Genomic DNA, 144,179 nt, shown 5'->3' on the forward strand with positions numbered 1-144,179 from the left:
AAATATAAAATTAAAAAAATACACATCTTGTCTGACCATGATCACGGTTGCTGCAAACTTAACGAAACGTCGGGAGTATTTAGTTTATTAAAATAATAAAATACACGTAGTATAAGCCAAAAATTATTAGTTTCATTTAAATGACTCGCGAAAGTCTCAGATCTCAAAAAACACTGGTATTTTTCATAAGAAAAACTTTAAAAAACTAAAAAAGAAACTACGTTCAGATTGATGTGATTTATTCTGCCTTAAACTAAACCTCACACTTGTAACTTCCGCTCAATTTAATTTCTGTAACAAATAGTTTGGAAAAACTTGTAGTAATATCGAATAAATAATATGTAGGTTTTTGAAAATAATAAGGAATTGAAATCTCTTTATCAACGAGTTTAATGTAACAAAAGTATAAAACTTTACATACATAAACATTAAATAGCCAAATTTATTTCTATTGTAATAAAATTTAAGTCCAAGGGCCACATTAAAATATAGGGAAAGTTAAAGTTAAGATCTATTTTAAAGCTAGGTAAAGTTGCAATTGAAATATTCAACCCTGATTGTTTAGCAAGAAGTAATTAGCAAACAACAATAATTATTTCATAGCAGCAGCACAGAAGCAAATAGACGCTAATAACAGTTTATAGGGTGTTCATTTCCTGGAAAAAGGATTTTATTAATTTTTTTTTAACATTTACCATGTTTATTTTCTCTCTCTTTTATCTGAAATTGCTAAAAGCAAATGCTTTGTGCACTTGAACATTCATGTTATGTTAAAGTTTGAACACTGACGTCTTCAAATAATTTTAGAAAACAGTAATGGAAACCAGTCCAAAATTTTTGATAAAAACTTTTTCAGCAAACAATTTATCATAACATCAAATGGGTCAGAGAACCCGCCTGTAAAAATTAAAGTATTTGATTCAATTTTAGTGTGAAACCTTACAATGAAAAACTATACTGTGTTAAATATTGCATAGTGATTATTTATTTATTTTTTGTTTTAATGGGTTTTAAGAGGTGACATTTATGGAAACTTGCATTTTTGTTCATAGTTTTAAATTATATATAAAAACCCTAAAAAGTATCTCAATTGAAACTAACATGATAAAATAAACTTTCGATACATAAGAGATAAACAAGTTTTATAATTATAACATTATTTTCATTATAATCTCAAATCCGAGACGTGTAGCTTACAAAACAACCTAATAAATACAATACCTTTCGTATCGATATGTGACTAGTGGCGTCGTATTTCTTTGTTTTATGGCTCAATTGTTTCTGCCGGTCTATGTGGAGCTAATTAAGTGTGAAAAGTGATAGTTGTATTACGTTTGTTTTCTGTGTATGTACACAGGTATGTGAAAAACATGAATAATACACTTCTATTCTTTTATTTTTGGCAAATCTTTAGAAATTCTTTTTAACTCAAATTTAAAGCCTTCCGGTTTATGGAAAAAGTTTTATAGTGTTATTAGAATTATTTTATATTATTTATAAAATTTATGTTATTGTAGTAGTTATAATATAATTACCATTGCAGTAAATTAATTAATTTCAGACAAACTAATACAATATGGTTGAGGTGAAAGTTCCGATTCTATTAACGAGGCTTTTGAAGAGCCATTTAGGAGTTCATACTAAGAAATAGTTCCTCAATAGCATTAATTTTTTTAAACCTATGATTAAAATAAGATGAAGAAAAAAAATAATCAAAAAACATTAAGCATAAGATTATTTTTAAATGCAATGTAAATATAACTCTAAGTTAAATTGCATATGCTGAATTGCACTTATTTAAATATATCACTAAATTTTTCCCTATAAATCGAAATAGCTTATTGAATGAGCATAATAAGAATGTAATATAATCTGTATTCTACACATTTTGCATATATTTCGCTTTGTAAAATGCTAATGAGTTTCAATAGAATTCGCTATAAATTGCAAAGTGGCATTTAACGTTTTTATTCCGTTGAAACTTAAGAAATTTTAACATCCATTATTAATTTATAAATTCAATAAGCCGTATTATTACAAGAGGATGCTTAATACTTAACATATTGCGCAAGAAAGAATCCTTTTTATATCTATATATATACATATATATATACAAATTATAACTATTTATTATCTAAATTCATTTGCTCATGAATGTTGTTCTATATCTATATCTTTTCTTAACTATTAAACAAATTCAAGAATCTAGTCGACTGGTTATTTTTTTAATACTATTTTTAACTTAAACGTATAAGGACGTTATGAATATGCGTTACTTTGACAAATATCATATTCTCTTAATTGGTTTCCATTAACACATTTAACAAGGTCACATTAAACGGTACAGTTAATATAATTTTTGTGTGAATCATTTGTCAAAATTTATTAAATATTGATCATCAAAGGCTATCCGATACTTTGTTGTGGTATCAATTTATTTGATTTAATGAGCCGAAAAAATATATTAATAACAAAAATAATTAGATTTATTTTTTAAAGGTTGTTTATTTTTATTATAGTTATTAGTTCGTAGAACATCTCTTTGAAACTTAATTCTCCGTTTAATTAACCTCGATAAAGATTCTTTATAATCATGTAATAATTAAGAAAATACCAATCACTTTTTAAACACATGTATATTCAAAAATAATAGTAAATATTTTATTTAGTCTTGAAAAATGTATTTCTGTATTTTGAGAATAATTTTAAAATTAAATAATTTAATGTTTTATTCTATTCGATCAATTTTAAATAAAACTTCAAGAGACATCTTCTTGCAACCATAGTTAATGGAAATGTTGTTGTCTAGAGTCTACATGTTTTATCACAATTGTGGTCCTTGAAAATTGAAAATGAACATACTATGTTGTTAAAAACTAATAACTATTCTATTTAATAATTAAATTATTTTTTCTATGATTTTCAGCAAATATAATGAATTTTTTATATATTGGATTAACAAAGATAGGTAGAAAAGTAACAAGTGGTAACGATCCTAACAGTTGGGAGCAAAAAAAATTATGACAACGAGAAAAAATTGTCTGAATTTTTTTATTGACACTAAAAATCAAATTGTTTACTGTATATAAAGAATTCATGATTTACTTCTTTTAGTTGAGAACAAAAACTGTTTGCTTACTGACAGGAAAAACACCGATACGGTTAGTTGGTCTTCGTGAGAGAAAAATGCTCGAGACAGAAATAAAATAACTTTGATATAGTGCCTTATTGAAATCCAAATATTAGGAGTCAATAAAAAAAAAAATCAACATTACAAAGAATCAAGGGTACCTGTTGACGTCAAAGGAAAATAATTCTGCAATAACGGCAGAAATTTCCTCAAAAGAGCTTATTAAATTCAGATAATATATATGTGAAAGAAATTAATAAAAATATTCTATGAAAACGTGTTGACGAGATATTTAATGTATAAAATTTTATTACCTGTGGTTTTTATATGAAATCTTTTGTAGTTTATTAAAGTCTTAGTAGAACTCCCTCCATAAATGTGAACATGAATTTAGTAGTCAAAATTAAGATTCTCATTTGTAAACACCGTCCTTGTTTTTTTGATAGAATTACAGAAGGTTAGAAAATAAAGAGTATATAATATAGGTTAACAAATAGTGTCACATAAATATTTGCTAATTAAATTATACATAAAACTCAACTACTTTATATTAAGAATAAAAATGTTTACTTTTGTGGTAGTTAATACAGTCAGTAAAATAAAACTATCATCAATTACAAAGATTCTTTATTAATATGACTGTTTATGTTTTCAATATTATGTAGATATTTATACAACAAACTTTTGTTTTTATATTAAGTTAGGGATACTTATATTAAATTGTTATTCGAACAAAAATAGCAACACTTACTATAAATTTTTTCATTTATAATTTGGCTATGTGCTTGGATTGTGTAACCAAGGTAACAAATATTTAATCTCTTGCTCTCACAATGCCGATTTTATTAATAAACAGTGTTATAAAAATTCTCATCATCTTTTAAATTACCTTTAAAATTCTCAATAATATTCAAGAAGACATAAAAGATATCGTTTTCCATGAAGTTAAATTATAATACATCATATAATGTGCATACTAAGAATGATTTATCTCGGCTGGTAATATAAATTGCTTCTCTAAGGTTCCTGCATACTTTCCATAGTTATTGGATAATATAATGATATTATAAAATATTAAAAACCCACAAAGAATTTAAATAATTCTCGTAATATAAATACAATGTTAATAAAATATATTAATGTTATATACATACACTGAGTTTTTTATATAAAAATCTTTAAAAAAAATGAAAATTTTGTAGCTACTGTTTCTATAAACACCTTAAAATAAATAAAATTAAATAAAGAATTACTCCGATATATTTATTAAAACAGGATTCATTTGTGTTTTACAAGTTGACCGTTTTTTATGACTTGCTAATTTAATCGATCGGTCTGTTACTAAAGTTATTCTATATTCCAAGAATCTACTGTCTAAACGTAATAAATTTTAGAAATTAATTAATTTAAATTAACATGTAGTCACAATAATCTTGCGCTACTCGTTTATTGTTTTGTAGAACAATTACATTATATATTTTATTATTTGCTGTCGTGTGTGCTAACATATAATGTTTTTATATTACAATCTACGGTTGTATACTTAGATTGACTAAATGCATGTGCATTTTTACGTTGACTTTCCTTGGGTTTCCAGCATCCCATTCCGTTGTATCCAATATTTATACAAACATAACTTTTCTATGACCTTAATGCATATCTTTCTTTCATTCGACTGCTTGTTTTGTGCAGTGACAATTTTTAATCGCTTTATCGTTTCAATGTGTTTTTGATGATCTATTTTGAGTTTATCCATATATAAATTTGTTTATGTATTTTGCGACGTTTCCATAATACATTCCATATATACATTTGTTTATGTATTTCTGAGTTTGTCGAGGCTCTCTTGATGTTTTTATGAGACTCATAACGTTCTTGATGGGTATATAAACTAGGAAACGAGAGTTATTTATTTCTTCGTAATAGTTTCTTTTGAGTATTAGTGTGTTGTAGTGAACCCTCCCGATCGCCTGTCTCAATATATAGATTAAATTAATCCTAATAACATATTACCAGTAATTTTTAGTACGACTGAATCCTCGAAATCGTGAGCAATTTGCTTCATAATATTCAATACTATTTTCCAACTTCACAATTATTATATTATAAATTATAATATGCAAGATATTGGACATTTCTGACCATTCCATATCTGATATCTGCAAAAGACACAGTCCTTTTATTATTGTATGTGGGATCGTTTTTCTCGAAAAAATTATAAATTTGGCTTTAATATTTTATCTACATTAGATAGTTTATCGTTTCTATTTTTCAAGTCATTCCTATCGATTTCAGTAGGTTGTGGGCTGTTTATGGCTGTTTGCTAATATGGAATTCTTTATCCTATCCTGGATGACAATTGATTTATCTCCGGGTTTTTTAAGTTCTGACGGCATGCAACTAAAAGAAGTAGTTGATTCGCCATGTATCTATTATCGAGCCAAAACCTTTTGCTCGTCACGTGTTACTTTATTTTGTGTCCTGATTAGAATATAATTTTGTGTCCTGATTGAAACTCTTAATTCTTAAAAATGTGTCTAGTGTATGACTTGGAAATCCTTTGGTTCTGTAAAATTTATCATATTTAAAAAAAAAACACTCAATACTTGTCTTTAGAGTGGCAACCAAGACTTATGTTTTAGAATGTAGTCCTCTCTATGATTATATCGCCCGTGGCATCTAACCTTATAATAAGTGAGATCTAGTATCAGATTCAGTTAGTCTAGATTAACACTATTCTACGTGATTTTGAAATAACTACCGCTTAGAGAAGCTAGTATTTAGGATAGTACTGGTTAGCTTCCCACTGTGGTCTATCCAGCAAGTGCCTAAAATATGAATATCGATTACTTTAAGAAAACTACTCACCGTTTCATTAGGTAATAATACTTTGCTGCTTTTTTATACTTACATTAGACCAATAGAAGCGCCGGTATCATAATATGTACATATTTAGATTGTATAGGATGATCGAGCGCAAAAAAACTCTAATAGATTCAAACGTATATATCAAAAAAATATATTCTCTTCATTCCAATCCCGTTTTCCAAAGCTAAGCTGTCGCAGCACGAAATTTAGAGAATGTCAGCGTTGCTGTCATATTGCTGCCATCTACCTGATCATTTGCCGCGGTTAGTTTTATCACAGTTTTAAGTCGGTTTGGTTTTAGAAGCTGATTTTTTTAACTCGAAAAACTTTCCATAATAATAGTATTACATGGATTAAAAATGACATAGAAAAATATAAACCAATGTATTCTTCAAAATACGAAGACGCTAGTTACTGTACTACGTAATATGTGCAATTATTATTCTTTATAATTTCCTTTTTTAAGTCTCAGTGGATTATTTAAAGGGTAGCTCTAAGTAAACTAAGAGCTGGAGCTTTGCAGTTTGCAATATCTAACCAGGAACGATACAAACAATGCATATATGCATATGCTTTTCAGTCCGGCTACATTCAATGGTAACCAAGCCACTTCAGTTGTAAACTTACCTACCAATAGGTACGTTTTTGATATAACTCAAGTATTTCGAGTCTCGATGGAAAAGGAGCCAGTACAGAAGAAATCCCGGTGCCAAAAAGTTACTTGCAAAGAAATGTCACATCTTCCCCAAACTGCTTACTTATATTATAATATTCGCCTTTCACTTTGAAGCTCGTTATCAGGCTATGGATGTGTATATGAAGATTTAACCATGTGTACATGAAGGTTTATGTATTTGGAGATTTTAGATGAGACTTCAAAGTTTTAGGTAAATTCTCAGTCTTCACTTATAAATCGATAAAAATTTATCTCATGATATCCTTTATATTTAATAGATTAAGCATTGGCAAAGTAGTCATTAAGTGGTAAAGAGGCTTTTATTTTTATCAACATGTATATAGACAATATATATACAATTTCTATTATAGAACACAAATTATGATGGAGATCTTAAGTAAAAAACTGTTCTTTGAAATTACGACAAGACCTCGTTTTTTTTTACATTGTTTTTATTAGTTAAAACAATAGTCCATCGCTTTCATAAGTCTGGCGATGTAACCACTTTAAACACTTTCATATAATAATATATTTTTTATAACGGCAGTACTACGTCTTCTTCGTTAAAGAAACGTAGTTCCTGTTATATGTACAGGTATGTAAAAAATATAGTTTAAAGTATTTATGGAACTGAAGTTGTATTAAATACTTTGGAATATTATTCACAAAATGTAACTTTTATTCAAATTAGAGTTCTGCAAATTTATGGCAGTGATAAATTAAAAAAAGGCAGTATTTTTGTAACTTCTGCTTTTGGCAAAGATCCAAAAGCCTTTGTTATTGTATGATAAGTTTGATCTTATTTTAAACTTGTCGTGTAACTTATTACTTCCCAAGTAATATTCTAATATGAGTATTTTTAGAATTTCATTTATAGCAAGTGTTGAAGGTATATTTTTCATTTAATAATATAATGTCGAAATTTCACCTTTTTGCTATGACTGATACGATACCTCGTCTGTTTTTCTAAATTACTTGGGGTTGCGAATGTATTTATCCAGTTTTGATATACATATATTAATTATAATTTTGGTCCATCAAGTTATTTTAGGTCAAAATTAAATCTGTTTCGTATTTAACTTTATTTTTAAAATTTAAGTACTATTTATACATATCATTTGTTTGTTCGTTTTACTCTATCATGACAAGTCACAACTTAAAACTTTCAATCAATATGGAACAATAGCGGTATTTTTAAACCAAACATTCATTAACTTGCGTACCCCCTTGATTACAATATAATTAATTTATTTCACACTATTATAAAGGGTTTTTTTTTTACTTCTCCCGACTGATTTCTTACAAAATTTTAATTATGACTTTGTATGACTGACAGTACAAGTGAACTAAGTAATGACAATTTTTTGAAGACTTAACTTTAATTTCTATAGTAATTTCCGATTTACTTTTCTGGACTGATCTGTATTTGACCGCTTATATCCCATTTTTAAATAATGGGCTATGAACATCATGATGTTTTCGTTTTATTAAAATATGTTATTATTATTACTTTTAAAATTTTATATCTATCAATTCATCCAACTCGTAAATTTTTATAAAAATCTGGTAACCATTCATCGTTGTCTTTATATTATGTCTCTCATTGAATAAGTTAGTAATAAATTAAAACACGCTCATCATTAAATATCTGTTACTACATTTTTACTTCATACGAACTATGAAAGTTAAGCATGCAATAAATAAAATTGTATAATTATAATTCATATGTAATAATTAATATATAGGGTTTTCCATTAAGGGCGCTTGATCTTTGAAATGCAAAAAAAAATACATGTAGGAAAGATATTTGCGAAATTTTTTTTTATTTGGAAGGTCTATCGACCCCATTATGTATGGAATATGACATCATTCAAATGACCGCCACGGCTTCGGTTGGTGGCGCGCACACGAAAGGTCCAATTTTCGATGACTCTGGCGCACAAATCGGGCTGTATTTGATCGATGGCGTGGCGTATGTTGACTTTGAGGGCATTGGTGGTTTGCGGCTTGTTGGCATAGACCTGCGACTTAAGAAAACCCCACAAGAAAAAGTCCAGCGGGGTCAAATCGCACGATCTCGGTGGCCAGTTCACGTCGCCTCCGCGCGAGATGACCATGTCCAGAAATTGCTCGTGCAGAACTTCCATCGTAGCGTGTGCTGTGTGGCACGTAGCGCCGTCCTGTTGAAACCACATGTTGTCCAGATCCATATTCTCGATTTCAGGACAAAAGAAGTTGGTTATCATCGACCGGTATCGCTCACCATTGACGGTGACGGCCACACCATTATCGTTTTCGAAAAAATACGGACCAATCACGCCTACGGCCCAAAATCCGCACCAAACAGTCACTTTCTGCGGGTGCATTGCCACTTGGTGAACCTCGTGTGGATTGGTCTCGTCCCAAATACGGCAATTTTGCTTGTTGACATAGCCATTCATCCAAAAATGCGCCTCGTCGCTGAAGATGATTTTTTTGCCAAAATCGGCGTCAACTTTCAACTGCTCTAATGCCCAGTCAGCGAACACACGGCGCTGTCTATGGTCATTAACCTTGAGCTCTTGGGTCAGCTGGATCTTGTACGGGTGCAGACTCAAGTCACAACGCAAAATTCGCCAAGTTGTCGTCTGCGAAAGGCCGAGTTCCTGTGCGCGACGCGGAATTGACTGCCGCGGGTTTTCGAGGACACTGTCGCGCACAGCGGCGATATTCTCGGCAGATCTCGCGTTACGTTGACGCACGGGAACCGGCTGATTGTTATCTGACCCGGTTGACTCGAATTTGTCCACCAATCGACGGATAGTCGACTCGGCAGGACGATCATCGCGACCGTAAAACGGGCGAAGTGCGCGGAACGTTGCTCGAACTGAAGACCCATTTTCATAAAACAATTTTATGATTTGCACGTGCTGCTCGACACTGTAACCTGCCATGGTGGTTTGGGAGGACGGAATGAATATAACACACTGCATTTGACAGCTGTCACTCAAACAACATGGCCGCAATCAGCTGTCAAAGTTCAAGCGTCCCTATTGGAAAACCCCATATATAGTATGTACATACACCTTGAAATACATTCCTTAGATGCAGTATTACCTAAAAATAGCATACATAATTATCCCTCATCTTCCTGATCACAAGCTGTCACATCCAGATATACTTTTCGAAAACTCAAATTGACATCTCAAACCGCTGATAAAAAAGCTATTGATTAAGTTCCGATCGCAAACTCCCCTTAATCTAAAGAAGTCTGAAAGTCTTGCCCAGACCTTGATTAAAAAATAACGACTACACTTATAGCTACAACGTAGTCACCACCACCACAAGTCTCAATTTTTGCAATTTGCACCTGCATTTTCAAGCATTTTCTTCATGATAATAACGTTCTAAATCAAAGTGCGGCATCTTAGGCATGACTAGGCATGCCTTCTGGCAGGGTAGGCTAGAATCTTAAAGTTAGAAACAATAACTAATTACCTATAATTAATATTACTCGATCGTTATCACTGCCAACGGGAAAGAAATGTCAGCAAACATATATATAATTCATACAACGTACGTAAGTCATCTCTAAGTTGATAAACTTTTCCTAAGTGTAAAACATTAAAGATAATAGTTATTTAAATTAAATCTGAAAAAGTTAAACTTGTAATTAAGTCTCATTTGTTGTTTTTTTTATTTCACCTAAATGTTTATTGATTACAAACATAAATATAAGGAACAGAATGTTATGTGAACTAAATTAATCTTTTGAATAGCCCCGTCAATAACGTATGTTAACAACTTCATATCAACAATCAACAATCAGCAACGAATTTATAACACGATTTCCGCTAATACGATTGACGGAGCGCAATGTTGCCGCTTTGGAAAATAATTTATGTAAACACCTTTAATAAGTAATATGACAATGCAAAAGACATGGTTTCTATAATGCCTAACAAACAATGAGAATATGATAAAGCAGCGATTGCTTTTTAAAAGTTAAATTTCATAATTATGAAATTCATGTTATTTTGAATAACTGTATATCGATAACGCTTCACTTTTATTATTAGATTTATTTCGGGAGTCTTCAAAAATTGTAAGCCCTAGTTAGTTCACAATGTATGTAGCAATAGTTACATAAAGTTGAAATACTTACAAGGGTACTACGTGTAGAATGTTGCAACTAATATCGTGATATAATCATTGTCAGCGCCATCTAGTTTAAGGACTGAGAGTTCATTTTTTTTTAATATGAACAAATTGTAGTCATGAATCAAAACTTAGAATAGAATTTAAATTATGTGCTCCGACTATCCAATTATTAGTGAAACAAAAAAATATTTGGCAAAAATATCCCATAGAAATAACATTTTTGTTTACAGTTATGAGCATTATTCAAACTACACTTAAACTCCGTGTATATTATCATTATTATTAAAAGTGTTTCATTTTTTTCATTAGATATTTTTATATGAAAAATTAATTAACTTGGTGTTCTCTTGGCTTCACTGCATCTATATTTAATAAATCTTATCTCCATCTAAATTTAAAACTTCATTAAAACTACAATCTTTATCATATATTTTTATATATAGTCGGATATAATTCTTAGCAATAGAATAATCAGGTATCGTATATTAAGTATAAAGAAAATATTTTCTCATATTAAAACAAAACCAAGATAAAAATATGGTAGTGGATAACATGAAAGCCATATGGTGTCTGCTCTGCCAATAAAGACAAATGTATTATTTGTTGATATTCTGTTCGTAACCCTTTTTTACATATGGTTGTTCCAACGTACAATGCGAAATGAGCATTTATGCGAAACTAAAAGTTTTGTGGGCCGTAAATTAAAGAGTTTCTTTTTAAAAACGATACTTTTCTTATTCTCCTTCAATTTTAATCACAACAAACAGTACTCATCGAAATAGATCTATTTCTGAATTGCGCCAACAATATATCATCGCAAACAAAGCCCCCAACCAACAAATAACGATTCTAATAAAAACCTGTTCGGTATCTGCAGACTTTAAACTACTATGAAAAGTAGGAATAGAATAGGATTCACTGTAAGAAAATCCAGTATTATAATGGTATGATGTTTTTTTTCACAATCTTTTTTAAATGCTTATGAATTTAAAGTACCAGTCATATTAAGTATTAAAATATTAATAAGTTGACTTATGGCACAAAAATAAAATTATTTTTTGTTAAATATTTTTAATACCACTTTTTTTTCAATATGAGTTATGTGTATCAAATAAATGAGGAAGTTGAACATGACTGTTAAATGGATCATTTTGTTTTAAACTTTATTCTAGGTGGGAGGTTATAACATTCAACCACAAGATTAGTTTTATTTATTTGATAAAGTCTTGCCGTCAAACCATTCGTCAAGATACGATATGATAAAGCCGTGGCATCCGGACTGGGCAGTCTCCACTAAAGGTGTTGTGGTTTAACTTCTTCAATTTTGGCTTCTTACAATTGTCACAGCAAGAAGGGGTTTCTTTCAGCTGCTCTAAGCACTTGTCCTTCAGATGCGGACCTCTGCAGTGACTGCATACATCCATGGCAGTAGTACGAAAACGCTTGCCGGATCCGTATCCAAGTTAACGTAAACATTGCACTAGTGGCAATTGACCCGCTCTCCTCACTTTCTGCAGGTCCACTTCGACCGCTCCAGCTGATATCATCCGTCCCCAAATCATCGGAGAGACGATATTGTCAGGTTAAAAATCATAAGTATCCAGAGGATCTAACTTGGTTGTTTTGCCAGCGTTTGATGCAAACTGCCACGATTTGAATCTTCGTTCCAAAACTAGAGACCCAGGCCGCTAATTCATTAAACAAGGCGGTAAAGAGTTTTAATCTTGATCCAATTACGACTACGTTGCTTATATATCTGACTTTTTTTCAAGCCATAGAGTTTTGTGGTTCCGTTGAGAAAAACATATTTCAGTCTTCACTACTTCCTCTGGCTAAACTATAAAGCTAAAGAATAACAAACTATTCATTTTTATATACACCCAAATTTCACGTCTTCACAATAATAACACCATACCACCTAGCTTACCTGGCTGTGGTTTCTCTATGAAAAGATCTGCATATCTTTTAAAGAGGTGCTGAGACCTCTGAGTAGTTTTGACGTGAACATAGTCAGGTGGTACGCATGATATTTCAGCCATAGTATTATAATCACGTACGCTCGGGCTGCTTGCTGTCCTGTAATGACCGGTATGGTGCTAAAATCATGGAAGATTGACAACGCGGTACTGTAAAGAGTCCGTTGTATTTACCTCCATATGTTATAAGATTATGGAAAGTATATCTGTTGATCACACGCCCCATAATACATTTTTACCTGACACACATTTTGAATACACACAACTGTGATGCTCTTCTTAACTAACGAGAAGAGGAAGCTACAAAATGATTTGTGTTTGCGAAAGATAGGTAAGATACCCAGAGATAACTTCTTTTTTTTGTTTAGAGCGCAATTTTGGTCCTGTGAAGAATACAGTACTGCTGTACGATTTGGGCAGGTGCTTGGAAATGTCACGAAGACGCGTCAGGCGGTAACCTGTATCGAGTGAGATTAGAAATTCTTATTGATGATTCAAGATGTGGCTAAAAACAATCTGGTTAGACTTACATTATTTTATTTTTCTACATACTCTTACATATCAGAAGGCAAATCAACATCTCCCCACCAAACGAAATCCTTCTTATTTTCTAATACATGCAGCTTGGATGGATTGGGTCAATTTATGTCAGTATATGTTTCCTGGCACGTACAATTGTTGTCTTTTCAAAGAAAGAGCTAACTATGTACTGAGGTAATAAGTGTAAATTGTAAAGATTCAAATAGGCATGATATTTGAGCAGTTTAAACCTAAGATTATTAAAAAAACACATAATTACATATTGTTACTCTATTAAAATAAAGACCAAAGCATATAACCAATAGCAACGAAACAAAAAAAAACAATCAAGCATAAATCTACCCACGAAGAGATTTCGTGGAAAAATTAGGCTCTTAATTTATTGTACAAGATGAGAACTGTTATGTTTTTGTAAGATACAATATAGTTAAATTATTTTACTAAAAATAAAATTAATTATAAGTAATGTTATAAAAAGCAAAGAAAATATTTCTTGGGTTAGATTCAAGTCATCGCAGCGACAAAACTAAAATCTTAACAAATTATAATAAATGTTAGTCAGAATTAATATGAGTCTCTTACACCTACATATATGGCAATAACAAAGTGAAATTAATATATTTCGGATATACTACGCGGATTTTATGATTTTAAAACTACATAATCCCGACGTTTCGGTTACTTTTCAGCAACCGTGATCACGGGCAGACGGGATGTGAATGAAAAAGTATATCCGAAATATATTAGTTTCATTTAAATGAATAAAACTCGCGAAAGTCTTAGATCTCATTATAAATTAAATTCTTTAAACAATGACAATTTTGGAAGGGCTTAAAACTATTCTTCGGGAATATAAAAACCTAAAATATAATATTTTTTATATTGAATGCATGTATTTAAGTAAAAATTATCTACCGAAATTAGGTTAATATATAAGGGATTTTGATAAATTACAAAAGGTTTTATTCTAAGAACTATTACATAATTATTAGTAACAATCACTATTCCATAAACTTATATTAGAACTGTACCTCTTTTTAGTAAATTATTTGTGAAAGTTTAGTCTGTATTACAATATGTTAAATAAAATTTTACACAATCTAGTATTCCATAATAATAAAGTTATGGCGTCGGGAGACCTTATTTTAGTAAGATAAATAAGCATTTAAACAACTTTTACAATCTTAATATTAAACGTGTTAGAAGCTTCTTGAACTGTTTTAAAGGTATTATAGATCAAGGCTTTTGCTAAAAAAATAATTTATTTTATATTACAACCGATCAATCTGTTCATTTTCGTATGGTATGGTATATAATCGCACAACTAAGATTGTTTATAAACAGTAGTTCACAAAACTGTCAAAAGTCATGATTTGTAAGGTGACACCGTAATAAAGGTAGGAATTCTTTCTATAGGATTAATTAACTGTTCGTAATCTTGATATAGATCTTGTAAAAGAAACTTCAGCAAAATATATTTTTCATAACGACATTACTTTGAATAAATGCTACTTATTTTTTTCACTATATCATTTATAGTCTGAAACACGCATATAAAGGAAATTATATGAAATTGGTATCTGTAGCAATGATATAAAAATTCGCAAGGCTTAAATTTACCTTAAACACTCATGAAATAATATTAAATTATTTTCATATATGTTTTGAAACTAATTTAAATAATTAAATATTAACATTAAAATTATGGATGTCAAACTAGAAACATTACTGAAGTGACAATAATGTAAGGTACCCTCAATATATTTACAAGTTATTTATTATCTCTTGTATGTGGTAACATATAAATAGACACCCAAATATTCTTCAAATAAATAATAATTAAGTACATTACATTTTATTCAATATAATGTTGCTAGATAGTTTACAAAAATTGATATGTTATATAACGAAGTACTGGCAAGTACTAATGTAATTTTTTTGAGTCATATCTACTTTCTAGCAGTATCTAGACACGGCTTTCAGACGATACAAGAAAACATCATGATAAAACTTGGACTAATTGAGCAATCGTTGTGATTAGTGCTGATCTCCACTTCTCCATATAGGAAGAGCCTTTGCCAGCAATGGGCGCCAATAAACTGATAATGATATTAATAAAATGGTTTTTGTAATTGCATTTTCTGATATTATCAAAATCGTTATCAATATTTACAAAATTAATATGCATGTCGTATTTTCAACCCGTTTTATGAAATTTAAAACATGCAGATACTATTCAGTTTATGAAAGTAAAATTAGCGTGGCAGTTATTTGATGATAAAGTTGCCTTAATTATGTGAAAATACCAGATCTAAATCAAGTATTCCTTTAGATTTATTATTAGAAATAAAATTAAGAAGTTCTTGGAAGTATCACTCACTGAATCCTTTCATCACTATTATTTTCGTAAATAATAGAAAAAAGTTAATCCAGTATCTACAATAAAAGAGAAGAACTTGTTTCTTACAAATTATCTTGCGAAGTATTTTTTTTTAAGGAAAACAAAAACAATTCTCCGTAACTTCGTCAACTTGATTCTAGCGAAGGTTTTGACCGATTTTATTTCCTTTAATACGACTGACAGAAATTTGAAACATTTTATTGTATGGTTATTTTATAAAATTATAAAATCCAGGGGAAAATTAATTTCAATAATTTGTCATCAAAACTTATATATATGTAAGACCATGCATGCAATAAATCATTAATTAGTTTGATTTTGTTTATACAAAGATAATTATTGTAATATTATCCTATACACCAAATATTGTAATAAATCGAAATTGTTAATCTCTACTGTGTTGGATTTTATTAATCAGTATTATAGCAGAGGCTACATCAAGCCTTGGGGTCTAAATAGCTGCAATAAGTGCTGATGCAGAAGGCAAGAGGAAACCACTGCAACTATCTTCCCAAGAAAGTCATCATGTATACGGATCACTGATACGTGATCTCTAAGACAAGTCTGCTAAGACTCTTGCGACGATGATGATGACGATTTATAATGTATTATTTCCTTGTCAATAATGTTACTTGGACATTTTGTATTCTTCAAGGTGGCTAATAATACTAATAAATTTTTAAGGATTTAAAAAAGGGGGCCATGATGGATTGAAAGGCTTTAAAAATGTAATTGAACTTCAAATAAAGTATTAAAATTATTAAGGAATCAAAAGTTATTTCAAATTCGTAATTAAAACTAACGTTCGGCGGTTTTATTACTTCGGATGTATCAATTTTATGAAATTTATACAAATAACAACAGCAAAAAATTACATATCTAAGGATAGTTATTAGTAACATAGCTTGTTATAAATACATTATAAGTAACTAGCAATCAAATGCTACTGTTCAAATGACTTAAATAAATCTAAATGCCTGCCTGCTTATAGCGTAAATTGGAAGTAACTGGAAGCTGTGCTATGTGAGTATACCGAAAGAACTGGTGGCTTAGCCCATCACTCAGCTCAACCAATCAGCGATCGTCAGTGACGTCACATCCGTTATGTTTATTTTACTCACGTGTGATGGGTCTAGAGAGACACATTCAGTGTGGAAGTCTAAGAGTAACTTTAACAGTTGTAGTGGTCCTTTTGTAACACGTGAATAAATATATGATCATATATTAAACATCACTCCCTTTATTGTCCTAACGTTTCAGTAAATTAATACAGAACTGACCGGTATATATTTCTTCACTGACCTGCAACAGCTGACGTCGCCACTAAACAAAGTTTTACTTACGTACTTTCGCTAATTAATAATAGTAATCATAGAAGTTTAACAATAACCTACAATGTGCAAGACATTGTGGGTTCCTAATTAAAGCACTCGGTGAAAAGGTAATACCTTCTTCATTTGTTTGCGCTAAGTTGTATTTCTTTTTACTACGACACCACTTTATAGTACAATATTTTAAAATTATAATTTAAATATAAGTTTCACATCAAACTATTTCATTTTTCTTGTTGAGGAGTAATATAACTTAATATTTATAACAAATCACCGCACGATATTTTTATTTAATTCCAAGACTTCCCATATACTGTGCTGTATCTCGATATTTATAGAAAATACTAAACTTGACTGTTTGTTTTAAGAAATCGCACTGGAGAAATTTCTTTAATTTCAGATCTGACGACCTCGTTGACCGCTGTATATTATTCCATATATGACACAATTCTACCACTAAGAAAATGGATACTTCTGCAAGAAATTTAAATCAATACTTACGATAACAGGAAAACAGAATTATAATGTTACTTAATTAGGGCCGTTAATATATTTTTTTAATAATTGGCAGCATAAAAAGCAGCAGTGGCAGTACGATGACGTTGAAAGCGGGATTGGAAAAAATAATTAAAGAGTCCGTGTTAAAAAATTGCAAATTTAAAACGTTATATGTGAAATTCCACAACTTTTGGGAAAACTATATCCCTAATAATTTTATTTTTCTATCTTCATCCATCCATATCTACAATTTGATGATTTTTTTTTTGTATAAAATTCATTATACGTTAATGATTACTCGGATTTACTTAATTGGTTTTCATTTATCAACGACAATTCAAACAGGCTCATTAATTAAACGTTTGAGCAAGGTTTTAATTTAAAATACGGTTATCAAGGGAAAACTAAGCTATGAAAACATTGTTTATATATTTTGGTATTTTATTTATGTACTTCATCAGAATTTTAAATTGATTCAAATTGATCTACTATCATTCTTTATGAATATCAATTTCATTTAGTGTATATGACTTATATATTTAAAGAATTAGGCTATCCGTATCCTACTTTCTGAGGTTTGCAACTATTTCTTCCAATTATAATCACCCAATTTAAAATTTTCTATATTAACCAAGAATGAAGATTCCTTTGCGCTATAGCAATATTATTGTACTACCTTACAATAAAACAGTCTCTATAAAAAATTATAATGCCAGTGCGCAATTTGCTTTTTTATTGCTAAAAGCACTACCTGCCTGCACACCCAAAACAAAATATCATTTTTCTTATAGATTCCGCAATGTGGTGTCTGTCCTGGGAGCAATTTGCTACTTCACATCTCCCTTCATCACTCTAAGTTTATGCCCTGCTTTAATATTTTTTTACTAAAACGTAGATATTTTTCAGTACTTTTAAAATATCAGTGTAGTACATAGAAACAGTATCTTTAACAGAAAGCGATTATTTGTGGAGTGAGTGAGAACTTGAATAGTGCTGTCTTCGACATTGATCGGATTGGTAAACGTCACAACTTGGTGGCAAACGCAGAGCTCATTAATAGATCGGGAAGTATTCAGACCTTTTTTTAATAGATTCTTAAATAAAGAGTTTCATTAGTAACAGAGATTTATTCTATATAAGATTAATTTTATGCAAAACATTGTATATTACTCATCCTTTATTGTCGTATAAATTTCACAAGCAAGTGAATATTTTAGTTGTAAATAAGATGATTGATGGTTGTTAGTAAAATTAAAACCAAAGAATAAGATTTTTTTTTTTTTGCACATGACAATACCAGACTGAGAAATTGTACTCTATATTATTTGTTTCAACTTCTTATTAAATTTTAAAAATTAAAAGACGCGTACTGTTTCATACTCATGCTTTTTATTGTTCTTTAGTTGTTAAAGTCATAGATTTTTAATATGAAACCAATTCGAGCTTAGAAGTGGTTTTAGAAATAAAATATGTTTACTCTGAGACGGTTAATAAATACCATCTCTTGAACCGTCTCGTTAGACAAACCACTCAGTGGAATGTCCTTGTAAGCCTTTGGTAGGACAGAATTCAAAGGAGTTCTGTTTTCAAAGAAAATATAAATGATTCCTTCTTAAACTTAAATATACTACGTTCGATCCTATTTGCATTTAAACATACTGTTGAAAGAAAAATTGTATTCTGTATTTTTTTAAAGATAGTAAAAAAAATTTAAAACTTTGTAATAGCGCTGATAACAATAACATATTTTAGTTTATTTGTTTTAGTTATATGTACTCCTATCCTATATCCTATCATGAATAAGTATTTATTGCGTATGACTGGACCTCATGTATCGATTTCAAACCAATGTCAGGTATTTACGATGGTAACTACCCTCTTCGTATAAGACTAATGTATAGCAATTTATTAGGAAAGTTCCTGATATATCAAATACTTAAAGTGAATTGTGCCTTTGGGAATTACATTATGGAAAGGTTCATTGCAAGTAAGAGTTTCCGTTGTTAATTTTATAGTTTAAAATAAACGTTTATAATTATTTAACATTGAAGTAAGTTAATCAATAGTTTTTCTTCTGTTTGTCGCAAAACGCGAAAATGTTTAGCTTAATAGAAGCCACGGTTTTATTTTAATAAAAGTAACTTAATACATATTGGATCTTAGCACAAAATACATTTTCTAAATTGAACATAAAATTTATTCTCTGCTCATATTTTTTAATGATTTCTTTTGCGACTCACGTAGGGTAAATTTTATAATTGATTAGTAATTTATTTTTCTGCTGATTAAGATAATATATGGGCATGTATGGATACATATGGACTGTTATCCTCACGTTAAAACACTCCAGATAAATTAAATATTATCAGTAAATCACAACTCAGATTCGCTTAATTGGTTCTCAGTTAAACATTCAACGACCTTTTAAATGAGAGAATTAATTAATGCTTTGTGTGAAGATTGAAATCAATATAGCCCATATGTGAGACGTGGGACGTTTATTTACATTGAAAATCTTTTTTAATGAACACTTATTTAAATAACGAGCTATTCTGAAACACAGAAAATAATTTCAAAGAGCCTTGGTTTGTATGTTTTGTCTCATTTTCCAACAAATTAAAATAAATCAATCGCGTCTATAGTTATTCAATGTTTAAGTATAAAAAAATAAATAAAACATTTTTTTTTGTTCATGTGTTGGTGAAATTACATTCACCATAATAGAGCTGTGGGGGCAAGAAACATAATTGCCCGTAAATAAATCAGTTATTTAAATATTACTGAATATTCGGTAATTCCAATAATAAACTACACTTAATTATGTATGAATAAAAGTTATTAAGATAATTTAAGCTAGATTGAACCACTTTTGAAACATTATTTATTTTAAGAAACTAATAGATTCAATGAATAGCATGTCTTAGTATAAGATAACATTAGGTATATATGCGTTTAATCTGAAAATGAAAATCTGTCCTACAACAATTTTGAAACGCCTGAAATTTTACAGCGAGCGAAACGACGCTGACGATCGCCTGAAGCTTTCAGTGAAGAAATAAATTATGGGACATTTTAATTAAAGCAATTTCGAATGGCAAGACATGCCAAACGGCTGTTTGGTATTTCTTGAAGCTGACTCACAGGATTTATTATAATCATTAGCTGAATAAGAATCAGCGGTATAAGAAAATTTTTGAGTGCTACAGGGTTACGAAATAAATATATTTTTATTTTACTTTGTTGTAATAGTACAAAAAAATCGAAATCTTTTCTTAAACGAAATTTTAGATAATAATATTTTAAAAGTTTTCTTAACCTATGTAGATTATTATTTTAGCAAGCAGTTTCTGTAAACATAAAGAAGTCAATTAAAGCCTCTAGATTTTTTTATAATTTAAAATCAGAATATAATTAAAAATTGGTTTTTGAAAACTTAAGGTATATAGAATAATGTTGATAGTCTATGAAAAAAATAAGAACACATTGTTTAATATAAAAATTTTAAACAATTAATATGGGATTCTTTTTAATATAACGTGTTTCTAAATTCGCTACTCTAAGTCATAGTGCTAGGGTATCTGACAGTCAGTGCATGTATTTTGTATAAATATTAACAAACAATATCACGATTGTTAGGTAAGAAATAAAGATTTTGAGTTGTTTTAGTTCATTTACCTCAATAATCTGTAAATTATATGAAGTGTAGTAGAACGGTCACCTCATGACATGCCTAAAAGATAATGAAGATCTTCTCACTGACCGACAATACGGGTTTCGTGGAAATAGACCGACTAGGTATCTTCTGGTACATTTCAAACATTTATACGGGAGAGCTCAGAGAACAACGTTGAAGCTCTCTCAGTTTCACTTGGCTTCACAACAGCTTTAGACAGGGTCTGGTAGGGTAGCTTTGTTGTGAAGCTTTCTGCCTGTGGCATATTCTCGGACCTGTTTGCCTTCGTTTCTGAGGGACTGTGCTCTACGGATATTTGCTAATTGTTACTCGTGTGAGTAGTTTTCTCTGTAACATAATAGTTGTCAAGTAGTTTTCAAAAAAGAGGCCATATTAAAACATTCTAACTTGACACTTCCGGCAGCCTGCGAATATAGTGCTGTCAATGTTATGAAGTTTAATTTAACCAAAACATAAGCGAGGCTTTTCACCGCCAAGAAGGGTCCTCTTACTTTAAATTCATTAACATACAATTGAACTTTTTATAATGAATCTTTGGAACAAAACGCCTTTAGTTATTTGCTCTTTAGGTGCCCTCCAACATTAACCTTGAGTGATTAATTGAGACCGAAGCTAAGCCAGCTGCAAGGAAACTCCGTTTTCTTCAGACTTTACGCCAGTTTTTTGTAAACAATAAGCACAGATCCGCTAGTATGTGGAATAAAGCACACGTTATGTTTGGGCAAGTGATGTCACCTCACTACTTTGGGCTTCGTGAAAAGGCAAAATAGCTTATTGGTGACCACGGATTGGTTAAAACGAATCTATTTAGCATGCCTCTCGGTATTTTATAGAATATGTTAGAAGAGTGTGTGCAGTTAAAGCCCGCTTTATTTCCTACAACCCCTTTTTTTAATCGGACAAATGACTGACCTCCCTCTTTTTAGAAATAGACGTTCCTGGTATCCGGATAAACATTTTTCTTATTAAAATTTCTTTTCTTAAGCGCACAGAAAAGGATTGACTTAATTTTCTGGCGTCTGTGTTTCCTTCCGGTTATAATTTGGGTATTTCTTTAAAACCAAAGTTTATAGGCTGATACTGGCATAGTTCGTTCACTAACCATGGTTTTATTTTCATGTACTGGTGGAATGAAAATCAAGCATAATTCAGTCGAAATAATACAATACAACGACTGCAATATAAACAAACACATATTTTTAAAGCAAAATAATTCTTTAAAAATTCTTATTTGCAAGAATATTTAATTCAAGTATTGTTTGAGCCCCAAAAATTTTTACTTAAACATTTTAAGCACCATTTACAATTTCAATCATTCAATTTATTAGCTATTGAAAATAAAATAAAGAACATTTGTTTTTAAAAAGACCATGTTCAATTAATTTAAACATTCTGATAACATTTGAGCAAACATTTAACACTGTTTCCGTCTAAATAAATATATGCACACAGAAAACAAACTGTGGTAATTGTCATGTTTCGTATTATTTTGAGCTATTGATGAAAATACAAAAAATACTCAACTTTAAAAAAATGTGTATTTTAACTCCCAATGTGTATCCTATATATATATATATGTTAATATTAATATTGCAACTTAAACTTCTAATCCATTTTTTTAAAAAAGCATTTTGCAATTGCATGGTTTATTTTAATTTTAGACTTTATCAAAATATACGTTAACAGCGCCTTCACGGAAAGATTAAATTTATTTAAATTATTAACAATCTTTTAAAATAACTAAGTAAATAATCATAAATAAAAATGAGTTAAAAATGATAAACCAAAAATATAATAAACAAAAAATTAGTTATTATAGATTTGAAAGAATACTTTTATTAGATCTTTAAAAAAAATTATTAAAGGTAAACAAGAAGTTAGATTGATAACCAATTAAATCTATTTCTGTTTACAAATAATAATAATACCAGCATTGGTAGTAAAAAATGTTATTAAAATTTTATTCAACAACGTTTTAAACAAAAATGTTAAAGAGAAAGTTTATTTTAATTATGTGACTGTTATGTAACTGTGGGTTTTAAATATATCAGTTGTAAAATTATTATACACAATTAAAGTAATAAGGATTCCTAGAAATACACAAATTTACTAACACTTCATTCTGTCAACCCTAGAATCATTGTTTCATATTGCAAAGAAGCTTAAATAAATGTATAATAAAAACCAGAAACGTCAATTCTGTTTATTTGATATCTCTCTTAAGTCATTGAGCATGTTTTCATCCAACTACTAAGGCTATTTATATCAAAAACCTTTTGATTTCATTAAATGGACATCTGACAGTATTATATTGCGCTTGCTTAAATTAGTTTATTTTAAATAATATAATCATAAAAAATGCTATGTATTTAATTCATTCCAAACAGCTGAGCACAATAAATAGTTAAATCTTAACATTCATGGCATACGATATTTAATAATAAAACCAAATCTAGGGAATGAGCTTGTTGACTTTTACACAGAACAAATAGTTTTTGTGCCTTTCGAACTTTATTAAATGATATCAAAGAGAGGCTGTTGAGTTTGCTGCCAGCTTTTCAACACAATATTGCATTTCGAGCAGGGAAATTCTTCATATAAAATCTTCGCATAAACTTCAATATTTTGTCCTCGGTTTGATAAACTGTTATAAACAAAATTAGAAAGAAAAATTTGTAACAAAAGATTTTCAAGTAATATTAATAGTTGATCCTTAAAACTAAGATCCTATTAATAAACAAAAGTCGTTTCGCCAATTTGAATTTTCATCCAACGTATTACTTTCGTCAATGAAGAAAAAGTGTCATGCAATTTCAAAAATCCGTAAATTTCGTGACTAAAAAGCGCGTTGTACTAGTTGAGCTCAAGGTTCCTTGGTAAACCAACATCCCCAAAGACCATGGAATCAAGGTGAACAAGTATTACGAGCTCTCTAAGGACATATTTTTGTTCGTGAGTGAGTTCCTTAGTGAGATAGTCATATGTTCGTTGTAAATTTGTACGCGGTAGAAGTAGGAGCGAGAGGTGTAAGAGCCAAATCTCTCTACAACCTGCTAAAAGACTTGGACCTGTCTAGAACTAACATCAGTTCATTCTTGGAACGTGCATGGAAGGCAGCCCTAGCAGGTTCGTTTTAAATTTGGTTAGGTAGAGAAAGGAGCTTGGACGGTGGAGACGAGCGTTTAAAGCGCGTTGGCTAGGGGCCCCTTAAACCTACACCTGGGTCGCAAGTCCCAAGCACTGTTGAAGCTCCTCTACCTGCAAAGAGATGGACCCGGCACCCGCACGATGAATCCATTGAATGCTGAGAGGTTTCGTCTCATTGAGAAATAATATTTGAATAAATTTAGTCTCTATTTGTATTGTTCATATACTTTCTCAACTGAACTGTATTGCATGACAAATGAGTTTTTACAATCTTCAACAGAAGATTCATTTACATGAATTTGGATTTAAACATTTATTATTTAATATTACAACTATAATGGATTACCTGTTTGTTAGAAGTAAACATATTCTGAATTGAATTAAAAAGTGGATTTCACTAAGTTAGGAGCATTACAATTTCTCTTTGAGACCTATGTTATCGAGAGTGCAAAATAGAAGGTATTCTATATATTAGTAATTAAAAATATATGTATAAATCTTATAGATGCTACTGTAACACTCTATTTTATCTTCTATCACAAAATTTTCTACGATTCTAATCAAAAGTTTTTACGAGCTAATTGGAAATACCTTACAATAGACTAATATTCCTTCCACTTACAAAAGCTTTGTTTTCATTCTAAAAGCTCATTAAAAGCGGCTTTATAGCTACAATATCATATAATTAGCGAGATTTAAGTGCAGTTAACTGATCCTTGGCAGTTACTTAAGAGTTATGACTGCTATTATAAATTTTAGAGGGGACTTACCGTGAGCTGAAACGAGAATTCTCAAGGCTCTTGTTCTTTGTAACTAATTGTCACTCGAGGTAATATTACATTTTATAAAACAGACAGCTTAATAATGTACATTATTAATATATATGTTGTATATATTTACACCTTAAGTGTTTTTCATATATGTGATATTGAAATAAAGCCATTTGTCTTAGGAAATATCTTACGTTAATAAAAGTCAGCATTTGTTTTGATAAGCAAATGTTCGCCGAAAATACATAACTAAAAATATTGTTCTTGACCTGGATTTGCTACTTACAGTGATCATTAATTTTTATAGTACACATTCCACCTAATGTAAGCGATATCATTATCGAGATTAAAACGTGAAATTGGGAGTGAAGCACAAGCACTTCACTGATTTTACTTGGCTCTATAACTTCATCAGCATTTTAAACATTTTGTGATTAGAGATGGATATCAAATAGTAAAAGGGAGTGAAGAGATAAAATATATATTTCAGAAGAAATTATTTTACACGTTAACAACATTTTTTTATAAAACTTTTTTTAAAGAACCAGATCCGCATAAATTGTCCTCTAACGTTTATACGGGTGCGTGAATCATTTGATCGATTAATCATAGGCCAAAAATGCCTTTCTTCGTTTTGGGAAAGAGCTGATAATCTTTCACTTCGAGGTTGATAATAAACAAAAATAGCTTAGAACCACCAAAATGAATCTGGTTTTGAGAAAAAAAAGCACCGAAATCGGTCGATTCGTTTGTGAGCTATGCTACTACAGACAAATACACAAAAACTTTTAAAACTCTTTCTTTTTGCGTCGAGGTTTAATAATGGCTTAATAAAGAATTTGTTGCGTTAATGGATAAAAGTAGCAAAGTATTTCTTTTATTAACAAATAATGTGAAGTTTGTGGATGGATTTTTTATTCATTCAAAGTTACGTTTAGTTATCAGAAACAGGTATTTTGATCAAAGAATAAATGGCAAAGTTGTGTTTGCACAGACATCAATAAATGTCACTGATAGAGCCAAAAACCAGAAATCTTAGTAAACGATTTATTACCTGAATGCAATAATCAAGGTTGTCAAATTTAGTTTCAACATGTTTTTTGTCGCTTCTCTTCTTTTCTTTTTTATTGAACATGAATTACTGAAAATCTATCTAAGAGATTTGTGAAGATTTCAGAAACAATTTGAAATGCATCGAGTAAACATTGGAAATGCAAGTATAAAGCTAAAATTAAATATCCTTTAATAATAAATACAAGAAAAAATCTGATAAAAAATTAATTTTAAAAATTTTTGTATTTTATGAATTATAAATTTTATTTTTAAATACATATTCTGGGTTCAATTGTGTTTTACATATACATGTATTTTATATTTTTTCTGTTATTGGTAGATCAAATAAAACAGTCTTTTGTACTGCAGTCAAAATTGATAACTATCGTATGTGAAAAACATTACAGAATTAGGAAGAAATAAAATAAATACTAAAAAATTTAATAAATATTTTTTAATTTTTGACTCAGCGTTAATAAGAAACAATCTAATTTAATTCGTAAGGATTTTCTCTGGGCACAAATATAGACAGGAAATATTTTTTCTCATTTTATTCCTTTTCCTTATTTATTTGTTCACTTTTTGATTCACATAAAATTTATTCAAAGAAAATAACACAAAAAGAATTAATGTATTTGATGTTTATAAACTTTAATAACCGTGTAATCTTCTTTCGTTCAATTTTATTTTGATAATGTATATTATCTCATAATAAATTTGAATTATTTTTTGAAAGATTTGTTCAAGTTATTCACATAAGGTTAATATATGTACCGTCTGAAAAGGATATGAATATATGAATGTATTTATCATAAGAACATTTCATAAACTCCTTTAAGAGATTTAGTATGACTTCTTTTTAATATACAGATTTAAGAACTTTTTGCTCATAAAAAATTTACTGAGACGAAACATTTTTTCTAAAAAACCTGAAGTAACATAAAATAATGTAGAATGTTGATGAATTGATATCCTAAATAGATTTCTGTCGTGTTCACTCTTGGTGTTCTTAAAATACATAAGCATTTCTAAATGTCAAATTTATTTCTGAATGATATTGACCTTAATTTATCTTAATAACGATATAATAAAATAAAACCTTTATGGCATATAAAAGAAAGCTGTATAATTGATGTCTAGACGATAAAATTAACTGAATGGGATGAATTCATCTGATACAATCAATATGAACAATATTGTAGTTTCTGTAATCGCAATTTATATTTCTAATTTATCTGATTATATGAACATTTATTTTATATATCCGAATTAAACCACAAGGTTTTTACGAGCATTGCTTTATGCATTAATAGGCTTTACTGATTAAATTTTTTCTTTACATTCAGTGTCATTTTGGCTTCCATTTTGTTTTCAATCTAAACTATCATTTCTATACCAATTGTGTACACTAGATGACGAGGCAAAAATATTAGTTCCTTAGTAACTTTGGTTATGTTACATCTTTATGTCAAGAAAGAAAAAATAGTTATTTAAAACAAGGAATTCCCTCTAAGAAATAATAAATTCTATGTCGTTGTCAAAAGTTAGTTTCTAATTAGTAGTATTCAGTATTAATTCATTCACTTTATAATTTGTCTTCCCCTTTTAAAATTTAATATATATATATATATCGATATTGCTGTCAATATTGCATATTAATGTAAAGGGTGCTTGGCTGAGCAGCCGACGTGAAAATTACGGTTCCAAAAGCTAGCATTAACTGACCACTTAACATATATATATCAACTCATTCGTACGAATGAACAAGTCTATATAACCTAACCTGAAAACCGCTGGACAGAGATTTATATGAAGGTTTGGGAACAACCTCATAAGATTTGTTTCTAATATTTATAAGTTTAATAATTTATGCTTATAAAAATTAAAACAAATTTGGCTTACCTGTTCAAGGTTCAAAACAGATAAAGGTTCACAATTTTTAACGGATAAAAAGAAAACATATGGTTGTAAATGTAAATGAAAAAAACGATCGTTTGGAATACCTAATAATATATGCTAAAGCTCCTTAGGATCGAGTATTTTTGCCTCATCTTTGAAGAGAGAGACGAATTTTTAAATGAAGTAAAAAACTTTTTAGAAAAATAACTGTATGCAATTCTGTGAAAAAACATGTAAAATCTACAAATGAGCCATTTGTAATAAGGATTTAAGATCTTTTTATAAATAATAATGGATTAATAGGTATGTTACGGATAAATTTCACTCAGCTGATAAATATAAACTTATAATAAAAACTAAAACATACGTTTCAGCATCAAAATAATCTCATTCTAGCAGGGTTAATGAATATTTTCCCTTGAGTTGTCTCGTCAGACCAAGCTCAAGTGTCACTTAGGGCCAGTGTCAAGTTTGAATTCAAGGGGATTTTTTCATAACAAGCCCTACCAGTTAAGAAAAGTGTCTAATCTTCAGTTTTTTTGTTTAGCCTTGTTTTTGTTGCGGTCACAATAGGTATAGCATTGTTTGACTAATAAGTTTAAATTTTCTATGTCCTGAATTAATGACGACACGCCATGTTATTAAAAATAAATATAATTTTGGAAAGTTAACACAGCCGGATGCTGTCTCCTCCATTCTACACGACACTGGCAATACACTGTGCACGTCTTTGCACGGATGAAGGCCATATTATAAAAAAAATTAATATTGACTTTCGATTTAGGAACTTTATTATTATAAATTATATTACACTAATAATCAGTACTAACAATAAAAAAAAATATAAATTCTTTAAGTACATAATGTTTATAAACAAAACAAGTAATGAATATGAAAACTAAAATTTGTTTTAGTCTATAACTTCTACTACAATAACCTTATTAGATTGATAAAGAAACCTGATTTCATGAAGTTGTTAACACAATTTCATACAGACATAGAATTGATGTGGTAGTGTGGTTGAGATATTTACTTGTTTTGTTTCATGCCTTCATTATTGTCTGTACTGACTGTGACTGAAGAACCTTTTATTATACTCGATAAAAATGTGTTTGCGGGAATGTTAAAGTTGTTTGAATATTTAAACTATATCTAATTTACTCCTAGAAGTTAATTGAAATTTTAATATCTTATAACCGTCATCCACATAGTAAATAAGTGTTAAAACGATAATACAATTTCAAAAAGCTCATAATATCTGGGATTAAGAAACTTCCAACTTCCAACAATATCTATGACCTTTGACTAGATTGACGCTACTAACAATTTATTGCGTCATTCAGAACTCGAGACCGCTTAAGTTAAGCTCGAGTAGAGGCTTTGCAGTATTTAGATCTTAAAACGTGTCCAACTTAGGTATTTACGATGAAAACTACCCTCGGCGTACAAGGGATGGTAATTCAGTAATTTACATGAAAACTTTCCTGAGATATATCTGCGTTTGAAAGTAAATTATGCCGTTGGGACGTTTTAATCTAACGCACGCTTCATTACGAATAAGGGACGGTTTAGATTGATTGAAAATTGATCATAATAAAATATGTTTATTTATTCATATAGAATAATATAGACCAGAATATGATATTCAACTGACCGAGAGCATCTTTACGTCTTTGAAGCGACTGAGTTCTTACGTGTATATTAAGCGCAATACACATACATCATATTTTATGTAAAACCGTCATTGATGACAATAATTAAGATTTTAATAATATTATAACAAATAAATATTATTTTAAAAATGTGTTATTTTATTAAAAATCTATCATTTTCATAATTGTTCTTTTAAATATGTTCGTGTATTATAAACTTTTAAAAGGAGAAGCTACAATTATTTGCTATATTTCAATGATATAGTGAACTAGCATTTATATAAATATTTATTAATCTAACCTTATCTAAGTAATATACATCCACAATATCATAATTTTCCACTAGTCTCTGTTATGAAAGCGTTACTTTATTAATATTGGTATCGTGTGCACGAAGCCTTAGTAACCCTTTTGGATTAAAGTTACCTCGGATGGGTTAAGGAGGATAAAGGCTAATTTATGGCTTACTCGTTTTCTAATATCGTATTTGACTTCACAGAGAGCCTGTTTTTCTATGAGATATTTTTTCATTTTACTATAACAAAAAAGTTATGCTTAATATGACAAAAAAATGTTTATCTTAACAGTTTTCATTGTACTTTAATATTGTTTTAAATATCGTCGTATCTATAATTGCTCCTACATTTCTACTTCTGTCAAACATATGTAGTATTAATAAATAATATTTTAATAAATCTATTTAAAGGGCAAAGTGACATAATAATAATAAATCCTATTCAATCTACAATTAATAATATTACATGGGTTGATTTAATTATTTGAGCTACATTCATATGCTTATGACTAAAGCAAACGCATTACATAAATTATCCAGAAAATAGTATAGAAAATACCCATTTATAGTATTGGTATATTAATAAGATATATATTATATTTGGCAGAAAGCAAAAGGTCTCAAGTATGTATATAGTTTTTCAATAGCTTTGTTGGGTCACCGATAATTTTTCTCATGTCGACGTTTCATCTTGAGATGATATTTTTTCTAGGTTTTTATCGTTCTCAGCGATAAACTTATATTGGAATATGATGATAAAAAATATTTATTGAAATAAGAACCTTTCTGGATTTCTGAATTTATATTTTGTATAATGTAAATGGGAGATCGTAAAAGAAATATAAACTTAGAAATATATAGAATGAGTATTTTGTTTTTCTTTTAATAAAGATTCTGAGAAATCATGTGTAATGTTTATTAGGTAAAAATATAGATCGATGTGGGGAGAAGATTGTATGTTTCATATAATTAATATTACGAAACTAAATGATTGATATAAATACTGTACATAAATAAACTATCAGTCATAAAGAACATTACTTCTTATCAAGGAGCACTTACAATCTAATAATAGCACAGACTGAAGATCAGACTTGGGACTTATCCAATGATTCAGTAATAGGACCAATGTCGTCTCAGTACTAATAAAACACTTCCTTGGTTTACGTTCACTAGTGTATTTACGTGTATTCCTTTGATATGACGCAAAATTTTATTCCAAAATTGTTAAAAAAAATTATTAGAGTCAATGGGTTAATCGAGTGATGATTAAATTTTAAAAATAATCATTTTCCATTGAAAAACGATTCCGATCCATTAAAATAATGTTGCATAACATATTACTATAGTTTCATTTTCTTTAGCAATCGATATATAATTTTTCAAACAATCGTATATAAACTAGGTATTGTTTGAGAATCACCTCTCTTCAATTGTCTACTAAATAATTTTCTAGAAGTGTATAAATAAAAGGAGTTAGTTTTCCAAATAATTCTTAATAATATAGAATTTCAGTGAAAAAAAAATTGAATTCTCTCAGTCACCAATTGGAGAGAAACAGTTTAGTAACGACAGTAATTTCCAAGAATAGAAGCAAATTTTTATGAACAGTATTACATAAGATAGGATGATGTATAAATACGATTGAACAATTTGTAAACTTAGAAACTTTAGAAAAACATTGAATCTCACCGGATTATGCGAGAATTTTTTATAAAATAAATTATTTCTACCCACTCACTGATTATTATATATTTTTCTTTCTTAAGATCGAGAGTACAAACCTAATTATTCTATTATTATTTGGGTACTAGTTCTTTTATATCTTATGTGTATCATAGATTTTTGTCTTATTGACAAATGTAAGTATACCAGGTCACAAATATTATATGTTACAGGCTTAATGTAAATTGTTAAAAAAGAGATATAATTAATCCTCTTATATCTAACCCTAATCTTAACAAACGTAAAAAAGACTTAGAAAACTGACGACTGCTGGAAAAAAAGAAAACTATTAAAAATATTGAAATTAATGAAGAAAATATAGTAAATAGTAAAAAAACTCTTAAAAATCTTTAAGATTTTTTCTTAATTTGTCTTAATATATTTTACGAATGTCATATACTTTAAAAGCAAGAAACACAATGTATAATATTATCGTGACGAATATATAGTTCAAAATATGAAATTCTGTATGCATATAAATATATATATATATATATATACATATATATATTTGTATTTTACACTATATGTATTTTTGTTACACTGATACTGATTTTGTTACACTATGTATATAGTGTAATGTATATATATAGTGTAACAAAATCCTATGGATGTTTCATATCTTTATGGAATGGGTGTAAATAATACATGGGAAAAATATACGAAATAATTTGTTTATTATGCAAAAAGCATTTGATTATACGCACATGTGAGGGCGAAGATTACCCAAATACAGTACAATTTAAGAAACTTACATAACTTATGACACTCACATAATGATATAAATTTAAAACAATGTCCTTCAAATACAAACAGAAGTATTGTTTGTGCAATGTCTTATTGTTTTTAATATAGGGACTTAAAAAAAAAAATTATTCATTTTAAGGTAAATGTTCATTCATATCAAACATTTTGAATAATTTAAAATAATTCAAAAACATAAATATACTAAGAATTAAATTAATAAGAAAAATATTTACAACGAAATTTAATTTCAGATGTTCTGGTGTCGTCATTAATTATTACAAAATATCACATCATTTAAATAAACTTTCAATTAATAACAAAATTATAATTATTTGTGACATAGAGGAACTGCGAAATTAAAAATGTAATAGGAATAATTAAAATTATCACAGTCCAATAAATAACGTGACCCAAATATACAACTATATTTACTTCTATGGTTATAACGCAAATTAACTACACGAACTACACCATTGATCTAAAATTTATTGCTGTTCGACTCGACTATACTACAGTTAGTTAAAAGAGTTCTATAGAACGTAAGTACCTAAGCATTTATGATGACATTTATATACAGTATTGTTGATTGCATTGAATTATATGATTTTACAGAAATGTTAAATAAATGACAGTGGACGGAGTCAACCAAATTAACTGATTCGGGAGATATAACACGAAGACAAGAAAAAAAAAATCACTAAGCACGTAATATCAAAGTAACAATCATGCTTTTTATAGTTATATGTGAAGATACATAATGATTATTTACTTACAAAGAGTCTTTAAATTTTCTTATTGTAATGTAGCATAGAATTAATGCGAAGAAAGCCAATTTGAAAATGATATATGAGTTTAAAACGTCAGTTGTAATATTAAGAAGTCACAACCATATTATTACTTTTATTACACCAACAGCCCTTTGAATACGTTACATTAAAAATCAAATGGGCACATACATCAAACACTGGTCTATGACTACAAATTTTCATTTTTATACTATTTTATAAACATCATTTGAGCCTATATTTAAAAAGGAAGACACATTGACTTTAAAAGTTCGAATCGAAATGTAGAAAGTTTTAATTGTAATACGAGACATCAAGATTTGAATAACTGGTTATACGTTGATACTACTAAAACTCTCTACAGCTATTCCTGTAGGAGATGTAAGCGAGTATATATGAACATTGACGTACAGATATAAGAGGAATTAAGATGAACACCGAAGAAATTTTACCATTTAAATTCTGTTTAAACATTGAGCGCACATTTGTAAAAAAAAAATATAAATAATTTTTATAAAAATAAGTATTGAAAATATATATTACAATTTCACTTCAGGCGCATTGTTATCGTCAAAGACAACAATACATCAAGTTAAAATAAAATTAAAATTTTGTTCAAAGAAATGTGTCGCTCAAGATTTTAACAATTTTTCAAATAAGTTATTCAATATTAGTGGATAAACACATACATATTTAATGGATAAACACACTAACACACCAAATGCTAATCTGTCTGTTTATAATAGCACATTAATTACTTTAACTTGATTTTTCTATTGAAGCGTTATTTGTCCCCATAATTATTATTATCTCCCTATTCATGTTATATGTTCTTAAAAATATACACGTAACTTAATATTATATATAATATTCTATTCACAAATTGCCTTTGACGCTACAAACTTAATGAATAAATTTACATTTTATTAAAGCATAAAATAAAAACAAGTAAATTGAGCTGATAAATTAATTAACGTCTACCTCATCTAAATAACTTGTGGTTTAAATAAATAATTTACAAAGTGTCTTCTATAGTTCTTTTATGATATTAAATTAGGAATATGTATATATATATTAAATAACGTAAAGATTACAAAATATATTTATCGACTATTAGTTATTTAACTACTTAAAACTAAAATTACATTTGACTATATCAATGACTGAATCTAACATTGAAACTAATTAACTATGTCTAAGATGAATAAATTATGTGAAAATATAATGAAAATATTTTGATATATTATGACTAATATTTACATTTTATGGCCACTGACAATTAATTTATTTAATTTTAGGCCTATGTTACAAATAAATTGAAGTCCACTCAGTTATAATTATTTACAGAATTATATACAATTTATTATGTAATCGATTATGATATTTTACAATCAAATATTCAATTGAAAAAGAACATAATATTTCATATTTGGAGAACACAATCACATTTTTTCTGTCCTTTCAGAATGATATTGCTAATGTCTACATATATTTATATATTCGACTTACTACAAACACGACCATCGTTAATATCACCTACACTAGGTACTATAACAGGGTACAGTTAGAGAGAACACATAAATAATTTGAATATTACAATATTTAATTATAAACAGTTCTTATTCTTGAGGTAAAAAGATATTATAACTAATATTAAATTGTTCGTTCTGATCACTTACGGGTGGGTCATAAAATATTTCGTTGAGACACTAGGCCCGTCAAGCTGACGTCGCATCATTCTGAGGAAATATTCAAAGGGACGCTAGATCAGATGCGCGTCTTGATGGAAGTGGGACTCGAAGTTGAGCTGAACTTCGCCTTTCCAATCTTTCCGTAGCTTCAGAATCCATAGGATTCCGTCGACAAAAACTACAGAATGCACATGCCAATGTATTCTTAAAGGCATTACGAAAATCTCTATTGAAGTATGCATATATTATCGGATTCAAAGCTGAGTTAAAATATCCAGTCCAAAACATGAGAACAGTCACAAATTCTGGATACGTACACGAATCACACAAAGAAGTTGACAAGTAGAACAGGAAAAACGGCAGCCAGCAGAGAATAAAAGCGCCCATAATGATACCTAAAGTCCTAGCAGCTTTGTGTTCACGTTTCATTTTTAATATATTCCTATCTTTGGTTGGAGTATTGGCGTTAATATGTAAACCGTTTTTATCACCTACGTCTCTTGAATGCCGGTGCATCAACATAGCGTTTCCGGCTCTCGCGTGCAACGCCTTTTCTTGTCGGTTGGCTTCTTTGAAGATCGCTAGATAAGTAAATACCATTATGGTGCAAGGTATCCAGAACGATATTGAACTGGATATAACCGCGTAAGGTTTGTTTACTTTGAACTCGCACTGATTTAATACTCTGGTTTTCAAGTATTCACTCGTAGTATACCATCCCATGAAAATCGGGGCATACGATATTGTTATGGGGCTCAGCCACGTAGCAGCTAACATCACAAAAGCCATCTGAAAAAAGAACAAACATTTGACACGTATGTACGATCCAGTGAACCATATCACAATGTAAAAATTGCGAAAAATGTTTTATTCCATCAACCTAAATTGGATTTTATCTTCAAACTTTGTTACAAATTAACCGTTTTAATAATATTTGTTTACAAGTACTTATCGTTTCTTTGTGACGATAATGATAATTTTGTATCCCATTTTACCCTTTGTACTAAATTTAGCCCAATTAAATGGATTATAAAACAGTTAGGGGAGCTAGTGTCAAACTTATTAAAACAACCTTTATAAACAAACAAAAGGTATTAAATCCCTTGTAACATTTAGCTTTATTTATTGTGATTTTTAATTAGTATGCGGTAACTATGCTCACATATTATTTATTATATATTATATATATATATATATATATATATATATATATGATATGATATGATTGATATAGTTAATTTTATACTACAGATAGAGAACAATAAAGAGAATATAAAGAACCATTATATTATAAATATATTGAAATTCATGGAATATCATAATAAATTCTTTAAAAAAATTATCAATTTATCGATTGATTTAACTAACTACCTAACTATTAAGTTAGTTAAGTTAAGTTAGTTAGGTAGTTAGTTAAATCAATCGATAAATCGATAAAAAAGTAAATTTCTTTATTCAATAGTTAATACTATTGAATAAAGAAATTTACTTCTATAATTTTTGCTTTGTTTATTTATGTCATTAAAAACTATTATTCTATTCCAATGTATCAATCAAACGTTACTAAATGTTTAAATTACTCGTAAATTAAACGAGGTTTATGCTTCGTAAAATTTTATTTACGATACGATTGAATTTTAACTATAAAATTGTTGAAATAAATAAATCAAACATTGCATGCCTTTCAAACAAAGTGTATCTGATATTATTTTTTTACAAACCAACCTTTTTTGTCATTTTTATAGGATATTTTAAAGGCTTGACGATAGCGTAATATCTGTCCACGGATATGCAACAGAGGTGCAATATCGAGGTTGAAGTGAAATAGACATCAGAGGAATTCCACAAGTCACATATGACGGGACCGAATATCCATTCATTGTAATATTGGACGCTGAAGTTAAAAGACATCACCACGACAGCAACAAGAATATCAGCAAACGCTAAGGATACTACGAAGTAGTTTGTTATGACACGAAGTTTTCTGAAAGAAAAATTAATACTATTTATCACAATCTTTTTTAAATGAATACTATTTTTAATTACTTTTGTAAATTGTTTGCATCATAGGAATTAAGAACATTGTCGGATAAAGTAACGGTAATTAGTATGAATCAATGTAACAAGAATGAATTCCTCTGACCTGTGCCGCATAACACTGACGATCACCAACATGTTTCCAAGTACAGCCATGATGACAATAAGCAGCAACACTGATGTCCGCAGTTTGTAAACCCAATCTGGCAACCATTCTTGATCTTCCACGACCGTCAGGTTGCCCGTCTCAATACCAGTAACATTTGCTTGATCCATATGGGGCGGTCTGATGCTTAAAAGTTATTATTTTATGAAAATGACCCATTAACATTGAAATTTTTGAAGAAAAGCGGCCATTTTCTTCCTACATTATGAAAATATATAAAAAGGTAACTTGGGAACCTGTGGATAGTAGATGTGAGAGGTCGTATTGATTCAATGCTAAAATAATATGACGAATAGAAAAGAGACGAATGAGATTATGATACCAGGGGAATGGCGAATTGGAATAATATATTGTTGTTTAATGTAATCAATTATTGAATGTGATTTATTTGTTACAAAAAATTTATTACAAATAATCTTACTATATGGATCAGATTCTTAAAATTATATGATAAAATGCATTTTTGCCTGTTACTAAACACTTATATTAATTACCTTTATCTTTCCAGTTTGACTCCAATAATGTTTGTTTTCTTATCACGATCTTCCTCACTCCTTTTACGGAAAACCTTGTCAACGACCATTATCACAATCTACAGCTGAAAAGTAGTATTCTCAAAGTTGTTCTTCATTTTTTCTCCTTTCCTTCTGAATTTGTTTCCTTTTTCTTTTAGTCTTCAAGTAAACTTCATTATGTTGATATTTCTTCAATACATGTTTTTACATGTTGAACTAAAACAATGAAATAAAAAAAGGTCAGTAACTTGGACTATGGTTAAGGGAATTTAACATAAGAAACAACAAAGTTTCATCGGGATATATACAATAATAATACACGTACAGAAACAATATTAATTATTTTCAATGAAGAAAATTATTTTTTGAATTTTTCAATCGCAGTAAAAGTATATTGAATAAAATTTTCTAAATCATTAATACGCATTTATGATTGACTTTCGTATGAGTGTCAATATTGCATCTTCTTTATAGGAGAAAAATTATATATGAAAATAATTCTCATATAGAAATCTAATTATGTTAAATAAAATATGACTTATTACACTCATAGTCAGTCATAATTTAAGGAAGTTATCTTATAGTTTGAATTTAAAGACATAGAAAATCAACCTCATAAGCGTTATATCTAACGTTACAATTAACGTTACTATTAGTGTTAAGTAGAAACAACGTTCGTATTTCTAACCTAATTCGCTCTTATAAAATTCTTTTAAAGAATATTTTAACAAGATGTGGTCTGTTATTTGTCATAATAATTTGTCGTGAATTTTTTATGAATGCTAAAAGTCAACAAATTTAAATTGTATAATTAAATGACTCGTCCCCACTTTATTTATATAAACATTTTTCGTAAAAGCTAACATTGAAGCCATTTTAGAAGTGAATTGTGAGGTAGAACTGTTTATAATTTGAATAGTACCTTTTTTTTAGGTTAAAAGAGCAAAAGTTATATTTTATTTTTATAAAAATAGATGTTGTTAAATTTCCTGTAAACTCCATACAAATTAATTACCAATTTCTATATAAACAAAAACAAATAATTTATAAAAAAATATCTTTATACGTTTTTACTTTTAGTATTAGTTATCAGTTATAGTTAATTAAAAAAAATATATAGCTGCTATAGGAACTATAAAAAAAATTAAAAGTAGTTCATAGTTTACGAAGCTTCGTAATTGATCGTATCAAAAGTTTTTGTTTTTTTTTTTGTTTGATCAGAAATTTAATATTATCATTCCATTAAACATAACTTATATTGACTGACATTTGTATGTATAGCACTTATTGCCTCAGTAATATATCATATCGCAAGTGTAATGTAATTGTTATAATTTGTCGAGATAAGCAATACAACTAACTGGTCGTAATTGAATTAACACAAACGATTAAATTAAACACGGCATGCGTGTTAAATTATTAAACTTGTGAAATATATGTTTGGACTTATAATAATATTCACGTTTTGTAAAAGGACTGTAGATTATATAATCAATAGGAGAAAAAATATTTTCATATTACGTAATTAAATTAGAAATGAATATGTGAATTCCTTTTAGTGCCTCATAAAACTAAAGTTCATATCATTTGAGTTTTCAATGAACATACTCATGTCTCTATAAAAATATAAAGGATTTTCTATGTTGAAGACTTCAAATGTGCTTTAAAATAATATTACATCATATATTATAAAAAAAAAATTTTTTTAAAGAACTATTCGTGATATATTCCATAAAAGTTTTGTACAGTAAAAAATATATATTGGAAGTGTAACGTCGTGTTGTCGTTTTCCAGGGAAATTTATGTTCCTTCAATTAATCTCAGTAAAGTTATTTGGAATAAATTTAACACCTAAATGGAGAATTCGAAATTTCATGATAAAAACTTGATATAAATAGGAAGGTGGTGACCAAATGTCTTTTTAAATACCGTAGTTCGTTAAAATAAAATTTATAGCAATTGAAATATCAAGTATGAGGAAAACTCATATATATAATATTTACATTAAGAAGACATAAAATGAAGAGGTCATTTTTAACAATTTTATTCATTTAAATAATTTTCATTACAAATGAATTCATTTATTTTAGCCTCGAATATAAATGCGCAATTTCCTAGCAAGTCATCATTCGGTTTGTAATTTGGAAGCAAACATAGCTTAAGTGTTTCACTCACAGAATAATAATGTAAATGTCATTCAAAGTAAAGGAGACTCGACTTGAATGTTAAACTGTACAAAGTGTATATACAATAGTAAATAATTACTAAAACTTTTTTATAAAACAATACAATAAGTATTATTTCATAAGGAACTATCCTCGTAAAAATATTTTGATTGTTGTTTTAATAAATAATGTACCTACTTGGAAGTTTGAGTCTATCAGAAATATAGTTTAATATTTTTTGATAACTCGTCTAAAACCCAAATAGGGTTAGCAAACAGGTTTAGTTTCACGACATTTATTTGAACATCCAAAGTTCTCTATCGTGAAAGCACCTGGATGGAAATTTAATAATTCATCATTTTGTATAGAAAAATGGATTTATTTTTTAAAAATTTCAAGTTATCAACAGGTTATCGTTAAAAAACAAATACCATTTCTAAAAAATGAAATATATCGTACCCGCTGACATTTAGCTGTACAAAATATGACGTAATATAAAAATAAATATTCCTTTTATGCAGTGAAATTGCTTTTCACTTATTTAAATTGAAAATATTTTTATCTTTGAAATGAATATATACCGTTGCAAGCCTCTTCGGTGAACCAAAAAATCATCTTTATTTGTTTCATTAATTTCGACTGTATAATTTATTGCAATATTTACATTTTATTTGAATATTCAAATGTAAAGAATTTTTCACCAAAAATATGTAAGTGGGTGCATGATACTGTAATAGTATCTGATTAAACCGGATTTTGTACGAGAAGATTCAAAGTAAATTATTACGTTTGATGATTCTGAAGCTTTCTTACTTTTTTCACTATCATATCCAATTACGAGTATTATAAGTAAGTAAGCGTTTATTTTATATTTAGTTTTTAATTTTCTTGAATTATTTCATACAGAATAAGAAATGCTTATAATAATTTATTACTTTAAGAGATTAGGTTCATTTAAAATATAAGTTTAACGTGGATGGACATTGAATTAGATTGAAGTGATAGTTCCCTCTATAGTTATTTCAGAAAATTCTTAAAAGTTACTGAGGTCTATAAATAGATGTTCATATTATTAATTATAACTGAATATTGAACATTCTTTATACGAAAATAAATTTTTAAAATGGTTCGTCTAGAAAATTTCAATTTGTTTCCATCTGTTTTGTTTCCATAAAATTTATTAAATATACACGATCAATATAAAAGTAAATGTAGAAGATACATTTTAGATGAAAAATGCTTGTTTAATAAAAAAATATACAAGTATTTATAAATACCGATACAAATATAATATAAAAGATAGAGATAAAAGTCTATCAATCAAAATCATGCGAGATGCGGCGAGGAAAACAGATTCACTCGTTATACTCGTGTTCAAACCTTCAAGAATATGAGATATTTTTTTACCAAAATAAAATCTGCAAATGAAAGAAAATTAGAAGTTAACACTAAGTATAATCAATAGTTATAAAAGGATATATTAGCGAAATTTTCCTGCTATTCCGCTTTTAATGTAAACTGAGTAAATGTTTTTGATTTGGTTGTAAGGTTACGAGAATATTAACAACAAACGTAGCAAAAAATCACCTGTATTGAAAATAGTTGAATATTTGCTTAACCATCCGTAAAAATGGTTTCCCTTTTATTGAAATCACTCCAGAGTCGGTACGACTATTGGAATTCTCGTCAAAAATTCACTTTTATTGAGTGTTTGACACCATTGACTTTTTTGTGAAAGGAAAAAAAATCTTCATATTATTTATAAATTACAGAATGATAAATGAGTGACTTCCTGCAATGTGGTATGAGTATACAACAGGTAAAAAATGTTTTGATATAAGTGATTATATTCAACAACGAATTCGATAATTAAAATGATAAAAAAAATTAAAAATTACCAATTCATTGCTCCTAATAGATACTTCAGCGATAGAATTTATTTTTTGTTAAAAGGAATAAAATACAAAATTAATTATTAAAATGAGGTAGATACTGAAAAACTTTATATTTTTAAGTTAAACTATGAAATATATTTAACCGTTGTAACGAAAAAAACTAATCTTTGCACATTTTTCATTCTAAGTTTACATTCAGTAACACAACAGTTGTGTTAGCAAAAGTCATGCCATATAGTAATAAAATAAGCTTTTTTCATAAGCCCGTTACAAACTGTACCATTTCTTTGTATGGAAGCGTAGCGTAAAATCTTATTGCTATACATTCCATTTAAATTGAACTTTCTTTTTTGGGCCATAATCTTGTTATTGAGTCGTGAAAGTCATCGTTTTAACGAAATGGTTTTCCAATTTTGATATTATTTCTTCAAAGGTTTCGTCCATATTAAATTTAATTTATTTCTAAAACCATTGAAATTTAGAATTATCTGTCGGCCAAAAGTTTGAGACCACTTGTGAAAATCTTCTTCATCATCAAAATATTTCAAAAGTGCATATGATAAATAGCTAATTTGAATGCCTGCATATTCTATTGTTATTAAACTACTAATTATTGTCATTATTTTTGTTTGTTTATAAGTTATGATGCTATTACGGTTTATTGTTACAAAACATCAATGAGTGCCGCGCAGGGACCAGGTGGTAGAGTCATTGCAATATTTTTATGAGCTGCTCATTACTAATAATGTTGGTTTTGTTTCAAGTTAAAAGAAATTCAGGATTATTTTAGCATTCTAAAACATATTTTTTATAAAGTTAAATCTTGGTTAGTCCGAGCTCGTCACTGTTAAAATAAAGACATTAATATGGGTAAACTGCGTGAAATTAGCAGTGAAACTCGTTGTGCCATAGTTTTTTTACACAACGAAGCCAAATCTGAACGTATGATTGCCTCTCAACTTAAGTTGTCGAAGACTTGTGTTCATAACACAAGAGCCCGATACAAGGAAACTGGCAGTTATCGAGATCGTTTATGTTCGGGAAGGCCAACAGCTACCTCTTCCAGCGAGGATAAATTTATCGTCGTTACCAGCAAGCTTAATAAACGCCTAACAGCACCACAAATCCGCGCAGAAGTGAACAAATCCCGATCTAAACCTGTGTCACTGACTGCAGTAAAAAGACGATTGAGAGATGCTAACTTATTTGGTCGCGTTGCCGTTCGAAAACCACTACTTAGGCCACAAAACAAAAAGAAACGGATGCAATGGGCCCTTACCCATCGAGACTGGACTGAAGAAGACTTAAAAAAGTTCTTTGGACAGATGAATCCAAATTTGAAATATTTGGATCGAAAAGACGAATTTTCGTTCGACGTAGCGCCGAGGAAAAGATGATGCCAGACTGTGTGGTGCCAACCGTCAAACATGGTGGTGGTTCCATTATGGTTTGGGGATACTTCTCGGGCTATGGAACCGGAGATTTGGTACAAGTCGAAGGAATTATGAAAAAGAAGCAGTATAAACGAATACTACAACAAAATTCCGTTCTGTCTGGTGTAAGATTAATTTGAAATAGTTTTTTTTTTCCATCAAGATAATGATCCTAAACATAGTTCAAAAATATGCAGGGGTTATTTAGAAGATAAAGAAACAGAAGGGGTGTGATAAAACATGGTGTGGCCCCCTAAGAGCCCGGATCTCAACCCGATCGAGCTTTTGTGGGAAGAGCTTTATAGAAATGTAAGCAGTTGTTGCCCCTCCTCGCAAGAATGTGGAAGACTTTACAAGAAACCTGGAACAATATTTCACAAGAGCCAATCGACAAATTGATTGGTCGTATGCCAAGACTAGTGAAAATAGTAATAAAATGCAAGGTTTTTTCATGAAAAATCTGTATAAAAATTTTAACGGCATTTTTAATGTAAATTTTATTTTTTTCTTCTTGAGGTATGTATAGGAAGTATGTATAAGTATGTTGATTATTAATTAAACCTCTTGCTTCGTATTTTTTTTTGAGTTTTATTTCATTTTTATTCTTTGATGAGGCTGGTCTCAAACTTTTGGCCGCCAGTATACGTCCAATTCATGCAAATCAGAATTTTTTTATTTTGATAGAAGTAAATGGAAAAGGGGATGTTTTTTCATAAAATCCCGTAATGCAAAAGTAATAGCTATATGTTTAAATATATTTAAAGAAGTATTTAGTACTTTAGTTACTGTATTTAACAATCCTGAGAAAAGATCAAAGGTAACGTCTTATAAAATTTGGACACATTGCTTAAATTTAAGGAAATTATTAGAAATATTTAGAGTTGAGTACGCGAGCCTATTACACTAAAAGCCCTTTTCCGGGACAGCTTTTAAACGTGGGAAATGTTATTAACGCTCTATAGAAATTATGTCTTGGAGTTCTAGTTAAGATTTTCATAATAAGAAATAAAATACCTGCAACGATGACATCTATTCAATAGTAATTGTATAGAAGCCACATAATTAATAGTATATGCATGCGTTTGTGTGAAATTTATTTAAGGCTAATATTTCCATTGTATCTTATTCTCGGTAACAAAAGATAAGCAATAAAATTATTTTCAATTCCGTGTTTATGATTTCATATATATTGTATTTGCAATAAATTTAACCTTATTAGTTAAAATTAAGCAAATAACCCGATTCAGGCTTTGAATATTGCAGTAAATAAATAGATTTCTTTATAACAGCCATTATATTGTAAATTAAGCCTAAACAAACTACTGCTGCTGAATATGCTATATGTGATACAAGGGATTTTGGTGTTTGATGCTTCCGTCCGGGTAAGAGGGTTACATATTATCTCCCAGTATATGAAGATTTATCCACAGTATTTTACGAGTACGTCTCCTAACAGACTTGAAGTAATATAGTCAGAAAATGTAATAATCCAATTCAGAAAAAAAGGTTATGAATTCAAAATACAAAGACTTTTCCACAATTAAAAATCATAAATGTATATACCTTATATACCTAATAAAGCAAAAACACACATAACCCTTAAACATATGTGCATAATGTTACACTCATTGTTAAGTTAATTAAATTCATTTGTTTGTTGGTCAGATATTTATATAACCTACTTTTTCACTACGTGTTATTGTGGTTTATAAAATCTATATCAATACCATGTCTCTATAAATATCGCAACGAAGGGTTGTGTTATATGTGATAATTTTAGCGGCACACTCAATCTAATTTTCAGTTCATTATGTCAGTAGACACGCTTGCCATGCTCTTGCATAGTTCATGCCAACGCCTAACCATTCGACATTACGCTATAGGTCAATTCCATCTTTATATTATCATGGAAATATATTGAAAATAAATATCACTTATGATGAAGCAAGTTTTTTTAGATTGCTATTATTAAACAAGCCTAAAATTATCACTACTTAGCTTAATGTGATAATTTAATATCTGTCATTTTTCCAAAAACTATTAAGGTTGTAAATGAAAATATTTTTTATGAAAGGCATCTCTGTTTTATCCTCGTTTAGAGAAGAGTAATTTATTTATAATAATGGTAACAATATATGATTAGAATAAGATTATGGCATGAACAATTAACATTCTGATCTAGAACAATTCAATAAATCAGCAACCAGTATTTTATAATGGCATTTCAGATTACTTTTAAAGATAATCTACCTCGCCCTCTAGCCGCATGTTTTATTTAATTCCAAGAGGCCCATAACTCCTGAAGCAGAATGTGAAAAAATTTCTTTAATAAAGCCCTTTTTTGAGAGTTCAGAAAAATAAGAAAGTTTTGTTCAGTGTTACATATCTAATTGCGATAAATAATCTTCACTTAAAGCCTGTTTATAAATAATATACATTTTTAATTAAACCACACAAAAAGTCACTTCTAACCATACTAAGAAAAAATATACATAATAATGTTTAAATTTAAAATTACTGGAGCTGTTTAAAGAAAATGTTGACCAATGTTGAATAAAAAAAAAATAATTTGAATTACTTTACAACAGATGAAATATACAGGTGATACATGGTAATATATTTTTTTTTGCTCTTCTTAACTCAATTAATGCATAAAAATTAAACACTGTGATAACAATATGTTAAATGTTGAACATATAAAAGTATGCATGAAAATGAGTTGAAAGTCTGTGATAGTTTACTCTACATATAAAACAACAATTCTGCATTGTAGAAAAGGTAAGTAAGTCTTTTTTATCTTTAAAAACGTTTTGAACAGTAAAAGTCAGTGTAATGCTTCCTTTTTTGTTTTTATTATATTTTCATTCTTAATCAAATAGGGCTTAAGAGAAACCTTAAACCTTAAACAAAAATTTAAATTGTGTCTATTTTAGCTAATTAAGGATATGTAAAATTTTAATTTTTTCAATAGTAGTGTAAAAAAATAATTAAAATTTTTATTGAACAAGTCTCAGTAAAAATGTTTTAATTAAATTGATTTTAATTTTAAACAAAGCGCGTTCAGAGTTCAAACTAGTTAAGCAGACCGCAATGCAGTATTGCAACGTCGAACTGGGATGTTTTGTTAGAAATTTTTTCCTCAATAAAAACGCTTACATTGTTATTATTAGTATGTTAAAGAATCTTATAGCATGTAATCAATCAATCAAGGAGTTGTGAAGGAAATGTTTCATTATTAAAAATTGGTTTTAATCTTTATCATGTCCTTGTTTTATTATTAAGTTTAAACGTAGTAAATTGTTAATTCTGGGAGTCTTAATATCCATTACTTTAAATCTTCTTTAAATCCTTCCTCGTATACTCAACCTTTTTTAAAATAAATAACTATTTACCATAATTGGAAACATCTATTTACTTCATCAAAGTTATTTATAAAAATATTGGTATACCTAAATATATTTTCCCCGTACAATAAACATAGATGGCATTAATTTTTTGTTCCCGTAGCTCTACAAACAGATATTTGGAATAAAAGAAGATAAATAAAAATGTTTTCTCTGTGAGATTCAATAAAACCCTTTTCAGAGATATCTTTGCCTCTAAAGGATTAAAATGCTCTTAACCAGGTCAAGAGATTTCGTTCGGTTTTTTGGTAAGATTTATTGTAACCTGAATATTTTCTGAAACAATTCGCTTTACTAAAAATAAGTTTTTCATATATTATTTTAATAGACATAAACTAGTTACTTCTGGTCTTCTGGATATAAAAGTAAAATTATTTGGGATAGTTTTATTCTACGGACCAAATTTAGGTGACATTAATTTTTAATTAAGTAAAAGATTAAAAAAAGATTCAGTCATGTTACAACGCATACTAAGAAACAAAAATTTGTTTAGTTACGGGCTTAATTTTAGAAGATTTGTTAGATTGAAATGGTTTAATAATCTTAATGTAAATATATAAAAATTAAATAATATTAATTTTTTATTCACAGTCAAGAGTTAAATTCCTGACAGTAAATAAGATCCGCATTAAAACTACATATTATTGTTTAGCTAAGAGACTCTTTCATAGACCTTTAGTACTTCGAAACAGTTTTTGCATGTCCCACTTAAATTAAACCTCAAAAAGGGAACAAATATCAACTGTTATAGAAAATATAATAATAACAAATGATATGATTAATAAAAAGGAATAAATAAAACCTTTTTTTTTATTATGAGGTGAAGAAAAAATATAAAATATAAGGTAAATAATATTTTTTAAAAGGAATAAACTATCTTATAATTTATTGACACTTGTGGGATGTGACGTCACTTCTTGTTAGGTATATATATACCAGAATTTGATTTCGATTACAATATCAAATAAATCGATTTTTTGATCGGCAGAACGACTTCCCATATCGTAGTACATATCTCTTTAATATTTATTATACAAATATTGATTAACTACTGCGTACTCACTTTAATCAGTTGTTGAGTTGAAAAAAATATTTTTTGGAAAATTATACACATAATATACATGTTATCAACATGTAATACTCACTACATCGTAAGAAAGGTACCTATAAAGATAAATGTGCCACAAGATATTCAAAGGATGCTATGACAAACAAAACTATAAAAACCGGACGTGAAAAAGTTATTTTCCTCACATGCCTTAACTTCATAAAGACATGAGTCTCAATTCATCAAATCTACTAAGACTGGGAACACTGCTAATGTTAATTAATACTATCCATCCCAAATATTGAATTTCATAATAATAAAATTGTGATAAAATTTAAAACTATATTTCTTGTTGTTATTACATTTTTTTTTATGTTCCATTATTTCTCCCGGCAAAACTTTTCTCTGCTGTGAAAGGAACTATAACTTCATTATTACATATAAATTCTGCTTTGTAAGATAATATTGTTGATTGATATCACTTGACGCTTCGCCTTTAAAAGGAATACTTTATCAGAGACTTGTAACGTAATATTAAAAATAAGATCTAAACAAAAATATAATTTATTACAAGGAGAATTCTTAAAAAATACCTTTGCTTGATTTTATTACTTTATAGCATTATGAACGTAGTTTTGAATTGACTTAAAATGTATGGAAAGACAGAAATAAACAAATTTTATTGGCTATTTACAGAACTCCTTCGCGTTAAGGTGTTGAAAATATTTATTACTATTGATTTTAAATTTTACTGACGTTGAGTTGAAAACATATAGTTAAAGATTAATTTGATATTTCCTTTTTTTGCAATATAATATTAAAATTAAAATTTTAATGATAATGTTTTCTTAATAAAAATTCTTTACAATAAGTAATTCATATAAATAACCGTTTTAAAATGAAAAGGAAAAATTCATAAGCTTGCAAAGAATATTATACTTTTGGGCCAAGTGGAAAGTCGCATAAAAACTTTGAATGATTATTATCATAAAACTTGTACAGAAACAACACATGGGTATCACGATCGATAGACAGACAACCAAGTTCTTGAAAATGACAACGATCAAGTCGCATTTAATAGCTCTTTAAAGCATTTGTAATTACATTCTGACACACTTGGCACAACTCCAACTAACATTATTACTAAGAATGAAGTTTATGATCCATTTCACTTCATATTTGCTTCTTTGATTTATTTGTTTTCCAGATCATTAAGATTGTATAATTACAGCAAGCCTTGTACAAGTGAGACATTCTAACACTAAATTATTTCTTACCAACACATATTAAAATATGTTAGAATTGCAACATCAAACAAGTTATAACTTTATATGTATATAATATTCAAAATAAATAAATGAACATGTTAAATTTAATAAAACTCACTATCTAATCCTGTTGAACTTACTGGTTTGATCTAAATTAGAAAAGTTTTATTCGTTCAACAACTTTAGCTACAAAAAGTAACGAGCATATAATGTATTATTGGAACAAAGATACATGTTATGTAATAAAGCATCGGCCAATAAAATTTTATAGCGTTAATTATTGTCGATCCGTTGTTTATTTGTTACGTTATGGGATGGTCTCTATATTTTTGTGACTGGAGATTCTGAGGGATAACTATCGTCAAGGATATTTAGAAAAAAAAATAATTTTAAATACCTTATTAAATATTGCTCCTGTATCTCATTTCAGTGTCATAGTTGTTTGATTAAATTGGTTTTAATTGATATACGTAAATACTTTTTCTTATTTATATTTATATATATATATATATATATATATGTATGTGTATTTTCCTAAGTATGCGTCAAGAAAGACCTTCAAGAACTTAATTGATATCGATTTTAAAGCTAGTGCAGGGTCTCATGTCAATAGTCAATACTAACTAAATTAACCATATATTAATAAAGGTAGATTATTATTTGTGTGTTGACTGTTATATGAAATCTAACATTTTATATTTTGGTATCTGACTAAATTGCTTTGTATTTTCATGAATTATCGCTAAAAATATACGAACAATCATAAATGTTTATGGCATTTTAATACATCGTTATTATTGATTCTTCAATACCCTGACTAAAATAATATTACCAACACAGTTTTATAGCAATAAATTTTTGAATTTATTACCTAAATTCTTTTCATATGTTTTTATTCGACAAATAAAATTAACACAACCTTTAATTAGGGTAATATTTAACAAAAAACTCATTCTTATGGCCTCTATGAATTCATATTTGTAATTATTGAGTTAATAATGTTTCCGAAACAATAAATAACACGTGCTCCCGATACCGGAGGAAGCTCTGGTATAACGAGCAATAAAATTTCAGATTGTATAAATGTCCCGGCTATAAAATTATATTAATCAAATAATTTATTAGCAAATATCTATAAATATTTACTTAATCTAAAAACAAATCTGTTACGTAATGTAAGCATAAACCCTATTTTGTCATTATTTATTAAATTACTTCAAAAAAAGATCGACTCTGAATAAAGGGACAGTTTTTAAGTTCAGGTCAGTAGTTTTTTTCAAACTGAATGTGAAGGTACTCGTGAAATTTGTGTTCAAAAACTACAGTTTTAATGAAAGTCCCAGTGAAAATAAAACAATTCGTATGCACCGGCTGCAAACCAAATGGTCTAGCAATACTTACGGCCAATGAATTACGAGGTATTTTATTCCCCGACTTATTAACAAGTAATTTCCGACACTTGAACACAAAATAAATAAAAAAATTTGCAGTACTAAAAGAAAGAAATATTTATAACAGCTTGTTAATACAGCAATAATAATGTTTTGGATTATGTACTAGTCCTTTATATTTTCAATTCTCTTTTTTATTTCACGAATAAAAACCTAACAATTCGATATCATTCTACATTTAAAAACTTTCATTAATTTATTGAAACCGTCAACTGTTAGCCTCTACAATTTATTAAATATTTATAGATGTATGTACGTAAAGAGCAATTATTTTACTAGGTTGTCAAAAAAATTTTTGCTTAATTCAAATCAAACACGGTGCCCATTAACTATTTTTAAAATTTGAACTCTTTTAAGATTTTTACTTTTTTCACTATTCATACGATAGTCAACGATTTCATATTCTGCACATCTTTTCCATCACCAGCATCAGACAAATAATCAATGTTATCTTTTACTTTAAACCTTAGTCGTATTTGGATCTTCCTGACGCCGTGATCCTTATAACAAATTTGTAACTCTACAATCATACAACAGGCGGAATCGAAGCGTAGGTCAAATAAACAGCATTATTTGGAAATCATTTTAAATGAAAAACAACACGCATTGCAACTAAAAATATATTACGTAATTTAACTTCCACGGTATCCAGATCATAGAGGTTGATTACTAAATAATTATTTTGGTATAGTAAAATTATGTATTCACATAATAGATTTTTAATATTTAAATGAAACTAGTATTTTTTGGATAAATTACGCGTGATTTATTTTTGTAAAAAACTACATATTTCCGACGTTTCGCTTACTTTTCAGCAACCGTGATCACGGGCAGATGAGATTTTTAATTTTTAATTAATTAGTGGTGACATTTGTTTTATAATTTTATAAAATGATGAAAGTTACTGAAATTAATTCTATTAGTGATTGAATATATATATTATCGTTGTTCTTATAATTGTAAGCACTCGGCTCTATATTTATTTTACCTACTGGTAGAGCCACGAGCAAATTTTTATTTACATACAGTGCTTTCGGCTCTGATACATAATCTTAGTACAGACTACGAAAAACTACACTGGCTATTGCAACAAATTATATCACTTTATATCATAATCGTGTTCTCTGCAGTTCATTGGATATTGCTGACTGTATATTAAACTGAAACTGACATTATAAATCATTATCAGCTGTCAATTTCAGTAAATACCAGAAGATTCTATATTGTTCTAATATACAGTTAAAATATGTTAAAATAATAAAGATTTCATTTTTATAAAATATGGTAAAAAATATGTAATTACTAATATTATTTTATTAATTTTTTCAATTTTAAAGTACGAAAATCTTATTCCTAAGATTTAATTCTTTGATCTTGGAGGTAGATAATCTGCAATATACAGTATTATATTGAGTTTTTATAATGTAAATATTTTTCTTGACTAATATCCTCTATAATTTTATGTTAATATGTACGAGATATGTAGAGCGAGAGGTATAACAGCTAATTCTCTCTACAACCTACTAAAAGATCTGGGCCTGTCCAGAACTAACGTAAATTCATTCTTGGAAGGAAGCCCTAGTAGGAAGCCAACCCTAGTAGGTTCGTTGCAAATTTGGTTCGGTAGAGAGAGGAGCTTGAATGGTGGAGGTGAGTGTTTATTTCGCATTAGATAGGGCCTCTTAAAACCTACACTTGGGTAGGAAGTCCCAGGCACTGTGAAGCTCCCCTCCCTGAAACACGATGGACCCGGCACCCGCAAGGTGAATCCATGGAATGCTAAAAAGTTTCGTCTCGTCTCTGAAATATGTATAATTTGCATTTGTTTTACATACAACAGACTTATTTTCAGTTTCAGATAGATAAACTTCCCGTATTTTTTTATTTCAGCTAAAAATATTATGAAATCTATTTCCCTGCTCCGCATTCCAGCTTTCTGTGCATGATACACGTATCCTTTAAAACCAGAACAACACATTTCCGACTAACATAAAGGTTAGCAAAATTTTTTTAAATTAGCGTAGGTTTTACATTCAAAAATATACCAAGCAGGGACCAAATAATTTAAATAATTCTGTTAAAACAATGAATAAGGTAATTTTAAATGATATTACTGAAAATTTTTAACTAATAATAGACAAGCTTAAATGCTGTTTTACAACTTAACATTGACATAACTCAAAGAAGTAAAAGAATTGTATGACATATCGCCAAGAGTCTGTTTTCATATTTAACTAATAATATTGAGAAGATAAGGAATACGTTCCTTACAAATTAAATTTCTATTTAGTATAAGAATATTAACAAAACACGTGTTTCCCTAACCAAGGATGGGGCAAAAGTGACAATTATGATGAAATAATATACATTTGTCGTGAGATCTGAAATTCAGCATCTTTACGGTGGTCGAGTTATTGGACCTTATTACTGGAATATTTGGGAATATCATGTATTTTTGTTCACTCTGTATTCCTTATCATACCTACATAAATGTTATTTTTTTTTAAGAAATTTCCATACTAAAAAGGGAGCTTGTCCAATAGGGCTCTGATTCTCTAGTAAAACTTATTTCAGTCTAAAACCACAAAGCCATCTTTAGAAAAGACTAGACAAAAGGAAAGACAGCCGGCATAATTATCCTTTACGTTATATCTTTTACCAATAAATTTACAATGTTTTTTTATGAATTAAAACACAACTAAGCATTTGATTACATTAAAATAATTATGTTTTATTTTTTTTATTAAATATACATAAAATATTGAGGCACCTTAGTTTATTTAAAGTCACTTCCAGGCATCGGTAACTCTAAAGTGAATAAATTTAATCGTGTCATTGTTATAATTATGTAAATGTATGGATATAAATTATAAAAAGTCAAACAGAAGCTAACATTCGCAATTAAAGTGTGCAATAATAAATGAATTTCGAGATGGCAGAATTGAAAAATTTAAGATACCAAAAATAGTAAAATATTAAGATTAATTAAAGATCTTCTGTTATCATACGATTGAAAATAATTGAAATTTATACAATTTAATGAATGATTTTTATTTATTATGACAGAACTGTAATTATTTTTGAAGTTATCGATTTATTTGTGTAAGTCATTTTAGAATAAACTAAGGATTAATAAAAAGAAACGTCTAAAGTCGCTCTTTGATACAATATATCAATTTTAATGTCATTATTTACGTGTCGACCTTAAACTTCAACAAAGGTTAATTTTATGAGACATTTTATGCATAATTAGAAATTCCAGCTAATGAATAAAAATGGCTAATAATAACACAACTCATAATATAATACATAGGGAAGGAAGTTTTTCATGAAATTGTATAGGATTATTATAATAATAAATAAATAATTAAATAATGACCGCTTTTATGAACTATATTAAGAAATCGTAAGTCCTGATCAATCTTTACTGGATATAACAATGGCTTAACATATATGTCCCGAGAGACGAAATAATAAAACCATGCAAGTTGTGCGGAAGATTCAAAGACATCCTCCACAGGGAATTCCAGCCACAAAACAGTAATCGATAAAATCCCCGGGCACTGTTTTAAGCTTTCTCAACTGCCACGGAATAAAATCAGTTTTATTCAATTTCGTTTACTTCTTTTGAACGAGTTTATCGAACGAATATATCCTGTGGCTTCAGAGTTTTTTACGAATAGCATATATACCAATAAACAATATTTTAGGATTGTACTTTTACATATATTAAAAGTAAAAAACGAACAATAATTGACCTATTATTTTCTACGGTTTAGGATATAAATAAACTATAATAGATATGACAACATATGGGTATCTAAAAAAACATCTGCTAATGGACGCTGCGATGGTTTTATGAATAGAAAGTTTCTAGGGTCAATCCGTCGCCAACAATAACAAAATATAATATTGAGTTACAAAAAAACACAGGCTTTAACACGCGATGTAAGGAATTATCTTTTATCACGCACACCGAAATTACACAGAAAACTTTTTATAACATAAATCAAACGAATTTGAGGTGATTCCAGTTTGCAATTTCACGAAAATATATATAAGTGGCTAAACTTTTAACACTGTTAATATTTGCTGGAACTAATTTAGTTATTAGATGAATTTGAACAAATTACTTGTTATATAAATTGATTAAAATTAAATATTCAGTCGTAGTGCTATTTATTAATGAAACTTAAACGTTAATTCGGGGCCAATTTCCAAACTGGAATAATGGTAACCTGGATTAACCACGTTGGTTTCTATATTGCCTGTCAATCAATTTAGATCCGAACTGTATTCAAGTACATTAATTCAAATCTCATCTTCAATGAATAGTACGAAGTCCATAGAACGAGTTTATAGGTGTTGGTGGCTTTTAAAATAGAATGGAATTTAATTTACATTACATTCAGAATTTCATGCTTTTCAAATAAACTAATCTTTATACTTAAATATTTACAAATTGAAATTTCTATAAAGGTAACAGAAAATTCATAATACTTAAAAAAAATTGTTCAAATTTCAGTACCAGTCGAACCTTTGTTCGTATTTCAGTGATACAGCCCACATGTTGTGTAGATTAGACTTTTCAGCTGACAGATGAACAAAAAACAAAAGCAAATTGTGTTCCCGAAATTTTAAATCCTTATACGCTAAAATTAACTTGAAAAGCTTACGTCATGTGAATTATATTATAAAAAAGCATTAATAATGGAATAACGAGAAAATCACTGTCAAACCAAATTTAGTAAATCATCTGATTTGTAAATATTTGACCGAATAGGAGAAATTGAAAAAATAAATAGGCGGTCGATTGCATAGCCTAAGATGGAACTTTCTATTAGAATATTGAAATTAATCGCACTGAAAAGCGCCTATATAAAGTATATTCACTACCAAAATGAACTAATTATACGAAAAAGTAATTAAAATAGGTGTAGACTGTGCTTGTACTTTGGAGATTTTTTTGTAAAATTTAAGTTACTCGTTAATAAATATATTTCATAAATTTTAGTCACCTTATTATTAAAACCCACGCGTAAGATTCACTTACACAATTGTGTATTTTCGTTTCAACGGCTATCATATAAAAATTTACTTCTGACTGTCAAAGAATATGTAATGATTATTATAAAGAATTTTATGTTTCATGAGATGACTTTAACAAAAGTACTTTTTATAAATATATAATTTATTCAATTTATATCATTAATTATTTTAAACTGCCGAATACAATACGAAATCAAATATTTTAATGGGCTCATTAAGCGTTGATCAACCATCGCTTCATATTCCAGAAGCGTACACCAACAATTGTCAATCTCCTCAATTATTATTAGATGAAAAATTTATTATACAACTAAATTAGACAAAATATTAAAATATATAAATGTATAACATGAATTTATTTATACAAAAATTCAAATAACGTTAACATTTGGCTTTGTCACAAGTCGGTCAACCTTCCCGACAATGTTTAACAGATTACACCGAAATAAACAATGCTATTTTCGTATATATAAAACATAAAATTAACAATTATATTATAACTTACATTGCTTTGTATTTTATAGGTCAAGTACTTTTCATTTTAATAACTACAAATTTATTTTAATGAGACCGAAGTGCCTTTTAATATGTCTAATGGGAAAGGCATTTCTTTCTCATTTTAATGCTTCGCGGAAGACGTCTTCGAATATTTAAGTCTTGTTCCACGTTTACAATTCATATAAGATAAGAAAAATGAGATTTTTATTATATTAAATGTCATGAAACCATTAATTATATTACTAATTTAATTAACAAATTAAAGTTGCATAAGTACAAGAGGTTTTTTTTTTATTTTATTACATATTAATATGTATGTGAGAATAATTTATAAGTAAGTTGTATTTATTAAAATTCATTACCACGTGTTCCGTTTCGCTCACAATGATTTATTGTCTATAACATCAAAGTAAGGTTCATAGTGAGTCACAGTGTATTTAAAATATTGGCTCGATGACAAGATACCAGCCTTCATAATGGCATAGGCGCAAAAGGAATAATTATATCCGCCGATACAAATTACCGGTGATTTGAAAGCGTTTTATCACGATTCATAGCGATTGATTGCATATTAATTGGTTATAAATATTTATATAAGTCTGAACTGTCGGTTTAGGGAACTTGGTTTTTCCCGTGGCTTTTTTTAAAATTAATATTTGTTTCCTTTGAAAATTTGTATTTTTCTGCATTAATGCCGTTAAACTAATAAATTTTTATAGCATAAAAAAATATTTCGCTTCATTTTATGACAAAGTGCATTACTATTCTGTTTGTAGATTGAAGAGTGTGCATATTATATTTTGAAAATCACTGTATAATATAAAAAAATAATTTTTACTATTATATATAGTATTTTCTGCGAAATACATTGCAGAGAATAATTGTTTATGTAATACATCCACTTCAAATATTTTATTCCTTTGAATTTCAAACGTTTTTATTAAATATTGAACTATTTTTAATTTTAATGAAAATATTTTTTTCGTATTTATGTGTTTTTTTATTATTTATATCTACATGATATAAAAAGGCGTTTCGGTTCCTTTACAGCACCGTGATCACGGACAGACGAGATGAAAACTTAGTTGCATTTAAATGTGTACACGCGAATGTTAGGTATCATAATTTTTTATTAGCGATTTTTTATATTTTATTTTTGCTCTAGAGCTATGAGAAGTAACAATAACTGTAATTATTTTTAAATTAATAAAATTAATGAAATTTTAATTACTATTTTCACAATAACAACCTATTGATTATATTTGATGAGACCATCTGATAAGTAACAAGACCAACCGATAGACATTCACATCTCGTCTGTCCGTGATCATCGTCTGTCCATCCGGTTGCTGCAAAGTAACATACTCCCGACGTTTGTAGTTTAAAATATAAAAAAACGCGTAGTAAAATCCGAAAAATATTAGTTTCATTTAGATTATATTTGAAATGAGATATTTTTTTTTTAATTAAATCTTGTTATAATATAGCAGTTTTAAAACATTGTATAAGGTCAAAACAATCACGATATTGTCCAGAATTATTGAAATTTATAAAATCAGGAGAGAAAATTAAATGTAATTAGATTTATTTTAATCACTCCACATCCTGTGATATTGCGGGGACGTAAGGAATTTTCTATTCCATAGCATTATTTTCGTTCTATTCATTGTAGGAATTCAGATAGAATTCATTTGGAATTTACGGAATTCATCTTGTATGGAGATATTAAAGCCGAGAGATGAATAAAAATGGTTTGCGAATGACTTTATACTGATATTACTGTGTTGATGAAGATATAAACAAAGAGACAGACAAAATGAGTCAACGTAGAACTCAGCATTCAATGTTATTTGCATCGTATGAACTATAACATTATTATATTATTTTTAAATTAAATCAAAAATATAACATTTAACATGTAGGAAAGACAGTCTCTATGTATTCAAATAATATACAGACGACGTGCTAGATATGTCGTATGTAAGTATGCGATAGTGTAAAAATAGTACAACTGTTGATTTAGTAACAAATATGTATATACTATATGTTCTTGATTATACATTAACAAGTCCGAATAGGAGAACGTTTTGATGCGTTCTAATTCGGGTAAGTGTTATATCGGCAAATTATTCCCACAGGGGTTGAAAATATGTTTGTTAAGGTTGTTGTAGGTTTTGTTAAAATTTTCTTAACATCCGATGAGTTTTTAAAACATAAAAATGATGAAATGATGATGGATATATGGAATATCTTTGAACGGCTATTTATATGATATTGTCGCTAAATTAGGCTAATTTACGTAAGATTTAAATGGACAGATTTTGTTATTTTTTGTGTAACTTAAGGTTATTCAAAACTATGATAGGGAAATGCAGCTAAATATAGGTATAGTATTACCAATTTCTTTTATCTATCGTATATTTATTGTAGTAGCCAGATCGCTTTTTACTATAGACATAAATGATAGGTGGGAGACGGAGATAACACGGGTCAAACAAAAGAGTTCAATTAAGACTTTTAGGAAAGGAAAGGTCTTCCCTTTGTTCCCCATGATTTTGATCGCGTCCTGATTAACTCCTTTTCTTTTTATTTGTACTTGGGATAAATGAAAAAACTTACATTTTGTTTTGCAATAACTTTGTTTATTTAAAAAAATTTTGAAATTAGATAAAGCATATAATACAATTTACAGTGAAAAGTATATAAGGATCTCTATATTTTTACATTATTTCCAAAATTTGCAGGTTGCAAATAATTTTTTTGCAATTGCAAAAATGTAATTGAGACATATTTTATGGTCACTGGTAATCTATTTTTGATTAACTTTGAGTCTATATATTATAAAAAACAGATGTATTTCTTCTTTTATACTTTATGTTCATGTTGTTTAGATTAAATATAAGTTAAAAGTTTTATTTTAGTACAAAGATGCCAATCGTACATGGACATAAGGTCATGTTATTGTGATGACTTTTTCCTTTAATCGTATGAGCGAGATTGCAAAATTTCTCTCTGCCTTTTCCATTTTACTTTAATCTTATATTCTTTGCCTTATTCGGATAGCTGTTAAGGCGAGAACTTGGATCAATATTTTCAGGTATTCATAGCATCTCTAGCATATGTTTTTCTATATTATAAAAAATGTATTTCTGTAAGAAGACAGTTACCATAATTGTTAAATAAACCAGCATGAATATTTGTAATTGAGAGTGGAGTTAAATTTTTAATTAAAATATATGTTTACAATTTTACGAGAAGAATTAAATTGATACTTAAAAATCATTAATCACTCTAGAATTTTCGTTAAGATTAGAAAATGTAAACAACAAATAAAAGCAATTTCTTGAAATTCATCAAAGTAAATATTATACTTAGAATATGTGTGGTCGTTTTATTTGGTACATGGTACAAAATTATGTGACGCAAAGTTATTTACAATTCGTAATGATGGAACATGCCAGGTGAGGACAAAATGTCCACTTAATTATTGTGTGATGTCTCATAAATAAACTATTATTTTGACATACACGTGTTATATCCGGAAACAAATAATTATTTGAAAGTTGACAGTGTCCTTCAAGTCAGAATATTTGTCTCTATTATGAATTCATTCTTATGTCATGTTTAATACTAATACAAATTTGAGAAATTAAATACGACATATTAAATACATCGACTTAAACATGCTACTTTATGCAATACACTCCTAGTAAGGCCATTACGAACAAAATTTTCGTTTAAATAGTAGAGCATATCATTTGAAAACTTGATCGTAAGTTACATAGACTCTTTAATTCATTTTATAAGTCTTGAAAGATTAATGTTGAAAATTAATCTTGTCTAATGGTAATAAGAGTCTCCCAGGCGTTGATCTTAAACACGTCATTGGCTATAAAAAAAGATTTATCGATTTTATCTGACAAGTACTAAAAAAATTACGTCCCTTAGAACTCATCTCAATCCCGTTTGTTTAAGCTAGTTTTGAGTTAATGATTTATTTTATTTTTAATTTCAAAAGAACAAAAAATACATAACATTTTATAACCAAGAAATTTGTATGCATATATCGAAATTTTTGATTATAATGATCCCGTAATGAGACTGATGTATGATTTTAAATTACTATCACCATAATTGATCATTTAGACATACGCACCACATTAAATATGAACAACACTTTTGTCCTCTTTTTACTCGTAAAATTATGAAATATCGATGTACATATATTACAAAGATTCTTAGAAAACCAATGTCAAATACAGCTAATGATAACGACTACGTAAAATTAAGATTTATATCCTTATTATATCTCTTTAGTCATGGTGCTTTGTCTAATAAATTCATCATTAACAGTCCCCCAGTCTAAATTATAACGAGACTACTACATAAATTATTAATTTTGGTATTAAAGAATGATTTAACTAGATTATTTTTAATAAGACTAGAAACATTTATATATTTTATATTCATAAATTATGATTTGAAATAAAAAAAATATCCGCAAATAGACCGCATTAATGGACACTATCACACATTTAAATAAACGCTTGCACACGATGACAGTAAATAACGTCTATAATGTGTTACTAAAGAATTCGTCTTAATATTTACGTCAGACTGTAACATAACATAAGTATGTTTTTACCCCAGAAATTAGGTTGACGATTTCCTAATACTAGATGTTGTTTTTATTAATTTCGTATTTAGTGTGACAGAGGCCGATAGAAATAACTGTTTGAAATTATACATTTATTTATGATAGTTTCTTCAAGGAAAACATTCCACTGTTTGTTTAAACTCAATAGATGAGCTATATAAAATAGGATAAAAAATTATTTTGAATATAGATGTCAAGATGAATTATAAATAGACTTTAATAATATGATATATTTTTAAAATTATAATTGCAAAATTTTTTTCATTTTACATCTTTTAATTTATGTGCTGCGTCTGCTGAATAATTGGCGACCAATATTATGTATGAAAGTATATTTTTATAATACGCGGACCGAAATAAATGAGTGTTGCTGTTCGGATTGAATAAAGTGTGGGCCGGCGCAGCACATTTAGTGTCACTTGTAATCAACAATTTTATGAAAACTTTACATGTATATAAGATTTATTTTAGAATTCTGAAAAGGTTTTTGCGACATTTATTCAATGGATTCTTTAAGATATATGTATAATGAATTGTCCAATCTGCGCTCTCTTGATATTAATGACCAAAAGGCTGAGTTGAATTTGAGATGGCATCCACTATATACTTTATTTAAATAGTTCAACATTCATTCACAAAATGTTAACGAAAATAACGAATACAGTATAGTGTCTTCGTAAAAATACAAAATATTTTTCGTTATTAAAAAAAGTTGAAACATTTGTATCTGTAAAAAAATTTAGCTCAAGATGAATGAAGGTGGTGAAATAGGTGTCATAAAAACAAAGAAATTTTACGTTTTTTCGATGTCTGTTTCTTTGTATATACAAATATTTAAGACAATTGTAGATTTTAGTTTACTTTTGAACAGTGACTCATTGTTTTATAAAAAATTATAGCCTAAACAGTTGTTATGATCATTAAATTTTTTAAATCTTAGTAACCTTGAATTCCGAGTGGAAAATTCGTTAATATATTTTGTTTTTTTCCATTAATTTTAATATTATTAGAAATAGAACTAATGCTAAAAATGAATCAGTGTGCATGTTAAGAAGGAACAATGAAATTAATATGAAAATATATTTTTGGTAAATATGAGACTCGACTGGGCGGCGAACGTAAGCCTTGTAAGCGGCTCACTGAATTTCACTAAAAGGGAGTCTAGACTAAGCGGGATTCGGAAGAGCCATAATTTTAAGTGTCGTACTAATAGTAAACTAAGGAGATTATATGTAAAATTGTATGATAGAATAATTATATTCAAATAAATCGTAAATCTATTTTTCTTTCGGTAACTCGTTTAAGAAACATAATGGTTAATCGATACTCATTGTTACAACATTTCAACATTTCAAAATGGACATGCGACGCCGGGCGTATTGGAAATGTTCCAAAACCCAAATACACTGATACAGCAGATAAAAAAAAATGTATTTATGATAAATTTTGTCTCGTTTCTTATTTTATTTATGTCATCCTTATAATTTTATTTTTGCTGTAACAGGTGATAAATAATTTCTCATTTCAACCACGTAAATAATGAGGTTTAAGATTTATTTTAAGTTTAAGAAGTATAACATCAGAACTACACATGACACTGAATTCGTTCATTTTAATATATATTCAATATAACGAATCAAATTCATTAATAAAACCTACAAAAAGTCAAAAATAGCTTTGCAAAACGCCTCTCATATAAATATTTTCATAATAATTTAATAACACACAAAAAATTTAATATTCGAGAGAGCCAGAGTAATAACGCAAATACAATTTAATAACTTAAAATTGAAAAAAAAAACGCCAATCATGCTTTTTGTTATTAATGGCAAAAATTTTGAACTAATATTTTTCACGTAGATAATGAATAAGAACTTAATTATTTAGTCACAATATTTCGTATCGAAATGAAGACTCGTCATGGATATAAGAATAAATATTTACCTATTACTTTTTAGGTTTACAAAAAAAAGTAAAATCATATAGCTTTTATCTATTTGTTACAGAACTGTAACCTAGTAGGTCAAGGCCACGTATATCGCAATGCATACAACCTGAAAATATAAAAGCTTCGTTCAGCCTACATACAAATTCTCGTTAGCTTTGTCGTATAGTTGTTGACGAGGCTGTTGTTTCATAATGGTGGGTATCCAATGTATTAGGGTAACAATTTACTTCGTACTTGAAACCATTCCGTTCGTTCTTATAATGTACATAAGTATTAAAACTGTGGCGATTTAAGATTTCCAAATGATGTGAATGTCTTTGCAAAACATAATAATGCATGTGTGTTTGTGACCGCACCTTTTACCAAGAGCGATTTCATGTAGAGAACCCTAGGTCCTAGTATAGTATATGCTCACCTACTTTAGCATACATAACATAATAATATTCGGGACTGTTGCTACGTTTGATGTAGCCATCGTAAATGTTACGATTCTATATCTTAATCAACTACAAACCGTTGAATTTGTAAAACGTGTAATAATATAAATTAAAATATAGTATTTAATTATTTGCTTCTATGAATAAAAAATTTAAAATTTTAAACAGATGTCTAATGAGGCCACTCTTAAGGCACTATTATGTAAATCTTAAGACTATACAACCTTCAAAAGAAGCTCTCAGCTCAGGTATGACGTAACATATAGAAGACCTACGTTTTAGGCTAGTCTAACATTCAGAGATGAGGTAGGTCAAGGTCTCTCCTAATTTAACCAGAAGTATTTTAGCTATATAATTAAAAGATAATATCTTATAACAGGTTGATAACTTTATATTTAAATGTAAATAAAAAAAATATCCCACAAAAAAAACTATTACTAATAATTTTCTGTTTGAACATAAATTAATATTTTTCTTAAATTACCTATTATCCACGGCGGAGAACAAAGAATGCTCAAATAACGATGAGCGAGCTAATCCCTCAAGAGAAAAAATCTGAATATCATAGTGACAGCTGACATTTGAAATGTGACTGAAAAGCGTGAAAAATCGTCTCAAATATTCTAGAAACCTATAGAATTCAGCTTAGCTTATTACGAAAAATAATCCTACAAAATTTTTAGATTCCAAAAAGATGTTACTATAAATTACTAGTAAATGGCTCTGCCACATGATTCGCAACTCCACTAATCTTTCGAATCGCATATATTTCAAACATAATTTATGTTAAAATACATTTAAGTAAGTATTCGGTTATCATAATCATATCTAAATGGTTTTACTTCATGCCAAATTGCTATTGGTTAAAATCTGACGTCATGAAATGCAATGATAGTGATTGTGAAGCTAAACGAGGAGCTCGTAGCTTACGAAATAATATGCAGTTTACAATTCCGACAATAATATGAATTTAATAACATTATTTATGGTTTGGACTTTCGTATAATCTGCAAAAATAAAATATCTTAGAGACAATATGGTGAAATTGACAAAATAGAAAAAGATACATTTTAAACGAGTGGTATAGTTAAATTTGTCAATTTGGTTTTATTTTATGATATGTAATATGTACAATGTACAAGGAAAATTATTATTAACTCATATTGTTATATGCTCATAACTTTTTTCAATATTAGCATACGATTTTTTTACGTATTTATTTACGTTACGAGTCTAAATAAACCTGTATTTCTCTTAGTGTTATATGTATGAATTAAATAGGGTAGTCTTCGTTTCTAAATTTGTTAATAAGTCTTAACGAAGGAGCTTAATGAAGAAAAATTAAGTGGATGAAAGTGGAAAATCAGACTTAAGCCACCGACACCGCTCAGTTTGCGTTACAGTTTACAAGTTAAAAGTGTTCGAGCAAAAGTAAAAAGAAAAAGAGGACGGGATGAACTTTAACTTTTCTATTTTCTTTGAGTTGACCAGCTCTTATTAGAAATTAAAACAAACCGGAAACAATTTAACTTTTTCTAGTTTTTATTATAATTTTTATTATGAAATCGTAAGATCAAATTGATTTTTATTTTAAAACAAAATTCTGACAGAAGTTGCAATCTTATTAAATAGTTTTATATCTCACGAGGATCATAGTTTATTTGTCTTTGAGGGGATTTTTTCATAATTTCTTCAAAGAAAATAACATTTTAACAGAATTGAATTGGAAGCGTTAAAGAGATGCGAAATATAATATCTTTTTACAATTCTTATAAGAATTTTCATTTCATTTCGGATAGTTACAAATTTAATTTTAGTTAGTTACACATACACATATTTAATGAAGCTATAAAATCGTTTATGTGCAATAGGATTGAATGAAAAGGAATATAGAAAAAAATACCTCTCCAATAAACAATACCAATGAAACTCAGTCACGAGAATTACTAATTTATTAATTCATTTTAAAATTAGTATCAATGCGGTTGATGTAGACCAAATCTAAGGGGAAACTCAAAAATTATAATTGATGTTCTCTCGAACATTAGACTATTATAAATCTATCATCAAATCAATTATTGTTATTCAAATAGACATTAAACTATGCAGGAATATAAATATGCTTTTATTTTTGATACGCTTCAAGTATATATCAATATATTTCAGAGCACTTTACCTGAAAAAAGTGTCAGTTTTGGAATTTGAATCATATTTTTTACTGCCTTAAAGTTTTTTTTGTGCCAAATCGATCAAAATGGTGTGATTTTTGGAATTATAAGTCATTTTTTTATTGTATTCAATTTATTTTTTTTTGTGTAAAAAGCCAATTTATAATATGATATTTTTGAATAATTCAATAGTTTGTTAAAAACAAACTCATATAACTTATCTCAAAACACACAAGAATCCATTACAAGTTTCTCATTCATGCTTCCTCGATCCATGAGTTATATCTCGACTTCACGGTAATTGACTAAGTTGATACGGATATTCAAGCAAAATTAATTAATGCTTTTGAAGTATAATCCCGAAGTTTTGAATAAGGATAACATCATTATTATGAAAACGTAAATTCTACATTTTTATACTCATTGAGATATTTGTGGCGAGTTATTAATTTTGTGGCGACCTTCTGGTTTAGAGCGTGGTTTTTAGATACAAATGTGGTTTGAAAAATGTGTATATATAATTAACAGAATATTTTTAGTTTTCGTTGGTATAAAAAAATAAACCTCCCTATTTTAATATAAATTCAACTTATAAACTTCGTTATGCTTGTGTTTGTTGAATTTTACAAAAGTCATATTTTTGATAATGTAATATACGTCTAAACGATAAACTTCTATTGATGACAAATAATATTTATTTTTCATTTTCACGCACTCTGGTCAAAATTTCAGAAAAAAACTCCAAGTCACACTACATTGAACAGGTGTAACGGCCTTTCTGTCCCTGATGCTCGACCTTGGCAAACTGTATCGTCTCCAAAAATAATCTGTCCACTAGATGACATGGCCGGCTGCCAATTATCAGATCTGAATGTAGTGGGGCTCTTGAAATAAATCCACTTAAATATCTTGGGACCAATACTATATTACAACATGAATGTTCAAGATGACAGAGAAGCGACACGTTTTTAAAATTGCTATGACATCATTGTCACTCTGATTGACCTTTTATTTTGTTATACTTGTTACAAAGAAAATGATATGTCATTAAATTATATACTATTATTTACATCGTTTGACATTAATAAAGATGAAATGTTAACTTTAAAGAAAAATTTGATATGGAACTGAATTATATTTAATAATTACCTAAATGACATTTCGAATAAAACTTAGTTGCTTGAAATTTGTTTATGAAAACAAACGTGTTTATTAAATGATTGTTTAATAAATAGGATAACTGTCAAAAAGCCTTAACTGATATAATACAACAGTTAAATGCTCTAATACTTCAGTATCGCAAAAGTTTTTAATGCTTCGATGTTTAACAATTAATTATAGGCTTAGTTAAAGCATTAACACTTCGAACGTTTGTACGCGTGTTTCAATAAAATACTTTTAAATCAATTAAAAATGATTCGCATACTAATAATTATAAAGGTACTGTTTTATCTTTGAGTGTGTGTATAGTTGGCAGAGGTTAAGAAACACGTCCTTTGCATATTTTATTTATAAAATTTTTAAAACTCCAAATCTTTTTTTTAAATTTAAATAAATATAAATTGTTAATTAAAAAAATAATAAGTTAAATATTTTGACGTAACTTTTGTTGACGACTCTAAGTTGTCTAAATTTGTTTTAAACATTTAAATGAATTTAACAATTCCCCTGTCTTTATTCAAAATTAGTTACAAAAATTTCCTCTGTTTCTTATTATACGAAGTTCAAAAATTTTTCCATTATTAAGATACATTTTAAGTAATTATGAAGTTTCGATTGAAACTGGAATGTCACAAAAATATTTTGTGATTAAAAAAGTTTTATCGGACTTAAAAGGTGCAAATTCGAAATTCTGTCCCTAATTTTGTTATTTTAAGTCACTTATAACTTTTTACCATCTCGAAATAAGATATAAAGTAACCTTTGGAATGCTCCATTATTTAACATAATGATCGCTTATAAAAATGATATTAGTGTTCGTAAAATAATTAAGATTACCATAGTGTAGAGCAAATCTATAATAATGCTGCCCAAATTCCCCAATTCATCTTGAAGTTTACCATGTAATGGTTATATCTATAAGAAACAAAAGATTTCTTAACATAAAAACAATCACAAGCAGTGGAATAGATATAAACGCAAGTAAATCGGTAGATATTAAAATTGTCTTTAAAATTGGACGGAGTAGAGAAGCTTCTATTATGAGAAGTAAAAGTAAGAAAATGATATGTGACAAAATCTTTTCCTAATAGTCATAATCATTATGTTACCCCATTCATAAAATGCGTGAAATGACATTTAATAAAGTAAATGTTTCTAGGTCACTCATACAGCACTTAAAAGAAATATGGCGACTGACCTATTTCACTGAGAACCTTTTGCGAATAAAAATGCACTGCTTTTTCGTTATTAAAATATGGTTATGGATTATATTTAAAAACTAAGGTTATTCTTTTTTCATCTTCGCGTATAGTCATCCTTATAGAGACCTGTTTTTTAATTATTGTTACACCTACTTCCTTAAAGATCCAAAAGCCCTCGACCCTTGGACCATTATTCCTTATTTCATAGTTTTCGCATCTTGACTAAATCCTTGTAATCTCAAGTTAAGAACTGACCTGTTCCTAAGGTATTGGAAAGAGTAAAATAGGGTAGACACTTTAACGCTACATAAATTCTGCCGAATACCCTGTGATATATATTGCTTAAACTTAATATATTTCACAACATATGTCAGCTTCAAATCTACTAAAAAATATAAAAACCTTAGCAAACATTTCTCTGGATTAAACTTTTCATATTTTGAACACGTTAACATATTCAAAGATTCCAGACATTGAGAAACTGCTGCTGCAATATTAAATTTGTGGCATTTTCTATATTTACAAGGAAAAATTTATAAAATTTGATCTTTTAATGGTTAAAAACAACTTATAATATTAACTAATATTTATGAAAGTATTATTGATATTCAGAATACTGGTGGTCCCGTTTATGAATATTCAGTTCTATGTTCAATTTAATTTACTTTACTAATTCACCACAACTGTTTGTTAAACAAAATATCTTACACTCTTTTAAGCACTTCTTCAGAAATTTGTAAAATTATCGATGATATAAATATCATGTATGTAAATTCAGTAGCATCAGTTTTTTTTTTTATAGAACTCAAAAAACGTAATAGACTTTCTGCTATCAATTTTGTTTTTGACGTGATAGATTCATCAAAACTAAGGTTTTAAATCTAGTCCATACAATATTCAAACTATTAAACCGAATATTCTGTTTTAGGTTGAAACGTACATGAAGTTTGTAATCTGTATATAGATGGGTTTTGGCGCAGTTTTCGTGTACGTGCTTTTAGTAAATTTAAAGGCTTTGTGCGACCATACAGATTGCGGTCTGTGTGGACTATGATAGTTGTGTGATTTGAATTTGAAATATGTAGGTAATGATAAATACGTGATAATAAACAAATGACAAACTGTTATAATATTGTTAATGACATATTTTTAACTCACATATAAATACGATTCAGCAAAAAGTTTGTAAGGAAAGGAATATTGATATTGACGTTGAATTAAGGAATAACGAAATGATATTTTGCAACTTTTTTGATAATATTCTCGGTTAAATTTCATTTTGAACATTGCAATTGTTGCAATATTTTAATATTTGCTTAAATACTGATGACTTTATAAAAATCTTTAGAGATAGCTATAATTATTAAATAATTCATTTTGATACATCCAAAATTATATTCCATTAAAACTGATCCAAATGGAAGTTTAATTAACTTTGTAATTTTGTTTGCCTTTGTTCCATTGTTAAGAGTATGTGAAGTACTCTAAGAGCCAAATTGTATTAATTAATTGTGATCCGGCTCACGGTCTTAATATATACAAGAAAATCATAAACTTGCTAAATCTAAATAATTAAGTTATACCAAAGAATGCTTAGAAATTATGAGCCAAAATCTTAGACTGTTAGTCAAAAAAAAAAGATGATATGTACGTTATAAAAAGTTACGTGTCAGACTTTTGTATATATAAAGATGTGAAACAAGTTAAGCCAAAAAAATATATGATTCCTGTTCAAAAGGTAAATAATTTCTATATATATATTACTCACCGTCATATGATTAATTATTTGAATTTTTTCGCTGTCATCAAAAAAGGAGGACGTTGCCAATTCAATTGTATGTTTTTACGTTGATTACTTCATAAATTCCGTATGTTGTTTCGGTTGTATGACATTGTCATGTTACATCAAAATCATGCCATATGTTGCTAAACAGATTAAAATTTATTGGAAAGCATTTTATTTAAGACTGAAGTAGGTTTATTTTTGTTTAAATAATATTTGTCCTCTTGAATATGCCCTTATAGTACATAGACTTTTATAAGCTGTTTTATGTATATTTTTAACCTATTATAGAAAATTCATTATGAAAAGTCAGTTAACAATGGCATTTAAACCTTTGGTTAAAATTGATTTATAATCAAATTATTTCCTGTATTCAGTATTCTGCTCACGAAAACCATTCCAGTAAATTAAATAACATTAATTGTAACTGTTACAACCGAGCCAAACGTTCTGAATTGGATTAGACCGAGATGTATTGATTAGTCATTCAAGGTCTCCGCAGCAATAGATTGATGTGTGATTTACAACAGAACATATACATTATAACAAATCATTTGATTTTGAAAGTCCAATTAAATCGTTTGACCAAATATTCAACTCGAGTCCTAATCATTAGAAAGTGACTGACTGTCTCGCTCACTAATTTCTTACTAATATTTAAATATATTAAAAATATATCATCAGTAATCAATCTCAACAAATTGCTGTTAACATTACCGAGATGCCAAATAGTTGTGACGTAATATTTTATGTTTGTAACCAGTATAAAGAACACCAATGGCAAAATCATAATACATATACCTACTGAATATTAAATAGTTTTAATATTATTAAAAAAAAATCTTTTCATTCTCGTTTATAAGGTTGGTAATTGATTTTGGCAATATAGTCTATGCAATCCCGACAACGACTATTTGTTCGTTGAAACCATTTTATAGAAAAATCATTTGAATTCTGTATAAGCAAAAATACCAAACATTGATGGATTTTTTTAAATTTCAATTTGGATTTGGATTTTCACTATAACTAATTAACATTATTTGTTTTCTTTGTTGTGTTCATTGTGGATATCTTTAGTTGAACTATTTGTATCCTATGAGACTAGAAGCGATACTATTTGAAATCGCCTTATGTTTCAGTTGCAACATACAACGAAAAATATTAGATATTAAAGAGATTCTTGTTCATTTTCAAACAAATAAAATTTCAATTTTTATGAATGTATATAACAATGTAATTTTGTAACAAAATAAATAACAGGTACTAAAATATTTATTTAATGAGTCCCTTGTTTCACTATCCTTGCTCCACAAGGATTTCACTATTTAAGTGAAAAAAAAACAACAATCACCTTTGATAATTGCTTTTAGTAGGATAACTTGACAGATATTACTCTTACAGATATTGACTTCGCAATTTTTATATTAATTAAATTTATAAGATTGAATTATCATTATTTTATATATTGTGTAAATATTGTTGATTTAGCTATCATCGATCTTAACAGTAGTGCCTACTCTAAAGTTGAAGATTTTTTTATGTCAAACAGTCAACTATTTCTTTTTCAAAGTCAAGTAACTGATTTTATATCCTTTCAAAAGACTTGTAAGTATAGTTTCGTGCAAAAATATTATCTCGAATGGCCTTAGCTTTAATGTTATCTGAGTGTCCCTTTTAAAATTGTCCCCATTCACTTTGATCAGTCTTTTCCTTTTATACCACATTAAAGTCAAGACCTGACTGCAGAATTCAATAAATATTACTGAAAGGTGCGTGAAATAAAAAGATACTATATTTATACTATTAGAAGAATATTTAATGCATATTGTTTGGGGACTATTTATTACACACAAAATGAAGAAATTTTAAGAGAGCCATTAAAGTATTATTAATTCTTTATATATCTAGAAAGCTCACTGTAAGCATAATGAAGTTGCTTTTATATATTGTGAAAGAATTAAAAGTTTTTTTTTTTAAATCTATCTACAGTTTATTTTAATAATTTTGGCACATATTATGATTTTTCAATAAACAGTGAATTCTTTCAAGAAAAACGTAACACGTTTCAAATATGTGCGTTGTTGATTCACTAAATCGGTAACAAATCGTTTTGGATCAGCAGCGCTTAAAAATAAAATAATTTTTAATAATTCATAATTTATTTTATAAAGAAATAAGAAAATATATCAAAGTGGAATCAGTAAAAAAAAAATCAAAATTATATGATTTAACTCCTTATGACAAATTCGATTATAGTTTGAAAGGAAAACATTTATTCCACTGCTTTATTAATTGTAGAAGAACGAGAATAAATTTCGTAGCTCACCGACTGTTTACAACAGGGTATCAATAAAAATGCAGTCACTGATAAATAAGCAATTACCGATATAAACCTTTAAACCTTTGTTAAATTGAACGTACATTTAATGTAAAAGATTCCAGATCGTAGTTCATCCATTACTGAATAAAAGCTCGCTGTAGATTTTACGTATTTCAAAAAAAGTCATTCAAAGACTACAATTTTACATAATTTTTTTTTATGTACATATTTGCAACGTATTTGAATTCAAATGATTTTTTTGAATTTTATACAAAAATTTTCCACACGGAACCATAGTCGTTTTGATCTATTATGAATGTGTTATGCCATTTAATGCTAACTTTAAATTAATCTTAGTGAATTTGTCGATGTAACAGTTTCAAGCATTTACCGTCCAACCTCAGAAACCGGTTAAGCTGAGATTTAATTTACTCTCTAAATCAAAGTTAGTGGTTACTACACTCCATCGCATAATTACAACCGAAATGCAATATTGTTATTATAAATAATTATGTCTTCTAATTTGTTTTAGGATAACTTTTTTGGGTGACTTATTTTTTTTTTAATGAAACTAATATTTTTCGGATTAACTTCGCGTGATTTATTTTTGTAAAATCCTACATACTCCCGACGTTTCGGTTACTTTTCAGCGACCTTATTTTATTTTTTTATTCATTAATCTCTTATATATCACCTATTATAAGAATGTGAATTCTTAGAACTTACATATGGTTATAAATACAAAAAATATATATATGAACGGGTTGGTCTTGCAATTAATTGTTCAATTAAAAAGACATTACCCAATTGAACTCATGTAGTTTATAGGAGTTGATACGGAATATCAAAAAGAATTAGCAATTGCATTCTTAGTAAATAATTTTTGGTTGTAATGGCAATTACAGCAGTCACAAGTACATCTTTATACACATATTGAAATATAAAACGCTTCATTAAAAATATTATCTTATATAAAAACAAGTACGTAATAAAACGATTTATAGCTTCTATAAATCTATGAAGATAGTAATATCCCCCGGCTGTCCTCAATATTCTACTCTCCTGGTGTGATTTATTAGAGATATAAGTTATTGCTAAGGAAATATTCGCATAACAATGTATCGTATAGTTTGACTACTACGAATATTATGTAAGCATTTCTCATAGGAACTTGCTTATAGTTTTATACTATTTTTAAAGTATCCAGACAGAGCTGTGTATACCATCTAGTCAGATTAACATCGTGTTAATGAAAATAATATCCATTCATCCATTTCCGTGACAAATATTACGCACATCCTGAAATATATACCATGCGGAAAGAAGTATTTTACTCCCACAAAGCTGTTGTCATTCATTATAAAAACTATATAGTTGGACAGACAACGGTTGAATCTTTTACTTATTTTTGTACTAGCTGTTATAAAAGTCTACAGCTGTCTTCAACTTTCATAAATGGGGAAGTTAAAACATATCTGTGAGAGTTTTTAATAATAAAAATCGTAATACTATGGTGTCGATAGGGAAGCATACTTCACGTTCTCACTCCGCTCTTATCTTAATGTCAAGCAGTATTACAAAAGTGCAATCATCATAGTCAAGACTCTCGTTTCATGCTGTTGCAAGATTCAGATGAACAAAATTTTGTAAACAGCTCTCCATTGCTCTAAGTCTTGAATTTAGATTATCTCAACTACCAAATGAGGTAAGGATCAGGCTATACTGGAAATTTATTGGAGCTAACGACGAGCTTCAAGTGATTTACATTCATTTTGGAAATAATGAAAATTCATGTTCCTCTCGATCGTTAACACGGCGCTGTTATTGTACCGCTTTCATACAAACCTTTTGTTCGTTTTGTATTTGTATTTTATTTACATTTCATATTTAAAACAAAACATTTTGAATATAGTATATCAATTGTCGATAATTAATTTATAAATTAGTCTGTATCAATATAACTGTAGTCATTATAATTTAAACTAGATTTTTTTTTATTAAATAAACTATATTTAAATCCAAAAAAGGACCCGCTTTAAAATAACGATAAAGTTTATGTAAATCTGTCCTCTACTTTGTTTTTGGATGCAAATGTTCCTTAGTTTCAGAGATCCCCGATTTGCAAACCACTGGCACATAACATTTATCACTCCCCCGACTAGAATCCGATATTCTTCGAAATGGCGAGTGCGTTTGTAACTTTTATGCTGCCTTGAGGTCGTAAAAGACTTTGTAACTCTAACAAGTTTCAAAGATAGAGACAGCAAGAAAAACTATTTGTTTTATTAATAGTGCACTGAATATAAGTAGTTATATATATATTCTAGACATAAAATACTTTTATATTTATCAATTATATTAAAAAGAAAATATTATTTTCTTCTGTAATTGATTTACCTAAAACATACTATGTATGAAATACAAAAATAAAGGAACCAAGTTTCAATATTATTTGAATCAAAATAATTCGAAGAAAGAATCAAAATATTAATTACATCATGTAGCTAATATTTCTCCTTACATAAAATATTCTTTTTCTAATTCAAAATAATAGGTTTCTTATGAAAATTCCGTCAAAAATCTTTCACAAAGTATTTTATTGTAATCTGCTGATGCTTAATAAAAAAAAGTATGTATTTTAAAGACCATGGTTTCCATCTTATTAGATTTTATTAATATCATATTATATATTTCAGGTAAAATATACTGGTAAGGGAAAGGTTACGGTAAGCGCGAGGTAAAATAAAGCTAAGTTTAAGTAAGCGGAACTTTTTAAGTTTGATAGCAATATAATCAAATTTATATGGTTCTAAACGTTGCTAAGCAAATACTATTATTATTTTAGTGCAACATAGGAAAGAGAGATCTCTGAAATGATAACTATAAGGAAGGGTTTAATTGTACCATCTTATCATTTTAAATGATATACTTTACACTCTGTGAATATTATAAAATTTCATGTACTGTTACCAAAAACAACTCAACCAAAAACAAATTTATTCATGTCTATATAAATAAATATTTACAAATTGCGGTAATTTTTTAAATACATATTTACCAAAACTACGAACCGTTATCAGGAGACGAGAAATAATAATTGTGACAATTATCACGGCTGATTCAAAGTAATCAAAACGTCGGTTTTAATTTAACGTAAGAGATCGCGTATTATATCTGAAATTCATTGTAATGTGTGCTCCCGAAAATCTGAGATATCAAAACCCTACCAAGACATAATTAAAGACCTTTTAATTCAACTTATCTTTTCTAAAAATATGATTTATAAAACGAAATGATATCATAATACATTTGCTTGCTTAACAGACTACAGCGTCATGAAAGCTGTAAAAATAGATGTGTGGCTGTAAAATAATGTTTGAGTAGTGCTTCTTCAAGAAGTCGTTATATAACACTATACAATAATATGTGACTATGACTGTATGTCATTTACAGTACTTTATTTACATGAATAAAAGAAGAATAGATTTTTTCACATCATAAAAATTGCTCCCGAAACTCCATAATATCAAATTATTCGTTCACAATTAGCCCAGTCATATTAGGTAAAAAAAGGGGTCAACCTCGGAATGAAAGATAATAAGCTGCAAATTGGTATGAACCTTTGTTTTGTCATTCTAAATGTTGTCTCAAAAGTCACAATCGTTATCGTGTCCGCGTCTCAAGATATTCAAGGTCAAAGGTCACAAAAATCGGTTTTTCGCGAATATCTGGCTTCCTATCGGTTAAATGAGATTTGCATTTATTATAAAAGTTGTAGGCTATAAAATTCCCTACAACTTTTGTTTTAACTTTTTTTTCATACGACCAACCGTTTTGAAGGTAGAGCGCGAAGAGTGCACATCGTACAGTCATATACGGCTTAATGCAAGGTCAAGCGTGAGTTATGGTTATCAGTACGTTATAAAGTCAATTATTTACTTGGAAATTATAAATATTAAACAATGCCTATTATTTATGTACTAACTATTAATTATTTATATTTAATTAAAGTAAGTAACTTGATTATTTATATATAATTATTCATATTTAACTATTTAAGTATAAAATATTATTAATTCTGGATTATATATTTTAGTTTTATTTTAAGTTAAAATGATAGTAAGAGTATATATTTAACACATATTTTTATTTATTATTAAATACGGCATAATATACATTTATCAAAATGTGAGTTCAAATATCAAAAGTATCTTTGTTGATTTTAATTGTAATGAAATTGGAAATGGAAGCTAATTATCTTCTTCTTGTTCGTCGTCTTCTTCTTCTTGACGCTCAAAAATGTTCGATTCATTGTCATCATCCTCATTATCTGTCATGTTCATCTCCAAACCTTCCAGAATATCGGGATCATATGTATTTTCTTCATCGGGATTACTTGGATACAGTGAAGCGTTGAGGCAAGCTTGTCCGTTGCACTGGCCGCAAGCTAAAGAACATTGTAGCCCTGATTTTCTGCATCCACAGCGGGAACCACAACCATTTTTGCAATTGCAAAATATTACGTTTAGTAGTTCGGCTGGTGCTGGAGGTAATAACGTTCGTATGGGCTCCAGGATTTCATTTTCAAGCATCCAGCCCCATTCTTGAGGTTCTAAGTCCTTCCCTAACCACGTTTGAATCTGGTAGTAGACACGTTTTATGTGTTGATGAGCTGCTACACTTGTTGGTGGAAGTGTTGACAGTTGTACAGGTTTATTTAGTTTTGTAAATTTGATGAATTGCGTGTAGCGGAAATGATCAATGTTGTCCTCAGATTTTGGAGCATTATAAAATGCCAACAAGATGCGCACTCCATTTTCTAATAATGTTTGTTTTGGGCAGTTTTCTTGTTGAAATACTTCCACCAGTTTATCTAAATCAGGAATTTTTTCCAATGCTCTAGTAACAGTTTTTTTTTCCTTTTTGCATTAGGCCGTATATGACTGTACGATGTGCACTCTTCGCGCTCTACCTTCAAAACGGTTGGTCGTATGAAAAAAAAGTTAAAACAAAAGTTGTAGGGAATTTTATAGCCTACAACTTTTATAATAAATGCAAATCTCATTTAACCGATAGGAAGCCAGATATTCGCGAAAAACCGATTTTTGTGACCTTTGACCTTGAATATCTTGAGACGCGGACACGATAACGATTGTGACTTTTGAGACAACATTTAGAATGACAAAACAAAGGTTCATACCAATTTGCAGCTTATTATCTTTCATTCCGAGGTGAAAGCCCTAATATGACTGGGCTAAATAGCCATGGTATTGCAGACAATTGATACTGCAGTATGAATATACAATGCAAAATAGGTCATATGTAGAATAATTCCATCTATGGATACGGCATAATTTTAATATAATAAAATATATTAACGTGGAATAGTATTTTGATTAAAACGAGCATAAAGTTTATATAACTGATACATTAATTTGTCGCAGTGTCGTTTAATGCGGTTCATTTCAGTTTTCATGCCTTGTAAATTAAACTTTTCATACGGACTGCCATTTACACGCTATTCCATTTCATATTAAAATGAGACAAAAAGACCACAATTTAATACGTTAAATACCACAGTGGCACAGATTATTTCTTTTGTGGCAAAAGCGAGCAGTTGTTTAAAGACAAAATACTTTTGAAGCTGCTAGCTTCACTTTGTTTGCGGTTTGGTTATGTGTAGATTACGTTTGACCACAATTTGATCCATACCAGTAGGAGTACATATTTTTATCGTTAAACTAAACACAATATCTCACGTGTCTTTGAAGATAATCACAATTCTAATAGTAATTATATTTTCTATGATTCATTTTCCTAATTGGCTGGGTTTTACAAAACTGTCTCTTGTTCTTACATTGAGGAGGTTTGATTACAGTAACCGTATCCAATATAATTTTCTATGCCGTGTTCATGTTTCGAGCCGCTACGCAGATTGCCAATTACAAATCTTCCATTGATCGAACAATCTTTTCATTTCGTTCGATGGGGTTCCGCGATTATTCTGTTTCATTGCGTTAATTGAATAGTTCCCTTTGTTACCGTTAATTTAATTTAGCTCCCTTCATTTTTTTATAAGAGCTAGGTATTAATTTATTACACTTGATATAATAAGGTGAATAAAATGTAAATATCAAACAAAGTATATGTTATGAACAGTAACTCTGCTTGGTCGCAATAATCGTTCAAACATATTAGATTCAGAATCAAGGTAAAGAATTATATAATTCTAAGATCATTAATTTTACTAAAATGTAGTTTTACAATCTGTCGTAAAATCTGGCCGTCGGTATCTCTTTCTTTTTTTATAAAGATATTTTCCACAAAATAGATTGACACAAATTAAATTCAGCGATAGTCGAAAATATCTCAGACGGAAGTGATTTTATGAAATAAGACTGCTTATCAGTTATACTTATTTTCTCAAAAAGACTAGCTTGAGCTTATTACTTATACTGTCGATGTAACAATAACAGATAATATCCGTCTGGGAGTTAAATTCTTGTGTAAGGGGAAAGGTAAAAAAGCCATTCACTATCTATAATAAATGTCTTCAATTCATATATAAAATTAGAGATTAATGAAAAATAAATTTATACTTGATAAATAAAAATTTTAAAGCTTTTTATGTCACAAGTTGTATAGAATATATGCAAAACTTGTTCAATCAATTGAAATAACAGATCCAACTAATTCATTTTTCTACGGAATCTGAAATCATTTACGTTCTGTAGATAACAAATGTAAATAGATATTTTTCAAGTAATTATAAATCTCAGTAAAATGTTTAGAAGCTCAGTAATCAAAATAATCAACAAATCTTACATGTTCACCGTCCTCTTACTTATCAATTCTGAATGTCAGTGATTTTAAAATGTTTATTTGTTCTTGTTTGTGTATGTAAGTACATTTAAATATATTTTTTTAAATTAAAGCATCACAATGTTTGTCTCTGTTCACATCAAAACAACTCAATACTTTTGTGTAGTAATTAAAACAAAGAAACAAACATTAATTGTAAAAAGTGTCTATGTAAGCTTAACTACATTGTAATCAAACTGAATTCGAAAAAAAGAATATTAAAAATGCTTTAACAATAAATTTCTAATATGAAAAAACATTTAAAAACTTCATTCTTTCATAATTTGATATCATAACTGCAAACATTCCAGTGGTCCCCAATGGGAGGCTTCAACAACAACCATCTACTTTACCATTCCCACATTTAACTGATTTCAAACTATCAGATATAGGGAAACCAGTTTATAAATTTGAAGGACTTGACTATTCTCAATTACCACCGAATATTTTCAAGTCGGATTTCGCTACTTGTGAAGAAGAATTTGCTAGGTGTATTAGATTCACGTAAGTACTTACAACACTGACAAATATGCTTTGTCAAATATATAATGTAATGGTATTACTCCTGAAGGACTCTTTTTATCTTTAAAAATACATTTAGTGTGATAATTACTGTAACCAAATGTTTTAGAGAAATAAAGATTTAGTTATAATATTTGTATTTTAAACTGATTGATATTGAATATACTTTTTCATTATATGAAAGTTTTTAGGATACATCTTAATCCAGTCTGTGGATATTTTGTACCTCACGGAACATTGCGAGGATATGAAGGTATATGTGAATTGGATTTATCCAGTTGTAGAGAAATGATACGATACAAAGTACCAATGTATGGGACAAATTACCGCCAACGTAAGTTATATTCGTTATTTATATAGAATAAAAAATTAGTTCTTTAGTAAAAATGTTGTATTGTTGACAGGTCTGGTATATTATTTGGGTGAAGGTTTCGATTGCAATACTTATGTACGTCGCATCGCTGAAGGTTGGATACCTAGTGATATAAGGGACCCACCAGATAATGAAACCTCGTCTGAGTTGGCACCAACAGCCGATTATGATTACTATGACACTGAAAACCAATAAACTGAAACTAATGCTTAAAATGAAAACAAACAAAACAAGACATAATATATATATATAATATAAAGAAATAGCCAGACTACAAAACAAATAAAATGTTATGGAGCCATATATTTGATTTTACGGCCGTAAATGCGTATTGAAGATTTAGTTAATATGAAAAGCCCTTATTTCTTACAATCACTCCGCTGTAAATAAAATCCTCCATCACCATGATCTGGTTGTTATTTATGAATATATTTATTCACTCATTCACTCACCATAAAAGTCAGTAAACAGCTCACCGATGATGTATTTATCTTCCTGTAAAGATATTTATAATATTAATCCGGATGAAGCTTTTATAAAATTTAACAGACGGTTATAAATTTTTTAATCAAAATTGTATCTGAAAATACTTTCAAAACATTTCAAAAAGTTTAAGTATTTTTTCACCATAAAATATTTTTTGTTAATTAAAATTTTAAGTTAGTAGATATTGATTGTTTGCAATTTTTGTCGAAGTCATATATAAAGATTCATACCTAATAATGGACTTATTGGAAATTTTATTAAAATAATTTTAATTAAATGTAAAGCTAATAAAATAGTATGCGAATAATAATAAAAATATATACAATTATACATATATATTTTATTGCGTGATAAATATTTTATTATGATTTTCAATAACTTAAAATAAATAAGTGTATAATTTTGTAAAATTTTAATGTTTATGTTTCTATTTGAAAATATTTAGATTAACTGAGTAACAAAAATAGTTTTAGTCGTCATCACCTCTCGATAAGCAACAAAGAGATATTCAGATCACAAAAGTGCATAAATATTTGCAGAATAATACGCCTAAATTGCTTCTTGAAGGTAGTTGAATTATGAAAAAGATTTTTTAAAATCAACAAATTTATTAGCAATATTGAATATGCAATTCTTGCAAAATTACCTGCTTGTATAGCGTTGTTATATGTAATTTACAGTTATTTGGGTTCGAGTAAAATTTCTTTGAAGCAAAAGTTTTCTTGTTAAATATACTCGTATGATATCAAAACAATAATTTTTGTTTATAAAACTTGTAATAATGTAATGTTTTATTGTTTATTATAAATAATTGTTGGTCAATGTAAAAATAAAATATATAAAAATGATTTTCACAGTAACGTTACACCAGCAAATCCATAATTAAATTAATATATCCGAGACCATGTAACGAATTATATAATACTTTTATTTGAATAATTTTGTGAATATACTACGCTTCATTAAGCTCAATTTGATCGAACTACATCGTGCCATTACTTTGAAGAGCAACAGAGTAAGATATAAGAGAATTTTAGTGCGAGTCAATGAAATTCATATTCCATTAGAATGCAGCTATATCTTCTATATACTTGCTCCCTTATGTACTTAATAGTTTCTCACGAGTCATCAATAATCGAATTTATGTACATGTACAATGTACATTATATAGCACCCAGCCGTCTCCAGTTTGAGTCTGTTATACAATTTGTTGACAATAGCTTTGTCAAGCTTCAGCCTATTTAATGTATGCATATTTATATTCGTTTAGTATTAAGGAAGCCATACATAAATTCCACAATCGCTTTTAAATATAAATATATTGATGTACAACATGCGAAATAGCTTTGAGATATCAGCAGCATCTTTTCTTATAATGGTTTTATGATCGTTAAAACATTACATATGTGAATTTTATGAGTGGAAATAAAAATATTGTTTCATATGTTGTATGAAATGTTAACGATTTAAAACATAAATATTTATTAATTTTGATGTATTGATATCTCATAATAGTTTCTGAGATAGACAGATTGTACTAATTTGATTTCGGTTTATATATCAAATTTTATGAATATATATGTAAATCAAAAATAAGTGTAAACTGTAGCATTAAGGTAATAATGTGCAGCCTTCTGGAGGTGATATAAAATCATTGTTTTCATTGCAATCTCAGCATAAGAAAGTTTACTTAAATCTTGTTGAAGTATAATTTCATTTTGAATATTTTATAAAGTGCTGTTATATTTAATGACTGAATAAATTTACAACGAGAAATACAATTCTTATAATTATCGGAGATTGGAAAACGTTTATAAAAATAGTAAATAGTTTTTGCTATACATAAGCGAACAGGATTAATTGTAATGTAGTAAATTGCAAATGAATATTTAGCAAAGACAGTAGTAATCGCACTATCAAATCCCATTTACTAATAAAGACTAGTAAATATGCATTTATAATCAATGTATTCAGGTGATTGTTACTAAATAAAAAGATTTATCTGAAAACCATGCAAAATCTAACGAATTTCACATTCGTGCACCACAGACTATATTTCAATGCAATTATTATAATATTCAAACATAAAAAGTATTTTCTACAGCAAGCTGATATACTCTGTGATAATATCCGCTGCAGTTCTTATGAGGAAGCAAAACCAATTGAAATATAATCCGGATTCTATCGAAGTTTCCCTTTTAAAGCCAAAATGCGAATGCGAATGCCAAATTTTTTTTAAATAACTATATATATATATATATATATATATATATATATATATATATCTTGTAATTTAATTAATTTTTTCAAACATTACAATGCCCTATCCTAAGTAAATAATTCTAAAAGTAGATTATGGTATCATTACAGGAGTTACAGCAAATTCTATGTATCAATGGATAAATATAAAGTAAAATAAAAACTAGAAGCTATGTAACTGATAGTTTCTTAACAAATACTAACTTACATTAAATTTAATGATGTGAAAAATATTATACTTGGAACTAACAACTGCATATATAGTTAGTTCCAACAGAGTTGTTAAGTTAGGCCTTAAAGAACGAATGAAAAGTTTAAAGCAAAATAAGAATTTCAAGTTGGACCTCGAAGACATTTCTTTTATCCCGAACTACGTTTCGTACTATACTGTACGGAACTATATTGTTGTGTTTCGACTTTCAATACATTACTGCTATTTTTTAACATCTTGCAGAGTACAAAAAAAATATATATTTTATAAAAGTATTTCGAATATAAGAAGTTTGGTAAATAAATTAAAATTGATTTTTTTTAAAGAAGTTTATGTTATTAAAATGGAAAACAAAAGTTCTTTGTTGTGCCATTGAAAATTTCATTTACCGAATGAATAAGAAAATGTTTTCCTTTTATAATCTAATAATGACAGAGTCATTTAAACTTAATATTTTTTATTATTTCTAATATTATTTCTTACAATTAAACAATGTGTGTGTAAGTCGGAGTTTACGGAGAAACCAGTGAAAAAAGATTATTGCTACTCCATCACATTGTATGTAGAATTTAGTTAGCTTGTGAGGTAGTATTTTTATTTATATTTAAAAAACCAGGCACATTCTATAGGCATCCGTTAACTTTCACAATTTCGATACGCAGATAAGCTAGTAAATAACTTTTATACTTTGAAACTAACAACTAACTAACTTATCTTTTCTCTTAAAATTTAGGTGCTTCAAATAAATAAGTAACTGGTAAAAATACCTAATTATATATATTTTTTTATGTTCCCCTAGTAGTGATAACATCCTTTAAACGATATTGGCAGGGTTATATTAAGGTGACTTAACCAGGATCACAATTGGCGTAAAGGAACATTTTGTATCGTATCTTAACCCTTAAGGGTAAACAATACAATGGTACTGGTGATTTATTATCCAGTTTAAATTTTTACTTTATTTCAATTGGATACAATATTTTTCTGTTTTTTTTTTTTTAATGTGAAAGTTGGCAAACGAGCAGACGGCCAGCTTGGTGAGCAGTAGCTACCGTCGCCCATGGACATCCACAACATAGATGTTGCAGATGCGTTGCCAACCTTCATTGTTGAGGAAAAGGGAGGAGTAGGAATGAGGAAATGGCAGGAAAAGGTGGGAATAGGAAAAGGGTGGGAATAGTGAATCGGACGAAACGCAACCATTAAGGCCGATCTTCTGTGACAGGGTGGTACTATCCCGGTCGAGCCAGCCCATGTTCGATCTGTAGTTACATGACTACAGCTAGGCTCTAAAACCTAAAGAATAGAATACTATGTTTAGATTGATAACGTATCAATAGATTGAATAATAATAGCATTGGTAGTGCAGTCGTTCATATTCTATCCGCTTATTTGCTACGGAAATTAAAGTTTTGCTTCATTATAAATAGAGTATTATTTTCAACGCTTGTTTGATATTTTTTTGGTAGAGGGAGTAGTCGCGAGAACATAAATTTTTTTCTTAATAAAATAAGTGCACGGAAGAAGATAAACTTCTCATTTATGCTGTTTGCTATGATAAAATGACAAGAGTCACCGGGGTTTGTGATTTTCGACATTAATTAATATTTTTATGGTTGCCTCTAAAATTGAATTTTCTTCGAATTATTAATTATTTTCATTACCTTTACTTTATTATTAATTATTCGCCTTATTTAAAATATCTATAAAAGACTATTGGTAACACAGATTCAATTCGACATTGTGAATAAAGTGGTGAGCTTTTGGAAAATATTTTCACAATATACCCAACCAATTTATATAACCCGAAGTAAAATAAATTCAAGGAATATTCTTATTTCATTTGTTAAAAAAATTTGCTACAAAATATTTCAAGCCGGCTTAGCAAATTATCGTAAAATATTGTTTTTTTTTTACAATAAACTTCCGAAATAGATGTAGTCCGTATTTAATCCAGTACGAAATATTACGTCCAAATTGCAATGATCGGAGCGGAGCTTTCAAAATTCATTTATTCTCTTATTCAAGTGAACAATTTGCCTTCATTAGATATTTAGTTATAGGGATTGGGGCATTGAATCATTGAACAAGCGAAATATTCAATGATTTTACATTTTAATTAAATTTTGATTCTGAAATAATTTACATTATATTTATATAATATTTAATTTTTATTTTTGCTTGCTTATACTCAAATATTATTATAAAAATATTAAAAAGTTTACTATAATGTCTTCTTTATTTAAGAACAATGTTAATATACTAATTAAAACCAAAGGATTATTAAATTCGTCTAATTCTTATTATGTTCAAACGATATGTCCTTCTCTTTTATATATTTTTGTTATTATTATGCCATTTTTTATAGCACTAGAAACCTCACCTTGGCCTTATTTTGCACAGTTGCTACTTCAAATACAGCGTTTTGAAGTGGACAACCAATGCTTAGCTTCCCCATTCATTGTTACAAACTTTCTGCATTTCTTCTTATAATGGTCGAGCCATTAAAGAGCATGATTATTTTAAATACTCTAGCGTTCTTTAGAAAAATTTAATAATAAAATATGCGACTTATATTATACTACAAGTACATGTCTTTATGGATAAAATTTAAGTCACGTTGAAGTAAATTAATTGGTCCACTGTTTATATATCCTTAGGACGAACCTGAAACATTAACTTCACACTGAAAGTTTTTAGGAATATCCTTCATGAATCACCCGATAAATTCACATTAACGACGGTTTATTCATAAAAATCATTGAAATTGCCAGCGTTAAGTTGACGTGGCAAGCTCCCACTGTGGACATATAACGAGGAGATGTCGTTTTATGATATCATCTTACATCACTATCTAAGTGGTTAACATGAATCATTCTTCTACTTCTACTAATTTATAACACCACTATACCAGTGACTTCGTATTCCAGTAATATATAATAGATAATTTAGGCATATGAAATATTAATTTGCAATATATCCAATAGAATGGGGATCCAAAAAGTAATAATGAAACTTTCAAAAAAAGATTTTTGGACATTCTAACTACGGAATTGGTATGAAATTTATGAAATATATAATTAATATAAGAAAAAATAAAGACTATGTAACGAAAGTATATAAAAGACTAAAATTTATAGAAAAACAATTACAATTGCGTAAATATGCAATTATATATGACGCAGAAGCATTTAAATAACGGGATATAAGCTGAACAGTTGGCTTTGACGCGTTTACAAAAATGTCCTTACTCAGACAATAACGGTTGAAGTTTGTTCCCATTTCATTGTCGTTCGTTCACAATACACCGAGCTATGAGACTAGCGGCATTGCGTTATAGCTTCTAGCGACATGGACATAGAGAACATTACGTCATAGACATGCACATTTAAAGCAGTGTTATGCCGCATCTACTTTTTAGAGTATCTTGAAAAAAACTGCATATCTGAGATACGTAGACACTGAATATACGATATACTTTAAGGAAATTTTATCAAAACACATAGCAAATGTATTAATTTATTATCACAATGAGTGTCTATTTATTACGCTTATGTAATCTTATAACATTTGTTTGCTCCATTGTTTGTACACTTTTATTGCATCATCTTATAAATGAATTTATATTCTGCTTTGATTTCTTTTTGTTGGGTGTTGATTTAAAATACTCTTACTAGTAATTACTTATTTATTTCATAGATTATGTTTGACCAAATATTACATCATACATATTTTATGAACGATTATCTGTAAGCTCGTCTTCGCTTCTCCTAGTTATCCAAAAGGTAATCGTATTATAAAATATACATACATTTATACGGAGAAAAATGCTTCAAGGACACGATCATATTAAAGGATAACAAATCAGTTTGCACAATGACACATTATTATTATTTGTAAGTAAAATATAATCAACCAAACTGAAAATAACAGATTCCTCATATCATTTCATCAAAAGGTGTATAAGCGTAAATAATATAAATAAACTAATAGAATTTAAAGAAGGTAAGCCAAAACACTTAAAACAAAAATACTTTATAAGCATCAAGTCAAGATCTCCTCAACTAACTACACAAACAAAAGTCACATCAGACAAATGTTGCGAAAATTTTATAAATGAATAAGAATTGGGCCACCCTCTCAAGAACCATACCAATATATCACTACAATGCATAACAAAGAAAACGTTCTCTGAAGCTGGTTGGTCGTAGTATAGGAAATACCCGCGAAATAATCAAATAAAAATGAAGCAAATATTCATGTCTCTTAAGAAATAGTCTAAAATATATTATAAAATTCTTTTTTTATGAAGAACTATAAGAAGTTGAAAAATCTTTCAAGGAATAAAGTGTGATGTCACTGGTCTGATAGCAGTTAGAAAAGTGGGCAGTCAGAGAGGAGATAATAAAATTCTAATAAAATTTGGAATAAGCAAAAGGAATGCCATTAAAAAAACATAATAACGCTAGGAAGAAATAGCAACAGAAAAAAACAAATAGCAACGTCTACAAAGATAGTGATCTAAGATTGAAAAGTTTGAGTTTTGAAAACAGACTCACAGCTACCGATATTTAAAATACAAACAAGTAGGAGATGCATCTGGTGTTTGCCCGGCAACGCACGTAACAACAAAATTGATTATACACGTTCCAATCAACCAAAACTATTCGTAAATATAAGACTTGACCTAAAATCCCTTACAGGTCATAGAAGAGGAAGAAAGACAATAAATGTAAAACAGTTTGTTTTGCTGTGGTGACAAATTAAATTCACAAATAGATTAAATATATTTTTTTTTAAATAACGGAAGATATTGCACAATACTAAAAAAAATTAAGAGAACACATCTAACTTAGTGGATTATAAAATGGACACGACAATACAGGAATATTATGAAAATATAATACAAAAGACTACAAGTCAAAAACATCTGTATTAATCATAAAAAAACTTTCATAACGACAAATAACATATATAACTTAATTTAATACAAGTATTACAAATTTTAGCCAAGTCTTAATCTGAAAAGAAGTAACTAAGTGCCCCCTTAGAATTAACCAGCGAAAATATAAAAATATTAAAAAAATATATTTAAAAAAATCTTCAAAAAAGATTCAAAAAACACTAATAGAACTTTGAATAAGTAAGACATGGATCAAATTAATCGTGAAAAATAACACCCAGCTGTTGAGACATAATTAATATTGTAACAGAATTCTAATGTAAGGCTAAACAACAGAAAAAGTAATGAATATCAAACTAAATAACCGAGAAAAACCCAAACCATAGTATACATTGCTATCAAAATTTGTAGATTATACAAGCCTCTAAGGAGTTAAATTAGAAAATATCTCCAGCCCAGACTTTATTACCGTTAAAACTTTATTTAAACATTGATGGAAAATAGGTATATCAGTACATAATACCAAAAAAGGCGAGTACATTAGTGAAATGAGAGTTCAATATTATTATCATCTATAAAAAAAGACAACGCTAATCGTAAATTATAGGTCTATCAGTCTGAATATTAGATATTTTAGAAAATAGTTATATACTAAATAATTTATCATAAAGCATTTTCCACTGTTAACAACTTACTCACTCTGTAATATATTATAGAAAAAGAATTCCAAAAAGCAGACCGCATAAACTAAACAAACCACAAAAATTGGAAAGCATTAAGTAACGAAGTGGTTGAAAAAGAATTGGTTAGCGATGTAGAATGTATGATATAGTCTTTATATGTAGAAACCAGTCAACTTGCATTAGAATAAACCTTGCAAAAGAAAACCATACTGACTAACACATATAATAGGACTGCAATAATAGCAAACAAAATTCTGAAGTATATATATGTAGGTGTAGGAAAGCATACGTAATTTAACCGAAAACATAGTTACCTACACATAGAGCGCAAATGAAAAATAACGTGAAATAAATTCTTGAGTTACAAGGAAGTGACGCAAGTAACATACAATAAAATAAAAAATCAATTCTTAGTTTTTACCTTTTCTACATCCACTTGTTAGACGTATTCATTTACAGAATAAAGAATCATATACTAACATGACTCAGGGGGATTTGAATCATAAAGTGTCATGTTTAGACAACATAAGAAACGAAAATTTCTTCATACAAAAATAATAGGCATAACTAAAACAGTTGATGCGCTTAAATACACTCTTAGACTGAAGTTCAAGTGGTCTGGTCTCGTGGCAGGCTCTAAAAAACATAGGATGGACGTGAGTAGTCACTACAGATATCTGTTTATAAGGCCCAAGACGGGTTGAAAAGTCAAAAATGGAAATAAGACATCGCAGAAGACATTCGAAAAAATTACAAGATATAGAAATAAATGGAATTTTTTGCTGACAGCCTTCTTATGCAAGAGGTCAATACATAGAAGTTATATTTTTATTGTAATAATAATAAAACAACTAAAAGGTACATGACTCAATCCAATGATTAAGTTTTATATAATATGTCTTTATTTATTTTTTTCTTGTATTGGAATCACGTTTTAATATCTATAACATCTAATAGCCGTAAACTATTTTATTTTTATGTTACTGTAATATCATTTTGGAAATTTAGTTTTGTCAGTTCATACAATAAGAACCTAATTGTATTTACTTATACATGTTATAAATGTCACCAAAGACTGTATAGTATACAAGATTATAACATGTGACACAACATGAATTAATATTAGATTAGATAGAGTTTGGAATTAGTTGTTTGATAATTTGCATATTTATAAGGAAGTATGTATATAATCTCTGCTACACACTTATATATATATATATATTTCACAAAAAAGTATAAGTATATTAAGTACTTTAAATAATTGCTTAATTGTATAAAACGTAATAGTTATTTGCTTTGTTTTTTTCTGTTTGGACAACAATATCTTTGTTTTAAAATAAAATAATAGAACTTTGAACACATAACAGTTAAGGTACCATTTATTAGGAAAAACTAATAGATTCTGAAGGATCGAAGAGTTGAACAAACCTTCAAGTAAAATAACTATTTCGAGAGCAAAACTTATTTAATGTTTTATGTACAAGATTTTTGGAAAAACTATTGTCATTGCTAATAGAAACATGACAGAGATTCACCATTTTTGGTTATCATTTAACTCGTACATATAAAAATTAAGGTATTATCGCATTCGTCTTTACACTTACAAATTCATAAATAATATAATAAAATATTATTTGTTGGTTTTGTGACAAGTTCCTTTAATATTTGTGAATACTATTTTATTCGGGTCTGTATTTTAACTCGCTTTTGTTAAAGAGTAAAGCCTTACTCGTAAAAGTTGAAGGAGTAGATTTCTACAGAATATGGAGTACAAGAGGCAGTAAAATATATCTCGCTTATTTATCTACACAGATATCAAAGGATTAATTTGTTTGTTTAGCTCAGAACAAAAAACAATTGCACTCCAAAGTGAAAAATCATTTCAGAAGTTACCTTTAGTTAGTTCGTACAAAATTAATAAAAATATATATTTTTTCTAATTTCTCATATCAATAGACATTGGTATTATTATTGAAAAAACTACTTTATATCTATCGATGTATTGGCGAAACTAAATTGAGCTGTCATCCATATCCTATATGGAGGATGTAATGCCTTCAAATTACTGATATTCAATGAGTAGTGGATTCGATTCTGGACCCTCATCACTCAGGTCAGGGTATGTCAATTCAAATCATACACGGTCACAGATAAGATTAAATCTCAGAATCACCAGAATATTCACATTGGAACGCGGATATGATCTTCCGGTTGAAAAAAAAACATTATATCGAAAATGTTAAAGAAATTATGTTGATTTACTCGTATTATATAAACTGGCTAAGGCTATTATATTATTTGATCTATTAACAAAATTGCTATAATTTCGTATGTTTTATTATGTTGTAATGAATGAGAACATATTTCATAGTTTGAGCTCAACATTTGAAATATGCACACATGAATTAAACTATATTTTCTGCATTTTGCGTATCTTGACTCCATGTTGTAATTTATTGCGGTTAATATTACTTTAATTTAAAATGATAAAAAACTGTAACTGCTTATTCTGCGTTTATCCATCTAATAATCCAGCTTGCAGCACTAATCTCTATATCATTGTATTTATGAGATTTTCATTTAATTGCAAAGAAGATGAAGATGCAAAAAGCAAAACTAATTAATATACGGTATCGGATTATGCAATTACTTTTTTCAACAAATTTTTAAAACATTATAATTTTTATGTATTACCATTTGTTTTGCTTATATAGGTACATATTACCAATGATGTTAAATATAGCTATCATGCACTTGTTTGATATAGCTTGGGCTTGCGTTGATTGGCCTTTTGGTACAAATAGGAATTGACGTCGCTTAATTCAGCTACTATATACCACTATTAACGATTAACCGGGGATGTCAGTTGATGAATACCACGGTTCAGCTAACTTTAATCAGCTAAATGATATGAAAGATGTTTCACAAAATAAAACAATAACTAATCTTTCACGTGCATTGAATTCAAATGCACTGAAAGACTTTTTTCATAAAGTATTATATTATTTTAATTTGATTATTAACAACTTTATTATTGAAAAATACATCAAATACGACTATAGGAACTCTGACTCTGAAATCTGTAGATATTTTTGCTCTACTATTCTACGTATTTTATTCTACACGCAATCGATTAAAAAGCATAATTACTCCAATTAGCTCAATTGTTGCCCCGCCCAATGTTTTGGGTAAACAAATTTTATTTGTGTAACTTTGAGGTGTTGTTATATTGTTTAATGTAAGTCTATAGAACTGAAAATTAGTATTATAAATAATTTAATCATATTATGACGGAAAATAAACAAATATATATCGATCAAATCATTTCTTAAGATTCTCAGTAAGCTCTGATATATACATATGTGTGTGTGTGTGTGGTGTGTGTGTGTATACTATTTTATAAAAAAGAGATTAAAATTAACTTCTGTATGTTTTGTTTAAAAATAAATTATGAACAAAGAAATAATAATTAGTACAACAGTGCTATGTCGCAATGCCTAGAGATCATTGATCTGAACAACCAATTTAAATGCCTTTACTTTCAACTTGGAAATATAATGGATCTGTTTATGAAACATATAAATCGATTAAATTATTATTATAAAAAGATTTGTATCAGGTATAAGTGAGTTAAAAATTTAATATATTTTATTCTTACCCAGATCTATGAAATAAATAAATAAAAAAATACTATTGTAATACGTTTTATCAAATAAAAGTAGACTATTTATATATATCAAGTGTTAAGGTATTTTAGAAATAAAAAGTTATTTAGTGTAAAGGTTCTAGTAAATTATGATTTTATGAGAAATTTCTTGGTTCATTCTTATGAAGGTAAAGAGAAAAAATAAAGCTAATATAGTTAGGCTGACCCCGCCAGTATTTTAGCAGCACATAGAGGGTGTGTAAAGTAGCTATTACGGCTACATTTTATCATACAAGTGAGTTTGCTGAAAGTCTAAGTTATTTTTTCTTTCCTCTTACTAAACTAACTGCTCCTTATGTTACATTAATATGTTATAAAGTAAGATAAAGTTACAAAACGGGCCAATTGAAAATCATTCAACGCAAATCGAAAAGAAATGGGGTTCGTCCCAAAGATATATGAGGGTAACACGAATGGATAAGGTGAAAATCGTGTCGCGTATAAAGATTAAGAAAGTCTCAAATAATTCTAATGCAGGAGGACCCTTATCACTAACTCGAGAGACGAGAGGTTAGCGCTCAGATATATGCGGAAAAATCTGAGTCCACTTTCCGGAATATCGAAGTTTTAGAGACAGTAATGTATTACTCATGTTAAAATGAAAAATTTTATATGAAAATATATATGTCGATATGAACTGTTCAATCAATTAAATGAAAACTACTGTAGCTTAAAAAAAAGTCGCTGTGGAGCCTTAATCGTATTAAAATAACTATAACTCCGGAATAATGATAGTAGGTATGTACTTAAATAACATGAGTCTGTTTGTACGTAAGTTTATCACCTTATTTCCAAAATTAAGGAGTTCGATATTAATATAAAATTGAAGACCAATTTAAATAAGAAAATCTTCGAAAAATATTTAATATAGGTATGTATTTATTTTACACTAGCTTTTGTTCAAATAAATCTAAAAAATTATTGAAACCAAATAAATACTTTTAAACTGGACATTCCTTTGCCATTTATCATCGGCTGTCAGAAATCTTGAGCTGGCGACAAGTTTTTTGTCTAGCAACTACGAGAAAACTATCATTGTTAAAAATGTAGGAATACCATGAGTTAAAAAATATGTTACTCGGCAATAATTTTTACTTAAAATTTATGTGAAAATAAATTATCAAAAGAAGCTTAAAAGCCTCAAAGATAATTTTAAATAGAAGCCAAATTTAAAATCTTTTTTAAAACAAACTGGTGGTTTTATTTTCGTTAGCGTCTGTTTCTAATTTAAAACATCTATTTCATTGGTCTCAGGTTGAAGTTAAATTCAATTCTAGAGAGAAGATTCTGAAGGGATTTGGATAAGACTTTAATTCATATAATTGAGAGAAATGGTTGAAAATATATTTATGGTACAAAAAGAGAACTTAATATATGATCTAACATAAAAATATTTTCAATACCACAAAACATTTTGCTAACTAGTAATTGCTAAATTGTCATCGGTACTTTTATTTTGAGACGTAAAGCTTCAAATTTGAAGCATCGAATTAAATTGTAAATTTTTTTATAATTTTCGAGAGCTCTTTAAAAAAATGTTTCCATTAATTTCCGATTCACATTGTACAATATCATGGTAAATATTTTTTTATAATCTTTTTTTACAATTTTATTTGTGCCTTGATTAATATTTTTTTTTACAATTAATATCAGCAATGTTTACGTACGTATATTGGTACACTGTTTGAATACCAGTGTGTAAATGAGAATTTTAATTTCAGTTTCAAAACTTGAAAGTAAGTTGAGTGTGTAAAATTCTTAATGCAGTACAATGATCCAACTAAGCTATCAGAAACAAGAGACCTTCTCACGTAAGATGGGTGCTAAAAAGCAATTACATTAGCAGCCTAATGCTAGCATCTCCCGTAGAAGATGAGTGACTAGCCATTCCTTTTCATTTGAGTCCAAATCGATTATTAAATATGAATCCCTACGATGGCAACACACGTGGAAGACCATCTTGACAAGTCCAGGAGAATTTTGAGGGTGGTTACCCATATAGCATTGAATTAAGAATCTGCAAGAAAAGACTTTCTGCAAGAATATTTTTTCATTTGAGGCGCAAAACCCAAAAAAAAAAACAAATCAGTTGTTAACAGCTGAAAATCCAAAAAAAAGTGATTTACATGTAATTTACAAGATGGAAACGAAAATGTAGAATTAAAATTTATGATAATGAAGATTCAATCAAAATAATAATTTTAAAGTTTTATTACTTTAAATAGGGATGAGTTCGGGTCTGAAAATATTATTAGTGATTAATATAAAGCAGACAAAACCTGTCTTTATTACTTCAGAACGCTAAACGAAGTCATATCAATACTTGGACGATTTTATGATAAGGGGTATGCCAGCGAATGTTATATTAAAGGAAACAAGACAAAAGCTGCCAGTTATTTGGCAATATTCGCACGAGAGTTGGGACGAAACAAGATAAGGCAAAGTAAGACAAGAGTCAAGGTGTCAAATAATGAATAGACTTTAGGTGATGTTATTACAAAGGACTAAAGGATTTTCAGCTTATTTTATATTATAATTCGTATTTAATTATGTTAATAAATTTCATATGTAGTTTTTTTATGTCCTATGAGAATTTTTGCACTCTTTATGCGATGTTTAAATTCACTTTATTAAATTATCAAAATTATTATGTAGAAAATTTTAATCTGCAGGACTAAGGTACTTGTTGTTAATTTAATTTTTTGATTTACAATTAATATGTCTTAATTTTTGTGAAATAATATCACAATATAAGAGTTATCCCAGTAACTAACCATACTTAATGATATAGAAAATTTCTTTAACTTTTTTTTATTATATTTATTATTAAATATATAATAGTTGTAAATATATATTCTTTTAAATTTCCCAGGCCTAGAGTATCACAGGTTGACCCGATTGACTTCTCAGTTAGAAAATAGAGGCATAAGCTTGTTAACCTAGTTCTAAAATTGATAGGTAATGAAGTTTTATAAAAGTATTCCCTGACTTATTTTACCATCAATAAAAGAGACGAGAAAAATTAATGTGTCTAGGGCCGTTAATTATTTCAATGACATGGAACAGAGAGAAGTCTTCATGACATTAACAATATGACATGATGGAAAATATACCTAAAGCATTTTGTTTTTCATGAACATATAAAGTAATAAAAGATGAAATGTAGCTAAGAAGTATGGATCGATAGTAACAGATTAAGTTAATATCGAAATCGTATAATTTATATTAAAATATTATCTCACTGAAACATAAAACCAGAATATTATCCCGATGGTATATTGCGGGGTAACGGCAGTTCCCAATTAGGCTAATGGACCTACAATACTAGCTTTGGCGATATCTCGCATAGAACACAGACTCTAGCGGTTGATAGTAAGGTCGAAGACTGGGTGATTTATTGTTATAATGTACTTGGATTATCATTATTCTCTTAGCAAATAAAGATATCCCTTCTTTATTAAACTGTAACAATCGTTATATAAAAAAAGATAGTTCTGGTGTGCTAAATAAGTATACGAAAATAATCGAATTTGGAAAAGCGATTACTTTAACAAATATATAGGTTACCGTCATTTTTCATTCTATATAAATAATAATTTGACGAGTAAATTGATTCATCAAGGGAACAAAACGTAAATATAACACGAAATTTTGCCACGAAAACAATCAATCATGGCCAACCCAGCAAGCAATAGTCATGTAAATGAGCCAAATCAACTCAGCGTGTAACGAAAGACGCAGGCACTCGATTTCGGTGTTGAAAACAAAACGTTCATCTCGTACAATTTTATGTACACACAATTTTTTACGCTATTTATGTCAGATCTTAAAAGCAAAATCGCGTGTCACTTTCACGGCGCATGTGACCTTGTCTTCTGATGAACAGAATCTTAATGCAAATTACTTAGAATTGCCTGACGGACTTATATAAGGTAGGAAATGGCTGTACATGAAAAAGGTATTTTTTTCTAGAAACACATATACTTGAAGATGTTTTATTTCTTTCTAGATGTTTTTTCTTCTTCTTTATATTGCATTCGTAATGTTAGTAACGACTTGTGTTTGTTATCTAGTTATATGGATTAAATCTTGATGTTTATTTGCAACCGATAACTATTTATTGGATAACAAGAATCTACTCTTATAACAATGTTTTTGGACTAACAAAGATTCTCAAACAAGCAAGTAAGCGTGAGTTTTATACTTTGTATTATTTTTGATCAAAAAAATATACAATTGAATGTTATCATTATTGTCTACAGAATTTTTTCGTCATCTTTTGCGGTGTTTTAAAGTTTTATTATTTAATGACTAATAAACTATGATTTTAGTAGTGAGTTTATCTTTTTTTTTTTTTAAACAGTCCATTTATAAACTACAGACCATTATAAATGTGGTGCTGGTAATAATCTTGATTTGCGTGATTTTATTCATGTGCTTAAAACAGAATACAATAAAGCCATTAGTGTTAACACTAATATAAATCTTAAAAATAGGGTTACCTATCTGTTTTTACAATATAAATGGAGAGTTTAATTTATACAATTAATATTTCTTATTAATATAAAACAATGAATAGTTAAGGTTATTTAACATGATTGTACCGCTAGCACAGTAATTCTTTACGTCTGTATAATAAATGTAGGTTGTATGTATAGAATTGATTTTGTCCAGCAAGGTTTATGATTTTAGAAAGCTAGTTGTGCATATAATAGCAAGCTTTCATTCAGAACTCACTGGATATGACTCATATTGGAAAAAAAATTAAATTTAAGTGTAGTAAAGTATTATTTAAGTGTGAGTTATTTTGTCATCTATCTTTTTTTTGTATTTGAGATTTCTGCTCTCTAAAACCATTTGTTAAAAAAAATCAATATTGATTTTTTCCACTCATGTCTTCTATTTTATTTACCAACATATTTTTGATTCAATATGGATGGACGTCGAATATTCGGAATAAAAATTGTATAATGAGATCTAAGATTTTCGCGAGTATTCATTTAAATGAAACTAGTATTGTTCGGATTTACTACGTGTGATCACGGTTGCTGCAAAGTAACCGAAACGTCGGGATTATGTAGTTTTTAAATAATAAAATCCGCGTAGTAAATCCGAACAATACTAGTTTCATTTAAATAAAAATTGTAGTTCCAGTAATGTAGTGTACATATATTTTTATTTATCATGTAAACAATTATCGATAGGCTTTGTAAAACAATTTAGACGCTGAATTAATAAGATCTAACGAGCGACGTTTTCACAAATGACTAAGTGTGGGTCATGGAGATATTTAAGCCTACGGCTTATCCTGCATTCCACATGACTGAACGAACATAACTAAGTAATGAAATAACTAAAATGTATAAAGCAGTTATTATATTATTGTAATCTAAATTTTTTATGCAAATTATAACAGTTATATAACAAAAAAAAATTAAGTGCAATTTTCAATTTATACACAAACTATTTATTTAATTCCTCTTTGTATGTGTTATTCTTATTCATGAAATGACACCATTATTCTATATTTTATTAAGTATAACGTAAAGTATTGTTAAATACATTTATTTTCTCGCTTGTATAAATATTTTTTTCATGAATTTAATTCACTTTAATTATTAACGACGCTTTTCCAGATTGTCATTGAATTACATAATTAATCTCTGAATGGAGGTTACATTGTAAGACTTTTTTTATTTAAATATCATACGAAATATCTGTTGGTGATATTAAAGAGGTCGCTCAATAGAAAATAGAGAAAATTCCTATGGTAATTCACTCCGTATAAAAAGAAAGAGGACTATAAAATGAAAATACCTGTAGTTATACCTCTATTTTGTTTGGTGTATCGTCTTTTAAGCGATGCCTTATTTTTAGCTTACGCTCCTTCTTCATTTTCTACTGTACGTCACAAGCGAATATATAATCCAGCTATGATTCCTTATCTCTGACGGTAAAAGTAAACCATTGTTTTACAATTGGAACACTGAAAATCTCTGAATATCTTTTGAAAATGTTTTTCTGGGTCTGATTTGATATAAACACCGAGTTTTAGAACAGTCGGACGGTTAACATAGAACATTTTATAACGAAAAATAATTATTTTTATAATATTTTTTATATGTGGAATAATGTTCAATACAATACTTTTTTTTTCAGACACGTTATTGCAGATTGAAAGGCAATTGTGGTAAAGTAAAAAAAAAAAAAAACAAAATGCACTGTGATTTTTTATAATATCTTTTTCGAATAGCTTTTAAACTACCAGGAAGAGAAAAAAACTTGTTTATAAAAAAAATTACATTATTAATAATTTCATTTCTTTTCTATACTTTTCATCTACAAACTTAAGTACGTTTTTTATTTTATTACTACAAAACAAAACAGAAAATGCTTAATATCCTTTCTTATACTAATATTACGCTTAAATAGTACGTATTCGTAATTTAAAAAAAAAACAAATTTTATGTTATTTGAATTAAAATCATATATATATTATTAAAAACACATTACATATTGTGTCATTACAATAAACCCAGATATTTAGATATAATACTATAAAACTCGACCTTATAACATAATAGTGACATCAAATCATTAGTCTAAGGCGTAACCATGGCAAATGAGCCATTTTCAATAGCGTTGCGGTAACCGCATTGTTATATGTTTAAACTATTCATAGAATCTCTTGATTATGTAACAAATATATTGTTTCACATTGAAATGACAAAGATTAAAGTTCAAATCCGCAATAAAAGCAAAAATTACGTAATTAATTGTAAATTTAACACATATTTTTTGTTTGTTGCTTTAGAGAGAACTAGAAAATGGCCATCCTAAAGAAACATTCTAATAATTGCTTACTTATAATATTTTTCTATCATAACGTTTAAATATTTTTCAGATAAAATTAACATCAATAAACCAAATCATACTAACCTAATCAGTAGGCTGGACTACCAAAATAAGATATCGAAGAAAGTAGTTTAAAATAATAATAGACAACATAAATTAAAAACAATCACAGGAAAATAAATATCTACGAAAACATTAAAAGGAGGTTTTGCAACAAGCAAATTATTGGTGATGATTTTTCTAAAAAGAAAACAAGAAAGAATTTCACGTTGGGCTTATTGGCCAAAACAAATTCATGTTGGGCTTATTGGGCAAAACAAATTCATGTTGGGCTTCTTGGCCAAAACAAATTCATGTTGAGCTTATTGGGCAAAACAAATTCTTGTTGGGCTTATTGGCCAAAACAAATTCATGTTGGGCTTATTGGCCAAAACAAATTCATGTTGGGCTTATTGGCCATAATAAATATACGTGAGAAAAGTCTGTCGAATATGTTGATTATATAAATAGTACATTCAAAGTGGGTTGTTTCAACCATTGATTTAAAACCTTTGATGGATACTCTTCCAATAAAACTAATACTTTTCGGATTACTGCTCGTATTTTATTATTTTAAAAATACATACTCCCGACATTTTGTTCACTACAGCAACTGTGATCACAATGACGAGATTTAAATGTCATGGGACATTTTTTAAAATAATAAAATACGCGTAGTAATCCGAAAAATGTTAGTTTATATAAATGAATACTCGAGAATATCTTAGATCATTACGGATACTCTTCCCTTGATATCATCTGAGCATATTAATCTTTGTAGATAGTATTTAAGTTAGGATTGAATTCAAGTCGTTTTTAAAATGACTGTTTGCTATAAACACAAATATAATTTTCTATGATTTTTCTTTTAATTATTTCAACGTAGAATAAAATACGGCATGATGTCATTACGTACGAGTTTTATCTTCATCATATTTATTACGTATTGTCTTACAACAATGTCAAATTACACGAACAATAAAGTGCTATTACACTTATGTAAACATATGAATGCTGATAACAGTCGTATGTGTGTTTCACTATATTTAGATTGTCACCGTACATGGCATAATGTATTCAGGTATTGTGTTGTGAGAAATTAAAATAAATTCACTATTAAAAATGTTGTAAAGATAAGATTTAAACAGCCTTTTACAAAGGTATTTTTTCGGGTTAGCCTTGATTTTTTTCGAATGATTAGGGAGATATTACTGCAGAATGATATAATGGACAAAAAAAAGTTTAAAAAATTTAAATCACATCAGCAAATTAGGCAAATTAAAATATGAAAATAGTTAAAAAATTGTTACGTTTTTATATTCAGTTTCTATATTCGACCCTGCAGGACCTTTTTCCTTATTTTTAAACTGAATTTTAACAATTTTAATTTTAAGTTTAACTTGAAAGACTTTTTTAAAACATTTTAGAAGTATTGCCATACTTGTTATTAAAGTCGAGAAAGTTTTCTTTGCTTCCATATCCGAAATTAATTCCTTCAGAATACTTAAAGATTATATTGAAAACAAAACATGAAATCGATTAAATAGTAAAGAAACTTATCAGATTAGAGACAGGTCAGATTGCATGTATAGTATATTTTTTGTTTCTTCGGAAGGTTTACAATTAGGAAAATACATAAAGTATTTTTTTTTTAATTCTGTTAATGTATTAAAGTAATCTATCGGTTCGCTTGTAAAAGATTACGAATAAATGAGATAGCATATTGAATGGTATCCCATCATTTTGCTAAGTGTATTAAAATCAGGTAATTTGGGTTCGTATTACACTGGAGTAAGTAAATTGACAGCTGTGATTGAAATCTGTGAATCAAAAGTTGTGATCAATTCCTTAATGAATTGCACAAATGGATTTATTTTAAAATAACATAAAAAATCCATTAAGATAACCAAGAAACACAATCACATCAATATAAACGCCTTACACACATTATCATTAACTATGTAGAATATTAGTAAAAAGATTGAAGACAGAAATAAATAGCAAATAATCTTAGACAGATTATGTGCCAGTGTCGTATTTTTGGATTATAATTAGTATAAAACAAAATCATTAAATAGTTCACAAAAAATAATTTCAAGAATTCTTTCTTATCTCCATGTCTTATCTCAATCTTTAAGATATTTTACATATAAGACCCTAAGTATAATATGTAGAAAAATCATTTTCTTCTTTAATAACAATTCTTCAACGATCGCCAGAAGCTAATGATCTCACTGACAGCAAATTACAGTCGCTCATCAACACGTGTTTAATATATATTTTAGTCGAACAACTTTAAAAAATAATATTCCACAGGTAAAGTTAGGATTAAATAGTTTAATGGAAATCTTAATTCCGTAAATTCACAACGTATCTTATTTATTATATAAATGAAACTAGTGTTATTCGGATTTACTACGCGGATTTTATTATTTAAAAACTACATAATCCCGACGTTTCGGTTACTTTGCAGCAACCGTGATCACGGGCAGACGAGGTGTGTGACACAACGTCGGGATTATGTAGTTTTTAAATAATAAAATCCGCGTAGTAAATCCGAATAATACTAGTTTCATTTAAATTAATACTCGCGAAAATCTTAGATCTCATTATTTATTATATGTTACCGTCTACTATATATAAGCAGTAATATAGAGCTATGGATTGTATTTTTTGTCATCAATAACCAACCCATCAGAAATTTCAATTAATTAAAGAAATACGACCTTTGTGGGATAGTTTTTTTCGATATAGTATTTTTTATATATTAGACAAAATGTACGAATTCATAAACAGAGGTCACGATAACAAAAATTTAAACGAAGACCGTCTTGTAATTGTTACATATTTACCCTGCCTATTTAAATAGACTCGTACAAAAAGATCATTATTTGTATAATACTGAATGTGCATAACTTAAGTGATTTTAGAATTTTTAGCGATCTCTAAAGTATTTAAAATATGTTTTATTGACTTATTTCTAATCGTTTTATTTGAGAATTGCAATGTGCTCTCTCAGCTTGTCGTATCGAAAATATTCCTTTTCGTGAATCCGTGCATCAAAATTGTTTTCATATTACCCACTTCATCGATGTAAATAATTTTAGTAATACATCAGGTGATATATTTGTTTAAGTACCCACAATTGTAATATATAATTTACAATATAAAAGTCCAAGCATAATCGTACTCAATTCATTCTACATTGGTCGCTTTTAGGAGGTACAATGGTAGATTCTCAGCTATACAATTCTTGACATTCGTTGTAAGAATTTGTAAGCAATAAACAAGTATCATTTTGAGTACCGACTATCTTTGCTTCAAAATGGAAACTCGTCATCGGTACTGAACACCCAGACTCGAAAGCCTTTTAAGGGACTAGGCTCTAGGGTCTCAGTTCCACGAGGATTCCCTCGCTCTCACATATATCAGTAAAAAGTATTTCGTTTTAAATTTTCTCCCCGTTCGAATACAGTTCCCTTACTTATATCTTACAGAGTAATTGAAATTACTATCGTCATTTCAAACAGGAAAGACATCCATATATAACTTTTTAAAAGAAACGATTTGAATCCTCTACTGCGACTGAATACCAAGATTAAACGAATAGGTAAATAATCGCTATAATTTTACAATGATAATAAAAATATCCTAAAGGGATTTATCTTTTCCGTAGGTAAACTTTCCTTTTTGTTTATTCCTAATTTAGCAGAGATATTTCTAAACATCATTTGGAATTAAAGCAGGTAAATGAACCATGGACGTCTCGTTCGCCACTCCGACCTTCGCACGCAGAGTGGAGGGATGGAGGGTTGAGGCAGGAGTGGAGACGCTTTCGGACCACCGCTACATACGGTTCGAAGTGTCTGCTTCTCCTGCCGGTCGCCGGAGTCCAGCGTCGAATTCCTCGTCGCCCCGGGAGAGAAGTCGGTTCCCGCGTTGGGCGCTGTCAAAGCTCAACCGGGAACTGGCTGAAGAAGCGGCCGTTGTCGGCCGCTGGAACCTCCCGGAGAGTGCGGAGTTGGGGGTGGATGAAGGGGCTAGTCGCTTTGAAGACGTTCTCCAAAACGTCTGCAGAGCGGCGATGCCCCCCGTAGGACGTCCCCCCCCGCGGGGAGCGGTGTACTGGTGGTCGGACAACATCTCCGACCTCCGGGTCGCCTGCAACGGGGCCAGGAGGGCATACACACGGAGCAGGCGACGCCGCCCCCAGGACGAGGAGCGAGATGGCCGGCTGTACAGGATCTACGTGGCGAAAAAGTTGATCCTGCAGCAGGCCATCTGCCGGGCCAAGGAGGCAGCCTGGCTGGAGCTGGTGGAGGGTCTCGACCGAGATCCTTGGGGCCGACCATACAAACGGGCGCGGAATAAAATCTGCGCCCAGTCGGCCCCCATCACGGAGGTGCTCCAGCCGGCTGCTCTGAGGGGGATCGTCGGGGAACTCTTCCCCGATGCTCCTGCGGGATTCACTCCCCCCAGAATGGTCCGGCCGACGCTGGAAGAGGGCGACCGCGTTCCGCCCACCGTCACGGAGTCTGAAATGGAGGCGATTCTGGCTCGCCTTCAGAGTAAGAAGAGCGCACCGGGTCCGGACGGGGTGCACGGGAGAGTTCTCGCTCTCTCCCTGGTGCACCTCGGGGGAGCCCTCAGGGAGCTGTTCGACCTCTGTCTGAGGTCCGGGCAGTTCCCGAGGGCCTGGAAGGAAGGCCGGCTTTGCCTACTCCCAAAAGGCAGCCGGCCTCCGGACTCGGCTTCGGCGGTGCGACCGGTGGTTGTGCTGAACGAGGCGGGGAAGGCCCTGGAGAAGATAATGGCCACCCGTCTCGTTCGGCACCTGGAGGAAGGCTCGGGCCCGGGACTGTCAGAGTCCCAGTTCGGGTTCCGAGCCCGCCGGTCGACCGTCGATGCCCTCAAACGCCTGAGGGTGGTGACGGAAGAGGCGGAACGCGGAGGAGAGGTAGTGTTGGCGGTGTCGTTGGACATCGCCAACGCCTTCAACAGCCTCCCACATAGCGCGATACAGGTGGCACTCGAGTACTTCGGAGTGCCCCTGTATCTGAGGAGGCTGATAGGCGACTACCTCTCCCAGAGGAGGGTGGCAATCGAGAACCGGAGGGGGTCCATAGAGTGGTGGACAGTCGAAAACGGCGTTCCACAGGGTTCGGTCTTGGGACCTGTCCTGTGGAATGTCGGATACGACTGGGTTCTGCGGAGTCGCCTCCTCCCCGGGATGGGTGTCATTTGCTATGCAGATGACACCCTCGTCTTATCCCGGGACGGAGCTACAAGGAGGCGGCGCGGCTGGCCGAGGTCGGAACTGACCTCGTGATCAGCCGCATAGAGAGGTTGGGGCTTCGGGTCAGAATCAACAAAACCGAAGCCCTCCTCTTCCGCGGGACTGGGCGGAAAGGACCCCCGCCGGGTGCCACCCTCCTCATAGGAGGAGGGAGGGTCAGGGTGAGCCCGACCATGAAATACCTGGGGCTCACCCTTGACGGAGGGTGGACCTTCGTGCCCCATTTCAGGGAGTTGGGGCCGAAGGTCATGAGGACGGCAGGTGCGCTGGGGAAATTCCTCCCGAACCTCGGAGGACCCAGCGCAGCTTGCAGGCGGCTATACTCTGGGGTCTGTCGGAGTATAGCCACGTACGGTGCTCCCGTTTGGGCTGACCGCCCGATGAGCCGCGGGGTCAAGGCCCTACTGCGCTCGGCGCAAAGGGCACCCGCGGTGAGGGTGGTTAGGGGGTACCGTACGGTCTCCTGGGCCGCAGCGACGGCTCTTGCCGGCGATCCGCCTTGGGATCTTGTGGCGTCGGTTCTCGCCGAGGTGTTCTCCTACGTCTCGGGTAGGAGGGCTCTCGGAGAGAACCCTTCATCAGAGGAGATCCGGGCGGTTCGCCGGCAGGGGGAGTCACGTCTTATGCGGGAGTGGGGGGAGGACCTGGCGGGCCAGCCGTACGGTAAACGTACAACGGCAGCGCTCCGTCCGGTCCTAGAGCGTTGGATGAGGCGGAAACGCAAACCCCTCACTTTCCGTCTGACGCAGGTCTTCACCGGGCACGGGTGCTTTGGTGATTACTTGTGTCGGACGGCCAGGAGAGAGCCGGAGAGTGGCTGTCATGAGTGCGGAGCTGCGGTGGACTCGGCCCAGCACACCCTCGAGGTGTGCCCGAGATGGGCTGCGCAGCGCCAAGACCTTGTGGCGGCTCTCGGCGGAGTGGACTTGTCGCTTTCGAGTATCGCGGAGAAGATGCTTGAGAGTGACAGGTCCTGGCTGGCGGTGTCCTCCTTCTGTGAGACGGTCATGTCCACGAAGGAGGTATCTGAGCGGGAAAGGGAGGATGCGGCTGATGCACCCTCCCTCCGCAGACGACGGACGGGGGTGCGCCGGAGGCGATATTTGCAACGCCTCCAATAGCGCCCCTGCACTCCGGGCTGGGGTCGGGCTGGTAACCCGGCTCCTGTGAAAGCCCGGCGTCGTCGGGGCGATCCTAATTGCCGGGATCGCCCCCTTTCTCTGAGGGAGTAAGTCCGGTCTTTGCCAGGACCGGCCAGTCGCTGGTGTGCCCTGTTGCTGACAGATCCGGGGTGCACCAACATAGCGGCCGATGGCTTTCGCAGTGGTTTTAGTGAGTAGGGGCCTGCCCAGGCCGAGTCTCACACATCCTATCCGGCCCCACCAAGGCCGGTTAGACGGCTCGTAAAAAGAGTTTCCCTGCGTCATCAAAAAAAAAAAAAAAAAAAGGTAAATGAACCATAGCTTTTATATAGAATTATCGCCAAGAAATTTAAGGTATTACTGATCACATTTCCTATATGATTATTCTATAAAACTAAAAAAAATAAAAAAAAACTTTAATGAAAAAATAAACATTTATTTCATACTAGCAGAATGTTTCAAAAAATAAATAATAAATGACTAATTACGATCTAAATGTATGCGTTTTAGACGATTTATCTTAATTAATGATAAAAATATAAAAATGTTGCCATAATCTTTCTTTTAAAATAAATAAATTTAATGAATTCTAAGTATAGAATAAAAAAGTACATAAATAAATTTGTAAAATTTAACACAACCTATAATTAATATTAATGCAGGAAATTTACTTCTTGATTGCATGCAAAAAAATCTCTTAAGGAAAAAACAGAGCAATACTTGATTTAAGCCCAAAGAGAACGATTACATTATCTCAAACTGTAAGCACATATTACAAAATGTTCCAAATTTAAATTGTTATATATGGAAGTTAAGTATTATCTTGGAAAATTAAGGACCATTCCTTTGCATGTAAAGCGATTTTTCAAACATTTACGCCGTACTCTAATAATGCTTTTTTTAAACAAATGAGTAGATTTTATAAGAGATCTCTATCAATCCAATATAATTTGATAACTTAAATACCTCGCCCATAAGTAAGTAGTTAAATATATATATAATTAGAACACAAAACAACTTATGGAAAAATTTAATTAATTATAAATTTCCTTCCACAAATAGGAGAACAAAAAGGTTCTCAATTAATTAATCACTAATGTATCTACGTCTTTGATTAAAGTGTTTTGCTCTGAGGATATGCTTTCACACAACCAGTGGAAAAATAAAAGGCTTTGATTGAACATTACTTTGTAGCGTAAAGTAAAAAAATCAATACAAATCATATGGTTAAAAATAAATCAGAATTTAACAAAGCTCTTATTAATTATTTGGACTTGTTCTTATACTAGAAGTAAATATCTTAAAACCTTAACAAAACTAGCACCAAATTACATAAAATTATAATAGACATGATTATCTTACTTATAAACATTGAATAAAATTTACATTCTTGATATAAATTTACAATCCCATTTATATCTAACTGTGAAAATGATGGAATGTATCCCAATAGATACAGTCATTAAAAAGTATTTTAAAGAGCATACCTTTAAAGGCAACAAACATTTAAAACACTTGTAATAACATTAAATTAGTACAAGCTAGCTACAAAGTCAAATCGACTTAAAACTTATGGCTAATATTATGTTTACTTAGCTGTTCCTCTATGTGAACATAAATACCAGTTGTGTAACATTTCATTGGTATCAATTAAACTTATTAAAATAATTTTAATACATTAAAAATATCATATCATGTATTACTAAATGTGTTTCGAAATGAGTATGACCCTTATAATCTAAATGTTTTGGGATTTGATCCTTCGCCAACTGATTTTTCTAAATAACATATCAAAAATCCCATGGAATCTCTCCTTGCAATACTTGAAAAGTCTTCATGATTCATACAAGTTATTTTTATTGTTATTAAAACTAAATTTATCAATACACTAAACGAACAAGTTGCTTATAGTCCCAGCCATTTTCACATGATTGAAAAATTAAAAAAAGTAATGTATAGCGACATACACGTCCTATAATAAATTGGTTTGAAAAATCCTACATAATAACAATTCAGTTATTAAGTCTATAAAAACAGTGTATAATGTATGAGTTTATATTTTTTTAAGAATCCTGTAATCCTTATTACAGGGAAATACGCCAAAAAATTATGCCAGAATAGTTTAGTATGTATGTCAGTTTCCCAGCTGTTTCACATTTAAAACATAAATGGCGTCATCAAAATAAAAAATAGAACAACTTAGCTTGGCAACTGCACTGTTTATTAATTTTTAACTTCCGTCTCTTTTTATCCGTCAACGAAATAAATAAAATTTTAAGCAAGTCCTGAATATTTTTGATACGTTTTTCGATTAAATACACTTTGACATACTATTACTCTTTCCTGTACGACTGGCAAGTTAGTTAGTTAGGCATAACTATTTTAAGAAAGCTATGACGATAAAAATTTAATATATTAATAGACGTAAGAAAATAATGACCTAAAACTTCATTAGAAATCTGTTATTGATATTTGTTTTAATAACTACAGAGATTCATTAAATAATTTGATTGTTCTATTAACTTTAATACAAGTGTGATTTTCTTTGGAATCGTGTTTTCTCACCTTGAAAATGTTTAGTAAGCTTATATTCCCACACAGATTGTGCATTAACTCAATAATAATATAAGGCTCCAGGGGTAAATTTACAATTTGCTAAACTGTGGGTCATAAATAACCACAACCTAATGGTCTGGTTTCGAAAGGATAACCACAGTTAGTGTTTGATACTAAATTAGCTTTTGTATCGAGCCCTGACCTAATTTATATCTTAAAATAAACACATAACATCAACCTTTTTTAAACATTCTTTATAGGTGTAACTGCTATTTACATAGAGATTTAAATATAAATCACGAGCCTTGCTAAAATAGATGTCTAGTTGAGAAAAAATAAATTTAATTGAAAAGTAAAAATCAGTAGTTCACTAATCAGAATAATTAAGTTTTCGGTACTTGCTGTCATTTTGAATGATTTCAAATTATATTGAAAATATATTAATATGATATTTAGAATACATAAAAACTTTTTGTTAATGAATATTTTCAATAAAATGAAGATCTTAGAATAGAGGTAACCATTGTAACTTTGTAATAATCTTATCTTTCTTGAACTTAGTTGACAAGTCACTAAATTATTTATTACATAGCTATCATATCTAAGTTTTACATTTTTAAACGTATCTCTTTGGCTATTTGAGAGAAACAGGTTTAAATTCAATGTTTGAAATTAGTTCGGAACACAACATGTTTATTAATTCACCCCAAAACAATTTGGTAATTCACTTAAGTTATTCAAATAATAATTAAACACACATTTAACTGTTTTGATATATGTTCATACACTTAAGGTATTAGAGTATTGAATTATTAAAATTTTGATATACTTGTCATAGTATTGAAAACGTTGATCACAAACAGCCTTGCAAAATATGTTCGTATCATTTCACCGATTTTGAATTCTTTAAATTTTGATCGTATGCTTTTTTAATTATCAAGATCACAAAGAAATTCAATCGAATTGTAGACAAAAAAATATAACTCATACTCATGACATTAGAACTTTGCTTTCATCTTTCCATTATGAAGATGGTCCGAAAATTGGATAAGAAAATCCCGAAAATAGAATGATAAGAAATATGACGTAGAGATTACAAAGGATTACTAGTTTTATTGAAGAATTGAATTCGCCAATCCATTCGATTTTCCTTTGAAAAAAGAAAAGAGAAAATCTATTAGGAGATTTTATTACCCGTTTCTAAATCTTTAAGAGAATAGAATCCAATCAGAAAAAAAAATTGGATTGTAAAAGAGAATTAAATTATATCATACAAATTTATAATCATGTTTGGACACTTCTATAAAAAATATTACGTTTTCTTTTAAAACTAAATATAAAACCACAATTGATTTGCTTAAAACGTGTTGCAATAATTATTTACAAGCATATGAAAAGGTTAATAACGGTATATGTATACTTCTAACTTAAATTGTTGTGTGTATGTCCGTCTTAACTCCTAAACCTTTGAAAATATTTATTCTAAAAGCAATTGTGATATAGCAATAAGTTCAAATATGGCAGGATATAGAATATAAAGGAATATAACTAATTAAATTGAAATTAATTGAAACTCAACGTGCGCATTCAAGTTTCAGTTACATCAATTGGATTTCATTACTAGCAATATATTTTGTTTCAATGTTTATATTAATTTTTTTTTATTATAATTTTGTGTGGTGGTCAAAAGATTTCATGAAAATTTATTTTAATAGTAATTTAATTATATTAATATCAAAATATTTGTTTTTTTTTTTAAATCAAAATGGAAAAAGTAATTTTGTTATATAGACTGAAAATGAAATAGAAATTTGATTGTTTTTGTTCTTGGCTCAAAATTTTTATTCACATTACATACCAAATTTTACTTTCATTGTAGGAAAAGAAATATGTTTCTACTGTTGCTATATAATATATACAATTCAATTTCCTGCATGGTCTTTTACTTCGACAATAAAAGTAGTCTTAGCCGAGAAAATTTCAAGTATAAATATTCAAATTTCTTTGCATATCATCTGCTTTTATACTACTTTTTCTTGTATAACATACTATATGTTGATAAAAACAAAATTTAATTTCAATTCAAGTGTTTTTTTATATGGTTTTATGAAAACTTATATCGCCTTAATATATTCGTTTAATTAATTTAAACTTTATTATTATTTATTGTCTCGTCTTTTAAAATAATAAATCATGTTTTCAAAGAAATAGCGTTCCTTTGTTGTTATTTGACGCGCCAGTTCAAAATACAGTCAATGAGTTTTAATGAACTCAACTATAAAACCCACTTAAGAGAATAATAACGAAGTCAGAACAACAACAAACAATAATAGTAAGAAGCAGAAAAAAAAATCTAAATATATTTAATTATATATTTTATATTGTGAAGCAAATATTTTCATTCAAATAAATCGTCATTTTAATTTTAATATGTAGAGAACAATACACTGAAATTCGCTCATAATCTGAACCATAAATACCTAATATGGTTTAGGCTTGATATGTAATTCTACGTAGGTGAACTGTCGGTCGATAAGACGAGTAAAATAAATATATATATTATTATTTTTTGGTATTCAAAAACGTCAAATTATAGAGCGCGTTAAACATCAGACACTTGTGATATAAAACTTTAATGTAGATTTAAAAGGCTTATTTAAGATCCATTAATAATGTTATTTGGAAATGACAAACCTCAAAACAAACAACGTATATGTTTGCAGGTAACATATTTTTCATATAATATCTCAAAAACATATCTATTTAATATATCTCGTTAAACATATAGGAATATCAAAACGCATTGTAACGAAAGTAGAGAGTTGGACCATTCACAGTACACGCCTCAGATAACACCTTAAATATTTCAAAATTATTTAGAGCTGTCCATGTAGCGTTACCACAGCTTTCTGATATTCGAATTTCGAATATCAGAAAGCTTTATTTTAATGAATTTGAAACGATCAAATGATGTCAACTACATAAAACAAAAATTAAAACAAAATTGTCGTAAAAAACTTTATCATTTTATCGTTACAGCAATTGACAAAAACGACTACAAACCTAAAATATTATTACATAGTTTTAAAAAATATTAAAATTTTAATATCATAGTAAAGTAAACCTAATTTTTCACTGTAAAATATATAAAGGTATATTATAACTAAAAATCTGCAATAACGTCGAGAACTTTGAAGTTTTATTAGAAACAGATTGCAACACGTCTAGACTTTTATATCAGACAGCAGCTGCGGAAGGAACTTTGTATACCAAGAAAATATTTGAACAATATTAATTTGAAATAACAAATTATGATAATGAAGTTTCTATATTATAAAGACTTTCAGTTTGATGTGAATATTACAATACTACTTGCGTCTCCTCTAACCTGTTAAATATTTATACGTCTTAAGGTAATATCTTTCTTGCGAGGATGAAAAATATTGTCTTTGTCTTAATTAATGATGATTATTTCTAAAGACACAAAAGGTTACGAACAAAAGCCATTTTTCGCAAATATATTTTTGCGTGGCATAACATTAATGTATTTAAGCCGAAATAAAACATTTTTAAAAGATTCATGCCGCTCGGTTCCGGTGGAGGATTGATAACAAAAAAAATGTTTAAATTTATTATGTTGCAACAAAATTTTATCACTTATTTTTGTATAATTATGCGATTAACATTCCTGGCAGAAACAAAAAATTGCAACACGTCACAACCATTCCATATTGGCATTTAAATAAACATTGTAAAAAACTCGAAACGTAATATAAATCTTCAATGACTTTTAGGGTATATTCGGTCATATTTATGATAAGATAAATATATAATATTGTATATTTTTAAAGAGGAAAATTGCAATGAAACAAATGAATATACAAAATGGATTAAACCAGTATTTACTAGGTCAATTTCGGAACATCGAGGTAAGCTAGCAAATTAATCCCCTGTAATTCGTACTAGGATCCCGGTCTCTTAGTAAAGTTTGCAATATTGGACCAATTAGCCTCCGTAAGCTTAGATTAAGGCAAGATCTTAGCGATTCTGTCCACATTAATATAGAAATGGCATAATTTAATTCAGTACTGTTTATTTTATTTATATTTAAATTTTCTGTAACATTAAACTTTGTAACATTTAATTAATTAGTTAATATCTACAAATTGGTATAATGAAGTTTTTATAACAAATATGAAAGGACCGTGAGCATGTTTAATATTATTTTTTGTTTGGTTTCTTACAAAATTATAAGACATAATAATGTTGTTATCTTCTTAAAACTCTCAATTAGCTCGAAAATAACTGAGAATTTTTTAAAATTCAACGCTCCGTGTTTTCAATCATGCTTACAGACCAGTGAGTTGGAACCGTTTTTGTACGACGGATATGTACGGACGAGTTAAATTTAAATTCTTTGAAAAAATAATATATATATATATATATATATATATATATATATATATAGAGCTAACTCAGTAGATTGAATTAATTCATAAGAATTAGATGATAACATTAACTCTATGATTTTTCTAGGATATCCTTAGATACTGAAAATTTTGAAATAATACACAGTTGAATTGTATATTTAAATATATATTTTTATTAAGCAAAGATTTTTAAGGCAAAGATATTTAAATAACCTATTCGTTATTATGCGTAAGTGAAGAAGTCTTAATTTTATTAGTGTAATTTTTTTAATGTTAAATTAAATTACATATATGTCATAATTTGTTATTGAGTTAGAGTCAAGTTAATTCTTACTAGTATTCCGAAAAAGAAAAAGGATTTATTTTGAAAAAATATAGTCATTCTGTCCAGCAGAAGCGAAGCTAAAGCCCGATTACAAATATTCCATACTTTCTGTATGCATTTTCATATAAATTTAGTTTTCTAAAGACAGTGTATAAAGACGGATATTTTTGCTATAAGATTTTTATACATAAACTAAAAATTTTCGTAAGACCTATATATAAATGAGATACAACAGGGGTTCGTCAGAGGTTAGGTTATATGTAACATATATTACAACCTTAACCCAACAAGTCCTTTTTATTATAAACTTGTAATACGCATTATTTTATTATATGTTTACATTTTAACTAATATAATGAACGCATTGTAAATTCATGTCCAATTTATGCATGTCTTAAACACTATAACGCTTGATAATTAAAATAATTGTTAGTCTTTTATCAGATGAAGCTATCAGGCGGAAGATCAGTTTTAGCACTCTTAATATTATGTATAATTTTCGTCACATATCTTAATATATTTGTATTTATTTGGGTTATTTTCTTTTTGGGAATGATATAAAATATAAGATTTCTTGTTTTCATATTAATCTCTGCTTTGATGGTAACGGCAATCTGTTGTAAAAGGTTTTGAACAAAAAAACCACATGTCTTGAAACGATTGCTTTAACTATCTTTCCGTAGTCACATAAACAACACGTATTTGCTTTGTCTATCTGTAATTCGTTACTTTGTTAACCTGTCACTTACATTCCTTGCAAATTGATTCACAATTCTCATACAAAGTGTTTGTTGTAAAATTGTTGCTTATTCATTTTTATTACTTATTATACATATATGGATGTGTCATATTTTGATTACAATAAAGAAACTTGAATTTATATGAAGACGGCATAAGCAAAATTTACTTATGTATAACAGTACATAAATAATTAATCTATAATAATTATGAAATCTAATATTTTCGCGAGTTTTATTCATTTAAATGAAACTAGATAAACTATTAGAAAATATTCGGATAAACTACGCGTGATTTATTTTTGTAAAGAACTACATACTCCCGACGTTTCGGTTACTTTGCAGCAACCGTGACCACGGGCAGACGAGATGTGCCACAAAGTTTATCCGAATAATACTAGTTTCATTTAAATCTATAATAATTATATTGATTTTAATCAATATTCCAAAACATGGATGTTTTCGTTCTCATAATATGATAAGAAATGATTTTTATATTAATAATTTATTCACATGAATTTGGTCTTAGACTCGTTTCACTAATGGCGTAATGATAGCGGGCAACCGCTAGATACAGAGGATTCAGGAGGGACTGACACCAATTTTGGTTGGCTTAAGTCCTACAGTTTTTTAAGACTCATATATGGTTGGATGAATGCATCAAAAAATTTTATAAAAATCAACAGTCATTATGAAAAAATATTTTTCTATCGTTTTTTGCAGTTTCTTTTTGGAGGCAAATTTCACAAATGAATAAAATGATTTCATCAAATATTATATTTATTTGTATTAATAATAGAATTATAATCTGTTGAAAATAATTCGTTGCCCTTTTTTCTAAAAGAAAATTTTCCCACTGTAATGCTAATCATTTTATAAGTATATAATAATATTATTATAAGTAGAATAATGATTCAAGTAATTGAAACTAATAGCTATCGGATTTCTACGCGTATTTTATTATTTTAACATTCACATCTCGTCCGCCCGTGATCACGGTTGCTGCAAAGTAAACGAAACGTCGGGAATATGTAGTTTTTAAAATAATAAAATACGCCTAGTAATCCGAAAAATATTAGTTTAATTTAAATGAATACTCGCGAAAGTCTTAGACCTCATTATAATGATTCAAGATCAATTTAATTAACGTGTAAAAGCAAAATACGGTTTTAATCTCAGTATTGTTATAATTTTAACATTAATTAACGAGTTACGTCTGGTTCCCTAAATAATAATTAAGGCGTTGTAAAATTATTATATTTAGTTCAAGTGAAATACTATTACTGATTATATTGCAGTTTATAAGAAGACATCTTACTTTCATCAATAAACCACTGCAAGGTGGTCAAATAACTATTGTTATGAGATGGAGAACTTAAAATTAATCTCCAGCGAAATTATAATTATCAAAGTTCTCAGAATGAGACCCGCTTATTTGAAGTAAAAAGTCTGGAGTAAATAAAATCATTTATGGCTAGTAAAAATTATTGTAAAGGTGGATAAAAAACTCTAGCCCTCTACATAGTATAGGATTTATATGTGAAATAAAAACGGAAATTTTAAATTACTGCGCACAATATACGTTATTAATATGGTGATGCGAGTTTACGAGGGCTGCGTAAATTAACGTTTCCTATAATTTAATACGAAGCACTATACCGACTATGTATTAGAATTTAAATTGCCGTGATGTTTTGCTTGGTGGTTACCGGAAATTGAAATCACTTACATTCGTACGACCACAATTAAGTAATAAGAGATAAGTATAGCTCTTGTTATCTATTGAGTTTTATTGTTTAAGTGTTTATAAGGGCGTTTAAGAACCCCGTTTTCGGTTAGTAGGCTGCAAAATCTTTTGATATGATTTATCATTACTTGACTTTAAATTTTATATGTACTATATATGTAAAATTTCAATCTACTTCGTATAGAATTAACAGAAAAAAGTTAGAAATACATTAAATAATTTTATGTCACAAAAACAATTACTTTAAAACCATGGCAGAATTGTATTGTTAAGACATTCAAACAGTAACGTGAGGATTTAAAATGCATCACGAAAAAAAAATTAAATCGTTCAAATGATACTTACATGCGCTTGACTGCGTCCGCTATAGGCGATTCACATAAAAATCTCTTCAACATCCACTCACACACACTAGAACTTACAATACGCACTGTCACTAATAATTCATAATATGCGTTTGAGACGCGACAAAAATAGTGTCATTTGGCGACTATCGAATTTTTACGCCTCCATCCCACGACGCAGAGACGACGTGCTATTCGCCCGGCGGTCCGCGAACGACTGACCTGGGAACTACGCTGGTGTAAACGCGGGAAATGGCAGAAAAAGTCGTGATTTTTTTTTCATCTAGGTTTAGTACGACCCCGTAATTAATGGCCATTGTATAATGACTCTTTTTTGAGAATAATTGGCACTATTCTTCTAAAATCGATAGAAAAATATATATGTATTTGGGCATAATTTATAGCTATTAAAAATTTTTTTAGTCATCAATATTATGTTATTATACTCGTACTATTAATATATTTTATTTTTTGATCTATATCTAAAATAAATTTATATTTTAAAAAAATATTATCAATTATTTATGAAGCCATAAAAAAGCTATTCAATCCGCATACATAGAAAATTTTATTATTGCTATTTCTTCTCAGGTGTGAAAAAAAATCTGTATTATAAGTAATTATTATATTTGTTTGTTTATCTCTGTGATTCTTCTGCTATTAAAAAGTAGACTATATTTTTCCAACACTCCAGCCATTACTTGCTTCACGCATGGGTAGGATTTTATGTGTTAATCTTGAATATGTTACCACTATCCAAACAACTTATATATTATATGAAATAACTACTATAAAAATATGGAAAACAATATAATACAATAATAAAATAATTCGTTGAACATAAAAAAAATATGTCATATTTATTTTAAGGAATTGTTGGCTAACCCGTTAAAACCAGGACCTCGCTCGGTCGCTCGGATCTCTAATTAAATATTAAACAAATAACAAAATTTTCTCCCTCATTTCGTTTGAAGTAAGTTTCTAAATTGGCTAAACTTCCAGTTCCATATTATTTTAGATTTATTTTGACATTTAGTAATAATTTAGCGATCTTTATATTTCGTATAATAGTCACCTATAACTCATGTTGTAAAGAAAAATGAGGGTGATAATCGAGCCATAAAAAATCCCTTAGCTGGCGTATAGTAGCCACCGTCCCGATTATAAGGTCCTTATCTCATAGCTAAAACATCTGTCTTATTTTCAACCGAACACTAAAAGAAAGAAGTTACCCTTATATCTATGTTATGGGTATTTCTTAGTAGTTTATTCAAAGAAAATTTTTCTATTATGAAATCTTCAAAAATAACTACTTTATACTACAGATATCTCGTTCTAAAATATTTTTTCTGTCTTTTTAATCTCTTAACATTAAATATATAACTTTCGTATCATTTATATGAACTCATCTTTCCTTCAGATATTATTTAATTTTATTTTAGGTAGTTATAACTCGAGAATCGTAGCTCTATTAAATCTGTTTTTACAAAGTAATATAAAACAACTCAACATATTAACGGTCTATTTACAAACGACCATTAAAAACTCACGATGATCTAAATCAAATATTTTTGTGGGAGTGAAAGAAATATATTTTCATGCTTAGATTTATTAATCTCTATATAACATGAATATGAAATCTAGATTTAATAAACATCAGATGAGAAATTATTACACATAATTTGATGACATAAGTCTAGTAGTGTTTATTCGAATATTAATATAATATTATATTAAGAATAATTTTACTGAGAAAAATGTTATGTAATACGAGTACATGTTTAAACTGTTATATTTTACAGCAGAAGCAATTAATATTTCTCATTATCTATAACATAAAAAAGCAAATAACGTTACATTTGAATAATTACACTGAGCAAAGGGTTCGATGTGTACTTTAGAAAGGAATAAAATAAAAGATTTTTATGATGGAGTAATGTCAATATCATTCTCATTTTAATGATTCGCAAATCCCCTACGGTTTCGATATGTTTGACTCAATAGCCAATACTCATGTCTTTATTTACGACATCTATTCTAGCTTGTTTTCTGTATTTCTGTTCATACAATGTCGCCTCATGTCTAGTGCTGTGCCTCTAACACTGGTTATATAAGGTTTTCTATAATACTTACAGCATCATTTGGAATTATCTTCAAGCTGAGGTGGCGGCCTTTTCAATAGCTTATATATTATGGTCTAATATTGTATACATATATATATGTATGTACGTGTGTGTGATAAATTGTATATATCTTGTCAAATATGTGTCATCTATGTATAGTAGTTGAATGAATTACTATTATTGGTTTGGTCTTACATACCGTTACTAATACGCAAAATATTTTTTGATGAACCACGAGTCAGTTGTTAAAAAAGTTACTTCAACAACTCTTTGTTCCTTTAACAGTTCCTACTAGTTTCTAATATAAAACTACCTCGCAAACGAAGCCGCACATACAATAAGTTAAACAGTTCCAGTAATTCCTAGACTTTAAAACAAGGGTCTGTCTCATATGGATAGATAAAAATGGGAATTGAAAATACATTGTAAATATCAAAGGGTCCAATTTAGGACACATTTGTTCGTATTGATTTTTACGGATACAAACTTTTTACGGATAATCGTGTTCGTGACTTTTCCTACAAATGTTACGACATACTTGTCTTTCATTACACAGATTTATATTTATTTAAGCCGCTACAAACTTCAAATTATTTTTAATATGAGAGAATAATGGTTATAAATCTGAGGTATTGGAGTTCTATCTATTGGATTCATTGTTACCGATTCCAGTGTAAATACCATTTGTCTGTCCAGGCATTTGGGCGTAAAGGGGCTACTGTCAAAGACACATGAGAAATAGGATTTAAAATACACGCTGAATTGTACTTGACGTACATATAGGTACAGATTGCTAACATAGTAATGAATTTAAATATAATCTCACACAACGAAATACATATAATAGAATAAATAATTTAAAAAACAATCACACTATTTACTGATAACGTTTTAAATTTTATCACACTGAAGTTAAAAAATTACGGACAATACGATTGTGTCATATAAACATAATTTGCTGATTATACGAAAGGACAAATTGCTGTTAGTAACGGCGATCTGTTTAAACACGTTACATAGTATAAGAGCTTTAACAAAATCTACAGGATGAAGTAATGTAGCAACCCAAAGCGAAAGACAGGTGTTGGGATAACTCAACACGGTTTATTATTACAAAGAAATCTATTTATATAGATCAATATATAAAACAGAAAAAGGTTCTTAAATTAATATCTTTTCAATAAGTTATATATAAACATATGTTAATTATATATGTCTATTAATGTTGATACAAATATCTATATTATTTCCGTACGAAAAATATTTCTAGAGAATTAGCTGTAAATTTTTATCAAAAAACTCGTGATTTCAATGAGTCGCATGTAAGCAATTATGATTGTTAAATATTTTATTGTTTTTCTTTTATTACAATTTTTACTACAATGTTATATACATGAGTAAACTAGTTGTACAGCTTGTATAGATAAGATTTTTTTCTTGGTAGATTAACAAATATTCCGTTATTGTTCTGATGATATTTATTCGTAATCAATTTATCACAATTTGTTTATAATAACCTATATTATATAATAAAAATGAAAATCAATTCGCCTTGTGATAATAACAAAGTGTTGTAATTGAGTAAAAACAAAAAATATATTTGTTAAAAATGAAATAAAATTTGCAATATTTGTTTTTTACGTAAAACTGATGCCAACATTTGTGTTACGTTCAGCAATTTTGACGTTCATTCTTGCAAAGTGAATATCACGTTACATGTTTCACCTGACACGTTTTGAAATTTACAAATAAATTTCAGTCTTAAAATATATAAATGATACACATTAGTAGAAAATTATAACTGTGATTCTTCATCATTATTATTTATCGTGACTGTTAAGAGCTTATTTTGTTTGACAAAATGTTATATTACTTTTAGTATATTATACAGAATTATGTTTATTGCGCTGTATCCTGGACTATAAATTCCGGGCGTTTCCTGCACACAATTAAAGTGAATCGAGCTATCGAACATTAAGTTGAACGTATGCAAATAAAGCCAAAATTCAAACAGCATTTCATCCTCATTAGAACAATTTAACAGCGTACTTTATCTTCCGTATCTTCCGTATTTTTTCTTTCTATCATAATATTTTTATCATACGAATAAAATTCATTATAATATAACTTTAAAAATATGCGGAAACCTAATAAATGTATTTAGAATCTACGATGGCATGCACATGGATACTTAAATACGTTAGAACATTAAAACTTCTTATTGACTTTGCTATTACAATTCTATATTCGTTTTCTATAAATATTTCCTGCTATATATTACCTCCTTTCGCACTCTAATGAAAGTATTCTATACTTATTATATGTTTTTTTAATGAAAAAAATAGTTTAATTGAGAACTAAATAATCAAATACGTTTTTTTGGAATTATAATATTATTTAGCAGTTTACGTCTGAACAAAACTCGATTAAAAGAAGTAGGTATTTACTAAACGAATCGTCGGACAGAATTTAAGTAAAATGCTGCACTGAAAAAGTCTTAAATTTCATTTTCTGGATTAAGAAATCCAAGTACAGCATTTTTTCAAATAGGCTGACCTATTTATTTACTGGAGCGCATTACGAGATACCGCTCTAATTGAGATAAACTTTGTATATAAAACTATATTCAATAATATTCAGATATTATTTACATATTTTCATCAAAATTATAAATCAATGGTAAATCACTAAAGGGTTGGTCGTGTTTGATGATCCTACATAATGCCGAAGTCCTTAACTCATTACTGGTGGCAATCAACTAATCCTTATGAAGTCATAAGTGAACTATGACGAGGCGGTTATCAATTCTATTTAATTGATCCTCGAGCTACCATGATTGTAATATCATAGTGATAATGAAATATTTTGGAAGAAAACGCCGTGTAGTTTAAATTATTAGATACCGTGATTTTTGTGGAAAACCAACGGTTATAGTGGTTCGTGAAATGCTTTTAGTTTGATTATATTTGTGGTTAGAAGTGAGTAAATAAAACGTTGCGTGCCTCGTGTTTACAGAATAAAGCATTTTAGATTATGTTGAATTTGGTAATGTACAATTTAACGCAACCAATATTTATTTTTTAAAAGATGCGAAAATGCGAAATAAAAACAAAACCCAGAAAGTCTAAAAATAGTATAAAAGTCTTTAGAGTTTGTGCTGCTACAGATCTCTATGAGATTACTATTTTTGTTAAGTTACATGAATATAGTTTCAATGTTCACAGTTTAAATTATGTATTTTTGGTTGTTATTTCGAAATACTTTATTTTTCGTTTCTTACAAGAATTTCTTGTTCCAATATAATATAAAATTCCCCTTCAGATAAATATTATACGCAACCTTCCTTTATCCTCAAAATTTTTGATTGTCATTAATTTAAAAAAAATGCATTTTAATTAGAGCTTAAATTTTACCAATATCGTGTTTAAGGTTTACCAAAACTCAATTTAGGCTTAGTGATAATGACTATAACTCAATTGTTAGTCGGTTCTGTGTTTCCGAAGGCAGTGAGAGCGTTGCGATAAACGAAGGAGGCCTTTGAAGTCGTGTTTGCAATATATGTGCTCTGCACCATGATTTCATAAGGAGATACCAGTAAAATAATTTCATTTATTTTTCGTATTTTTTTTAACTAAATATGATATGATTATAGAAAAAAAAAATACTTTAATAGTTATTCAGCTTCTACTTCAACTTCTTGCACAAGATTGACACATTGTTTATATTTGATACTGTTACATCAGAAAAGAATAATCGTTAGAAACCATTTAATTCACCATGGGACAGTAACTTCCGACCTCTATAACATCCTAATTCCTATACCACAAACGAATTCTTCACGATTAAGTTAGACCAATGACTAAACACTTTAATTGATTATTAAAATTGTCATTCACCTTCTAGAATACGAAGCATATCAAAATACCATACATCATGTTAAAGAAAAATCCAGCCTTCTACATTTTGACAAAGTCAGAAATATCCGGTCCTAGGGATGAAATTAATCAGAAAACTATGCCTGGCGCCTGGTCATGGTATAAAGGAAGTCTTTGTGCCTTACCTTTGTGCTTATAACACATAATCTTGGTTATCTCTGGTTTTAACCTGTTTGTTCAAGATATTACGGAATTCTAGTTTCGTTGTTGTTATACTTACCTTATTTCTAGGAAGCTTGAAAACACGTGCCCATTCATTTAGAATCTCATTTCAATTTATCTTTGGTCAAAAACACAGTTTGCGTACTACTAAGTGAATCAACAATATCCTTTCGATATAACGAGCTGGCTTTTTCCAATAGTCCTCTACGGGTAATGAAATCATTAATACAAATAAGATATACAATATATTAAAACTCTCTATCATTATATTTACATTACATCAAAGCATATGTCACAATTCATATCATTCATCAATTAAAATTAGCTTCGGTTAAGCACATCGGAAACCAAAAACATCATTACGTCTGAGCAAATAATTCACTGTGCATATATAATAAATCTATATCACAAGCACAAACAAAATATCTAAAAATCCATTGGCGGCAATTATAATACAAGGCATTAAATTTATGTATTAAAATTGATTTTATTCGATATGGAGGTTGTTACAAGCTCTTATTATCAATAATTTTATCATTCTGCAATTTAATGGTTTCAATGAATATTTTTATAATACTATAACTGTTCATTTAACAAACTTTATGAAATATCTGTCGGATACGTTATTTCAAAGCTATTGATGTAAACGCTTCGTACATTAGCAGTTGAATTTTGAAACCGACTCCTAACTTTGAGCATTTATCAAAGTTTCAATGCACGTTAGCTTTAGAAACAAGTTGGTATGTTGTTAGCTATGCTTTATCGATTTTGAATAAAACAAACAATGAATCGTTGAAGTATGGGAAAGTATAATTCAGATTATTTTTTGTTTTTTATTAACATTGGTGAAGATCATGTTTGAAAGTTGTTGTTAATCTAATTTTATTTTACGCACGGACTTTTGAAGATGTTTCAAATCTGAAAATGAGATATTTTTTTTATTTGAATGTTTGACTATTTTTCACTTAACGTTTAAGCAAAATAAAATCTTACAGTTACTCTCAATTGGTGAAATATTGTACAAAAAAATTTTTTTTTCGTCCATACTAGCACATTTTTTTTTATTATTATTAAACGACTTTTAGAATACTTCTCATCAAAAATTTTTACGTGAAGATAAATATATTTATACCAATGTTATTAGCCAGACTTTTTAAATAAAAAAACTGCCTTATTTATAACTGACAGAACTTTTCATATAGATTTTCCGGTTTCTCAGTTCCTTTTCATATGCACTATATAGTATTTAATTATAATTTTACAAGATGTTTGGAGAAAATGAAGTAATAGGTAGACAATGTAGCCTATATATAACCTCATTGCCTATTTTAATATTACTTGAAGACATAAAAATTGTAAGGGAAAGGAAGCATAGTACAATTCATTTGCAGTGCGCACTAGAAAAGATAAAGAAAATCGCTTCATTATCAAAAATATCTTCGACAACACTTTGAAGAAAGATGAAGGATTGGGGCTTTATGTCCGATAGTAAAAATGGGATGGTAGAATTAATACTCGTAATCCCTGTACATATTATCTTAGGTGTATCCTACCAAATACCCAGAGGCATTTGGCACACTTATGCATGCATTTTCCAAACACAACTGGACCTGTGCTTTGTAGAGACGAATAGTCTGTGACGAGGCTTGGCGAGAGTGTACATTGTACTATCCTATCAGAATAGTAGAGGGTTCAGATGTTTAGTCAGAGCTCTATCGTAAATAGCATGGTTAGTAAGTAAGCTAGACAGTATGCGGTTGATGGTTGATATTATAAATATTATTTTAATAGGGTGGTTACCCTTATAGAAAACATGGCTGGATTAAAAAAAAAAACAATGGTTATATTGGGTCCGGTAGGTTTTTAATTATTTCTCATATCCTATTCGAAATGTATAATTCTTGTATGTCTGATTAGATAAGGAAGAAAAGTTTAAGATTTCTGAAGAATTAATATTAAATAACGATGTTTTATTATTATTTTTTAAATATATTAATGTAGCAAAATAACATCAAAATAATTAATTAGTGTCCTGCAGTTTCTGAAAAAAACAGAAGCTAAAAAAAATTAACTGAAGAACTGAAATTCATCATCGTCGCAAGAGTCTTTGCAGACTCGTCGTGGTCATCACGTATCAGTGATCCATATACTTGATGACTTTCTTGGAAAGATAGTTGCAGTGGTTTCCCGTTGCCTTCTGCACCAGCACTTTTTTTTGGAGCTATTAAGATCCCAAGGCTTGCTGTAGCCTGTTCCAGCCAGAGAAGATCACATTGGTACTTGCCAGGTTTTAAACCCGCACCCTCACGTTTGAGAGGCGGGCTTTTTAACTTCCAGGCCACCACAACTATCTCTAAATTACTCGTAAAAAATCTAATTATTTTAACTAACGATACCAATCTTTGGAGGCTTACTTCTAAGTGTTTTTTTTTTATTATGAAAGAAGCAATAGTTCTTCTTGATATTCTTTTATATCTGCTGTGATATAGTGTATTAAACAATTTGAATTATTTTTTTGTTTGAAAGTTAAAAGTGAACCGACCCAAGCCAAATCAGCTTAATCTAGCCATTCTGAGGATATAAACTTTTGCTTTCAATTCCTCATCGACAGATTCATATTACGTTTTCTATATTAGAGCAAAGTCATCATTGAATTTAGAATCAAAAAACAATCCTGGTCTTGTCAAAGTTTTTTTTATATTTGAATTTTAATGAATTGAGAGATTATTACCTATACATAAATGATTTTACAAAAAAAATGTAAAGACCGTTCAAAAGCTATACATTGAGGCTAAACCTTTTATGATAACGCACTCGCATGACTAACGCACTCATAATAGTCAATCAAAACCTTTCGTTGCCTCTTATTTAAATCCGTATAAAATATTTTATTGGCCTAAAGTACACTCTTGACTTTAATATATAATTAATAATAATCCTGTCCTAAGGAACGTATATTAAGTATCTGCTTTAACGATTAAAATTTTTTTTTTGCTCTTTACGTATTGAATTTTTCAGATCCAACATTAAATGTGTAAATAAAAAGTAAACATAGGACTTTAAAATTTTGCGATGCTGAAAATCATAACGTAAGTCATTCAAATATCAAAGTTTGAAATGTATGTTAATTTTTTATATCGTAAAACCATATTAAAAATCCCATCGTTAAATTGTCGTTACACTATCTATATCTTAATATCACGAAAGATAACATGAAAGGGGATATTTTATGATTTAATATCTATACAGAAATTCAATAAATAATAAACTAGAGTTCAGATGCTGTTGTTAACAAGGAAAATATGTTTATAACCGTCCCCATGTTAAGACCATTGATTTAAGAAAAACAATATATCGAATGTCCTTGAAATAATAGCTTCTGTTGAGTTTTACTGCATTAAATTAATTAAACATTATCAGTCACTATTATAGGATATATATATATATACTAAGGGAAATGAATAAGTAATTTAGTTCGGGATTTTGTTATACCAAAGATTCCTGTTACAGGTGCAATGTTTGTGTGGTCTATTATTTTACTATGTATGAGTCTTTCAAGGACCCTTACCGCCACCCATTTGTCCCAAAATTTAAGTGAAAGCTGTCGTTTAATAAATATTCATGTCTCTTTGGATTCGTAATGAAAAGATTATGGAAATACCGCCCTTTACGTTTACTTATATTGTTTTTTTTTTTGTGGTATAATGAAATACCCTTTCAGGTTTTCAGCTGAGCTCATTTTTTAATTAATAAAAATTTTTAAAAAATATCTCCAGTGTGGTACTTTTTTAATTTATATATTATGGAAGACTACAATTTCGCCGCCGGTGAGTTTACGCTTGCTGTTTGAATTTCCGTATGAACGACAAAACGGAACAATCAACTTTTGCATTCATAATATTGTTAGTGATATATTACATATGATTGAATAGTCTCATGTATTATAATTTCAGTGAACTAATAATGTATAAATATACCTCACAGCTTCTGAGGTATTCAAAAAATATTTTTTAAACGTTTTGGTGCCATTATAGTTAATATCCTGCTATGTTATATTTTTAATGTGTTTAAGATATTTTTTTATTTTTCTCAAGAAAGGTTTGGTGGTTTCGCTATTGATAATTTTAAACATTATATCGCATACGAAATTTAAGTTATTAGAAACAAATAATTGAATTAAAATTGACATAGATAGTCATATATTGAAAGATTTTTTTTAACACGAGCTAGATTTGTACGCGCTATGTACAGATTGTTTCGTTCTGATTGCTTTACCAACTAACCTATGATGCCCCCGATCGAGTATATTAACATTTTTTTATAGGATTTCTCTGTTATATCCGTATCTAGCTGCATTTTCTTACGAAAGTCCTTATAAATGCTATTGATTCTGCAATAAAGAAGAAGAATTTTAAAGATACCACTACTAATTTTAAATTCATATAATTATGTTTAGACAATATTTCAAAAAAATATATAATTTTTTTTAATAAAATTTTAATATAAAGGTCGTCCATACCTATTGAAGTGGCTTTTGAGGTTCATAATAAATGTGGTTAGTATGTGTGACTATGTGTAATATGTGTGTATGTACATATGCATGTGGAAATCGGTACCGTATATGTGCCATATATCTGAATATACATGCAGACATATGTATATGTTTGGCTCGATACGTTTACTTCAAATTCAATAATTTAGTAAATATCATAATTATAACCGTTTGTAAATGCTTTTAAAACAAAGCAAGACTGCAAAGCGCTTTTTGTTTTCTTAAGCTCATTAAAACAAATTAAGTTATGTAATGAGATCTAAGATTTTCGCGAGTATTCATTTAAATAAAACTAAAACACCTCGTCTGCCCGTGATCACGGTTGCTGCAAAGTAACCGAAACGTCGGGATTATGTAGTTTTTAAATAATAAAAATCCGCGTAGTAAATCCGAATAATACTAGTTTTATTTAAATTAAGTTATGCCATACAAATCATTACAAACGTACAAAAATAAAAATAAAATCCTTGAGTAAACTATGATACGGAGAAAATGTTGTAGATTAAAATTTAGCAATAAAATAGTTAATGAAAAATTTAATTATATAAGGTAAGTTGATATTTATAAACATTGGGGGAAAAGTATGTACTAAAAATCAAGCAGCATTTATTATATATATATTTCTAAGTGGATATACCTAACAGGTTTATGAGTAGCAAAAAACAATGAGTAGTTATTACGCTCGACGTAAGATTTTTACCATATTAATATTATTTTATTTATTTATTTATGTACCAAGAGTAGAAATAGTTACAAAATTAATTACAAAGAGAAGTGATGCAAAAAGAAGAACTTATCTCATAAAAGAGATATCTACCAAACACCCTATTGATAGAGGAAACTAGGTGAGAAAGCGTGGTGTAGGTACAATAAATATAATATTATTGTCCTTAAAACTGAACGAAAACTATCGTAAAAAGTTTAATCGAGTCATGTGGACTTTTCTTGTGCTTGAAAAAATTGGTACAATGACCATCATATGGAGAGAATACGAGAAAAAAAATAGGAAAACTATGTATAATTTTTAAATAGTGACACATAATACTCCGTTGGCATCAACTCTCAAATTTATATATAATATGCTAATATGAACTAAAATTTGTCATGCATATAATTTTGGTTTACTGTGTAAAAAGAAAAATAAGCACAACATACAACAAGGTATAATTTTGATTGCTGATACCTTTTTCATTGACTTTTAAATATATTAAAATATATATATTTTTTTGTATTGGCCTATTTCCTCCAAAAAAAATACCATTCAGGTATCAGAATACAGAGCTGAACATGATAGAGATTACGAGAAATTTTCGGGAAGTTAATAACCCAATATAAAAAAGTATGAGTGCAAGATATCTTTGGATTTGCATTAAATAATGTTAACTGTGGTAAATTTTTTCGTTCCTTATCCTCAATTACAGACTAAATCGGAGTCCGATAAAAATTTGTTTTTATTGTTACAAAATGCGATATACGCTACATATTTCGTATTCATCTAATTGTTTTATTAATAATTATCATAGTTTTTCCAATAAAATCTTTCTTACATTTCGTTTTTACTCTGAACATTTAATTTTTCTATCAGTAACAATAACAAAATAAACAATAGTACACTAAAGCTGCCTCTAGCTGATTTTTTTTTTTATTCGGCGAAAATTTCATAGGCAATTTGTTATATTAATGTCTTTCATTTTAAGGTAGCAAAAGACAACTGAGTAATTTATAATTTTAAGAGTGAAACTGCTATTAGTATACAATAAAATTTATCTAGAGAATATATGTAATAAACCCGTGGAACATCTAAAGTGGCTAAACCCGTAGTTGAACGTAACAAACCCAATAAAAAATGTTTTTAATAATCTAGAAGGTAAAGTCTTAGTTACTGCTCAAAGCGTTATTAGAAAAATCTAAATTATAACATTTTCTCTGTAACGGAACATTTCTTGCGTATATTTTACAGGCATGAACAACAAAGATAGACAGTAATATTAACAAAAATCTTGCAGTTACTAACTGTGCTATGAGTAATATTAACTACTTCACATAAGCCAATAACATAATATATTTGATAACGTTGCCATAACTCATTTCCCATACCACAAGAATGTAAGCCAAGACATCACGATGACAAGACTTTTCATTACAATGCCTACACCAATTTCCAGTTGACAGTTTCATTATCTGGCTCTCACTTTATAAATGGTATTTCTAAAATAGACTTTTAATAGACGTACTTCTTAATATATGCCTTTAATTAACACATCTATCCACATATGACTGTCTGTATATTACAAAAATAATAAATTAATGATAACTTAAAAAACAATTCAGAGAATACACAAAAACATTTTTTCCTATATAACTAGGGAATATTTTTCCTTATATTTAATTAAATCGCTAAGTAGTATTATCTTTTATACTTTCATATTCTATTTACTTAAGATGTTATAGAACCGCTCCTCCTACTGAATCATTTTTGTTGAACGCTAAATAGATGATATATATCTTTAAACTATGTATTTATAAGATAAATCCTCCAGAAAGCAATCTTATAAGAAATTGTACAAAAGGGAAGCTGGAAAAATGTTACAAAAAACTTTTATCCGACAATGACCCACCAGAGACGTTACCGCTGAAGTAAAATAGAATCTGTTGGAGATATCTGCTTATTTAGTGTTCTTTAAAAGTGTTTTTTGGGTAAAAATCAACGCTCGTGACAAAGAAATTCTTAGGAATTATATTGTAAGTTATACATAACTACTTTTACTTTTAGTACTTTAAGTTCTTTTTTTGTACACAGTAACGTTATTTCTTATACATATATTTGACTAAAGAAAGAAATTAAGCCAGCAATAATCTTTTTGAAAATTGTCCTGTTGAAAAAACTTATTTTGAAATTGTAAAACCATTATTATCAACGTAAAAATTTTATATGGACCTTTATTAACATCCTACTGAATTGAAAACTTTGTCACATGAAACCATAGCGTCATCACTGTCGAGACGCAAATTAACCCAAATGTGCGGAAAAACGCTAATTGGGAAAATCTCTTACAGACGCGGCTCGGCAGATTTACTGGTCGTTAAGTGGAAACAAAATATTTTAATCTTTTTTTATCACGTGCATACTATTCCGTATTATATTACATACGCTTATATGTTGTGTTTGCTAAGTAGGTATCATTTATTTAATGTATGTATGTATGTGTTATATCAAAAACAGAGTAAATTTTGAAAAATATACAAAAACAAACACAATAACAGACGCTATATCATATAAACCGTTTAATGTTAAGGATATTAGCAATACATGCCATTATAAAAGTTTTCATAGTAAAGAATTAAGTCAATTGTATTTTATTAATAGAAATATTGACTTAATACTAAATGGTATTGATATTAAAATCACAAAACTATTAGCATCGATTATAGTAGTAAGAAACTAAATACCAACACGTCACAAGGTTGTCAAAGACAAGCTAATGAATGTCTAATAGCTGTCAATTAATGGGTTAATATCCTATTGACATTGCTGGGTACTTTGAGTTTTGGCCGACACACACACACATATATCTATATCATATATATATTATATAAATAAATATAGTCTTAATATTTTGACAGCATTTAGTTAACGTTATAATAACCATCCCTTATAACTGGTATCCTGCATCCACACATGTCTATGATATATATGTGATAAACATGTCTGTTAACGCACAACAAATAAATAATTGTGAGTACCGAAAAATAATTATCCTAACTTTGTTACCCTCATAATGTATTATAAATTGATCACACCGATTACACAAAAAGTATCAATCACTTATACAACTAATTGAGATCACTTATTATAAACAATTCTTTCATGATTACATGCATGTGTCTGACATAAAAGAAATAACTAAATAATAGAACAATTCATTATTAAATCTATCTTTTTGTTCTAGGTGCTGGTAAAAATATAACTTAGAATTTTCTTTAACATGATAATAATAATAAAATAAATGCCTTTATTTCGTTTGTAATCTCCTTCGTGTGTTCTCCACACAATACTCAAGGTTACATGGAAATTCATCCAACAAATGAAACTAGATTAGAGCGAATGAAGACATAGCATAAAAAAAATAACAATTTATTATGTATATATATGTGTATATATATGTGTATATATATATATATTTATATAATAAATAGGTATAATATGTCCTTCATAACCAAGAAGTAATCTCTACAAGAATGTTATTTTGTAAGTTAAGCAAAGTTTATAAATACCTATTAAGTTTTCCCCAAGCTGCATTAGAAACTATTTACAATTTAAATTTTGCTGAACATTTTGAAATTCGATAAACACGATAATGGTCTTAAAAGCTATTAAATAAAAGGATTGCCATCGACATTACTCAATGTGAGAATTTCTAAATGTATGTGTATTTATTCTGAATTCGCAATAGATTATTTTAGAAAATTATATTAGTCTAAGCACTCAGATAATATTTTTATACAAAAAACATTAATGGGGAGATTTATTTAAAAACCATCAGATGAAGTTAGAGTGAAGCCATAATAATAAAAATGTTTTTCATAATACAAATTAACATAAATTATATATAAAAATGAAACTCGGTCTGGAAAGTTATAAGAAATTTAAATGGCAGTTAAAAGAAACTTTCGGCTATCAAAAGCACTCTAAACTGTTTTGTTCCTAGGTTTATTGTAAATGGGCACAAGACCACAGCTGCGTACAGACAGGCTTTCCAAGAGGTATTACGGAAAAAAGAACATAGCTATACAAAATAGCTCAGCTTATGTTGATTTTATATAAAACCTATATCAACATACTTTTTGGATTATACAAATAGTATAGATTGTACAATTGAATACTGTTCATGTTATTCATTTAATGTGTCACGTATCTACAGCGTAATGATATTGGTTCATGAGAACGGCTGCGTCGGCAATTTAGATGATAACGAGACGTCTCCCGTTATCGTTAGGTAGGATGAGGTAAAAGTTTAGGGTAAAAAAAAGGGAATCCTGAAATTATTTTTGTCATAAAACGGAATGTTCATTATAATTTAACATGGTTTCGCTTTTAAAACCGGACGTTTTTATGACATTTATATTAAATACCAGCATTAAAAATAGGTATGATTCTTGTCTTTTCTCCTAATTGTAACGACTTGGTTCCTAATAAACATAAAGGGACCTTTTATTATATAGAGTCGTTGCATGGTCCCTTTTATAACAAGGAGTTTCTCGTTGATAGGTTCATCTATTTCATATATAAAAATATTTCGCATGGTTTGCATATTACATTATTTCTTAACGGAGATTAATTTCGAAAAATCACTAAAACCATTTCTGTATTTTATAGACAACTATTATTATTTTTATTTATAAAGAGTATATTTTAAACCAGTTACACCAGCGTCTATCTAATATTTATCTTCGAGTCCAGCTTTGAGACGACAGTGATGCTACATTTTTAAAGTTTTTCTCTGCTGTTGCCCATGGTATTTATATTACTTTTAAAAATGTTGTTATTAGTACAAAGTTTTAATGAGAAACATAAATAAGTTAAATAGATACGGCCAATCATGACAGCTGTTAGTCGAATTAGTAAACTATTTTTAGTAATTATGTATTTAAAAATGAAATATATTTAAGTGTCGGATTTCTTTATAATATATAAGAATAAATAAATGTAAAAATTTCAATAAAGTTTAGTATTTTGTGTACATTATGAATAATGAATAATACATCATAATGTATTATTTATAACTCACAAATAAAAACAGCTGTTACAAACAGTTGTTATTTTACTTATTAAAAAAATTTTAATGCTGACGAATACTTGTAAGTCATTTAGGCATTCATAGTTATATTTAAAACATATTCACTCTTACAATATAATCATTAAAAAAGGAGGTATCTCTCTTAGTTTTTCCTCCGTATACGTGAAAAGTTCTAATATAACTTCAATAGATTTTTCTAAAAGCTTTTAATTTCAAATCCAGAATTATTTGTTTTCAATCTATTAATACTTCCTCTTGATTTGGTATTTCTTTTATTCACTATAAGTATTATGACAGCAAAATATAGAAAATGATTGTAATCAATTGACGGGACAACGGTTCTAATGTTACCGGTTGTGTAACAAATAACAATCTTGTAAAACATTTTTTGTAATGAGACAAATTGTTACTTCAAACAGAATTCATATTTCACAAAGAAATTTAAATACATATATTATTTTTGTTATAATTTTTGCTAGATTTTTAATTAATATGTTATATTAGTGTTCCTTATCAAATATTTTAATTCTTCCAACTTCCCCTGCTTTATATTCAAATTATGAAACAGGATAATCCTTTTCAATTCCGCATTAGACCTGGTAATAAAGATTTCAAATTCAAATTCTTCGAACACTTCGAATTTAAATAAACAAAGTTATAGCCTTAAGGGCTATTGAATTAAACGATTGATTGTGAATTCGTTAAATAGAATTTATTAGTAAAATTTTATATTTATAATTTTTTACTGCATCATATAAAATTTTTAAGAAGATAACTTCATATAGGTTGTCCTTTTTTTGTCTTCGTTACTGAGCGGATTTTGATAATATGAAAGCTTAGTTTTTGTAGCTGTACAATTAAAGATTGTATGAAAGATTAACCCGCAAGGTGTTCGGATATGCCTCCATACACCGTATGAATCATTAAATCAATATTTGGTTCATATTGATATGTACAAGTACTTAACGTTTCCAAATTTTATCTTCAGATATAAACAACGCATTCACAATTCTTCTCACGACGCAAGTTGAGATGTATGTAATGTAAAAATTACTAATTTGATTGATAATTTGCGTTCATTCGCTTTTTTATTGATCTCATCAATGTCATCGACAATTAAATAGTATAATGAGATCTAAAACTTTCGCGAGTATTCATTTAAATATAAATAATATTTTTTTGGATTTACAACGCATATTTTATTATTTTACCGAAACGTCGGCAGTATGTCGTTTTTTTAAAATAAGAAAATGCGCTTAGTAAATCTGAAAAATATTAGTTTTATTTTAATAAATACCCGCGAAAGTCTTAGATCTCATTAAACAATAAAGGGTTTGAAAATTAAGATGAACAAGTTCCTCTCCAGGATATTGCAGGATATCTCTTCCTATTTTCATTTCTTATTTACAAAAGATAGTCTCTAATAATACAAAGCTGCTTTTGAGTGGTGTGAAATTTAACCTACTAATATAATTACTAACGAATCTAATGTCAGTTAGTCATAATGATGTGAAAATTACTTCCAAACGCTGTTTACTTCAGTACTTTATAAAAAAATACAATTATAAAAGACTGCTATTAAAATTATAAAAAAAAACAAATTAAGGCAATTTTTTTATGACAACACATTATAATCATGTGAAAACTTTTTGTAAACTAAATAATCATAAAAATTTTTAGCATTCAGTGGATTTTCCGTGCGGGTCCCAGGTCCATCGCGTTGCAGGGAGAGGAGCTTTAACAGTGCCTGGGACTTGCGACCCAGCTGTAGGTTTAAGGAGCCCCTATGTACGCGCTTTAAACGCTCACCTCCACTGTCTAATCTTCTCTCTCTATCTAACCAAATTTAAAACGAACCTACTAGGGCTGTTTTTGAAGTACGTTCCAAGAACGAATTATGTTAGTTCCTGACAGGCCCAAGCATTTTAGTAGGTTGGAAAGATATTTATCTTTCTTTATACCTCTCGTTCACACTTCTACCGCGTACAAATCTACTTCGAACCTATTCCTAGTGAGTTCGTTAGTGAGTTTATAATACTTATTGACCTTGATGGTGTGTTTTTTATGGATGTTGGTTTCCTAAGGAACCGTAAGTTCTATTAACACAACGCGCTTACAGTTCGCGAATACACAAAAAATGTCAGGTCCGAACGCTGACTCACAAATGTCCTCTGAGATTTTATATTGCTTCTTTAACGTATCCATCATTATAGTTCACTTTTGAAACCGCTTCAAGGATTGCATAGATCTTTACGTTTTGATTTTATAGCCCTAGAGCCTTTTCTCACAAAACCTATTGATCGATTCTGAGCGGTGCGCCAGAAAATTAGCGAAACATTGGTTGTAGATGATAAAAGACTGACAACTGACAGATATTCTCATCTTGTCTGCCGTGATCACAGTTGCTTCAATGTAACCGACACGTCGGGAGTATGTATTTTTAAAATAATTAAATACCGTGTAGTAATCCGAAAATATTAGTTTTGTTGAAATTAATACACGCGAAAATCTTAGATCTCATTATCTTGTATAGCTCAAAACCTTAATTAAGATTATAATATAATTGAAATCAATAGTTTTAATTAGATTTGTTATGAAAATAGGTTTAATTTCTAACTCAATTTAATCAAAGTTAAACTGATCTTCAAAGATAACGCAAACCTCGTGAGTTTTTATCTCAACTTGATCTCGACTGCGTCTGCAATTTAGGTAATAACGAGGGCGGCAGCTTGGAAAAAAGAAAAGTAAAATATAATTTTAAAAAATGAAAATTTTAATTTGTTTGTTATACAGAAAAAATAAAGATTGCTTATAACTAGAATATTTAAGATTAATAGAATATTTAAGATTAATATTATTTTTTGACGAAATTCTCTTACAAATGTATTGTACCTACTATTAACTGACTATTGTTCTACTATCTACTAATACTCTGTATACGAAATTATACTGAATATACCTTTTTATAAAAAAAATGTACCTAATCTAATAATTTTAATACTCATATGATTTTTTTCATTTTCTTGCATTTGTAGTTATTAAAAGTTTGTTCTTTATATTGCACAAATATTGACAGCTAATTAAAAAGCTGGAGTTTTTTTAGTTTCATTGAAATTTAAGTAATTTCGTAAAAAAAAATTAACATTGTAAAGATTAAAGTGCCCGAATTACTCAAGAAATTAACATTAAAAGAAAAACGATGAAAAAAAATTATAATTCTGCAACAAATATATGTGAGAAATTTCCATCTATAATATAATGAGATCTAAGACTTTCGCGAGTTTTATTCATTTCAATTCCTCCTATAACATTATCTACATTCAACTGAACAAAATCTGAAAATTGGATTAGAAAGTAAATGTAACACATAAGCAATCAAAGTCACGGGATTCTTTCAGTTCAGAGCATATTTAACATTCCTTAACATTCCACTATCTTGAATAAATATCTCCTATTAAGATTTTAAATCTTTATCATAATTATTTACATAATAATAATAATAATGCAGAATTACCAAAATATAAAGGTACATTTAGTAAATTCTTGTCCTTCCTCCTCCGATATGGGATCTCACACACACACAGCTTAATAAAGATTAGTAGGGGCAGGCCCTTTCATTAGTCGGGGTCGTTGAAATGTCGTTCAATTGTCCTTTTCATAAAAAAGGTCTCGCAGTGTACAGCCACTACTCAATTTTGCGGTTTTTTTAGTGCTACGCTATTAGATTATTTATTTTCCAATTTATAATAGAAAAATAAACTAGGCTTCAATTATGATTTGTTATATGAACATACATGTTACGGGAAGAAATAAAAGGAAAAATATTAATTAGAACTAAACAAACCTTAAATTAATGTTTTTACACAAAAAGATATTGTAGTCCTTAATAATTTATATATTAATTTCGACTCGAGTTTGTCGTTTGTGACAGCGCTGTTTAAAACAAAATTAAATACAAGCCATTTTTTAAATTTTACTGCGGCAATTTCAAAAGAGTATTATGGTTGAAAAAAGTAATAAGATATGCATTTAAGATATAGTTTTTCGGGGATGAACTATTAATCCTTAGACATTTTTCTTTAAAGTAATGGCCAAGTTCACTGTTACCATTGTGTTTAAATTTGCTAACAACCCACTATGTATTACGATTCAGCGTTTATTTGGAGTGGGGTCGGGATAAAAAAGCTAAGTCGTTACAAATAGTGGATACACTGATTCAATCAAAATAAGTACTACTTGTAGCGAGCAAAAGGAAACTAGACTACATTAGTGACAACTAGATATAGTTTAAATAAAGATTTTTTCACTCATCGGACGAAACGCAGCCACTATTGGCTGCTTCACGCCGATTTTCTGTGAGAGGGTGGTACTTCCCCGGTCGAGCCGGCCCATGTTCAAGCTGTTTTAACTTGACCACAGCTAGGCTTTACCACCTACAATTATGTAAATATTTATGTCAACTTAAATTCCTTTATTAAAGTTATATTTATACATGACACTGGTCTCAGGTTTGTTGGAAAGATTGTAATAGAGTCACAATATTTGCAGTATATATTAATATCCAGATAGAAAAACTTTTATCCAAGGCTCAGAATATTAATCAAACACAGTTTTTTGTCCTCAAATATAGAACATAGCAAGCAACCCTTCTCATTTGACTTTTATTCAATAGTTTTTCTCTAAAATGCTAAGAATTTCTACACCCACAACAAAATTGCCGCTCCACTTATCTTCGTCTTTTGACCCTTCTCCGGTATGTCGCGTATAATATGTCTTACGCTTAGAATGAACGTAAAATATTTCCTACACAGCATTTAAAAAGTCGCATATAATGTGACCTTAAAATAATCCCTTTCAATATAAATAAGTATTCGAATTGATAAACAAAATACTTTATATCATTAAATGTTAAAGACTGTGCAACATTACACTATAATAGGATATTTACGTGACAACGATAGTTTAGATACAAAAGAAAACATATAAATGACTCGGTCAAAGTCAGTTTTGAATGTAAGATAAGAAAATACCAAATATTAAAATAAAATAACCAATGGTGCAATAGATTTCTATTTAAACTAAATACTGACTTTTCTGAACTAATCAAATTTCTACCACGAAGAATAAATTAATTCTGCATTTCTGTGAAAGCAATCAACGAAATTAATTCCTCATTTATATAAAAGTATTAAAAAAAGATCAGAAAATCTTGCAAAACAAATCTAGAAAATTTAATACAATTACAATTATATTATATTATTACATTACAATTTAGACTTACGCTATTGGTTATAATATGCATGGAAATGTTTCAACATAGACTTAAAACTTCAAAAAATGTCCAATTCGTCAGAAGCTAGTTATATCAAAATTTACTTTAAAAAGACCTAATAATTTAACCGAAGAAGACCTTATCATTTATAGGTTCTATTAATGCATTATATTTCGTTTATTACATACCGTTTGTTTTGTTACATTTAATCAAAAGACTTAGTTACTGTACACCAACCATGAACACTGAAAGATGAGATGAAAGTGTCTGACACTCTCATACATTTTACCAAACTTTTGTATATGTGACCTCATAAAATTATTTATTTTAAGTTAACTATTTCAAATTCTTTATGCATCTTTACTATCTATTTAAAGTAATTCTAGCAACTTAAAAAGTTATTCACGAATGGCCAAATCCTCAAAATTGTGTCTATCTGTGTTAGTTGCGATGTTAAATAAGTAATGAAATTGAATTAAAAATAAATTTTAAAAAGACGTAAATACTGAGTAACTATATAAAAGTATATACAATCATAGGCTATTAAAACATAGTCAAAATCATGTTTCCTACATTGTTAATTTTAAAAGAATTAATATATCCTTAGTAACAACAACATTATAATTAGGCATAAAACAAAACATTTATTTATTTGTTACTTATATAAGGGGTTTTCCAATAGGGACGCTTGAACTTTGACAGCTGATTGCGGCCATGTTGTTTGAGTGACAGCTGTCAAATGCAGTGTGTTATATTCATTCCGTCCTCCCAAACCACCATGGCAGGTTACAGTGTCGAGCAGCACGTGCAAATCATAAAATTGTTTTATGAAAATGGGTCTTCAGTTCGAGCAACGTTCCGCGCACTTCGCCCGTTTTACGGTCGCGATGATCGTCCTGCCGAGTCGACTATCCGTCGATTGGTGGACAAATTCGAGTCAACCGGGTCAGTTAACAATCAGCCGGTTCCCGTGCGTCAACGTAACGCGAGATCTGCCGAGAATATCGCCGCTGTGCGCGACAGTGTCCTCGAAAACCCGCGGCAGTCAATTCCGCGTCGCGCACAGGAACTCGGCCTTTCGCAGACGACAACTTGGCGAATTTTGCGTTGTGACTTGAGCCTGCACCCGTACAAGATCCAGCTGACCCAAGAGCTCAAGGTTAATGACCATAGACAGCGCCGTGTGTTCGCTGACTGGGCATTAGAGCAGTTGGAAGTTGACGCCGATTTTGGCAAAAAAATCATCTTCAGCGACGAGGCGCATTTTTGGATGAATGGCTATGTCAACAAGCAAAATTGCCGTATTTGGGACGAGACCAATCCACACGAGGTTCACCAAGTGGCAATGCACCCGCAGAAAGTGACTGTTTGGTGCGGATTTTGGGCCGGAGGCGTGATTGGTCCGTATTTTTTCGAAAACGATAATGGTGTGGCCGTCACCGTCAATGGTGAGCGATACCGGTCGATGATAACCAACTTCTTTTGGCCTGAAATCGAGAATATGGATCTGGACAACATGTGGTTTCAACAGGACGGCGCTACGTGCCACACAGCACACGCTACGATGGAAGTTCTGCACGAGCAATTTCTGGACATGGTCATCTCGCGCGGAGGCGACGTGAACTGGCCACCGAGATCGTGCGATTTGAACCCGCTGGACTTTTTCTTGTGGGGTTTTCTTAAGTCGCAGGTCTATGCCAACAAGCCGCAAACCACCGATGCCCTTAAAGTCAACATACGCCACGCCATCGATCAAATACAGCCCGATTTGTGCGCCAGAGTCATCGAAAATTGGACCTTTCGTGTGCGCGCCACCAACCGAAGCCGTGGCGGTCATTTGAATGATATCATATTCCATACATAATGGGGTCGATAGACCTTCCAAATAAAAAAAAAATTTCGCAAATATCTTTCCTACATGTATTTTTTTTGCATTTCAAAGATCAAGCGCCCTTAATGGAAAACCCTATACTTATAAATAAATATAACAAAAACATTTCAGAACGACATCTAAAGAAAACAAAATAAATTTAAGTGAGACTAATTAGCTAGACGCTGAGACAAAACAAATTAACACATATGTGCTTCAAACTTCAAACTTGCAAAGAAATTGTTAAGCAATTTCGGACCCGACATATTCACGAAGATCGCTTAAGAGACTTGTTGTAAAGCCCTCCAGTAAAATAGACAGGGATAGACAACTCTCTATGAGGAGCACTTAATACTAGGAAGTTGCCACTCGAGCTTAACAGAACAAGGCGATGTGTAAACAAATATTACAACAAATTACAATAAAAAAATATATAGAGTATTTTTTTTAAAAATCAATTAAACGATTATAATTTTTCTGATTTTTTTTTATTTTATTAACATAAACACCTAAACAAAATCAGTTGCTCCGAGGAGTAAAATATTAGACAGATTATTTCAATTACTAATTTTCAAATTAATATAATATACCTACCTAAAATCCTAGACGTATTTAATGACGTTGTAAGTCTGATGATGCTGTAGACGGAAACGGAACGGAAATAATGATATAGGAGAAAAATGGTCTGAAGAAAGTAACTTTATATTTTTTGGTGTCGGGTTGGAAAATCCTCATGGAGCCCCGTCTGTCAGACTCTTACTGACTAAAAACCAACCCGTGTTCCTCATGTACCCGTATGTCAAAGGGGCGGGTATCGCCAAAGCATTCGTCGCCACCCCCCCGACAAGTATTGACCCACCAGATGGTTAGGTGGGCCCCGTCAGCCACTCTGCGGCCGTCACTCGGCCACAGGACTCAACTATGAGGCGCGCGCGGAACACACGCCGCCGCCTCGAAGCCTGCAACTGTTCGGACGACACGATGCCCCGAGTCTGCCGTCCACAGGCCGCGCTCTACGGTGGCCGGAATTCGGCCACCCTTCGGCGCCCAATGCGTCTGCTGCGGGAGGGGAGAGAGAAGGCAGCCTCTCTCTCTCTTTCCGCCGCCTCCTTTGCGAGCATCACAGCCTCGCAAAAGGTGGCGACGGCACACCACCCTGACTCGCTCCCTACCATAGCAGACACTACAGTCGGAAGCGAGAGATTTCCCACATCACCTATAGCCGCGACCAAGTCACGGCGCTGCTCGGCCCAAGCTGGGCACTCCGCCAATGTATGCAGCGCCGTATCATTGCGGCCGTCACCGCAATGGTGGCACTGGGACGTCTGCTCCCGGCCTATACGACAAAGGTACTTCCCGAAACACCCGTGTCCGGTGAGTACCAGCGTCAGCCGGAAGCTGAGGGCGCCGTGGCTCCTATTGAGCCACCCCTCGAGAACAGGCCTTACGGCCGCTATAGCGGCGTGACCGGCCGTGGGTTGTGCTAAGCGTGTCTGCCACTCTGCCTTGTCTTATCTTTAATAAATGTTTAATAATAAGAAATCATTTATCGATCTTGTTATGGTTATGACAATAATTTTATAATTTTCCAGTTTTAAAATTAATTGTTATTTTCTTATTTTTGATTGTAAAAATATAATGTACAATATATAGTTACATCGGATATATGCAAATTATAAGGAGATTTTATAAAGCTACAATTTATCTTTTAAACTAAGTCTGACTAAAAGTTCCAGAAATTGATAGTATACTGAAATTGTTTTAGTTATGAATAAAGGCATCATAGCCCTAAAAGTTGTTGTAGTGAGATAACAGTGGGCTGGGTTTCCTTGAACCCTTCCTTGAAATTTCCTTGAACGCCGTTCAAGTATTTTCAAGTGAAAGTATTACGCCCACTCTACGTTCCGAAGACCTGTTAAGTTCCGCGAAATCTGTGTGGTTTTAGAAGGTAAAAGATGTGGAGATTTGACAGAGCTTGGGGAGGCTTATGACCAGCATTGTGTGAGTACCCAAGGTGACGATAAAAAAAACTCTTTTTGATTTTTAATTTTACTTAATGATACTTAAACAATATTTTGAATAATTAGATAAAGACATTAATTTATATTTACACTTTTTGAGTGAAATGAGTGTCTGTAATTATATATATATAAATTAAAAAGATTTAAAAATATATAATCTATCATCTGTTTTTGTCATTAAGATAAACCATATATTAAGAGCCAGGTTACTCAAATATATCCTGCACAATAAGCATTTTTTATTTCATTTCTATTTATCTTATGGAATTATTTTTCAATGTTAAATATAATTGAAATATTGAAACTTAAGGAAAAATTATTTTAAGTTGTTTTTGAAACGTTGCATGCTTATTTTTTTATTAAAAACATCTTTAACATTTAAATAAATTGACAGTAATTAATTTATCAGTCATTTTAAGTTTTATTACGAGACTAAAACTTTAATGATGAGACGTGCAGCTGTTGAAATTTGTAAAGTTATAATAGGCACAACGTTGCGGAAATTATTCCCCATCTCACCATAGATCAATTAAAAATATAAGTGGCACAAGTTCATTAAGGGCAAATCTTAGGTTTTGTTTATGTTTTATCTTTAGTTTTTTTTAAGTTGATAGTGTCCAATTTTCTCAACCTATTTGATCCTACACATTATAAAAAGGAAAAATTTTATTCGTTTTTTTATAATTCTACATACAACTTAACGGGCCATAGATCCTTGCTGTTAAATTTGTAAAAATATACTATAATACATCACTGAATCGAGTCATGACACGAAAATATTTATGGCACAACCAAATATTGCTGAAAAATAACAGCAGTGAATCCTACTCCATTCATTCGATTATAATTTAAATATTTATGTCATCTTACTCAAATAGTACCAGTAATAATTAAAAATAAATTCCAAGTCCCACTAATTTCAAATAATACACATAAATTGCAAATGTAAATTAGAAAATAATGTTAAACAGTTAGACAGTTTCAATAAGTCAGTCAAATATTAATGCCAATTCCAAAAAGAAATCATAGTTTTTCTAAGTCATAATATAATAATTTCAATTAATATTTTGTGTATTCATTATGATATATAAACTGGTATGACAAAGATGATCATAAGGTTTTTAACTTTTAACGTAATTGTTTTGCTCGACAAATGTATGCGTATTTTTTTCGAATTTCGACTATGGGCAGGTACAGAATAAAAATGTCTAAAATTATTTTATTTAATAAGTCATTGGTCACTTTTATAAATGAATATTATTCATAAAGTTGGTTGTACTCTTGTTTTTATAAATTTCATTTTGGGTTGAAATATTCCAAACTTGTCACATATTTTATATTCTAAAACTGATATACTTTCTAGGACGATTTAATTATTACACTGATAAAAAATACATTTCGTCCATATTTATTCGAATATATACATAGAACAGGTTTCAGTATGTGACATTGGGTCAATATGCTGTACACGTTTTGAAAGGATAAAACAAACATTTAACGAACTAAACTAAACTATAATAAAGCTGAAGCAGAAATTGATCCCATTCCACTAAGGCATCCCACTCAAACAATAATAGACGATAATGAAAACTCTTGTAGTTTAATTTCTTTTGGTTTAATGTTATTTTATTTGAGAGTGTTAATAAAGAAATATATAAAAGCATAAAGTTTCTATCACTGACATATAAAATATAATATAATTTACTATCCTTTTCGCAATAAAAGTGTTTTGAAACAGTTGGTGACAAATTAATCTATCAAAAATTAAGTGGTTAACATTGAGGTTTGTACGATACCATGTTTCTGATATGTGAAAAACATCAAGAGAACGATCATTGTACAAATTTTCTACAATAAACAGTAATCTCAGTTAGTTTGAGATATGAAAGAAACCAGTGGTGCAAATGTAACTAATAGAAATTTTGATGTAGTTCTATTTTATGTTTTTCAATTGAATTAGAGTCACCGTTACTTCGGAGACTTCAGCACATCATAAGGATATTATTGGATTTTTAAACATACAAATTAACCAATTGTAAAATAATGCTCGAAAATGTAGTAAATGGAACTTAAATAATGCATTTTTTACACTTGAACTGATGTAAAGTCATTATATTTAGTAGCAGGATCCGAACATAGGTAATCCTCTGGTTTTCTTCATTTAGTGGGTCAACCATCCACAGTGGTTCAGTCAGCCATCTACTGTGAATGATCCCAAGGTAGCTCCATCGTGCTGGTTGGCAATCGGATTAGTCGACCCGATAGCAAACTCTGTTGGGGTCGGGAGTTCTAACAATATCAAGATATTTGATCTCCTTCTGGAACAGTGAAACTGGCTATTATGTGGGATTATAATTACATGGTCCCGTTAAATTTCCATCTTTAGTATTAACTATATAATCTTAAAATAAAAAATGCTTCAAGGAAGTCTCATTTTCCTTCTCTCCGTTTTTTCTTGCTATTAAGTAGCGTTTCTTTAGCGACCAAAGAATTTGATTTGTTTTTGTCATAAAATGGAATATAATTAGCTTGTAACATAGTTAGCGTGCAGAATAAACGATGTAAGACCTGGACATATGCCAGTGACAATGGGGTATGAGTATGATTAATTATCTGCCTATAAAATGAACTTACTGCCCAAATAACTTAATTAAGAAGTTATTTTGAAGAATACTAGTTTTACTAAAAATATACTACGTTATCTTATATTAATTATTTTTCTAAACAGCTTTGTCAACCAGAAATTTGTCTCGATAAATTAGTTATGCAATCAAAAAACATTAAGATAGCATACATGTCAAACAACTCATTACACTATGTAACATAAAATAAGAGAATCGCTTTAGAAAAGGATTGCAAGTTATAAATAAAGTAATTGAATATGCAGACCTTTTAAAGCATTGCCTAACATCTGGCTACCTCATGTGGAAGGATGAATTCTACATACCAGTAGATGGAGTTGCAATGGGTTCACCGGTCTCCCCCGTTGTCGCCAATATATTCATGGAGGACTTCGAGCCGCGAGCCCTTTGCTCTCCTCCAAGAAAACCTTTAATATATAAACGGTATGTAGATGACACCTTCACAATATTAAATAAAAATAAAACAAGCTTTTCTTAACCACCTTAATTCTATCAATAGCAAGATTCAGATCACTATAGAATTAGAGGCAAAAAATTCTTTAGCTTTCCTTGATATACTTGTCATTAGGAACCCGGACAATTCTTTGGGACACACTGTTTATAGGAAACCCACACATACGGATAGGTATCTCAATGAAAACTCATACCACCATCCTATCCAGTTACCTTTGTGATGCTGACCACCTAGAGGTCGAGCTGCAGCATG

The 144,179-nt window shown here is 29.4% G+C and overlaps 2 protein-coding genes across 4 annotated transcripts; one reads left to right on the plus strand and one right to left on the minus strand.

Annotated features, from left to right (window-relative positions):
* Positions 1-32,453: 32,453 nt before the first annotated feature.
* LOC116774727 (octopamine receptor beta-2R-like) lies at positions 32,454-115,304 on the minus strand. Of its 3 annotated transcripts, none has more exons than XM_061524081.1 (6): positions 115,100-115,304; positions 79,856-79,874; positions 37,716-37,952; positions 37,162-37,347; positions 36,744-37,002; positions 32,454-35,807 (listed from the first exon to the last, which is right to left on the minus strand). In XM_061524081.1, the coding sequence occupies exons 4-6, from the start codon at positions 37,329-37,331 to the stop codon at positions 35,079-35,081; spliced, it is 1,158 nt and encodes a 385-aa protein (XP_061380065.1). In that variant the 5' UTR covers positions 37,332-37,347; positions 37,716-37,952; positions 79,856-79,874; positions 115,100-115,304; the 3' UTR covers positions 32,454-35,078. The 3 variants fall into 3 exon arrangements, with proteins under 3 accessions (XP_061380065.1, XP_032523357.1, XP_032523355.1); XM_032667466.2 differs by having other exon boundaries at positions 37,162-37,341; positions 79,832-79,874; XM_032667464.2 differs by having other exon boundaries at positions 79,832-79,874.
* Positions 78,319-79,810, plus strand: LOC116774608 (uncharacterized). Its single transcript, XM_032667302.2, has 4 exons — positions 78,319-78,523; positions 78,796-78,988; positions 79,198-79,340; positions 79,411-79,810. Exons 1-4 carry the CDS (start codon positions 78,481-78,483, stop codon positions 79,572-79,574), a joined length of 543 nt encoding a protein of 180 aa, XP_032523193.2. The 5' UTR covers positions 78,319-78,480; the 3' UTR covers positions 79,575-79,810.
* Positions 115,305-144,179: the final 28,875 nt, after the last annotated feature.

Source organism: Danaus plexippus, chromosome 23 (assembly GCF_018135715.1).
Source record: "Danaus plexippus chromosome 23, MEX_DaPlex, whole genome shotgun sequence".
NCBI classification, from domain to species: Eukaryota; Metazoa; Arthropoda; class Insecta; order Lepidoptera; family Nymphalidae; genus Danaus; species Danaus plexippus.

What these genes read in the sequence shown, in the direction of transcription:
- LOC116774727 (XM_061524081.1), bottom strand. Translation starts at nt 37,331, where the DNA reads ATGGATCAAGCAAATGTTACTGGTATTGAGACGGGCAACCTGACGGTC. An exon ending in GTCAGTGTTATGCGGCACAG is followed by an intron (nt 37,003 to 37,161) that starts GTCAGAGGAATT and finishes TTTTTCTTTCAG; the next exon opens with AAAACTTCGTGTCATAACAA. An exon ending in CTATAAAAATGACAAAAAAG is followed by an intron (nt 35,808 to 36,743) that starts GTTGGTTTGTAA and finishes TTCTTTTTTCAG; the next exon opens with ATGGCTTTTGTGATGTTAGC.
- LOC116774608 (XM_032667302.2), top strand. Translation starts at nt 78,481, where the DNA reads ATGTCAGTGATTTTAAAATGTTTATTTGTTCTTGTTTGTGTAT. An exon ending in ATTTGTTCTTGTTTGTGTAT is followed by an intron (nt 78,524 to 78,795) that starts GTAAGTACATTT and finishes CAAACATTCCAG; the next exon opens with TGGTCCCCAATGGGAGGCTT. An exon ending in GCTAGGTGTATTAGATTCAC is followed by an intron (nt 78,989 to 79,197) that starts GTAAGTACTTAC and finishes GAAAGTTTTTAG; the next exon opens with GATACATCTTAATCCAGTCT.